The sequence below is a fragment of the Perognathus longimembris genome, chromosome 9 (genome assembly GCF_023159225.1).
Source record: "Perognathus longimembris pacificus isolate PPM17 chromosome 9, ASM2315922v1, whole genome shotgun sequence".
Lineage (NCBI taxonomy): Eukaryota > Metazoa > Chordata > Mammalia > Rodentia > Heteromyidae > Perognathus > Perognathus longimembris.
In genome coordinates this window covers 5,631,752-5,775,930 of record NC_063169.1, presented here as the reverse complement: position 1 = coordinate 5,775,930, position 144,179 = coordinate 5,631,752, and the positions used below count along the sequence as shown (strand labels likewise).

At 38.8% G+C, this 144,179-nt stretch overlaps 2 protein-coding genes and 1 long non-coding RNA gene across 4 annotated transcripts; 1 reads left to right on the top strand and 2 right to left on the bottom strand.

Annotated features, from left to right (window-relative positions):
- Positions 1-33,112: 33,112 nt before the first annotated feature.
- On the top strand, positions 33,113-36,646 carry Irak1bp1 (interleukin 1 receptor associated kinase 1 binding protein 1). Of its 2 annotated transcripts, XM_048353654.1 has the most exons (4): positions 33,115-33,545; positions 34,172-34,237; positions 36,009-36,139; positions 36,230-36,645. In XM_048353654.1, the coding sequence occupies exons 1-4, from the start codon at positions 33,240-33,242 to the stop codon at positions 36,504-36,506; spliced, it is 780 nt and encodes a 259-aa protein (XP_048209611.1). In that variant the 5' UTR covers positions 33,115-33,239; the 3' UTR covers positions 36,507-36,645. The 2 variants fall into 2 exon arrangements, with proteins under 2 accessions (XP_048209612.1, XP_048209611.1); XM_048353655.1 differs by lacking the exon at positions 34,172-34,237 and having other exon boundaries at positions 33,113-33,545; positions 36,230-36,646.
- An 8,238-nt stretch (positions 36,647-44,884) lies between these two features.
- Positions 44,885-137,066, bottom strand: LOC125357033 (pleckstrin homology domain interacting protein). Its single transcript, XM_048353653.1, has 40 exons — positions 136,834-137,066; positions 136,663-136,721; positions 136,485-136,514; positions 136,247-136,306; positions 125,919-126,069; positions 125,728-125,826; positions 112,997-113,157; positions 106,717-106,938; positions 106,389-106,489; positions 103,059-103,129; positions 102,272-102,372; positions 102,138-102,178; positions 101,548-101,646; positions 100,810-100,963; positions 100,264-100,398; positions 87,261-87,389; positions 85,992-86,217; positions 82,369-82,506; positions 80,985-81,168; positions 78,788-78,905; positions 76,501-76,641; positions 73,490-73,566; positions 73,071-73,299; positions 70,403-70,522; positions 68,248-68,355; positions 67,732-67,856; positions 67,526-67,608; positions 65,100-65,211; positions 64,859-64,920; positions 63,212-63,367; positions 61,516-61,636; positions 59,276-59,401; positions 57,300-57,369; positions 56,759-56,809; positions 56,157-56,306; positions 54,102-54,254; positions 53,328-53,491; positions 52,611-52,870; positions 51,795-51,995; positions 44,885-49,293 (listed from the first exon to the last, which is right to left on the bottom strand). The coding sequence occupies exons 1-40, from the start codon at positions 136,871-136,873 to the stop codon at positions 48,650-48,652; spliced, it is 5,472 nt and encodes a 1,823-aa protein (XP_048209610.1). The 5' UTR covers positions 136,874-137,066; the 3' UTR covers positions 44,885-48,649.
- LOC125357035 lies at positions 131,230-133,340 on the bottom strand. The gene is made up of 2 exons (XR_007212049.1): positions 132,245-133,340; positions 131,230-132,018 (listed from the first exon to the last, which is right to left on the bottom strand). It is a non-coding gene; the product is annotated as an uncharacterized LOC125357035 (long non-coding RNA).
- Positions 137,067-144,179: the final 7,113 nt, after the last annotated feature.

The window sequence follows — 144,179 nt, the reverse complement described above, 5'->3', positions numbered from 1 at the left end:
CTATTTGGAGCTAAGAGTCTTACAGATTTTTCTTGCCCGGGCTGGCTTTGAACTGCAGTCCTCAGAACTCAGCTTCCAGAGTAGTTAGGATAACGTTAGGGCAGGAGCCACAGATGCGCAGCTGGAAACTGACTGTGTTGATGCTTCGTCATCTTCCATTCCTGAGGCGAGTTCCTCTTGCTCTCTCTCCTACTGGCTGACGTCTTAGTCAGGTGGATGGATGGTCGCTGCGGGGATGCAGGCAGCTCAACCATCCTCAGCAGGACGGGATGGTCTGCGCGTGAGATTAGGAAGAATCAACTACCCAGAGGCTTTAGGCAAGGATTCTGGAAAGATCCAAGGCACGCCACCAAATTCTTAGACGCAGCTGCTACCGTCCTGTTGAACTACAGTGCTGTCCCCGCCTTGCAAAGCACTCGGCCCGGAAGGCAGAGCCACACAGCTGGCTGGGAATGTTAGCGTCAGCAGCTGCAGATGCAACCAGGATGGTCCTGGGAGCCCAAGCGGCTGGCAGCCAGGGGCTGCGGCTACACTTCCTGCCTTGCACACAACTGGTTCAAGCACCAGAAGACCCGGACCAAACATCGTCCCCATTAGCACCTGTATCAGTGAGTACTGGTAGCAGACTTGATGGACAACGTTGTAAAGATGGAGCCATCTCTTCTAGATTCTCTCTCTCTCTCTCTCTCTCTCTCTCTCTCTCTCTCTCTCTCTCTATTTTAGTCTCTTTGCATGCTTCTATGTGGGAGACACATTCAAGTCCTTTGCAACTTCCTGATCCACAATCACTATGACAGCTCACAGAATCCTCCAGAAAAATACACTGGGCTCAAGCTGCAGCTCTTCACTGATACCTCCGGGCTTCTAATGGTTTTATAACCATGATGGTAAAGAGATTTCCAAAATGATTTTAATTCCAAGTCATCATTGCCTTAGGTCTCCTGAGTAAGCAGATGGTGTGAAGATTTTTTTTTTCTTCTTTAATGATTTTTCGAAATGAATTGACTTTTCTCCAGTCCTGGGAAATACCAGATCGGCAATGGCAAGAGCACCGTAAAGCCTCCTTAGATTTTTATTTGTGGTTTGTGTATTTCCTTATTAGAGACTTTTCTGCATTGATTTCCGGAAGGCAAAATACTGTAAACACTGTGTCCCATACTTCGGACCTGCCTCTGTCAGCTTGGACACTAAGGAAAAGCTGACCTTCGTGTCCAAGCTGACCTCGACCCCTTCAAGTTCATGAATATCTCAACAAAGCTGCTTCTCCCAAATAGCCAACGCTGGATACGAAACTAGGGGCAATGCCCACACAAGGTATTATACAACATAGGAATGAATGGGCACCGGTGACTCGTGCCTGTAATGCCATCTACTCAGGAGGCCGAGATCTGAGGATTTCGGTTCAACGCCAGCCTGGGCAGAAAAGACCCCATGAGACTCTTATCTCCAGTTAACCACTCAGAAACGGGAAGAGGCACCGTGGCTCACATTGTAGATCCCTAGCCTTGAGCACAAAGAGGCTCAGGGACAGAGCTCAGGCGCTGAGTTCAAGCCCCACAACCAACAAAAAATAAAGTAACTGCAATTGTAAGCAACAACACAGATGGCCTGAAAAACATCACATGGGCAAAAGAGGCCAGACGCCCAAAGGAACAGATCACATGACTCTACTTATTTCTAGAACTGTAAAGGAAGCTAAACACACCTGTTCGATGCTGTTTGAGGAGAAGTCCTGTCTGGAAGGCAGGAAGGGTCCTATGGAGAAACGAAGGGTTTCGTTTCTTCCTCTTGACCCTGGTGACGTGGGTGTGCCATTCAATCCTTCCAACTTCATACTGAAAATTACACTGGTGTTCACTACAGTTTTGTGAAAATAATAGTAATATTCTTTCAATATGCCACTGCTGAAGTCTACTATTCATTTTTTGTATTTATTTAGTTTTTGCCAGTACTGGTGTTTGAACTCAGATTTTCCTCCTTGCTGGGCTGGCACTCCACCACTTGAGCCATGCCTCCAGTCTGGGTTTTTGCTGATTCGAGATGGATTCTCATGAACTTTGCTGCCTGGTCTAGATAGCTGCAAACTTCAGCCTCCTGTGTAGCTAAGATCACAGGTGTGAGCCACTGGGACCCAGCTTTCTCACTTTCTTTTAGTAGACCTTTATTTTTATTTGTTCAGAGACAGTAGTGTTAGGTTTGCATTAAAGTTGAACAGAAGGAATAGACATTCTCCACACACAGACACACACACACACACACACACACACACACACACACACACACACACACACACCATGCAGTTTCCCTGTTAGTATATATTCCTCTTAAGTGATGACCAATATTGACGCACCGTCACCCAACGCCCTTCGTTGATTCAGGGCTGACTCTTAGGGTTGACCGTTCTGTGGGTTGAGACAATGTAGAATGACAAGTATTGGCTATTGTGCCGCCCAAGCACCTCTGGTGCCCTGAATAAGCATCCCACGTCCTCTGTGACCCCTGATAGCTTTTACTGCTTGCACTATTTCACCTTCCCGGAATGTCATACCCTTTCGGGTTTCTCCATATTGTGTCATGGCCTGATTGCTTGTGTCTCTGGGGTGCAGAATAGTATTTCATTGTCTTGATAGACCATCGTTTATTTGCCCATTCACCTACTAAATGAGATTAGGGTTGTCCCAAATTTGGAAAATTATGAATCAACTTGCTATATATACCTACGTTCATGTTTCTCTGTGAAATAAGTTTCATCTCCTTTCAGAGAAAAGGACATAGTGCAATTGCTAGATAGTAGGCAGAGTATTTTTAGTTTTAAGAAGCTGAATACTGTCTTACAAATAGTTGCACAAGCTCAGTTTGTTTGCTTTTTTGCGGGTTGTGGGGCTTGAACTCAGGGGCTGGGCACTGTCCCTGAGCTGCTTTTGCTTGTGGCTGATTTTGTACTACTTTAAGCCACAGAATCACTTCCAGTTTTCTGGTGGTTAATTGGAGATAAGAGTCTCACCGACGTTTTTGCCTGGGCTGGCTTCAATTTGCAATCCTCAGCTCTTAGCCTCCTGAATTGCTAGGATTACAGGTGCGAGCCACCAACACCCAGCTTACTAATAATTTCTGGGTAGATTCCTACCATTTTATTATTTTCCTACCTATACTTACAGTTGTACAAGTAAGAATTTTACTTTGCCTATAATTTCAATGTTAGCTTAGACGAATACAGATATACAAGTGCTTGTAATTAGTTAATGGCAAATCTATTATTTTCCTCAACTAGGAAAAGATAAAGTCTTATGTCACAAAATAAAAACCAACACACAACTAAACTGAGATTTTCCTGGCTCAAAGTCATTAGAAAGAGAAAAATTATAAAGACCATACAAGATACAGGGAAATTAGACTTTTCTTATTTTATAATATATGATCTTCTTTACATGTCTGTATTATGATTAGTAACTTCCTGCTTACTTGAAAATTATGGAAACCATAAAAAATTACTTTTCATTTGTTTGGCTGGTTGAATGGGCTTTTGTTGCTGTTTTGTTGCAAAGGAACATCTAACGTATTTCAGCAAACTGAGCTAAGCGCTGTCTCTCTCTCTCTCTCTCTCTCTCTCTCTCTCTCTCTCTCTCTCTGTTTCAACTTCTCAAACAAATCCCCAATGGCCTCCTCCCTGAGTCATATTATCAGAGGAATAATATTTCATGGCTCATCAGTGCATGGAATCAAGCTACTGAATCTTGACCTAATGGTGGAAAGACAGGAGCGATGGGGTGTGAGCCATTGGGTTATATCCACACTGTGTCCATAGGTCTCAACCAAAAGGGATCAATTAGTGATTTCACATAACCGCAAAACAACTGGCTGACAAAAGCAAGCAAGGAAGGAAGGCGGGAGGGATGTCAACGGAGTCGTTTCTATCTACACCGCTCTTGCTTTTAAAATACTTTACACATATCAATTTGTATTCCTAGGTCAGTTTAGGCCGCATCTCTCGGGTTTCACCAGCCTTCCCGTGCTCTCCGAGCCGTAGGTGTGGCCCTTCTTCGGTTGTCGCCGGAGTGTCTCTCCCAGGGAGTCACACGTGGATGTGTTCCGAGGGTCAACCTCAGGGTGAAGAATGAGCAGGAATGGAAAGTTCATCTGAACGCCATGTTTAGGGATGAGGACTTAAATGCTTAGGTTCGGTGAGGTCATCAAAGCAGAACCGACATAACTGAACTGCTAGTAGCGTTCTAAGCGGGAGAGGGACTAGAAGGTACACATGAGCCCATACAACCCCTGACTCTCACCACGGAGCCTCTGACAGCAAGAAGGACGTCACCAGATGTAGCCCTGGGTCTATAAGCTCCCCCCCCACACACACACATCTCTTTGCTCATATTTCAAGTACATTGTATGCATAGATGAAAGGTCATTTTTAAAACCCACTTTATTTATTTATTTATTTTGCCAGTCCTGGGGCTTGAACTCAGGGCCTGGGCATTGTCCCTGGCTTCTTTCTGCTCAAGGCTAGCACTCTACCACTTGAGCCACAGCGCCACTTCTGGCCATTTTCTGTATATGTGGTACTGGGGAGTTGAACCCAGGGCTTCATGTATGGGAGGCAAGCACTCTTGCCACTGGGCCATATTCCCAGGCCAAAACCCACTTTAAAGTGGCAAGAAATGTTAATCGGAGGGAAAAGAGGATGGAAGGAGGTTAAGGAAGTACAACACAGGGTAAATTCAATAAGAATACATTACATACATGTATGGCAATAGTACAATGATACGTCTTTGTGCAATTAATCTAAGTTCTTATAAATAAATAATAAGACTATTAAAAGAGAGTGGTACAGGGGGTGAATACAATCAAAATATACTATTTATGTACAGAAATATCAGAAGAAAACTCTGCACAATAATGTGTACTAATAAATATATGGGGAAAAATTAATGTATTCTAATAATCATTACTGTGTACTAATAAATACATGAGAAATTTTAACTTTGTATGTGTGCATGTGTGCATATGTATGTGTGTGTTAGTCCTAAGGCTTGAACTCAGGGCCTGAGCACTGTCCCGGAGACTTTCCCTTCAAGACTAGTTCTCTACCACTTGAGCCACAGCTCCACTTCTGGCTTTATGATGGTGAATTGGAAATAAGAATCTCATGGCCTTTCCTGCCTGGGCTGGCTTTGAACTTCAGTCCTCAGCTCTCAGCCTCTTTAGTAGCTAGGAACACAGGTGTGAACCACCAGCACCTGGCCTAAACCGCTTTTCTTTACAAACTAGCTTGCCTTGGGTATTCTATTACAGTAATACACGATAGTCTCATATAAAGTAGCTGTGTTTTCATATGTACATTTGTGTGGCCTCTTCCGAGGGTTTGTCAACCCAAGAGAACAGTCCTACCTACCCACGAGGGTCCATGAGACAATTGGGGGAGGGGCGGGGGAGGTGTGAAGAGGGGGTAAGAAAAAAACGTTAGAACTTCCACCTCTACTCTTACATAAACAATAATGCCATGATCGCTGACGCGCGGACTGTCACGCTGTCCTCGCCCAGCCCGTGGAAGAGGGTTCCCTTGCTGGCTCCTGAGCCAGCTGCCCCAGCATGGCCAAGTTCTAGGTGCAGAGGTCAGTGACTGCCCGGATGTCCCCTTTCTCTCATTTCCAGCAACTGCCACCTATGGGAGCCTCCGAGACACCTATGGGAGAGCGGCGGGTGGCATTGTCCACGGTGATCGGAGCTAAACCCTCAAGAGGACGGCGGCTCTAATGTACTCGGCACAGACAAAGCCCCGTCAGGGATGACACTCCACTCGCGAGGCGAAGAGACACGCGGCAGCCCGGCCAGGGCCACTCCTGCCACCAGCTCCTCTTTCATTTATCTTTGTGATGCAAATCTGAGCGGCTACATTATGAAATTAAAAACAAAGAGGAGCAAAGTAAACCAGACAACAAGGTTTTCAAAAGATTCAAAACGATTACGATACGAATTCGCATCTACACCAGTTCTGCGTATCTTCTTCCTCACAAAATCTACCCTGTGACAGTGTCTACTTCCTATAATTACCTAGATACTTTAAAATACTGTTTCATTTTCCCTGATTGCATTTTTTTATCTATCTTACATGTTTTGGAACACACAGAACATACTGGAATTCTCTTATATATTTATTCTATAATGACATAAACCACTTCCTGAATTTATTAATAGCATAAACATGGAGCCAGATGATCTAACGCTGTTACTATTGTCTGTCTTACCTGGGAAAATGAGCAAATCTCTCTATATAACTCCTTTCTTTTATGTGTGAAATACAGGTAATAGCACCCCTTTCACAATTGGTAAATTTTCACAACAGGATCTTAAATCCAGTAAGCGGAATAAGTCTCATAAAGTCCAATTAAATGAAGACATGACTGTTTTATGAAACTAACAAACACATATCATACAAATGTCTTAGTAGGTTGTATAGTAAGATTAAATGCTTCACACTGAGGCTATAGATAGAGATCATAGACAGACACATAGCTAGATGATATGTTCAAGCTGGCTAAAGTATGGTGCGTGTACTCAGGAGTGAAATTCCATGATATGACAATTGACAGAACAATTTGAGCAGTTAACAGAAGATTTTGAAAGGTGACTATCAGAAAGCTGAGACATGTGTTGAATGAGGGGGACCGTGGGGAGCGGGGTGAGCAGAGGAAGGAATGGTGGATAACGAGACTCATAATACCGAGCATGCATATGTCAGGATGGAGGCAGTGGCTCCCATGGGGAAAAGGCCATGGGGAAGAGGGGACTGGAGAACGGGGACTTGGCGCCAGACGCACTGGGCACAAAAGTGCCCAGGTGACCTTGAAACCTCCTTGTGCAACTACTTGAAATAATCAAGAGAAATACAAACATATCAAATCCAGTGTTCTGAACCCACTACTCTAGAGAAGCCTTGCGTCACATTTGTGATACTTGACGGATTAAAACTGGTCTCTGTGCGTGGGTTTTTATCCTCTGTAATCTAAGCTCAAAATAAAATATTTTTGTAATTATACGTATCAGCTCACCCCTGGCTTCTCGGAATTGTAAGAGAAGAGCAAAACTAAGGTGTTTGAAATAAATAACAAATTAAATGGAGAACACTGAGTATCATAATCAGTTTTAAAAAAAACACAACACTATTAGGAGTTATAACTCAGATAGCTGCACTACATGCACTACTGACAATAAGCAAGGGATAATTCTAAAGAAATGCTCTTACAGAACATGCAAATAAATAAATAATGTAAATAACAAGTTGGACACCATTTTCACACAGCTAGGAAAATGCTGTGACACAATTCCCAGCAAAGGCACCACATCAAATGTTCCTTTGCCAACATTCAAATTAGTTTATATTTTTTGAGCACCAAAATTGATCACGGGGGCTGGGAATATGGCCTAGTGGTAGAGTGCTTGGTATTCATGAAACCCTGGGTTCGATTCCTCAGCACCACATATACAGAATGGCCAGAAGTGGCGCTGTGGCTCAAGTGGTAGAGCGCTAGCCTTGAGAAAGAGAAGAGTAGGGTTATGAGAAGGGAGAGGAGGAGGAAGAGGAAGGAGAGCAGGAGGAGGAGGAAGGAGAGGAGGAGGAAGAGGAGGAAGGAGAGGAGGAGGAAGAGGAGGAAGGAGAGGAGGAGGAGGAGGAGGAAGGAGAGGAGGAGGAGGAGGAAGGAGAGGAGGAGGAGGAGGAAGGAGAGGAGGAGGAGGAAGAGGAGGAGGAGGAGGAGGAGGAGGAGGAGGAGGAGAGGAGGAGGAGGAGGAAGGAGAGGAGGAGGAGGAAGAGGAGGAGGAGGAGGAGGAGGAGGAGGAGAAGGAGGAGGAGGAGGAGGAGGAGGAGGAGGAGGAGGAGGAGGAGGAGGAGGAGGAGGAGGGTCAAAAATAGTCGATGTCATTAGCAAGTTCCAGAAGGAATTAGTTCCACCTGAGAGTGTATGTCTAGACTTGGAGGAGAGGAGCCTAGGGCAGGAAACAAGGAAGAGGCTCCATCAAAAATAAAAGCAATCAGAAGTCAGTGAGGAAATGGAAGGAGAGTGGGAGCCAACCCAGAAGAAGTCAAAACATCAGGGAAGCAGACGAAGATTAGTTCAAGAACAGGCAAAGACAGATGCGGGAGCGAGGAGACAGAGATGGGGGGGCTTGCAGGCTCCCCCTGCTTGGCTGGCAGAGGCAGCCCGGGTCCACGCAGCCCCTCGCACACAGGCCCACGTGGAGACAAGTCCCTGGAAACACCAATGCTGCGACTTCTCAGGACGGCTGAGTGACCGGCAGGGCTGTCACTTCCTCCGCAGTAATTGAGTTAGCAACCACACTCCACCCACAAGCAGGGGCTGTAAAGAAAGGAACGAAGGCCTGCAAGCTGAGGAAAGGAGCAGGGAAGCCGCAGCTGAGAACGTCCCGCAGATGCTTTGTTCTAGCATCCCAAGGCCCTTATTCCCTTCTTAATGGCCTCCTGGAGGGCTACACCATCCCAGCACCGACAAACCAGAATACTTACCACTGCCCAAACACAGAATGTTCTTGGAAATCTCCACATTTAGACTGCTTTCGGGGGTTGAAAACACCTCTTCTTCACAGCGAAATATCCATAAAGGGGAGTTAACGTCTGTTTGCTTTGGGGGAAACCCCAGGGACTGCCCTCCCAAGTGTGGGAACAATTTGCTGATAGCAAAATAATTGGAAAGTAAATAGCAAGCCTTGGTGTGATTCGATTCAAGTGGGGCTCCATGTCCCCCCTCCGTGGAGGGTCGCCCACAGACCCACTGAATGTCCTCCACAAGAGACAGGGAAGTCAGAGGTACCCCACTCCCTCACAGAGCCGGAAGCCCAAGGGATTCCCCTATCCCAGGAAGCACAGCAGGATTCTGGCATTTCACGCCCACCGCCCCATTTCCCCCACCGTCCACCTGATCGCCGCCCTTTTCAGATAGGCACCGCAGAGGGGTTCTTTGCAGCCACATGGATCATTTCACACATTTTCAGTGTTGTCAGCGTGGGCCGAATCCACTTCAGCCCTCATCAAACAGGCTTGGAGACGCTCCAGAGTGCTCTGAGCAATAGTTCCTTCTGAAGGCTGGAAATAGGAAAATACAACTCGCTTGCTGGAACTGCCCGATGTCAGCGATCTACTCACTGGGTTCATCATGAAGAGCAGGCCGTCCCTTAGCGTTTTCTGACAAGGCGGAAACTCCAGGAGGCTGGACAGTCTCTCAAAACCTAGGGGCGGGGGTGGAAGTGGGCTTTGACATATTGGGACATTCGTGAGATTAAAAAGGTGAGTAACCCCAGGCCGGTTCCCTGATTCACGCCGGCCACGTGAAGTCCAGCACACCACTCGTGTGCTTTGGAGTGACACTTGTCTTAAACTGAAGCAGTGCATTTTGCACCTGTGTTATCCTCTGAAGGGAATAACAAGGACCAAACATTTTGACATCCGTCCTGATACCTATATACACACATTTTAGACTAGATGGTGCTATTCTTATTTTGGTGTTTGTGTCATTGTTTGAAGTTCAAAGTGTGTTATCAAAGCTGCTGTCTTAAGTCTGTGTCAGCTTATATCCTCTGAAAGCAGGTCACTTGCGTATCTTTGCATAATAATCAGGATTGACACTGAACTTACTCCACCCTAAGCCCCACGCTGAGTGTTTGAATTTCATAAACTCATCTACGTGGACTGAGCCTAGTAGACTAGGAGCTAAAGTGGAAAGAAGTTAAGTCAGTCTGGGCACTGGTGGCTCATACCTGTAATCCTAATTACTCAGGAGGATGAGATCTGAAGATGGTAAATCTAAGCCAGCCTGGGCAGGAAAGTCACAGAACAAGCCAGAAGTGGTGCTGAGGTTCAAATGATAGAGTGCTAGGCCTTGAGCTAAAAGGAGCTCAGGGACAGCACCCAAGCCCAGAGTTCAAGCCAGAGGAGGAGGAGGTGGGGGGGAGGGAGGAGGAGGAGGAGGAGGAGGAGGAGGAGGAGGAGGAGGAGGAGGAGGAGGAGGAGAGGAGGAGGAGGAGGAAGAAAGGAGGAGGAGGAGGAGAGGAGGAGGAGGAGGAAGAAAGGAGGAGGAGGAGGAGATAAAGAAGAAGAAGAAGAAGAAGAAGAAGAAGAAGAAGAAGAAGAAGAAGAAGAAGAAGAAGAAGAAGAAGAAGAAGAAGAAGAAGAAGAAGAAGAGACCTCAGGCAAAACCCCAGGTATGTACTGATGTGCTTGACACAGACAGGGCAATCTTACCTAAGTCTGGCTGTAAACACTCCACTGCGGGCCTAACCTGTATGGAACACTGAGGCCGAGCTGAAAGACCAGGAAAGGGTTAAGAGATAGGACCGAAGGCTGAGAACTGAACCCTGAGAAGGTCACTCCAGGCAAGAGAGGGGTAGAGCGGTCTGAACATTAAAGAGCTTGCGCCCTGGATAAAGGAGTCCGTTGTCACTGGGTATACTTGACCCTGCACCTGCAGTCACTTCCCCTGTACTGAACTAAAGGAACCTGTGCATCCCCGCTCAGCCCCCGTAGAAGCCTCGGTCCATCCCCACCGCCTTGCACAACACCCATGCCCCAGGGAAGGTTGTGCCCTTGCCGTGTCGCAGTACACACTCCTAGCCTGTGGAGAACTGAGTCCGGCCTTTTCCTTTTCCTTTCTCCTCCATTTTCCTCACCAAATCACTTCCCCAAAGCCACAGAGCTGGTGAATGTCAAAACCAGTTTTGCTTCTGTGCCAGTACTGGAGCTTGAACTCAGGGCCTAGGGCGCTGTTTAGCTGCTTCACTCAAAGCGGGCGCTCTACCACTGGAGCCACAGCTCCACTTCTGCCTTCTTGCTGGTTAGAGATAAGAGTCACAGACGTTTCTAGTTGGGCCGTCTTCAAACTCTGAGCCTCGATGTGAGCCACTGGCTCGTGGCTCTTGGAGCATCTATGTAACTTTCCTGGGTCTCAGTTTCCTCCTGTGCAAAATGGGTGTACCCTATGTTTCAAGGGGCGTATAGGTGATAAGGATTAGAATAATGAAAATTGAGTTTAAATGCTCAAAAATGTGTAGCAATTTGCCATGGGGACCCTTATCATCACCTTCAATGGCAAATGAGAGACTTCCAAACCCATTTTCCCCATTCACACCACATCACAGTTTATACCAAGGACAGCTTTACAAAGAAGAGAAGTCTTTCTTTAAATAATTTGATCCCAATATCTTTCTCTGTGTGATGATTCTTGTCTTTAAAGCTAATAACTAGATCCTCCAGTGCTTCCTAAGATTGAAACTACGATGAGAACTATTCCCTATAGGTTATCTTAGAATCCTCCTTTTGGGTCTCTAGCTGAGGGGGGCGCCAGTCTCTGACTTTGGGTTTTACTTTAGGCTTCCAGGATGTCTTCTATCTTCTCTAATTTGTTTTTCTTTTTATTCCTGATGATCTTTTGCCTGACTCGTATTTTTTTTCAGAGTCTTGCAGCGTGGCCAGGCTGACTTGAACTGCAATTTTTCAGCGTCCTCCTGGCTCCACCATAACGTGCTGGCATTCCGGGCCTGCACCAGCTCACCCAGCTTCTGACCGGTTTTGGAAGCAAGGGGAGTGGTGAGGACTCCGAGAAGGCCATCTCCTTTCCTGAGCATAGAGTCCACAGCAACCACGGACCACAACGGGGCTGCCTCTGCGACTTCACGCAGGAAAAGGTGTGCGTGGGGGAGGAACGTGTGTGTCTCTTTTGAGCAAGAACTTAACAAACACTAATCACATGAGACAATTTTCAGGGGAAAGCATATCCACACAACCCACCACCACCACCACCACCAACACCACAGTAGGGCCTAGTGCATCAACTTCCTCTTTTGCAAAGGGTTTCTTCTGTGGCCATTCATTCATTGGCTGATGGATTTCATGTCTCTGAGGAAAACAACAAATCTAGATCAAGATTTCATATAGAATTTATATAGATAAATTTAATATTTTCTCTTCTCAAGTGGTACTGAGTTCAAGCTGGTCCTAAGTACCAGCACCAAAAAAAAAAAAGTACACATTTAATACTAAAGTTTTCTCTCCCTTTTTTTCATTCATTATCAATACACAGTCATTATTTATAGATCACTTTTATTTCTGGGTTTCTGAGGGTGAGAGGCACAAAGAAATACATTCACTTTATAAGAAACAGCAAAGACAAAGCTTATCAGACTCTTATATCTGTATGAAAACACATCCTAGAAAAAGAAAACTCATCTCATAAATTTTCTACAATTTAAAATAATTACAATGTATGAAGCTCTGATTTTTTTTTTTTTTTTTTTTTTTTTTTTTTTTGGCCAGTCCTGGGGCTTGGACTCAGGGCCTGAGCACTGTCCCTGGCTTCTTCCCGCTCAAGGCTAGCACTCTGCCATTTGAGCCACAGCGCCGCTTCTGGCCATTTTCTGTATATGTGGTGCTGGGGAATCGAACCTAGGGCCTCGTGTATCCGAGGCAGGCACTCTTGCCACTAGGCCATATCCCCAGCCTGAAGCTCTGATTTTGAGCCCTAACTAAAAATAAATTATTCAAAATGCTAAAAAAAATCAATCTGATAATCCTTGAGAAAAATAATAACAAAATAGTTAACCTCTAGAAACAGATCACTCCCTGAAGTTTACAGTATGCAACTATACACTTATTTCTTAAAATGGTAAGCTATTCTAAGAAACCTTAGCTTATCCTATTAGGTCATAACTTCAGAAAAATATGTCAACTTTAATTTTTAGAGATGTCAGGCAGAGAAAAAATCAACTGGAATAAAACATTGTGTACAATTCCTTTTTTTTTTTTAAGTGTATGAACTCAAAATTTACAGCTTTATTCTTTACCTTTAAAGGGGGTATGGAGTGAGAAAAAATACATCAGGAGATCCAGCCATCTAAAAAGGCTCTTATATAATATGTGAGCTATTCTTCCTGGGCCTGTTTTTTGGGACGCGCCCCCCTACGAGGGACCATTTCTAATCCCCTGCTGCCACCTTCTGTAAGGTTCTGTCACTGCACAATCCTGAAGGAGGACCGAGCTTGAGGCAAAGAGCCAGGAGGACTGTCTACAAAGAGTGCATTCAATCCTTATTTCTTATATTCAAACTTAAATTCTTAAATCAAATATTGAAAGTTAAAATAAAAGATTACATTTTACAATGAATTCAATTTCAAATTAAGAAGTAAATAGTGCAAGTGAGTCACTGAAAATTTATGTACCGTTCTTCCACGATGAGTTTCTTAACCGTCGTACTCTGATCATAGTTTTCATTTTACGTAGCTTATTATCACGCAAAATGCTGCATGCCAGTACATAGGAGCCAGAGACGTGACTGATGCAAAAATCGGAGATTACAATATATAATAAGCTAGGGAAAAATTCAATTCTTTTGTTTTTGTGATTAGAACCAATCAGCTGTACAAAGGGGTTTTCTTTTTTCTTTTTTTTTTTTTTTTGGCCAGTCCTGGGCCTTGAACTCAGGGCCTGAGCACTGTCCCTGGCTTCTTTTTGCTCAAGGCTAGCACCCTGCCACTTGAGCCACAGCGCCACTTCTGGCCATTTTCTGTATATGTTGTGCTGGGGAATCGAACCCAGGGCCTCATGTATATGAGGCAGGCACTCTTGCCACTAGGCCATATCCCCAGCTCCCCAGGTTTTCATTTTTAATACAATCATTTATGTATACACTATATCTTGATCAGAGTCATCCCCTGAATTTTTCTCCCTTTTTCCCTCATTCCCTTCCCAAACCACTCTCACTAAGTTTCCATGTTGCTTTCCAACACATGTACTTAAGTATTTTGAGTATATTCACCTCGTTCCCACTCTGCTTATCTGGCCCCTCTGACCAGGTACTACACCCAAGATATAGCTGAAGATCCTAAGACTCGTTGTCATTAATTTTTCCAAGGAGTTTCACCATGGTAACACACACACACACACACACACACACACACACACGATCCTGTACATGTTCATGTGTAGTTTATCTTTTCAGTCTAATATGCACTTATTGAAAGGTAATTACAAATAATTATTACAGTGCTGCTGTTCACATTTCAGCATTCACAAAGTCATATCCACTCCTAAGTGCACCAGCTTAAGTTTTACATAAAGGGGGAAAATCCAACAGATGTTGGAATTTGTCCAATAGATAGAACATCAGCATTAATGAGAACAGATTAAATGGTTTTGCTTCATTTCATATAGAACATACATGAGTTCTATGCGCAAGTTCTTCTTTCAGAGTATTCAAGGTCATTTAGGAAGAGATTAAATTACTGTTCTCATTGAGGAAAATGTCAGAAATGGGACAAAAATGATGTAGAAAAGGAAGACTCCAAGACTCTGACAACAACAAACCCTAAAATACACTATCAGGTCAGGAACCAAACCTCCTCCCCCACCCCCACCCCCTCATTTCTAAACATCTATTAAGAAAGAATCACCTATGACAAGGAAGAGTATGAGTGACTTTCATTTTTGTTCCTTGCTAGAATATCTGTGTGTTGCCATTTGAAGTAAAAATGAAGGTGCAGCCAAAAGGAAAATCCAATACTCTGCTGGTGGGAATGTAAACTTGTTCACCCACTCTGGAAAGCAATGTGGAGGTTCCTCAGGAAACGAAACCTACAACTACCCTAGGGGCCAGCAATTCCACTCCTGGGCATTTATCCAATGACCACAAACAAGGCCACACGAAAGCTACTGGCATCACCTTGCTCCTTGTAGCATTGTTTCCCATGGCCCAGATAAGGAACCGGCCAAGATGCGCCTCAATGCATGAAAATCATTTCTTGATGCATTTGTGCATGGAAGAGCATCTTGGCTGCTTCCATATCTTGGAGATGGTAAATAATGTCGCAGTGAGCATGATTGTTCCAGCGGCTTTACTATAACTGAATGTTACTCATCCCTTAAAAAGAATGATATTGTACCATTAGAATGTGCCTATAAATCTATAAGTAAACATATTAGGTGGTATATATGTGCTGGTGAATGAATTAACTGAAGCATAATAGACCACAAATAGTATAATCTTTTAGAAAGACGAGGTGAAAGCCAACAAAATCAACACCAGGACATGGGTACATGTAAGGGGTGGCAAGGAGAGAGGGGCAGATGATGAAGGGGAAAGAGGAGGGGAATGTAGTCAAGAATCCAATGAATTTGTCACAAAATTAAGTGGAGGGGTAGGTCGAAGGGGAGTGAGGCTGTCGAAGAGGGCGATGATACATTCGGATGTATTGTGTTCATAAACTGCTTTGTTAAATGGCACCTCTATTGTACAATGATAATTTTTTAAATTATTTTAAGAATATCAAAAACAGAAATTCAAAAGCTAACTACCATGGTATAGACCATCAGAAAAAAGAAACTGAAAAGATGTGGTAGATTCTTTAGGTATTTTATTCTGTAAGGAAAAAGCTTTTATAATTTTAACGTCAACAATGTGTGATAGAATGTTCATTATACAAAGTCTGAGACTACCAATATACTCACTTCAATATGTAAGTAGTGGTAATTAAGTTGGCTTTTAACTATTTAGTCATTTTGTTATTGAATTTGTTTGGTAATAATTACAAGTGCTGGGGCTGGGCATATGGCCTAGAGGCAAGAGTGCTTGCCTCCTATACATGAAGCCCTAAGTTCCATTCCTCAGCATCACATATATAGAAAATGGCCAGAAGTGGCACTGTGGCTCAAGTGGTAGAGTGCTAGCCTTGAGCAAAAAGAACCCAAGGACAGTGCTCAGGCCCTGAGTTCATGCCCCAGGACTGGCAAAAAAAAAAAAAAAATACAAGTGCTATGAAAAGTGGGATGCAGTAGGTTCTCTCTGGAAATAAAAATGTTCAAAAGAAAGTCTAATCAAGGAAAGTCATGTTACACTAGTCACTTCCCAATTTTAAATAAAAGGAAATGGAAAATAATTGCAATTATCCCACCAACTCACTTCCAAGTCTTTCCAGTATCTTCCTTTACATACAGAAATGAACATTATAATGAGCCTATGGGAATGATTTTGAACTATGTCCTGTGCTACTTTGTTGTATTATAAAACCACAAAGAAATGAACAACAAATTACAAAAGAGCATAATAAAGTTACTTGTTCCACAGGTAGAAATAAAACCACGTTGGAAACTGGACAAACCACCATTATGGAAATCAGTATGGGGGTCCCTTAACAGTTTGCTATATGAACAGACAGCTTATATCTTCCACATGACACATCCCGTCCACACCCAGATGTACACTTAAAAGAATCAAAAATCTCAGATGAGAGATCACCATGGTCTTAAAATGTTGAGGTGAAGTGTAAATCCAGTCACTAGAGTTCTTCTCAAAGGAAGGGGGAGGGTGGATCTGGAGACCCAGTCATGGAGATTGGTCCATATGAAGATAAAAGCAGAGACTGAGAGGCTGGGCAGGGCGGGTGCCTCTACAACTGCTTCTTTTATTCAAGGCAGCACTTAGACCTGCTAACCTTCACAGTTGTGGCGGTAGATTCCTGTTCTTGGAAGCCACCAAGTGTGTGATGATCTGTTTAACAGACAAAGGAACCAATTTCAAATCCAACAACCATGCCAAAATGGAGAGAGAGATAACCTCCATCTTGGGTTCCTCCTAATGCAGCTAACTGCTAAATTGCTCTGGTCACAAGAGGGTTTAAGACATTGCTGAATGGAAATGAATGAATCCTATAGAAAGGCCAAAGCTTTCATCAATCCAGCCTCTGTATTAAGAGCAACACTCTGATGGTCATCAATGGGCCCTTCCTGTCCTCAGAGGATTCTCCCACGGCTACATGCGGCCAAATGCTCTTCACTGCACCACCTTTGTTGCCCAACTCTCCAATAAGACTGGGAAAATCTGCAGGCATGTTATGCATTCCGACCCCCTCAAGCATGTAAGCATGTTCATGGTTGGTTCTCTTTGCTCTTAGTTGACCAAGGCATTTATTTTTCTTTGTCCTTCTGCAGCCCCACATGGTTCTAATTGGGTCATAAGGGCTTTCTTTGTCAAGAGGCCGAGAAGGAGGTGTGTTAAATAAACTAAACTACTTCACACACACACACACACACACACACACACACACACACACAGAATCAAAGACAATCAACTATAGAGATAACTGTAAATCCAACTTTACCAAAGCACTACTCCCAATAATCAATTACAGAATCTGCCTTGATGCTCATCAAGGGATGACTTTGGTCACAAAGCACTAATCTATGCTGTCTGCCGGAAAATGGACAGACATGGATATTACCGTGTCCCACAAAGACAAAACCCCAAATCCAAGTACAGTATGTGTTCTATGACTGGAAGCTAGGTAAATATTTTTAAAAGGTCAGGAAAGTGAAATAGGGACTAGGAGGGAGATAGAAAGGATGGGTGAATAGGGAAAAGAAGAGTCATTTATAGGAACAAATAAATATAAAACCCACTTAAAGAACTAAGAGATAGATGACAAAGCCTATATAACCAAAAACTGCAAAGACATTATCCTATTGTCCTAAGAATTCCCAAAAGTAATAGGGCAAGAGGGAAGAGGAAAATGAATAGAGGATGTGAGAGCGATTCAAGTCCACTATATGCACACATAAAAATGTCATTATGAACTTTCTTTTTACAGTTAATACATGCTTAGGAAAATCTGTACAAAGTTTAGTCACAATAAAGCATAATACTTCTTGTTAAGACAAAAATTCATACATGTAATCAGTAATTATCAGCCTAGTTTCCTAAGATAAAAGTACCTATATAAACTACTTTCACATCAACTTTAATTACTAAGCCAATTAAAACTAAATTAGGCTTAGCACCACATAAAATTCCCCCTGGCTACCGACTATTTTCTAAGTGACTTAATTCTGATTTTTATCTTTAGCCTGAGCTTCCTAAACTTAACTCAGAGAAATAGGCTACAGAAATGTGCTTCAATATCATCATGTTCATGGTGCTAAGGGCAAAGATATTGGAACTCAGTGATAGAATGCTAATAAAATGCTGGCAAAAAAAAAAGAAAAGGAAGAAAAAGAAACATCACTGGGGAAATCAGTAGCTCTCAACCTTCAGTGAAAATTTGAATCTCCTGGGAGTCTCTAAAAGTACCAGTGCAACTAAATTAGAAGCTTTAAAAACTGAGCACAGACTGTTCTTTCTTAACCTAGAAGATGATTTTCACACAAAGAAAAAATGAAAAAGGATAGCTGTGGATGATATCAAGCAAATAATATTATTCAGGTTGAAAACATCCAAAGCAGAGAATTATATTCCAAACCAAGAGACAGCTCCAAAGAGCAACAGAGCACAAATATGAAAACATTCATGACACCAAATACAAAGACAAGGATTTTGAGCTGGGAATGTGGCCTAGTGGTAAAGTACTTGCCTAGTATGCGTGAAGCCCTGGGTTCGATTCCTCAGCACCACATAAATAGGAAAAGCTGGAAGTGGCGCTGTGGCTCAGGTGGCAGAGTGCTAGCCTTGAGCAAAAGAAGCTCAGGGACAGTGCTCAGGTCCTGAGTCCAAGGCCCAGGACTGGCGAAAAATAAATCCTAGGTTTACTTAAGGTATTTACGGTTGAAGGACTGTGAAGTCAGAGGTGCAGAGTGGTCTTTAGGTAAGCGCTTTGGAAGTATAACAACTAACTGACATGAACTTTGCAGTCGAGACGGAAAATCTGAATGAGGATTCTGATCGTGCTGCTTTGTGGCTTTGCGTCAAAGGCTCAGCTCTCCGTGGCTCCGTTTCTACAACTGTACACCGGAATGGATAATGATGGCTGCACCTCAGGATGCTTACAAACCTACATGACATACCATACATCCAACACAAAGTGCCTGCCACAAATGCTCAAAAGAGAGGGACTGAAAGGCAATACCTCAAGATTCAGGCTAGGAAAAAGAAGAGGCTCTTCTTGTTTTTATATACATAGAAACCCAGAGCTGGCTATGGTGCATTCTATTGAATTACCTTAATGACTTTTTCATTAAAAAAATTATACGTGTGTGTGTGTGTGTGTGTGTGTGTGTGTGTGTGTGTGTGTGTTCTGTATAACTGACGAGAAAGTCAAGGTTAAAAAATCTTAGATAGTCAAGTGTTATTAAATATGGTCTAAGTCTAGCAGCATCAGTGTCTCCACACTGAGCACTCAATAAATGTTGAGTCCACAAATACATTGATTGCTAAGGAAAAGACATAGCTCTCCTTAGTGTTTAAATACTCTGCAAATGCAATGGACATATTGCTTGTCACTTTCTGTGGTAGGCTTCTCTGGTGATGACCGTGCTCTTTTACCAAGGGTTTCACAGAGTGGCAAGTCTGTGGATCTGAACTGACTGAGGAGATTTGGAGTAACAGGTATCTTATGGTTTGAAACCTTTTGAAGTGTTAATAGGCTTTTGTTTCAGGAAAGAAAATAAGCACTTGTCTACTTGAGTCAGATCAGGCATTTCAAGAGTAGTGTTCATAGAATCTTGGTAAGAATAAAAAGTAAAAGCCAGAGTTAAGCTTGTTTTTACAAATGCTACCTCCATGTAACAGGAAATAAACATGATAAACAGGGCTCTAAGGTAAGCAAAAAGCACTTGTAAATGGATTCCAGTGTCATTCTAGTTCCTAACTTCTTTTTTTAAGATATGTCTGATGATTGGAATCATTGGCCCTTTTGATTTTGAAATAGTTTTCTCAGCTGGAAGATTGTGCCACTTAGGTACTAAAACACGAAGGCTACACCAGCAAGCCTACAACGAAAAAGGTGGAGCAACAGTGAGGAATTGAGAAGGGCGGGAACTCCAGCCGCTCCTCAGGGGCAGACCTAGAGGCCGCCGGGCCGAGAATCCCATTGTCCCCTCACTCCTAAAAGACCCTAGGATCACACAAGCGGGCCAGCTTTTAAGTTTAACCTCAGGAATGATATGATTGCACGGAAAAGAGCTTTCCTTTGTTCAAAAATAACATCCTTTTGCTTGATACTTCCTAAAACGGCTTCAATAGGAAGTCCTTTTAACAGCAACGATGAAAAGATTACGCCGAGATGAAAATGAAACGTCTTGGTAAAGATAAATTACCACAAATGAGCAAGATAATGAGAGTTCTCTGATGGGAGAAAGATTGTTAAAAGGTGATCATATAAACGGCTTACATCTGTGACTAAATTCCGTCCTGCGCTAAGCTCTATGTAGCATATTGATTAAAAACTTAAACTTAGGGCTGGGGATATGGCCTAGTGGCAAGAGTGCCTGCCTCGGATACACAAGGCCCTAGGTTCGATTCCCCAGCACCACATATACAGAAAATGGCCAGATGCGGCGCTGTGGCTCAAGTGGCAGAGTGCTAGCCTTGAGCGGGAAGAAGCCAGGGACAGTGCTCAGGCCCTGAGTCCAAGGCCCAGGACTGGCCCCCAAAAAAACCAAAAAACTTAAACTTAGCCAAGCACCAGTGGCTCACGCCTATAATCCTAGCGACTCAGGAGGCTGAGATCTGAGGATGGCAGTTTGAAGCCAGCCAGGGTAGAAAAGTCTGTGAGACGCTTATCTCTTAAAGGAACAGGCCTGGGTTAGATGACTGTAGAGTTGAAGTAAACCCCATTTTTGAGGCGGTAGCCATTTTGTTGACTATTTAAACTATGAGTAACCCAGGCCACCAATTATCCCGGCTAGCAGGACAAGCTTATTAGGGCCCAGCTGGTCAGGAAACTCCCTGCTTAACTCTAACCGCCCCGGAATGCCTCGAGCCCTGAGCCAATCAGATTTGTACCCGTATCCTAATCTTGCTTGAACACCTGATTGCTGTAACTTTGTAGGTTTTTGCCTTTATAATCCCTGTGCAATCGCAGCTCGGGGCTCCCTCCTAACCTCCGCTGTGTCGGTGGGTAGGACGAGGCCCGAGCTGCAGCTCGCCTGAATAAAGCCTTGCTTTTGCATTTCGGAACGTCTGGCTCTCGGTGGTCTTCTTGGTGGTCTTCTCGCGACATGGGCATAACAATGACCACCTAAATCTCCTTTCTCTTTTCCTTTTTTTCTTTCCCTTTCTTCTTTTTTCCTTTCTAACTTTTCTTTTACTTTTTTTCCCCCATGGCCTGACTGGAATTCGAACTCAGGGCCTTGAACTTTCCAGTCAGGTGCTCTTCCACATGAGCCATACTTCAGCCCTTCATTTTTCTTTTTTTAATGCTGATCTTGAAACTTGAACTCAGGGCCTGGGTACTATCCCTTCTCTTTTTCTGCTCAAGGCTGGCACTCTACCACTTGAGCCACAGCTCCATTTCTGGCTTTTAGGGTAGTCAAGTGGAGATAAGAGGCTCAGACTTTCCTCCCCAGGCTGGCCTCAAACTGCAATTTTCAAATCTCAGCTTCAAGAGTAGCTAGGGTTTTAAGCGTGAGCATCTGGTTCTTGTTCTTTTTTTTTTTTTTTCTTGTAATTATGGTCTAAGAAGTCAGATTTGACAGGTTTTTCACAATGGTAAAAATCATTCCAAAATTCTACTGTGCGCAAGAAAGGAAATTTATTTCTGGCCCATATTCTATGTTGGCAGCAGGTCAGCTATGGCCAACTCAGACATCCATTCTGACATCTACGCTGAAACAAGAGCCCATTTTGACAGAAAAAAACATGGGCAGGAATGGTAGTCAGGAGTCAAGTGTCTACAGGCAGTGTCTGACTCACACATAGTCACGTGGTAGAGAAAAGCACAAACCCAGTGCTGGAGATGGGAAGTTTAAACCTCCCTTGGGGAAGACAGTGAATAATCGGGAAGATAACACAATATAGCACAAGGACTACGGAGGAACAAATCTCTCAGGTATAGCTACTATAATCGTGTAAGCCCACCATATGTAAAGTGTACAATTTACAAACTTAAGCTAGGATGCTGGGAACTACTGCTGAAGATTTCTGGTTTAAGTTCTCTCTAAACAATCTGAAAACGTTTCTGGTTAGCAGGATTAAGTGTCACTTTCCATATGGGAATCAGAAATGCTGAACGTATCTTGTGGACCATGAAGTAATAAAAATATGCATTACCCTAAATGTTACTCCAGGAACATGCCTTCTCGTAACAGGGCACCAATGATTCTCTCGCAGAGCTGTTTGTATTTTTTTTTTTTAATAAATTGAGGAATTTAGAAAACAATTGTTTCCAGTAGCTTAGTTTTTGCACTTAAGTCTAATCAGTTTCTCTGCTTCATTAAAATATGAATGTAGGAGAACATTACATTTAAATTAGTTTTAACAACGATGGGCAGCATCAACATTTAGTCCCATAAAACTTAATAATTAGAATACCATATTTATGCTAGTTCTGGGAATCGACAGACGACACTATGTGATTAAAAAAATTATTCCTTTTTTAAATTGGCCACCCCAAAAATGTGTCATTTTAGATATCTGTAATGAGTAGCACAAGGCATAATTACATATTTCATGCTCTACATATAACTTACTAAATCTAATATTAAGCTTTAGGAGCTTTGGGGAAACAATAATGGAAGTGAAGGGAGACGCTGCGTCTTCCCTGGAGACATCACAGGGCTTCTCCCTGCATTCTCTGGTCTGTCTGTGGAGAGACTTTGCACACCGCGTGTTCGCCATGCCAGGGCCATGCCCAGCTCGAGGTGTCAGACACGGCCCTGGCTTCCGAGAGAAGCACAGCAAAACCTCAGGACGTGTCAGCCCCAAGTGCCTGAAGGTTTTCTACATAGGATTCTGTTAAAAAAAAAAAAAAATTACTTTGACAAGAAGAAACCATCTTTCTGAGACATCTCTTTTTTTAGTTTTTTTTTCCATGCATGTTTGCTTTCTAGGCCAGCCCTGGGGCTTGAACGCAGGGATGTGGCCACTCACTGTCTCTTGGCTAGTGCACTGGGTTTGGGGTTTTTTTGGAAGTTTATTGAAGTGTCTCACACACTTTGCTGCTCAAGCTGGCTCCGAACCATGATCCTCAGATCTCAGCCTCCTGAGTAGCCAGAGTCATAGGCGGGAGCCACCCGCCCTGTGAGCCACCAGCTACCCACTATTTTCCATGTCTTTTTATGCTTTATGAATGCAGCCGATGAAATACGATATAAAAGATGAATTAAAAAACAAACTCATGTTTTAGTAATACATGCTGAAATGATCTTACATGGGTTAATTTGTTAAGGTTTTAAGCATTTGCCTAAGCCAGGCAATCTTATCCATCAGGTACTAAAATTAACAATAACAAAAAAATATCTTAGGCAATAAAAGCATATACAAGTAGTGTTGGGGACTGTTTTGGCCTTGATGGAGGAAGGGCACCAAGAGCGAGACGCTGCCCTTCCCCCAGCCCTGGGACAATGGGGGAGGGAGCCCCTCCCACCTTCCAGCCTCAACCAGAAAAGAAGCCCCCCACCCCTTGGGAGGCGAACACGTGCATGCCACCAAGATAGAGTTGCCCAGCCCACAAAGGAAGTTCCATGATCACTTGGGGCAGCACAGTCAGCCAATCAGTCAGTCACCCCAAGTCCTTCCCCTTCCGCCTGTGTCATCATAATGAATTCCTCTGGCCCGCCCTCGGGGGCTGAGACGCATCCCACCATTGCAGCGTGTCCCTGATGCCTTCTTTCCGCCCCCGCTCCTGGTAACATGGGAGGGGACTGGGGGGAAGGGAGGCTTCAGCAACCTTTCCTCAACTTAGCGCAAGTCCACGAGAGTACGCCTTGGCCTTCTGCCGGCGGAAGGCAAGGCCGAGTGCTCTTTCATAGATTTTAGGGTTCAGGCATTTTTTCCCCGGGAGATCGGGGAGAAAGGGATCGTTCAGATCCCGACAAGTAGGACCTTTGCATACATAGCAAAGGAAATAATTAAGAGAATGAAAAGGCAACCTACAGACTGAGAGAAAACACTCACCAACCAGGTATCTAATAAGAAGTTATATCCAAAATATGTAAGGCATTCAGCAGCAAAAATTCAACTGCAACTTAACAATGGGCAAGGGACCTACACAGACATTTTTTTCCAAAAAAAGACATAAAAAATAGCCAAGGGTTACACGTTCATCATCCGTAATCATGAAAATACTAATATAAAACAAAATGAGCCATCGCCTTGCAAATATTCGTGAGGATGTAGGATGGGAAAGTTGCAGGGAAATCCATACACAGGTGATGTACAGCTACAATAGAACGCAGAACGGTTGTGACCACCTAACCTAGAAATCCTACTGATGAGGACTCCCCAACGGCAGTGAAATCCAGATCCGAAAGACTTTTGCAGCCCTCTGCGCATTGCTGCATCCTTCACAACAGCCAAGATGTGGAGACAAGGAGGTGTTCATTGGCACCCGTGTAAACAAAGAGAGGGAAGAACATCGTTCCGCCTTTCACAAAGAAGGAAGGCCTGGAGTGGAAGTGCAGCTCGGGCGGAGGGCTAGCTGTGAGCAAGAAAGCCACGCCCCAGCAGGCCAAAGCTCAAGCCCCAGGACTGGCACACCCATGCACGCCTGCAACGTAAGGCAATGAAGACTGACTAAGTGGAATAAACCAATACTTAGAGACAAATGCTGTATGTTTTACTTATCTTTGAAAAACTCAAACTTGTAAAAGCCAAGTAGATAACAGGTTTCTAGGGCCTGAGGGTTGAGGGAAAGAGGGAGATGTTGGTCCAAAGGCACAAACTTAACAGCTAGATGATGAATAAATTCTGGGACTCAACCTGTACAATTGTACAATTGTACATTTGTGCATTGTACAGCATGACACCTCCAGTAACTACTGTATCCTATACTTGAAAAGTTCTTGAGAATAGATCTTAAACATTCAAGAGTCACATGCACAGAGTAACCGTGTGAGATGATGGGCGTATTAGTTAATTTGATTGTGGTCATTATTTTATGATATATGTATATGATGCTGCAACTTACAAAATATATAAATTAAAATATCGTACTACATCCCTTAAGCCTACAGAATTTTAATTTGCTACTCATTTCTAAATAAAGCTCAGAAAATTTTAAACCGTCACACAGAGAAAGAGAGAGGAGAGAGAGGTATGAAAATAATTTTAAAAGAGTTCTGACAGAGCAAAAGTTGTAATAATTATAATTATGGAAAAATGTCAAAGACTAGATTACTCAATACTCATCTTGGCCTTTTTATATTCATTAGTATGATAATTATAGAATGTCTAATTACGAGAAGTGCAACTTCTGGGCATATCTTCTAAGAATAAAACATAAAAAATGCATTGTAGGTTATCTAGTGAATAGTTTGTTATTTATATACTATGTTTATTAGGTACATATTAAATAGGTCATTGGCCAGGAGCAAGTTAACAGCTAAGGAACATATCTCAAAAATAATGGCTTTGCTTTCTATGAGGAGACAAAGAATGGATTTTTCTTTTCAAAAATGGAAGGAAATACCATCATACCCATAAGACTGGCAGAACAGCACCGTTGAAAAGATATGGAACTCATCATTCAGCTTTTCAATGGGTTGGGAGATGAGGGAAGTTTTATACATAGAATATATCTATGCAACCTGTCCATCTTTGAATGGATTACAAGATAGATCAGCCTTGTAAAAAGAAGAAACTTGCACCAATATACAGTCATGTGAAACGTGACCCATTTTTCTCTATTATTGCTTAACAATTTACATGTATTTTGCTGTAATTTTTTCTATATCTTCTGATTTGCATGTTCTACTTCTCCCTTGAATTCCCCCCATTTGCGTAATATATTCAAACTCCATTCTTTGATGAAAGAGGAACACAGTAATTCATTTATTTTTCTTAAAACCCCATTTTTTTCTAAGCAGCAAATGGATCTCTGGTTTTCCTAGCACAATGTCTTAAATTCCCTTTTGCTTCTTTGACTATCAAAGATGCTATTTCCTTTTCACAATATGACATCTTGAATAATCCATTTCCTTTCAAACTTGCAGCGTATTATTTCCCTTCTGGGAGTGACTGCCCATCTTCTCTGAAGTAACTGAACTATTCAAGTGCTGTTTACATGGTAAATCCAATGTCTTGGAACTAAACCCCATTTTGCATTTTGTATACCAGAAAGTGCTTGGGTTCTGGAGTTTTGTTGAAACAAAGATAGATATGCATTATAACACACAATAATAGACTTCTAAAGTCTATAAGAATTTTCTAAAGTCTATAAGAGGAATTATGTTTATTTTGCAAATTAATTGAGCAGCCATAATCAGTGTTTAAGATTTTTTTTTTTTTTGACAAGTCCTGGGTCTTGGACTCAGGGCCTGAGCACTGTCCCTGGCTTATTTTTTTTTTTTTCCTCAAGGCTAGCACTCTGCCACTTGAGCCACAGTGTCACTTCTGGCTGTTTTCTATATATGTGGTGCTGGGGAAGTGAACCCAGGGCTTCATGTATACGAGGCAAGCACTCTTGCCACTAGGCCATATTCCCAGCCCCCAAAATAACTTTTTAAAGCAAACATAGTTCAGACTTTTCTGAGCCTGACGGAGTGAGCAGTATTATCAAAATGTAATTCTTTATTCTTTATCATCCTTGGAGATGACTGTATTTGAAGCCCATGGCCTTGTTAGAATATGTACTCAGAATGCTAGGCCTTCTATAATGGTTATAAATACTTTTGTTATAAACTGATGAATGTGAAGCACATAATTGAGTGTCCTCACCAATGGCTCTCAATAAGAATCTTTCGCCAGGTACCCCTATAATCCTGGCTACTCAGGAGGCTGAGATCTGAGGACTGCAGTTCAAAGTCAGCCCAGGCAGGAAAGTCCATGAGGCTTTTCTCTCCAATTAACCACCAGAAAACTACAAGTGGCACTGTGGCTCAAATTGGTAGAGCCCTAGCCTTGAGCTGAAGAGCTCAGAGACAGAGCCCAGACCCAGAGTCCAAGCCCCATGACTGACCAAACAAACAAACAAAAAGAGTGTAAGGCCCTGAGTTCAAGATCCAGTAATAGGACCAAAAAAGAATCTTCTATATGAAAAATAGCTCAGAAAACAAAAGAGTACATAGAAGTTTTTTTGTGGGTCAAGCCAGGAATTAATACATTAAGTTTACACTTGCATTCCATTACCAGAACTCAGCAATGAAGTCATCAATCTAAATGGTAGGCTGAGAGAATAGATTGTGTCCAGAGAAGCTGGAAGTGGTATTATCACTCTGCACTGGCAGGTATTAATGCTAACACACAGATGATGAAACTGGGTCTCAGAAGCAGTAAATTCTCTACACTCAAGGATCTAAAAAAACACATCCCATTGTCTCGACCCGGAACCTGGGGCAGAGAACTTTGAAACCTTCCTAAATTCTGGCTTAATCCTCTGTAAAATGGGACTATGTATCTTCGAGCTTCTACAGTTTTCTTCCCTATAGCGTGTGTGTGTGTGTGTGTGTGTGTGTGTGTGTGTGTGTGTGTGTGTTAATATTGGGGTTTGAAAGAAACAGTCATGATTTGGGTCAACTAGATTTAAGAAACACACATTTTCAGCAAGGCTCCAGTTCCTCACACCTGTAATCTTAACTACTCAGGAGGCCAAGATCTGAGAATTGAGGTTCAAAACCAGCCTGGGCATGAAAGTCCATGAGATTCTTATCTCCAATTACACACAAAGGAGCTGGAAGTGGAGCTGTGGCTCAAGGATAGAGTGCTAGCCTTGAGCACAAAAACTAAGGGACAAGAAAGTGAGGGAAGGGATGACATTGTTCAAAAAGATATGTACTCCTTTATCTGACTTATGTAACTGTAAACCCTCTGTACAGCACCTTTACAATAATAAATAAATTAAAAAAGAAAAAAAATATTGGGGTTTGGATGCACTGCCCAGACACTGTCCTTGGCATTTTTGCTCAAGGGTGCACTATCATTTGCGCCACAGAGTCATTTCTAGCTTTTTTGGTGGTTAATTGGAAATAAGAATCTTACAGACTTTCCTGCGGTTAACATTGAACCTTGATCCTCAGATCTTAGTTTCCTGAGTAGCTAGAATTACAAACACGAGTCACCAGCTCCCGGCTTTATCAACTTTGCATGTCATCTTTTTTTTTTTTTTTTTTGGCCAGTCCTGGGACTGAACTCAGGGCCTGAGCACAGCCCCTGGCTTCTTTTTGCTCAAGGCTAGCACTCTACCACTTGAGCCACAGCGCCACTTCTGGCATTTTCTCTATATGTGGTGCTGAGGAATCGAACTTACGGCTTCATGTATGCGAGGCGAGCACTCTTGCCACTAGGCCATATTCCCAGTCCCTGCATGTCATCTTTGATCCTCAATATTTTACTAGTTTATTTAGCATTGGCCTGCCTATGTCCTGTTTGATCTCTGACCATCAAAATTCGATTTCCCTTCTTCATAATTAGTTATGTTTTCAAAAAATCTACTATTGTATTTGTGAGAACATAAAAAATGTATGTAAATAGTCCTCTTATTTTATAATTTCATATGTTGTTGCAATATAGACTTGATTTGGTACTCAAGAAATTCAATAAGATTTAATTCATGTACTTGTATTTTATGTACCTGAATTGTCCTATTTACTTGGAAACTTAATAGAACTTAGAACCTAAGTTTTGGAGGTTAAAATATCTATGGGAAAAACTCTCTAATCCAATGTTTTCAAAAAGTGAATATCCTAGACGTGTACTAATTATTCCCAGTTAGGGAAACCATAGAGTCTATATTTCTTTGGGTCTGGCTCACTTCACTTAGTGATTTTCCCTGATGTCACTGTTATTGATCTTGGTACCCTGGGTATTGTATATACATTTATTGGAACTAGGGAAGGGAAGAGGAATACCAAAATGGAGAGACAAAGGATAAAAGACAAACCAATGCAACAGCAATACTTACAAAACTATGCTGTAAACCAACTGTATAACTCAGGGAAGTGGGGGAGGAAATGAGGGTGGGCAGGTGGGAGAAAAATGAGGGAGGAGGTAACAAGTTGGATAAGAAATGTACGCGCTGCCTTACGTATGAAGCTATAACCCTTCTGTACATCACTTTGACAATAAATAATTTTTTAAGTGAATATCAAAAAGCAGTATCTAAGGAGAGCTTATATTTGAAAACAACTGTCAGAAATGTCTTATTCTCTGGATATAAATGTTAATAATTTACAATATAATTATAACTAATGACTGTTATTGTTAGTAGCCTTATGTTACTGCTTCTCTAATTAAATGAGGCATTTGGTGCCTTGCATAATCAATTAAAATGTTAGTTACAAGGTGTCAGTAAATCTATGCGATCCAAGAACAATAAATCAGAATTTAAAAAAAAATAGAAAGCCAGGTGTGTTCAATGATGAAGAGGAAATGAAAAAGTGGGAAAATATGTAAGCTAAAAACTTACCTGAAGAATAGAAATGTCTAAGAGGTCAAACTTGTGTCCATGCATCCCACCCAGCAGCAAAACAGAGAGCAGACCAGTCTAATAGAGACAACAGAGGCTGGTGTCCGTTTATTTCCCCTGTGAGAACAGAGGAATGTGTTTTCTGGATGAGGCCATACTTTCAAGGTGAAGAGTCATGAGACACAGTCTCTGTACATCATAGGGGGGAAGGTCACTATGGTCCACAAGTAGACGCTATGCTCACTACCTACCCTACCTGTGTTCTACAAAGGACTAGATGGTAAATGTCTGCAACCCATAAGAAAGCACGACACAAATGGGAAATACTGAAAAAAGGCAAGAAGAGCTATTGAGACAGCCGATGGCGTTTGTGGGAAAAGATAGGATCTTATCTCCTTCCGTTTCTGGAAGCTCAAACTCCACTTGTTTTTTTCTTCAATAATTTTTTCTTAAAATTTTCTATATTTTCTTAAAATAAAAATTTAGTGTAAACAGTATTAGCAAATATTTACCTTTTTCCTTTTTTCTCTCATCACTTAGCCCTGTCCTCAAGTTCCTAGTGAAAAACTTGAAAGATCCATTACATATATGCTAAAGATCATGTTCAATAGTTTTATGTACAAATTATTGACCTGCCTTTATCATTTAACATTATGGAACAGCTCTGTCTGTCTTTCTGTCTGTATGCCTATCTGGTCTCTATCTCTTTCTCTTGGTCTTTGGGGGCTTATATGCAGGTCTTGGGTGCTATCCCTGAGCTTTCTTGCTCAAGGCTTGCACTCTTATCACCTGAGCCACAGCTCCACTTCCAGTTTTTTGGAGATGAGAGTCTCACAGACTTTCCTGCTAGGGCTGGCTTTGAACCATGTTCATCAGATCTTAGCCTCCTGAACAGCGGGAATTTATAGGTATGAGCCCCACCCCCAGCTTAGTTTTAATTTTTATTTAATCACTCACACATAAACCTGGAGTCACAGTCAATAAATCTTGGGATGTAAATTATTTCTTCTGATATGCCCTCTTTATAGATTACTAGTATCACAAAGTCTTGTACTATGGTAGGAAATTGTAGATGGAAAAGTTCCTACAGTATTCACACATGAAAGCATCTTTATTCTGCTCTCCTCCTTGAGGAACAGCTGGCTATGTACTTCTATCTTAATTTTTGTTCACTCAGTATTTGGAATAGTTTCATCCTCTAACGGTTTTCTGTTTTGTTTTCTTTTGGTCTGAGATGTCCTCAAGTGGACATTATATCCTGGGTCCTGTGCAATACTCCAAACTCATAAAGTCAGACAGACCTGCAGAAACCCATCAAATGGTAAAAATGACATATCTGGAACACCAAGAATGAGCAGAACCAGAACGCACAAATAAACTTCCTGAGGAGGTACTTAGACTCAGAAGTGGATGTCTGCTGGGCGCCCCTGGCTCACGGCTGTAATCCTAACTACTCTGAGGATTGCCATTCAAAGCCAGCCCTGGAAGGAAAGTCCATGAGACTCTTATCTCCAATTGACCACCAAAAACTGGAAGGTGGTGCTGTGGCTCAAGTGGTAGAGTGCTAGCCTTGAGCTGAAGAGCTCAGCGCCCAAGCCCGGGGTTCAAGTCCCATGACCAACAACAAAAAAAGTGTTGGTTTGTTGTTGTTTTTTTTGCTTTTGACATTCATTCAATAAATCATTTTGAGATTATTCTCTATCATTAGAAAAATGAAATATTTTGGACGTCTTGAATATATTTATGTATTATATATAAATATATTTTACATTACATATTTATAATACATTCATGTTAGAAATATGTTTATTTCTATTGTAAATGTGTACTTGTATGTGCATATGTGCACGTGTGTAGTATATATATGTGTGCATGCTAACATTAGGCCAAATGAAAGGTAATACCATCGAATTAAATAGAATTGCATACTAATTACGAAAAAACAATAGAAAATACTACATGTAGATTGTTAACTGGTTTCTTCAGTTTCCGCTCAAGGGATTCACTCGTTCCTAACTTTCCTTTCCCCTTGGCCAGAATTGGAGCTTGAATTCAAATTGTTTTTTTTTTTTTTTTTTTTTTTTTGGCCAGTCCTGGGCCTTGGACTCAGGGCCTGAGCACTGTCCCTGGCTTCTTCCCGCTCAAGGCTAGCGCTCTGCCACTTGAGCCACAGCGCCGCTTCTGGCCGTTTTCTGTATATGTGGTGCTGGGGAATCGAACCTAGGGCCTCGTGTATCCGAGGCAGGCACTCTTGCCACTAGGCTATATCCCCAGCCCTGAATTCAAATTGTTGAAGAGCTCGTTTTCCACTCCTGGCCGGTGCTCTACGGCGGGAGCCATTCCTCCACTTTGTCTTCCCTGTTCTTCTTCCTTCCTTTCTTCCTTCTGTGGACGAAACCCCAGAAGTAGTGTAAAGTGTGCGCTTCCCTCAGCAGCCCCAGGGGGAGGCTTTGGACCAAGGGGAAGAAGGGGAAGGAGAAGGGGAAGGGAAGAAGGGGAAGGGGAAAGGGAAGGAGAAGAAAGGGAAAGAGAAGGGGAAGGGGAAGAAGGGGAAGGAGAAGGGGAAGGGAAGAAGGGGAAGGAGAAGGGGAAAAAAGGGAAGGAGAAGGGGAAGGAGAAGAAAGGGAAAGAGAAGGGGAAGGGGAAGGAGAAGAAAGGGAAAGAGAAGGGGAAGGGGAAGGAGAAGAGGAAGGGGAGGGGGGAAAGGAAGAAGGGGAAGAAGGAGAAGACGGGGAAGGGGAAGAGGAAGAGGAAGGGGAAGAAGGGGAAGGGGAAGAAAGGGAAAGGGAAGAAAGGGAAGGAGAAGAGGAAGAGGAAGAAGGAGAAGGGGAAGAAGGGGAAGGGGAAGGGGAAGAAGGGGAAGGGGAAGGAGAAGGGGAAGGGGAAGAAGGGGAAAGGAAGGGGAAGAAAGGGAAGGAGAAGGGGAAGGGGAAGGCAAGGGGAAGAAGGGGAAGGGGAGGAAGGGAAGGGGAAGGGGAAGGGGAAGGGAAAGAAGGGGAAGGAGAAGTGGAAGGGGAAGGAGGGGAAAGGGAAGGGGCCCACACCCGGCCATGACCACGTGGTGGCTGCTTCTCCCTCCAGTTCATCCCAGGCGTTCCAGAGCCCCGCTGTTTCCCCCTGCTTCCCCCGGCGTCCGCCACCCTCCGCGATGGGAGTGGGGGGGGGGGGGCCTGGCAGCCCCTAGCCAGCCTGGGAACCAGCCTGGGGGGGGGGGGGGACACAGGAGGATGAAGCGCTTGGGGAATCACAGCCTTCCCGGAGTACTTCATCCCGACGGGACCCAACAGCCGAAACCCCGGGGGGACCGCAAGACGCCGGGCAGCGCGGCAGCCGCAAGCCGGAGACAAGGGGGCCACGGCGCGAGGCCCGGGCGGCCCTGGGGCGCGGGCAGGCCCGCCGGGCTCGCCCGCCCGCGCCCGCGGGAGCCCCGGGGAGGCGGCCCGGGATTCCCCAAGGCCGACCTCACGGGGAAGGGGCGAGCCCGCCCAGCACGCACCCCGCCCACGGCACGCGCCACGCCCCCCGGCACGCGCCACGCCCCCCGGCACGCGCCACGCCCCCCGGCACGTCCCACGCCCCCCGGCACGTCCCACGCTCCCCGGCACGCGACCCCCACTCCGGCACACGCCCCGCCCCCACCGGCACACACCACGCCTCCCGGCACGCGCCCCGCCCCCCGGCACACGCCCCGCCCCCCGGCACGTCCCACGCTCCCCGGCACGCGCCCCGCCCCCCGGGCGCTCGGGGCGGCGACAACATCCGGGGATTCTCCGCCCGCCGCACTCCGGGGCCTTCAGCACCGTCCCGGCGTCCCTCGCGCCCCGCACTCCCATTCCAGTTCCCGGCAGCACCGTGGGCCTCCGGAGCCACCATCGGCCCGCAGTTGCTATGGAAACCCGGCTGCCGTAGCTATGTCGCTACCACGGGCTCCTCCGTCTCGGGTGTTCGTGCAGCTGGTTCCCTGGGCTGACCGGGAACACAACGAAGGCTCCGGGGGAGAAGTGCTGCCCAATGTCCGGCAGCCGGTCTCCACACAAGAGCAAGCCGTGACCCGGGAGGTGCACGTCAGCGGCACCGCCGAGGTGTCGGCCGGCCCCAACCGGGCGCAGGTATCGGTGCGCATGCGCAGCACCAAAGAGGCCGCGGCTGAGGCCAAGAAGAGTGTGGGGCGCCGCCTGGACTACGTCACGCAGAGCCTGCGGCGGCAGGGGATACAGGTGAGGGGCGCGCGGGGGCGGGGCCACGGGGAGGGGCTACATGGCGAGGGCGGGGCTACGGGGAGGGGCTACATGGCGAGGGGCGGGGACACAAGGCAGGGCTACAGGGGAAGGGAGGGGCTACATGGCGAGGGCGGGGCTACGGGGAGGGGCTACATGGGGAGGGGCGGGGACATGGGGAGGGGCTACAGGGGAAGGGAGGGGCTACATGGCGAGGGCGGGGCTACGGGGGAGGGGCTACATGGCGAGGGGCGGGGACACGAGGCAGGGCTACAGGGGAAGGGAGGGGCTACATGGCGAGGGCGGGGCTACATGGGGAGGGGCGGGGACATGGGGAGGGGCTACATGGCGAGGGGCGTGGCAGTGGGGAGGGGCTGCAGGGGAGGGTCGCTGGCTCACCTGCCCGCCTGCCCGCTTATTGCGGGCCCTGGACACACCAGGTCCCATGCCTTAACCGCCCCCCTGAGGACGCCGGAGTGACCGGAAGCCCTAACTAGTGTCCAGTAGCGGATAGCAAGCATTTGATCCCTCCCATAGGCTAGGCTTACTCGGCAACCTTCCTGTGTTTTAGAGTAATTGAGTTCAGTAGCCAAACACACCCCATACTCTCGTGCCTTCCGTTGCAGGCAGAGAATATCACCGTCACGAAGGATTTTACCAGAGTGGAAAACGCCTATCACCTGGAAGCAGAGGTATGCTATGTAAAGGAACATTTGTTGGGGTTTTCTTTCCTTTATTATGCCATCCCAAGGGGAATTAGATGGAATCTCAGTGTGGTTTAGATTCATTCCTAGTCAAATGCAACTGGCGTTTATAAGAGAAACTGACAATCTTTGTAATACAGTATACATTTGGAAATGCAAAGGATCTAGAACTACTTTGGAAGGGCATGTTTATTCATACTAGTCAAAAGATAGAAGCAACTTGAAGCAGTTTGCAAACACACTATGGTTATATCCGTGTAACAGATTACCGCTGAGAGCAACACAAACAGATATGCAAGGCACGAGTGACTTGCATGTACGTTACGTCCAGTGAAGTCCGGAAAGAGCGCCTTGCCAGGCGGGAGCCACATGTGGCTGCCAGAGTTTACAAGTGAGCGGAGCGACCGCCCACTACAGAGTCACCAGCGGGAATCCGGAGGAGGGAGGGGACAGGTCCCAAGGCTGTTCCTGTGGTTCCAGAGCTCCATGTTGTTTATCAAAAGTGATAGAAATGTCTACTAGGAGTGCAGAATGCATGCAGTGTGTAAAGTAAAAGCCAAAGTCACTCGTGGAGCTAGATCATAGATGCCTGTGGGCTCCTTTTCCTGTCAATTCTACTTTCATGAATGTTTGAAATATTCCATTTTAAGAAGCTACAATAAATAAACGTAGTCAAAGATGTCCACAAGAAGCATATAAGCGTAAAAATCGTCTGAAATAGAAACACCACACTGAGTCTCAGCTAGCCTAGGTCACCTCGTGTTGCCATAGGCTACGCAGCGCCGTCCCGAGTTGAGGCGTCCTCTGCCTCCTCTCTGTCCTGGAGTTTAAGTAAAGTTGTCCTTAAGCCGCGTCCCTTGTCGTTTCATGATCTAGAGACCAGGGAAAACAAGCTTGGCCAAACACGAGCAACGAAGGGCCAGGAGGGAGTGAAAGCACCCGGGTTTCTCCGAGCGGTAGAAGTAGAGGGGAAAGAAAGGCAGGTGCAGTGCGGGCTCCCGTCCAGCTGGGCGTCAGGGGGCCGTGGTCAGGAACTTCGTCTCAACCTCCTGTCTTGAGCAACTTTCCAGAGCCCAAGGGACGCCATTTCTCTCCGGCTGCCTCCCCTCCTGTCTGAGCGTGCACGGGGCGTGAGGACGCGCTATGTCCTGAAGGCCTTTGGTTGTCGCCAGGATGAGCTGTCTGGCTTGGCGTGGCTGCACGTTGGAGAGCTTGGGGTGGACATTCAGGGAGGAGCCGGGACCAGGAAGTCTCTTTTTGGCCAAATTTAAGCCACAAAGAGATGAGAAGTGGTAGGTCTGAGGCAGCACGTACCTAGAACCCAAGCGTAGAAAGCTCACAAGAAAGCACTTCAGGAGCCTTCCTCTGTGGACTCCCAAGAGGCCCTGTAAGGACAAGTGATCGCAGTAGCCACGGGTAAGTTTGAAACAGCCGTCCCCAGAACAGCCCAGTCCTTTTCCCTGCCTGCAGTGTATCCTGCAATACTAATGACCGTGGAGAGCATCGTTAGGGCCAGCTAGCTTTCCTCATTACAGCTGTGCACACACAGGGTAGAGGGCTGCTGTCACTAACCTCCCGAAGGCCTCTCGCTAGTCTCTGTGTTCTACAACCCGGTAACGCGTGGGTAGCACACAGACTTTTCTTACCTGTTAGGTACTATAAAGAGACGGTAATCTGGCTGGACTTCTGTTACCTTTAAAGGAAATCTCAAAACAATGCATCACATGTAAAAATAACACCAAGGTCCTTGCACTTACAGGTCTGTATTACATTTGCCGAATTTGAGAAAATGCAAACGATTTGTAACCTCCTTGTGGAGAAGCTGGACAGCTCCGTTGTGATTGGACCACCACAGTTCTATCACGCCCCGGGTGCTGCTGAGAACCTGCGGTAAGTGCGGCAGCTCAGAAACCCAGTCAGAACTGCTCGGCGCCCCTCCTCACCAGCTGCCATGCTAATCACCTCTGCTTTCACCCCAAGACGGCAAGCCTGCCTGGTCGCTGTCGAGAATGCATGGCGCAAAGCCCAAGAAGTCTGTCATCTCGTGGGCCAGACCCTAGGGAAACCTTTACTGATCAGAGAGGAAGAAACGAAAGAATGGGAAGGACAAATGGAGGAGCATTCATCGTCTGGATCCTTAAGTTCCCTGACTGTGCAACAGAAAATAAAAAGTGCCACACTATATGCTGCTTCCAAAGTCTTCGTGACCTTTGAGGTGAAGGGGAAAGAGAAGAGAAAGAAGCACCTCCGAAATTAAAATACCGTATACCTTTTTATCTATTTTTATACTTTTATAATATTTCTTTTTGTTGTGAACATGTGTATTGAATAGTAAGCTTTTTTCCTCTGAAAAATCTGCCACTTCTTAAATATAGTCTCGCAGAACACACTTTCGGTTCTCTGAGACATTCTTGGGAAATGAAGATTTTTTTTGTATGTGTGTGTGCGTGCGTGTGTGTGTGTGTGCACGCACGTGCGTGCGTGCATGCGCACGTGCCGGTCCTGGGGCTTGACAAGGCTTAGCAGCACTGTACCCCTGAGCCACGGCTCCATTTCTGGCTTTTTGGTGGTTAATTGGAGATCAGAATCTAATGGCGGATCCTCAGATCGCAAACTCCTGAGTAGCTAGGGATACAGGTGTGCAACACCAGTGTATGTGTCATATTTTCACTGTAGGAAGAACTATACTTTATTTCATAGCTCTTATAAGTGTTTAACTTTTTTAAGTCTTAATTTTATGTGAAACTAATTTTTCTATTGAAAACTTTCATTAAAAAAAAAAATGGTAAGGTGTGGCTGGGAATATGGCCTAGTGGTAGAGCGCTCGCCTTGTATACATGAAGCCCTGGGTTCGATTCCCCAGCACCACATATACAGAAAACGGCTAGAAGTGGCGCTGTGGCTCAGGTGGCAGAGTGCTAGCCTTGAGCAAAAAGAAGCCAGGGACAGTGCTCAGGCCCTGAGTCCAAGGCCCAGGACTGGAAAAAATAAAATAAAATAAAATTGGTAAGGTAATTTTTTTATTTAAGAAGAGAAATTCATTTTTTCTTCTTTTTTTCCCTTTTTATTGTAAATGTGATGTACAGAGGGGATTACAGTTACATAAGTCAGGTAATAAGTACATTTCTTTTTGAATAGTGTCACCACTTTCTTTCTTTTCTCCCAGTATTTTCTCTCCTAACCCTCTCCAGGTTGTATATTTCACTTCCAACATGGTGTCCACTGAGTATCACTCCTCAATTAGTTCACCCTTTTTCCCACCATTTCTATGCTTCCCTTTTCCCTCCCTAACGCAGATAAACTTACATACATGACAAGAGGTACAGAAATAAAAAATAGGAACAAAAGGTCAAAAAAGCAAACAAAAAATAAAATAAAAATAACACCTTCTTAACAAAATTTAATTAATAAAAAAATTCAATTCATAAGCCAACACAGGAATAAAAATAAAGTATGGCCACCAAAATAAATAAAATAAAATAAAAACACTCTTGTTTAGAAGTAGCGCTGTGGCTCAAGTGGTAGCGCTCTAGCCTTGAGCTGAAGAGCTTGGGGACAGTGCCCAGGCCCAGAGTTCAAGCCCCATGACCAACACCACCATCAGCAGCAACAAAACCCCAGAATGAAAACTCTTGTTTCCATTTCTTGGAGTTCATTTTGGTAAGCATCATTTTATATTTCTAAAACTGAGGGAAACCATGCAACCCATTTTTCTATGGGTCTTTCTTCTTTCACTTAATTCTTTCCACGCCTTTTTATTTCTTCAAGAACGGGCAGTTATTCTCTCTGCTGGAAGCATAGGATTCCATTGTGTATATATGCCACATTTTCTTGATCCAGCTGCCACATATGACAGATCTTTGCCGAACAATTTACCACTGGGTAAAATTGGCAAGGCACTTTCATCTCTTTCATTCCAAAGACAGGTTATCTTAGCTTTTATTATCCAGTTATGCAAAAATACAGTCTTGAGGCTGTGCACACATAAATGTAATCGTGTGCATGACTTCTTGTAGTCTGAGCTTAGTGATATACTTGGATCTACCAGGTTTGATAAAGAAGGCTTTTTCAAGTTAGTATGAAATATCTAAAGGCAATTTATTAGGTTAGCAAGCACTTAAAAAGTGCTTTAGCTGGGCACCAGGGGTGGCGGCCTGTCTCCTGAAGTACTGAGGATCGCGGTTTGAAGCCTGCCTGGAGTCCTGAGACTCTTCTCTCCAATTAACCACCACGCGGTTGGAAGTGGGGCTGTGGCTCGGGTGGTAAGGCCACTTGATTGCTGGTACAATTGCAAGGACAATACTCTCTTACAAATCTGTGACGCAGCCATGCTTCTGGAGCTGGGGCATCAGCATCCCAACCAACAAGTCCTTCTGCTTCGCCCTGGCGCTGTGGCTGACCAGCAGTTTCCCATGGAAATGGATACTAGAGGAGGTGGAGTACACAAGACCACACAGATTTGCTACGTAGGGTTTAAGATTTACTGGGGCATTCGAAAGCCTAAACTAAAAGTTTACACACTAAGAGGTGACAGGTCTAGTGGTAAGAAAGAGTGCCAGTCCAGAATGACCCCCAAATATGGTAATGATCCCCAAATTAAAGGAATCTTCTGATTGTTACCGTAAGTGTGGGGCACATGAGCTTCGGTTATCTCTGTCTTTCAAACTAGAAGTATCTTTCAGAAATAAAGACCCTAACACCTGTTTTCATAGCCCTCAACAAGTCTGGACAGTCAGGAACAGGCAAATAGTCCAGAGCGTGGTCTATACATCAGTTTCCTACTGTTGCTCAACTAGTTATCTCGTCGTCTGGCCTTGTATCATAAAGGAGGGGAACTGAACTCTTGACCTCGCTTGGTTTTCTCACTCGCCTCTGGTGCTCTGTCACTTGGGGCACACCTCCACTCCCCTCTGTTTTCTGGGTAGCTGGAGATAAGGAGTCGCAGGAACTTCTCTGATGGTGCTGACGTGGAACTACGCTAGTGAGATCTCAGCCTCCTCGGAAGCTAGGATTTCAGGCGTGAGCCGCCAGCATCTGGCATAAACTAGTCTGGAGGTGAGCAGCACCTAATGTGTTCAACAGCAAGCAGGCCATAACCCACGGCCCAAAGGTGCTTCTCAAGTTCTCCCTGCTGCCAGCATAAAATGGCATATAACACATTCAATCAGTTTATAACTAATAAGCATACACTTCATTTCTGCTGATACTAATTTTACTTTGAAATTTATTTTAGACATTCCTATTTGTACTTGACAGTATTAGTAAATGTACAGCACAAACAAGTTATGTTTTCCTTCTACCGAGTCAGTCATGTATATAGATTTCATTTCCATTTAAACAGAATTAGTGTAATGATTGAAATAAATCACTGTCAGCCCAAATAAGGAAATAGCATCAAAAATATTTTTTTTAGTTTATGCGGAATTAATCATGGAAATCCAAAGTATATCATTTTAGTGGAAAAGAGTGAACTATAATCAAAGGTAAATGTCAACTAAATACGATGCAAAATTCTTTTTAATATATCCAATACCTCCCTAGCTCAATGTCTGCAAAGTAAATATGGATTTCTTCTCCTTTGTTATGTCCATTCTTGAAATCTTAAGAACTCAGAGATAGTTTTCTGTATTCTGCATGTCTCAAAATACACAGATGTGTTTACACATCATGAAGGTCTGCATGTATATATTTATTTTTTTCAGTCGTGGGACTTGAACTCTGGGCCTGGGCACTGTCTCTGAGCTCTTCAGCTCAGGCTAGCACTGTACTACTTGGAGCCACAGCGCCACTTCCAGTCTGCATGTATTTTAGGAATGTCTCCTGCCTGCCAGGCGCCTGTGGCTCATGCCAATAGCTCGTGCCTTTAAGTCCTTAGGGGGCTGAGATCTGAGGATCATGGTTCAAAGCCACCTGCCTGGGCTGGCTCTTCTCTCCAACTAGGCAAAAAGCTAGATTCGTCTAGAATGTCATTCATTTATTTTTACTAATTTTAAAAGATGGTTTCACTGAGTATAGAATGCAAGTGTTTTTGCTTAGAGCTGATAACACTGGGGCTGGGAATGTGGCTTAGCAGTAGAGTGCTTGAAGCCCTGGGTTCGATTCCTCGGCACCACAAACAGAAAAAGCCAGAAGGGGCGCTGTGGCTTAAGTGGTAGAGAGCTAGCGTTGAGCAAAAAGGAAGCCAGGGACAGTGCTCAGACCCTGAGTCCGAGGCCCAGGACTGGCAAAAACAAAAAAGCTGGCAATATTAACAATCAACTGGCCAGCATTTCCTTTTTTTTTTTTTTTTTTAAGTGGGAGCCTCTTGTTTCTTTGGTAGTATTGGGGCTTAGTTGTGCTTGTTAAAGTGAGGAACATACACAGATTTTTAAATCCTCACTTAAATCTTCATTTAAAATGAACGTTTTTCCCCACAAGAGACAGGTTCCTCTAAGGCCATTAAGCTTATGCTAGATAAGCTAGCACTCTACTTAGGATAGCTAAACACATGCGGTGTGCACACATACAAACTGCATTCCGATAAATGAAATCAGGATGTTGACAAATGTTTTGGTGACAGAAATATTTTGTAATAATAGTAATTAATTTCATAGCATGGCGGCTTGAATATAATTTCCAAGATCCTCTGGGACTAATGGTCCAACTAGTGGATAAACGCAGGTATCACATCACTGTAGTCCACTACACAAAAATTCATATACACTTGTATTTTGTTATCTGTACACTATGGAGCGGCTGGTTTTGGGGGTTCATTTTTACAAGCTTTAAAGGTAGTTCTATGTGTACTTAACAGCTTTCTGCACTACAAAAAAACCCCTTGTGTGTGTCAGCCTATACTGGGGCTTGAACTCAGGGCTTCCCATCCTTATTAGCTTTTTGCTCAAGACCAAGGCTCTATTATCTCTTGAGCCACATCTCTATTTCTAGCCTTCTGTTAGTTGGAATTTGCCTGCCTGGGCCAGCTTTGAACCGCAATCTCCAGGTCTCATCTGAGTAGCTAGGGTTACAGACCTCCACTCTTCCAACGCTCTTCCACTTCCTTTCAGCTCCCTCTAGGAAATAGAAATCGTTACTACGGGTTATAGTTTCTAACTAAGATAGGTAGATGTAGCTACAGTGAAAATCGTGAGTGTTCTGTTCTTCAATAGAATGACCGTCCTAATGTGTGAATTCCTTCCAGAATACCAAAAATTTGTAACCAAAACTAAATGTACACTCTAAATTTGGCAGTTTTTTGAATCTGAAGCACTTATTCACTAAAAAAAGTGTGTTGGAGTAGACAGCAAAGAGTACTTATTCACTAAAAAAAGTGTGTTGGAGTGGACAGCAAAGAGTATTGAACCAAGAACTATTTACTTGCTGGGGCTGGGATGTAGCTCAGTGGGAAAAGTGATTGCCTAGCATAGGTGAGTGCTGGGTCCCTTGGGTTCTATCTGTCACACAAACTCTTCTTACAGTACTCAAAAGGGACTTCACCGCTGCCCCCCGCCCCCCACCTGAACTCAGGGCCTGCGTGCTGGCTGGCCGAGGCCCTTTGTGCTCAAGGCTAGCCCTCTACCCTTTGAGCCACAGCACCAGTCTAGCTTTTTCTGAATGGTTTATTGAAGCTAAATCACTGCCCTGGCTGCCTTTGAACCTCTATCCTCAGATCTCAACCAGCACCCAGACACCATGCTGCTCTTTCATCTGACTAATTTGCACAGCTTTCCTTTCCTCCTCAGAAATTTGCTTTACACCGATAGCCTTATTAAAGGACTCCCAACAACAAAGCTTTCTACTTTTGACACTTCTTTTGAGAGGAAAACTAAAGTGGTTTCTGCATTTTTAAAGGGATACTTTCATTCTCTTTAAACAGAAAACTTATTCTTAAGCATCTGTGAACCTCTTTACCAAGTGGTTTTGTTTTCCTACTCATTGAATCTTAAATTTAGATAATGTAAGTATTGTAACTATTTTTGAAATTTCTGAGCCTCTGAAAAAACCTTTTTTTAAAATCAGTAAACAAGTATTTCAAATCAACTCACCATTTTATAACGATACAATAGTGCATTGCAACGACACAATCAAAACTTGCCGGACTTGGTAAAAGTCCCACTACTGTGGGCAAGGGCCACAGGTTTCAGTGGACTTTTTCTACATGGAACGGTATGTGCTAAGCTGAAGGCCAGTGGCTCCCAGGAAGCGGAGATCTGAGAATCCAGGTTTGAAGTCAGCTTGGACAGAAAAGTCAGAGGCCTCTCCAACTAGCCAGCAAAAGCACTGGGATGCCGGTGCGGCTCATGTGTCCGAGAACTAGCCATGACTGAACAAGGTGAGCCAGTGGCAGGCTCCGAGTTCAAGACCATGGGATGCCACACACAAGCCAGAATATTCAGAATATTGGATAATCAAAGGTTAAAAATTCTTAAAAACGAGTAAGAGGGTGTAAATTTACTCAAAATACATTGTATGTGTACTGTATACAGTGAAACCCCTTTGTTATCTATGATTCAAAGACATACTAATTTTCTAACTATGAGCCCAGGACTTTTCATTTTCTGGTGTTACATGGGAAACAAACTAGGTAGAAAAGGCCCCACCATTCTTTTCTCTAAAATAATTAAAATATGTTACGAGCGTATTTGTAAATCTTCAGTATTTTCAACCAATACTGAAGAAACTTGAGTAAGATTTAAATAAGAGGAATCAGTAAAAAAAAGTGGTTGCTAAAAACGACTATTTCCTGGCCATATGTAATAGATAGCGGTGGGAAGAAAACTGTTCCTGGGAATTGTTACCTACTTCCAACCTACAAATTTATTTTATATAAAATCATTTAAACACAGCTCCTCAGGCAAAAATGAAAAACAGCGCAGACTATACAATGTAACCCATCAAAGCTTTCTTTGTATGTTATCTAGTTTTCTTTCTATTAAAATTGGAGATTCTAAGAATATTAAAAATGTACCTCTTAAAAGAAATTTCTAGGAAAATAGCAGTATTTTTGTAGACCCCAGTATCTGTAAAACTGCTAAACAGATGTATTTTCTCACCATTCTTCTATCTAACTTTTCCCAGAAACTAAACATATTTGAGAAAATATTTAGTTCCTTTGAAACATATCTCCCACAGAAATATCTAACCCATACAAAATTGGTTTAAGTAGATACCAAAAGACAAGTATTTTTATCCTCTCATCATGCTGGAATGAAACCACAACATTCAAGGACAATTTTTAATATATGAAGTATTGCAAACTCCAACAAACCAGTCACACTATGCACTAAGTGCATATCACACTATCACTCTGGCAAATGGCTTGCCAAATTTATATAGTCGTTTATATATTACCAAAAACAAGCAAAAAAGGTATAAAGAAATCACGAGGCTCCACAAAAGCTTAGAAAAACAAGTTTTCTATTTATTTAAAAATAAGTTTATAGTTACTACATTGCAGGGACAGGAATTAACACATACATTCTAGTTTGTATAAAAGGATTCAAAGAATTATGCATCAAAACTAACATAGAAAGTGTCCACGTAACAGTAAAGAAAGGTCCGATCAATATGTACAAAAAGAAAGGGCACTGCGATCGCGCTGTCAGACTGCTGTGTCTAGGCATGGTATTCCAGAACAAAACCTCAACAAAGCTAAGGAACTTGGTTTTACCTGTTACTTAATACATACAACAGATTCCTTGGGTTTACCATTGTTTTCTGTACAAAATAATTTTAATTTGAAAATGCGTCAGTTTCAACTTGAACCTTCTAGGTCAGTTACTTAAAACGAAATTGAGCTACATTCTACATGTCTAAATGGCCAGTGACAAGATTTACATTTTCTAAAGGATCTTTGCGTAAGATCTGTCTTCTTGCAGTTTTAATGTGGTCCATAAATGTGACTTTGTATTTTCTCAACACACATTCCTTAACCAGCATGTGTATCTGCCTTGTATGTTTGTGTACTACATACCATCTTGAACCTACTTTCATAGAAACTCCAATGCAGAAACTCAGCCACATATTATTAGGTATTTGGTTTGTGCCATAAGCTTAATTTCCTGATTATTTTATCTGCATTAAAAAAGTTTATCCACAACAGAGCTATATAAACAAAAAATATATTTATAGCTCAGATTTCCTTCGCACTGTTGATCTGTAGTGTATACAGGTCTTATCTCCATAGCGCTCAAAGTGGTACTTACAGTCTTCTCACTCAATTCGACCTTTTCCTGGTTATTGTATGTAGTTCAAAATTACTTTATTTAGTGCTTGCCTAGTACAATTAAGAAAAAGTTTCTTAGTAAATGTGACATTATATTTACCTCAAATCACTTGGAAACTTAGGAGAGTGAAGAGGATGTGCAAAGATGAAAGCAACAAAAGGTATATTTTTGCATTTTAAATAAAGTGATAAATTGTCACCTAAATTGAACTAAACTACTGCTCAGCCATATTTTTAATATGTTAAAACCACTTTCCACTGGTGCTCATGCCTGTAATTCTCTACTCAGAAGGCTGAGATGTGAGGATCACACTTCAAAGCGAGCCTGGGCAGGAAAGTCCATGAGACTGTTTTCCCCAATCAACCACCAGAAAACCAGAAGTGGAGCTGTGGCTCAGAGAGGTAGAGCACTAGCCGTGAGAGAAAGAGCAAAGGGACAGTGCCCAGGCTCTGAGTTCAAGCCCCACAACAAAAACAAACAACAACCACCAAAAAAACCCCACAAAAAAACCAAATCTATTTTCTAGATAAGCTGAGGGAAATGCCCAGAAGATAAAAACAACTTCTCTTATGATTTTTTTAAACAAATCTATCTCCTGCATCCACAGTGAACACTTATAGCCCTGTAATCACAAGAACATTGGTCCTTTCAACCACTCTAAAATAAAAATTTTAGGTGTACAAAAGCATTCAGAATGCATTTATTTTCTTAAGATAGAAAGCTGACAATCAAAACCGCTTCCAGCTTACATGTGAGAGAAATATTAAGTATGTACAAACTGCAATGTCAGGAACTCTAACTGGAGGCAAACTACCTGGTTACAAATGATATTTTATGACATTTAAGTGCTGCTCAGATCAAACTCAAACAAGATAAAAATGTTACACAATACACTTGTTAAAAGTTTGATGAGTCTATTACTACACTGCAGATAAAGGGCAGTTCTGGATGTTAATATGTATGCTAGAAGGATGTTTTCTGCGTTTTAGTTCATTTTCTAGTGAAACTAAAGTTCATTTTTTTATGTCTCAGATGTGACCTAATTAGTTCACAAATACTCTGGTTACTCTAATTATATTTAAGGAAGACAGGTTTATAACAATGGCATCAAAGTCTTTAAATTTTTAGCGAAGTTGTTTGATGGAAACCATGGAAAAAAGGCCACTAAGTTCATCAACAGATGCAGAAAATATATCAACGCTCTAATATATTGCAAAAGATAAATTTTTCAGAAATTACACATCTACTGTCAAAGGTTAAGAATCGTAATTAAATACTGGAATCATTCAGTGGCAACGCAACCTTTTAATTTTCTAAGTTTCATTTAGGGACTGACGATATTGGGGTAGAGGAAAGAATATTATGATTTGGTGCTTAGGAATATTGAAGTAGTTTTCTACATCCCATGCAAGTAACAAGTTGCCTATCTGAAAGGTTCAGAAAACTTGATCTATTTTTTTTTTTTATTGCTTACCTAAGACAAGTGCCAACATTTCCTTCTGGCCTATAAAGAGTACATACATGAGATTACTGTCACAAATGGTAAAACAAAACAAAAATAGAGTGATGGATTTAAACTTCTTAATTCAATTTTGCAATCTATAGAAGCTAAATTATAAAAATATAAAATCTAAATATATCTGGTATTACTAGTACATTTTAAATGTTTCAGTTAGTTACAAATAATATGATCCAAGTAATTTTGCTTTACTAAGAAACCAGTGTCTGAAAATGTCCAAATAAAGTCATAAATATACAGTGTTTTAGAACAGGAATATATTTTTACTTGTTATAGGAAAGATGGCGAATACTCACTTCTTTGCATGTAGTTGGAACTAGTTTCATACACCATACTAGAGGTATTCCACACTGAGACTGTATATGCTCTTCCATTATTTTCTGTACACACTTAAAACTATAGACAGTTTATACAAAAGTGGACTTGAGTATTAATATTTTTCTAATACAATGCAGATAACATCAGGAAATTACATATTTCAAATAGATTGCTTTCAAAAGCAACAAGTAATTTTAATGACTTTAATTTCAAACATACACATTATTATTAATATTTGGAAATGAAACTTTTCTATACAACAAAGCCATTATCCATTTCTGCATTATGAAGAGTTTACTGAATTTTAATTATATAGTTGAATATATTTGTTAGAAAAAAATAAATTACAAAAAACCTGAAAAATTTTGAAATTATTTTTCAACTGCAAAATCACAGCCATCCAGTCAAGATCTGGAAAATGGTTTACTTAATGTCACATAGGGGCTTCTATACAAATTTAGATACAAACCATCAAAAAAATCCCAAATGCATCACTTTTCATTCTTCAAGACAGCTAAATGACAGGTAACATTTATCCTTATCAGAAACAGGTGAAGAAATAATTATATAATGTAATTTTGTAAGTATTTTGCCAAGGTTCAATTAAAGACTTTATTTTTCTACATTAGGGTCATTCATGCTGATATATACTTTCTCCATCCTTGCTTTTTAAAAATGTAGTATCTGAAATTTTTGGTTACATTTTTTTTTGTACCATCAGTCCTCAGAAAATACTACATTCTTTACACTTAAAAACTGGACAATAAATTTTAAACAATAGAAGTGGTATTTATGTTGGTTTTTAAGGTATAAAATAACTAACTGTACCATAAACAAATAAATAACTGCTTTCCTTTTCCATAGCAGTACATATAGTAATACATTCTCCTAAGTCATATAGTTATCATTTACAATAGACAACTTAATTTTACTAATGATGCAAAAAATAATAGAATACAAGGCACAATCATTAAATGGAGTTTTTTCTTTAGGGTGTATATTGACATACCAGCGTGATAAGGATACCGTAAAAAGTGCAGAAAGAACACAATGTGCAATGAGACCACTGTAGAAAACATGATTGCATAAAAAGTGATTTGGCCTATTTTAACCATTAATAATTGAAAATAACCAATCTTCCTCTTAAAATTAAACTATAAAGTATGACAATTTAAAATTATTTTTATTCTACCACTATCTAAAAAATCCTGAAAGAAAAAAAATTATACCTGGGTAATAGTATATAAGTATGTGTCTGTATATATATTTAATTATACCCATTTATCAATATATATACGTACACACAGACATGTTTCTTTCTCAGCCATTTTTAGCCTATCAGATATGTCTAAAGTTTAGAAATGACATTAATCCAGATCAATAAGTAAACATCAGATCCCATACCTTTTTCCTGTATCTTCCTTGAATCCTTTAACCATTTAAAACATTTTCTCTAAGATATCTCTGTCAAAGGACCCACCAGTGCATAATTTTCTACTATTAGTACCAAAAAAAAAGATATATCTCAGCATAATTCTTTAATAACTTGCTCTTTAGAATATATAGCCTTTCCAGTACTGAAACGCATATGCTGTCCTAACAGTCAAAAACAGGCTTTCCACTGCACTGATTCTCAGTCTTTGGCACAATAAACAGAGATTGAGTGATAGATATAGAATCAAGGTCTGAAAAATTAGACAGTCAGTGTTTTCCAATGTGGATATGTTTCCTTTTCATCAGTACACTTTCTCTTAAGTTTGGCAGAAATGGAATAAAGTAGAAGTTTCCTCCAGATACTTTGTAGATGAACAGTCTATAACTAAAACCTTTTAGGGTACTGAATATATTGAATGGTGTGAATTTTTACTTATCTTTAGAGGAAACACATTTCTCAATTTACTGCTACTCAGTAACATGTCTTCCTAGAAGCATGAGGCCATGACTTCTGTTATCAATTAAAAATGTACCTTGCTTGGTCAAAAATAATTAATTCATGAAATTCTCTATCACTAAGAACATTATGTTTTTTTACGAGTGTAGCAAAACTGTCTCTCATAAATAAATTGAGTTCATTATGGATCCTCAATTTCTTTTGTTGTAGACAGTGAATGAAATGAATGTGGAAATGCATAACCTATCTAAGGGCAATAAATAGCAAACATTTAAAATATATATGTATATATTTATATATATATATACTTTCATTTAAAGAAGTGAAGTGTCTTTAAATTTTTTTTGCAAGTCAAATGATAACATTCCCTAATCCATCATAGCAGCAAGGAAGCAGAAGCTTTAGTTCTACCTATTCCTTAACTGTACCTGCTTTATAGATTTTGAAGTAAAATAGTTTGGCTCAAGTTACCAACCAATTAAATTAGCTTTTGCTTTTTCAGTCAACTTTCGGACTCGTCCTCTACTAGAAGTTCCAAAAGTTAAAGAGGTGTCCTCGAACAACAGCTGCCTCTGCTCTTCTTCAGAGTCATCCTCGTTGTAAAAAGCTGTCCTTCGACCTTGGTTTCTAGTTCTCATGTGGGGTTCAGAGCCTTTGAGTTCTTCAAACTCCTCTTCTTCCTCCTCCTCTATAGTGTCATCTGTCTTTTTCCTGTTACTTCTCCTTAGCACTTTAACATTCGTGGGAACTGGGAGATCGGAATCTATTTTTTGTGTTTTCATCTTCCTTTTGGGTTTTCTGCCTCCACGACTCTTTTTCTGTAACAAATCCTCCTTACCAATGTTACTTTCAGAAAGAAAATTGCATGCCGAAGAAGGAACCACTTCATCTCCGATGGGATACATATTATTTTGCTCGGAATTGTCTGGCCTTGCATACTGTAGCTTTTTGGGCTTTCTCCCCCTTTTCTTGTGTATAATTTCACCACTGTTGGCATTAACCTCTGCCTTGGGTTTCCGTCCAGGCCCCCTCTTCACAAGCTTTGACGGCTGTCCCCCGTGGCCATTTACTTGAATGGCTCCTGGTACCACAGCACTGTTCTTGCAGTCTCCTGAAAGGGAACAACAGCACACTTGACACAGGAAGTGGCTTTTTCTGTCTGACCCTGACAACATAATCCAACTTTTATCTTACTAAAATAAGAAAAATAATGGACAAAAAGCTAACAGTTGGGAGAAGCATTTTTTTTTTTTAAATTATTGGGTGGCAACTAGCATTTGATTTCAGGGCCTTATCTACTCAGCTTGCACACGGTATACCACTTGAGGCATGTCTCCAACGTGGCTTTTTGCTGGTTAGTTTAGAGGCAAAGTCTCATGGACTTTTCTGACCAGGCTGGCTTTGAAATGCAATCCTTTGGATTTTGATCTACTAAGTACCTAGGATTACAGGCTTGAATCAATGGCAGTGGGCAAGAAAGATACTTAATGAAGTAATAATCTCATGAGAGAAATAAGTCTTAACAGTATACTGAAATTGATGATCAGTGAATCCCTCTTTGACTCCTATTGCCTTTACTACACTACACATCTAATGTGGAAGACCTTTAACTTTTAATTCATTAAACACTGGGTTTTTCTATATTACTAGTTTTAGGCAACAGAATTATAGAAAATATTAGTCTCAAGTTTATAATCTGTTAATTTGGTAATCAACGTAAGTACATGAGTATTTCTAATATCAATGAGAGGAGGAATAAGAGACAAGACAAATCATTCTACCTTTTTTCTCTTTTTGCTAGTACTAGGATGAGCTGGCAGCTTCACACTTGTTTAGCTAGTACTCTTCCCCACTTGTCGGGCTCTTCTTTGCTCCCCCTTCAACGTGACATAGGGGCTAACAAGTTGGGAGTCTACATTTTCTTAAATTTTGTGGAAACACAAAGAATCTTCCTTCCCTCCCAATCCTCTAGTGTAGGGTAATGTATCTGGGGAATGTATCTGATGAAGCCTTTTATACATGTAATTTATATCATACACAAGTAGAAATAACTCACACTTTTAAGTCTTATAAGGGACCTGGCTCTTTGATGATCATTTAATGAAGATGCCCTTATTAGTGCTATCTCCTTCGTAATTAGCAAATGACTAATAATCACCAAAATGCTATCAATCAAGACCACTTGTGTACCTACCACTTAATATGATGATTGAAATCTCACTATAACAAACCTGATGAAATGTGGGAGACCAAATTACACATCTGTAGTATGTAAAGGCGAGGATGAACTGCCTTCCTATGTTGGGATAAAATGGTAGATACACCAGTAATTCCTTTGTTCCTCCAAAATTCTGAGTCGGCATTTAGTGATGGCTGGGTGGTTTGCAATGCATTATTGAAAATTTATAGAGAAGGCAACTTCTACTTTTTAAGTATTAAGAAAAAAGTGGTCAAGGGACTCAACTAAGGTCAGAGCTAAGGAAAAAGGACAGCCCAGACCTCCTGACTCCCACAATAAAGATGAACTTCTTTCTGGTTCCACAGGTAGGGAGGGGCGATGGTGGTGCACTGTGGGCATGGTCAGAGGTATTTTCTACCAATTACATTTGAACTGCCTGAGGAGTCTGCATGCTGTTTCTGTTGTACATTCCTATTACTGACAAGGCTTCTAAACATTCATTCCATACACTCCTATAGAAATTCTGCAGAATGGCTTCAAGGACTGAAGTTTCACTGCCTTTTTCTTAAAAGGAATTCATACTATGCAAACAAGATTCTATATGTATGTGCCTTTTCTGTATGTGTAGGAAATGATCACTTTAGTGCAATGGGAAAATGGACTGGAAAGACAAGAGCAAACCTGGAAGACCAGGTAGAAACAAGAAATGATGTCACCTGTACTTCGGCCATGGCAGTGGAAATGGACTGAAGAGATGTATCAGAGACAAAAACATTGTGGAACTGATCTGGAGGCTGAAGACAAAAGTCTGCCTTAAGAGACTTGGATGCCCATGTTTGTGATTAGAATTTGTATGTTAACACAAAAGCCTAACTGGAGACAACTGTGATGAATTACCATTTAATAAGTTGTTGTGTTGTAACTTGTGATCTATGTTCTATTTATGACTTTTATTTCTAGAAAATCCACGATTGCTACACTAGATCAACACTCTTGAGGATCTAGTTCTTGTTTTCTTTAATGTTAGAAATTGATCATAACATTCGAAGCCTTTAATTCAGAATTTTAAATCAGAACTTAATGAAGCTCCCCAAGCTGTTTTTGTCTTTGTATCACTATTTACCAACAAATTCAAAATGTAGGGGCTTCTAAATGGACAAACGAAAAAACAGATGTACAGGAAAAAGTGGATAATAGAGGCTCATTTCCAACAAAAGAATCATTTGAAAGAAGGAACTACAATATCTGCAAAGTTAAAAGTAACATTACTAACACTGTTCTTTGTAGACAGGAGCTCACTTATGCAGCCAAGGCTAGCCTGGAATGCACTATGGAGTCTAGGCAGACCAGACCTTGAACTCACCATTTGTAGCCTTTCTAGTACTAGGATCACAGGTGTCCGCTACCATGCCCAGGTTAAAATAACACCTTACCTGGATCAATGCCAGCTGGTGACTTTGAAAGAGTGGAGGGGGCCTTTGAAAGTACGGATGACTTCATTTTACGTTTGACTGGCTTTTCCTTTTCCATATTTTCTTTCGTGGAATTATTTCTAGTGCCATGACTTAAAGTGGATTGATCAGGACTTACGAAAGTATTCATAGCTTTGGAATGTTTCACGGAATTCTCTAGTACTGAAACATACATACACAAAAGAATACAAGTTAGTGAGATGTTGCAAATAAAAAAGAAAATATCTGAGATGTTTGGTGTTGTTTTTTTTAACCTGAATTGCTTCTGTTAGACAAAATGACTAAACCTAGTTCCCAGGAAATCCCGACTTCTGCATGGCCTCCCCTTTTCCTCCCATTCTCTCTTCACCCCGTGACCCCCCCCCCACACCTTCTCTTCTGCAGTACAAGGGACTGAGTGAGGGCTTCAAGCGTGCCAGGGAAGCGTTCTGCCTGAGTGACATTCCCCACCCGGCGCAGGCAGGAATTCTACTCTCTAACAAGAAAGTCAACAATGGCAGCTTTGTGGTTTTCTAGTAAGTTTGATATCACTTAGACAAGTCTGCTAGAGTCTAGGTACTAGGATCTAAATAGCAGCAGTTTTCTTATTGTTTCAAAGCATTATTCTATACTGATACTCCTCAACTGCAACTTTGAAAAAAAATTAAAAACATTTTAAAAAAGAAAACTATAAATAAAGCAAAAGAGCAGCTGCAGTAGGTTAGTGAAAACCCACAGCTTTTTAAAAAGCTTAAAAAAAACCCTGCTGTACCTATCAGTTTGGGAACCATTTCTTACATGCTTTTGCTGGCATCGCAGATGTATTAGGTCTGGAAAGCAAAGTCTTTGCGGCTGATGAAGTAGACGGCTGCTCGGGGATAGCCGGGGCTACAACCACTCGGTTGCTTCGAGTCCGAACAGCAGAACTAGGTTCTGCTTTCCCGTTTATCTGAGCAGCATTGTGCCTTGGGGGTGCTGATCGTGCAGGTGCAGAGAATGGAGAGGTAGACATTTCTGACTTGAGCTGGGGTTTTAAGGTCCTTTTTTTCCTCTCAGGGCTATAAGAAAGATCACATGTTAGTCACTCTTCTAACACTACATGTAGATATGGTGCAAGTTTTACAATACTGTTGGCGTCAACATTTGTGCTATTATGAAATATGTTAAAGTATGGATTTGTAGTGGACTTCATATGGTTGTGAGCCTTTGGAAAGTGATTATTTATTGAAGGATCACCATAAATGCTACTGTTATATGACAGAAAACATGATGCGATCACTATCCTAAAAATGCTGTTTTACTGTATAGATTTAGCAGTTTGAATTTAAGCACTTACACTAGTAAAGCTTTAGTTTAAAAGATTAAAAATCCTCCACACCATAGGAACTTGCAAGTCAAATATATCATTCTGCAATATAGGGAATAGTAAAGGAAGTATTAAAAACCACCACATTCTCTTATCTAGATGACAAAGCCAAAGATACCAGTGAATGCCACTTTAAAAAAAGGACATACCTTGATGCAGCACTGCTGGAAAGAGAGCTGCTTCTGTTTCTTTTCTTCCTCCTTTTCGTTATGGTATTTCTTTTATGAAATCGAAGGGCAGATTTATAATCTGATAAAACTGAACTAATGTGCTCTTCAAAGAAAGCCGACAGACGCAAGCTCATGCTGTAAATCTAGGAAAAAAAACCCAAACCTGTGTTAAAGTTTTAGAATTAGATTATTATTTTTTTAATTTCTTTTTCTCAATCTCTTCTGATGAAAAATAATCTATTTTTAAATTAAATTATTTCTGTGTTGTTTAGGATTTCACAAGCTATAACACTGAATTCAGGTGGCTCATACACAAAAATCCTTATCACTGTGAATTCTTATCATAGGAAACTATCCCTGAGGGTCTGAGCCCATTTTGTATCCATTATCTATGTCAGTATCTAGTAGCTCTAATTTCACTGTCAGGTACCAATCTCTTTTGTGAAGTTTTACCAAAGGTAAACAATATTTACAGCTTTATTTATTTTGAACTTCTTTGATAAAAACACATCTTTCCATTAATGTGGGAATAGCGAGGCAAGTTGAACCCAGACGACTCTAGTGTATGTCAAGAAAATTTCTATACATTATCTGGTAAACAATACCATATTAAGAAAAAGTAATTTTCCTACGCTTATTAATGGTACTCCGAAAGAAATACTAAAAATATAACGAGGTTAAACTTTCTGTAAATTTTAAGTATAAATATTAGTTGTTTTACGTATTTTTAATTGCACATAAAGAATTATATACCCTTGATCTTTTGCTTGGTGTATATGCTTTGGAATTACTAAAAATAAGTCTGACATCTTTACATAACTCCATTGGTGACTCATAATTCCCAGCCTCTAAAGTTTCTCTAACAGTGGCAAAATCCATTGGAGTATCGATGATGTCTCTGTAGTCCTAGGAGAGAATAGGTGGTGTTATTATTGGTACTGATACAAAGCACTACTTCTACACAATGATTTATGATGAATGCAAGTCTCAGAACTACTAAAAATAATCACTTGTTAAAAATAGCAAAGGTTAAAGATAACCTTTATGCTACAGATAACTTGTACAGAATATTGACTAAAATACAACTATGAAATGAGAAAGTGAAAACCTGTATATATATGAAGACTTTAGTTAATTACCTTCAGTACCACAACTGAGAACTTTACAGTAATCAAGAATTATTAATGTACATGGCTGCTACCAAGTCTTCTACAAAGAAAAGAAAAATTGCTCATGGTCTCAACCTAGCCAAGTGTACCAAAAGAAAAAGGAAAATAATGGCACAGAAGCCACAACACAGGACGAGCAAAAGAGCAACATAAAATGACCATAATGCAGTGCACAATTACAAAATTATCCTGTTTTCAGTAGTACTGATACCAACTCTTTTTTTGCTTGCTTTTGGTGGATGATACATTCTTTTTCCCTGGATTCTTAGGAGTGAGCTTAGACACTATTTTAAGACTATGGATAAATTCTTCTGATGTAGAAATTTTCCTGCATTACACGAATACTACACATTTTAATGTTTTCATTGATGTCACTGTACTTTTAAAAGATTTCTCATGAGACTTTTTGATGCACAGATTATTTAGAATGTTGTTCAGTTAGGTATTGTTTTGAGATTGTTAGTTTCAAATTAACTTACTACACTGCTAGAATTAAATATTTCTCTTCTGGGCTGGGGATATGGCCTAGTGGCAAGAGTGCCTGCCTCGTATACATGAGGCCCTGGGTTCGATTCCCCAGCACCACATATACAGAAAATGGCCAGAAGTGGCGCTGTGGCTCAAGTGGCAGAGTGCTAGCCTTGAGCAAAGAGAAGCCAGGGACAGTGCTCAGGCCCTGAGTCCAAGCCCCAGGACTGGCCAAAAAATAAAAATAAAAAATTTCTCTTCTACATTTTCCATTCATTTTATTTATGTCTCTTGACAAGCTTCTCTATTGTCAGCACTACATTAGAATACACATGATAAACACATGATAAAGTCAGCTGATACAAGATCTAGGTCCTGATAAACCATTTAAACCTGTTACGTATCTTCTTCTGTTTTAAGAAACTTACTTAGTCAGGGCTGGAAATATGGCCTAGTGGTAGAGTGCTTGCCTCGTATACATGAAGCTCTGGGTTCGATTCCTGAGCACAACGTATATTGAAAAAGCCAGAAGTGGCGCTGTGGCTCAAGTGGTGGAGTGCTAGCCTTGAGCAAAAAAAGGGCAGGGACAGTGCTCAGGCCCTGAGTTCAAGCTCCAGGAGTGGCAAAAAACAAACAAACCCAAAAACCCAAGAAACGTATTTATGATCCTTAGGGAGTTGTAGAAAGGGGGTACAATCAACATGTTAGTTTAACAAATACTTGGATCATGTTTACTCAACTCTTACTATGTAGTCCATAAATGTGCGTATGTTTACATTTATCGATCTGCCCTGTCTCTGCTGTCTGTCCATCTATCCAAAAACCACCCATAAGTGCTTTGCAATTTCAAACTGTTTCTTTCTATTTTCATTTCATCTTCATAATTCTGCAACAAAGTTGGTATTATTTTTGGAGTTAATGAGGAGAAGAAGAGAATTAATAAAACCAATATTCAGATGGGAAAACTAAGTTACTTGTGGAAAGTTGCAAAAATAAGAGTACAGCTGGGAATTCTTTGGAAACTACTCAGTTCTTTCTATTTTATACCTTTATATTCTCTACACAACTCAACAGATAATAAAACAAGGGAAAAACTGTAGCTCATAAAAATAACCATTACATATAGTATGTGGCAAAACTAACAATTAAAAATGTTTTCCGAAATACATACTGGATATTCAAGGAGATCCACTGGCTGGCGAAAAGGCTCCGAATCTTCACACTGAAATATGAGATTTAACAATTCCTGACATTGTTTCTTCCATGCTTGAATATCATAGGACTGGGCTCTGTTCCGTAATCTTCTTCTAGGCTGATGGTCCTGAAACAAAAATATTTTAATATGTTTATAAAATTGCTCTAAGATAATACAATTTGTGTTTTTAACCTACTACTAGATAATGAGCTAAAGGGTTGAATATACCTTACCTGAAGTGCTTGGAATTTTGAAACATTAAGCACAGACTTTTCTAGCTAAGTAATCCTAATCTGAAAATCTGAAAACGAAATGCTTCAACTTCCAAAGGTTTTTGAATATCAGTCCTCAAAATGTTGGGAAATCATGAATTTTACAGTTGCAACATAGCAATGCCCACCCTGAATAATATAGTAACACCAATAAAATATAATTCACCTAGTTCTGAAAAATATGCATTTTACAACTGATACTGATTTGAACTTAGTCTGATTTTAAAATCAAAGAGTAAAAACCAATTCTTCTTAGATGTTAATTTGTGTAAAGTACTTGTATAAAAACAACCACCATCATATTACCTTCCTCTTCCGGGTGGAAGTTCCTGGCACATCTGCATCTTTCTCTTCCTCCTTTGAGGTAAGAATGTATCAGATTTATAAAACACTCTAGATTTCATTAAACTCAAGAGATTACTTGTCAATTATCATGACAAAAAAATTCTAGTAAGTTAGAGTATTGAGCCAAACCCAAGTTTTGCTTTTTCATTTGCTTGTTTGTTTTCTTTCTCCCAGTTATAGGACTAGAACTTAGAGCCAGGGTGCTGTCCCTGAGCTTTTCTGCTTAAGGCTTCACACTACCACTTGAGCCTCAGTTCCACTTCTGGCTTTTTGGTAGTTGATAATCAGAGATAAGACTCTCGTGTATTTTCTTGCCTGGGTGGCCTCCACTGTGATGCTCAGATCTCAGCTTCCTGCGTAGCTAGTTATATAGGCATGGGCCACTGGCACCTGGCTTTTTAAAACACACGTTTAATAATAGCTCTTATCTGAAAACTGTAATATATAAATTTTTATACACAATAAAATACTGATGGAGAAATCACAGTAAAATGTTACGTACCTCAGAGTCAGATAAAACTTTCTTCTTCATCGAATTATATAATGGAATAAGGTTATAGCAAGTCTGATCTCTAAATAACAAGACAATGTTACTGTATTAGAGCCATGATTTTTTTTTTTACTTTAAAATCAGACTAAGATCTTACATACACACATACATATACAATTACTTTGTTAACGACCCTATGTAAACACAGTTGATTCCTCCAACCTTCATTATGGCCTAGTTCATTTCATGAAGCTCAACTTCAATCTCCTACTCTTTGTACAATTCTCTCCTATGCTTTTATTTCTTAGTCCTCAAGATAAAGTTAACAACACCTCAGGCTTCCAGTTCTTCTCTTTCATTCTCAAATGTGGATATTCCATAAGATTTGGTTCTTAGTTATGTTCTCTTGACATTATCACCTAATATTCTTTTTTTTTTTTTTTTGGCCAGTCCTGGGACTTGGGACTCAGGGCCTGAGCACTGTCCCTGGCTTCTTTTTTGCTCAAGGCTAGCACTCTGCCACTTGAGCCACAGCGCCACTTCTGGCCGTTTTCTGTATATGTGGTGCTGGGGAATCGAACCCAGGGCCTCATGTATACGAGGCAAGCACTCTTGCCTCTAGGCCATATCCCCAGCCCTCACCTAATATTCTGTTCAAACCTATCACTTCCTTCTCTCCCATTTTTTAAAATTTATTGACTTATTTATCCTTAAATACTTGTACAAAGGAGATTCAGTTTAACATGTTAGTCTGTGAGTAAAATATATCTTGATCAATGCCACTGTGAGTAAAATATATCTTGATCAATGCCACTCTTAACATTATATCATTCCTACAGCACTGGAAAGATCTTAGGTATTTAGTATTTCACTCCTTCCTTTCACTTTAAAACCCAATTAGTGATCAGGTACTATGAGTTCTATCAGAAGTCTCTTGGACACTGAGTGTGGTGGTACATATCTGTCATGTCAGCTCTTGGGATAATCAGGCAGGAATGCCCAAGTTTGAGGCCAGCCTGAGACACATAGCAAGTTGGAAGCCAGGCTGAGTCATACAGAAAAGCCTGTCTCGAAACAAACAACATAAAACTCCAAACAACATTCCCAACACAAGCCCACAAAGCTTTTTGGTACCTGCCTTTTTTTCTTTTCATTTATACCAATTAAGCCTTATTATCATTATCACCTCTTGCTCAGTGGTAGCAGCCAATGTGTGTGTGTGGTGCGTATACATGCAGGCGTGCCAGTCCTGGGGCTTGAACTCAGGGCCTGGGCACTGTCCCTGAGCTTTTTTGCTCAAGGCTAGCGCTCTACCACTGGAACCACTGCTTCACTCCTAGTTAGTAAATTGGACATAAGACTCTCCTGTTCCAGCTAGAGATTTGAACCCCGATCGTTGGAGTCTAACCCCGAGTAGCAATGATAACATGTGTGAGCCACTGGTGCCCAGCTCCAATTTGCAATTTCTGTTTTATGTCTCTTCTTTATAAATTATTAGGCACTATTATATCTAACTGCTATCAGTATTTTTAAAGCTTAGTTCCAGAGCTCCTATTTTCTTAAGGTTGGCACTCAAGGCATTCCATAATCTAGCCTCAACCCAAATTTAGAGCACTGGATCCCTGTGACTTCTAGTGATACAGTCTACTATGATTTCAATTGCCTTTCTTTTGGGTGTTTGAACCCAAGTGCCTTGCACCCTGGGATTTTTCATGTTCCTACCCCCATAAACCCGAGCTTCTTTAATTATACCATGTCTGCCTCCTGAAGAGCTAGGATTACAGTCTTCTAGGTCTGAAATTTTTTATTTTGACACAGGCTTTCTACCTTCAGAGGAGCTATGTTTGTTCAACAGCAGTAATATGCACATACATACACACATGATTTTACTCAACCACTTTGGCATTTTACATTTTAAATTATTTCACACTTTGAAAGTGCTATTAATTAGTATAACTATTATAATTAACCATGAACAGGTAACTCACTTTATGAAATGTAGAAGAAGATCAGTCACAAATTTAGCAGATTTCACGATGGGGCTTCCTGGTTCATTAAACGTTCGCGTATTATGCTCTATGTAACGAACTTCCCACATTAGGGAAGAAAACCGCCTTAACAAAAAAAAAAGCAGGAGTTTTACTTTACCTCACTGCACTTAGGAACCTTACAACTTATTCTGATTTTGTAATCATCCCTACCTTACATTGTCTGACATAGACCTATCAGACTACTAGCAATGATTCTTTCAAAAGTAGGGAAACTGGCAGAAAAGGTATGAATTGTTGGTGCTGTTATAGATATTCCTGTCATATACAGTATCACTTTCCTGACTTTTATGCATTAAAGGAAATAATATAATCCAATACTATCAGTAATCAGATAACATGTGAAATGAAAAATAATGAAAGCATACTGATGAGACTTACAAATATAATGAAAAAAATGAGAATGATGTTAGCTCCTAAGAAACCTACCTAAATGAGAAACATACTTGGAAATGCTAAAAATATTTGAGGCTATATAGATTTTTTTTTATTTTTTTTTTCAGCTAGTTTCAAACCACAATCCTCCAATCTCCAGCTTCCTGAATAGCTAGGATTATAGGTGTGAGCCATTCTTCCAGGCTATTTTATTTGTGACGGCAAACATAAAAATGACTTCTGGGAACAACATGTAATTATGGGTCCACTTAATAGAGAAGACTAAGAAAAGCATAACATTTTACAAACTATACACTAACAAATGAGCATGCTCAGCAATGTTTCTATGAGAGAGAATATTCACAGCAACAATTGGAGATGATTAGATTTTATCTTTCAAGCTATAGTCTGACAACATATGAACAAGTATCCCTTCTACTCAACTATGAATTCTACCACACTCTAGGCGTAAATAATATGAGTTTGAGGACTTTAAAAGTAGTTACCACTCTCGAAATTTTTGTTTTCAACTTCCAGCACCTGATCGTGAAAAATATTTGAGATATCTCTGAGGGCAGGATGGTGAAGAGGAACACATCCTAGGAAGTTTCTTCTTCTTAATGCTTTGGACCAATTATTAACAATCCAACAAAAACATATCTAACAAGAATAGAAAAACCTTTGAAATCTGGTCTAACATTTACTCCAGTGGTTCTCAATTAGGAATCATCAATATCCTGGCCTTTCTACAGGAGACATTCAGTAATGTGTGGGTACATTTTATTTGTACAACTAGGGGACTGGTATTGGCTCCTTATGGGTAAATACAGAACAGACTCTCAAGTTTCCCAGCAACAAATGTCAATAATTCTGCAACTAAGAACCCCTAAGTTAAAAAGAAATAACAAATGGTGTTTTCCAGTACAAGGTGAATATGATTTAAGCAATAAAAGAATCAAAGTTATATTTTATATAGAAACGAGTATGGAACATGAGTAACTTCTCAAAACCAGAACAGAAAATAGTAATAAAAACCTGGCCACAAAAATAATGTTTTAATACAGTATTCCCTAACATTAAAGTCCCAGGCAAGACATAAGCGCTAACTAGAAGTTGAAAATTAATCAAACTATCTTGCTTTTTTTTTTTGGCCAGTCCTGGGCCTTGGACTCAGGGCCTGAGCACTGTCCCTGGCTTCTTCCCACTCAAGGCTAGCACTCTGCCACTTGAGCCACAGCGCCACTTCTGGCCGTTTTCTGTATATGTGGTGCTGGGGAATCGAACCTAGGGCCTCCTGTATCCGAGGCAGGCACTCTTGCCACTAGGCTATATCCCCAGCCCGACTATCTTGCTTTTTAACTCAATTTCTTTCATGCCAAATTTTGAAAAACTGAATCTTTTCTGATTACATTTTTGCTAAGCATTCATAGCCAAATATAAGTAAAATAACATACAAAAGTTTTGATATCTAGAGAAAAATCCACAAAACAGCACAGCATCTATGATAAAATAGTCTTGACTTGCTTTATAAAATACCCCAGGAAAGAAGTGAACAGCAATTGCATTATGTCTAGAAAAATTTTTATCCATGACCTAAATACAAATTATAGTCTATAGCATGAGCCTGTACTGGCAGCTTTAAAGAAGTATACAAAATCATATCCTATTCCAAAGTAGCTTAATCACATGCTTCAATTTCACCCAAACTCCCTGTGATTCAAATTGAGAAACATTCTATTTAGTAATAACAAATATATGAAAGGATTATGTAGCTTTTCATATTAGCAACATAGAATGTTTCTAACCTGTAAAACCTATTTTCCAATCTTTGTTTAATTGTACTTAGATCTGTTGGGTATGCCACTACAGTGCAGTACATGGGATAAGCTTGTAGATCCACAGGGGCCACAAATGCTGAAGCAATATCTAAAATAAACAAACAAGTTTAGGTTTATTTTTGCATGGTTAAAATAATTCAACTTGATTTAAAACACATGAAGTTGCTACATATCAGTAGGTTATGCCTGTAATCCTAGCTATTTAAGAGGCTGAGATCTGAGGATCTACCAGCCCAAGCAGGGAAGTATGGAAGACTCTTAATGTCCAATTAGCTATCAAAAAACCCAGAAGTGGAGCTGTGTTCAAGTGATTGAGTACTAGAGCCTTGAGCAAAAAAACCTCAGGGGCAGCACTCAAGAGTTCAAGCCCTAGTACTAGCACAAGAACAACAACAACAACAACAAAAATCCCACAATAAATCATAATCTACATAGTTATAAATGTATTTTCTTAAAAAAAAGATTATTCTACATTCAAAAATTTTAGATTATTCTAGTTCATGAATTCATTACAATAAAGAAATAACAGATTAAATATAAAACTCACTAACCACTGACATACACATTCCTATAACTGATCATCCTAAATATCTACAAAGCTGTAATAGTGTAGTCAAATAACTTAAGATCTCTCAAAACGATATGTCACCTTATGCCACTGTGAACCTACGTAACAGGCAACTGGAAGAGGAAACTGGTATAGAAGCTGTACTCTATCACTGGCTTACTGGACTCAATAAAGCAATAGAGGGAAATCTAAATTAAGACAACCCACTCTGTTTTTCTTTGCTTATGCATGCACTGAAACAACTTCTTTATAAAGGGTTCCCACTTTCTAAGACTTCAACGCTAGCTATAACTCAGTGGGGGAGCGTTTGCTATGTTCAAGGCCCGAGATTTGATCCACAGCCATCCCCAATACCACATTTTTTCCCCCCAGTCCTGGGCCTTGAACTCAGGGCCTGAGCACTGTCCCTGGCTTCTTTTTGCTCAAGGCTAGCACTCTACAACTTGAGCCACAGCGCCCCTTCTGGTTTTTTCTGTATATGTGCTGAGGACTCGAACCCAGGGCTTCGTGATGTTAGGAAAGCACTCTATCACTAGGGCCACACTGCCATCCCACAAACATTTATTTTAAAATGACTTCAAATATAAATATGCTATAATCTGTTGTCTTTAGTTCTTACTCATATTAATTTCACCTTTTATTCAATGGGAACATGTGGAGTTTAAATAATCAACTTTTGTGGTCATTGTTTATTTTTTCACTTTTTTCCTTGATGAAGAAACCACTAGTTATTACTTCTGGCTTCTCACAGATTCTCTTGTGTATGTATAATAAACTTGAAGGAAAACTAGCTATCCATACAATTCAAATGTGGCAGTCAACAATCTACCAACTCATATACTGGTTTGAATATGTCAAGGTCTCACAAATTGGGTTGAGGAACCATATTATTTAGATACTTCCATTATTTAAGGAAAGCCCTTATTCTGCAATTAAGCTAGAGCAATCTCATCTATAATTATATTAGATGTTTAATACTGGATCATAAAAAAAGATTCCAATGAAGAATGTTGGAATACTGACATTGTACTATATTTGACTAATACTAATTGTTTCTAGCTTTCTCCTAGGGTCATCTAAAGTCATGTTACTTACCTAGTGTCATCAATTGGTTTATCCCTGTAACAATTCTTTCACATTCCTCATCTCTAGGATTGCTACCCCATTCTCCATCAAGAGGTTTATAGATTAGTGATCGGCATTCGATGTCAGTTAAAGGAACACTGGTACCTAGTTCTTCAGGAAATACAGCTGAAATACAAAGAAAACTAGAGTAGTAATTATTTTAGTTTACCCTTAGATAAAATCAAATTTTGCGAAGATTTGTTAAACATACCCTTTTTCATAATGAAATGCAAAATGTTTCAAGAATAAAATTTCCAAAAAGATTACATTTAAAATTGATTCTTTGGGACTGGGGATATGGCCTAGTGGCATACATGAGGCCCTGGGTTCAATTCCCCAGCACCACATATACAGAAAATGGCTAGAAGTGGCACTGTGGCTCAAGTGGCAGAGTGCTAGCCTTGAGCAAAAAGAAGCCAGGGACAGTGCTCAGGCCCTGAGTCCAAGCCCCAGGACTGGCCAAAAAAAAAAAAAAAAAAAAAAAATTGATTCTTTAAATTATATTTACTTCTTCAAAATTACAACTGAAAAACTATTGTATAATTTACAAATGAAAAACATTTTCTGAATAATTTTAAAATCTAATTGACATATTTACTTTGATAAAACATAACTCGAGATGAAACTGAACTAGGGAGTAAAGTCTGAAATTTCCTGAAGTAGCAAAGATAAATGATATTCAGGCTTTTTGCTAAGGTGATGAAGCTATTATTTTTTCATATGTCTAAATCTTCAACATTTTAGTTAAGACCACTGGCAGGTCATGCTTAGAATCCCAGCTACTCAGAAGAACCAGCCATGTCTGTGAGACTCTTATCTCCAATTCATGAGCAAAATGCTGGAAGTGTAAATGTGACTCATACGGTAGAATGAGGGTCTGAATTCAAGCCCCAATACTGGTAAGAAGCGCATGTGCACGCGTGCGCACACACACACACACACACACACACACAAACAGTGAAACAGTGAGTAACAGAATAAATACAATCTCCATGCTTCAGCCACAGCCACCTTTTCTCAGTTCAAGGAAGATGTCATACTCAGTGACCAGGGCCAACTCTCAAATCTGCAGTGCTACGATCATGAAGGTGGCAGTTATTATTTTCTTTTAATAGTAACTACCTCTTCCTTTGGGCTGTTAAGATGTCAGGCTCTTATTACAGATAATGCAATTCTCAAATCACTCCTGTAAGTACTTATTTATATATAATCAAAAGCTGAGTCCTAAAAAGCTGATATTCCAAAGATTTCATTGAGTGTGTTAAGAGCATATATTCGAGTCAGGGTGAAGATTTAAGTTCAACTCCGAGTTTTATCTTTTAAGTATTTTGCTAGAGTTGGTTACAAAAACATGTTCTCTCCCAAGTGCTCACATTTTAGGGATGAGTAATAATAAACACTCATATTTCATTCTTCCTTGCTAGACTAAAAACATCCAACAGACCAGGATTATATCTCTATGCTCACTCAAGCCTTCTTAGGGTCAATGATAGGTAGACAGGAAGTATTTACTGAACACATTTTTCTGTTGACCTTTTCAACAATTGTACATGGTAGCAAGTTAGTAAATATGTTTAGGAAATTAGCTATATGCCTCATGTAGTGATCCAAACTTACCATTATGAGGTATAAGTTCCATATCCCACGGACTCATTTTTTCTGTATCTCCATTGTCCCAGCTTTAAGAAAGGGAAAAAAATATGCTTATTGTACTCCCATTTTTTTTTAAAAATCTCATTTTATAAACAATTGCTTCTTCATTGTTTGAGAAACATATCTAAATTTCTTCTTCAATGTATGGGGGGGAAAGCTGAAAATAGTTCTAGCCTAACTAAAGTAAAAGCGAATATTTTCTTACCAAACGTTGTAACACTGAAACAAACTATCAGGGTATTCTGGTTGAAGAGGTTCCTGGCTTTCAATTGTTCCAAACCACCAGGCATCATCTATGACTGATCTGAAACGGTCACCTAGACAAGAACAAGAGCCATTTCATTACTCTGAAATGTGTTGTTGCTAACTACTCCTTATAATATAGCTGTAAGGACTTAAACCTCTTGTGTGACTTTTCAAGACAGAAAATGAACCCCCATACTCCAAAAATAATTATGTAAAATCGGTAATACTGAAAGGACCAAAAATACTTAATAAGCACATTTGAAATGAATGACTTAACAATTTCTTATCCCATTTCTTAGATTTCATTAGATATCACTTTTGCAAATCCAGCATTCTAATTTCATCATCAGGACTACATCCAAACATTTCATGCATGTATATAGTTTCGGTAATTTCTACTCAATAAATATTTATAGTCCGTTTTTAATTTCTTATTTTCTGTATTTAACTTCATACAACCCACGATCAGGACAGGATGCTAGCCTTGTGATAGAGCATTAGCCTTGAGCAAAAGAAGCTCAGAGACAGCATCATGCCCAGAGTTCAAGTGCCAGGACCAGTAGTAACTAACACCAATACCCAACACCAAGCAATTACATTCTGGTGCACTCCTTTTCAAAGTCCCAAATAAGCTACAAATACTACAGGCGCTTCTTATCTAAATCTTCCCAGCTTTCCTCCAAGCCCTAAGAGAAGAGGAAGACACTATCTTGGGTATGGTTTATTCATCTTTGGCTTTCCCAATACTTCTTGAGTTTTCTAATTAGCATGCGTGAGCATCTGAAAGAATTGGATTCAAATGTAGTATCTGTGTAACTTTGAGTACATTATCTGTAATTTTTCCCATCTATAAAAATGGTGATGTTTTAATTAATGCCTTCAATTAAGGTACTTTATTTTTAACCTACCATTAAGGAAAAATAAATTAAAACTAGAATCACTTTTATTTTCAAACTCATGAAGAGAAAATTGTCTTATTTTTACCAAATGATTTACAAGTGCATAGAGGCATGCATAAAATGACTTAAAAAGAAAAAAAGAAATATGATAAAAAGAAAACTGGAACTGGAAGTTACATTTATTTGGACCTAAATTTCAGTGTTCTAACAAGCAATGGTAACAGGGAAACAAGGTTTATAGTGTAGTGGGTAAGGCTGTACTGGTTCTCCAGATGTAGACTGGCAACCAGTTTAAAGCTACTTTATAACTTAGTAAACAGCAATCTTCATACTACTGTAACTTTATATCAACATAATGGTGATTTCCATATACTTTTTTTTTTGGTGCTGGTGGTCCTGGGGCTTGAACTCAAGAGTCTGGGCACTGTCCCTGAGGTCTTTCGTGTTTTGCTGAAGGCTAATTAACCTTCTACCACTGGAGCTACAGTCTCTGGCTTTTCTGTGGCAGTTAATAGGAGGTCAGAGACACATGGACTTTCCTGCCTGGGCAGGCTTTAAACTGTGATCCTCAGATCTTAGTCTCAAGTAGCTAGGATTACAAGTGTATGCCACTGACCCTACACAGATTGGTGGCATAAAGGTAAGAGAATTAATTCATTGGATAATTCATGATGAACCACAAAGAGTTGTGTCTGAACATTAGAAATAAATTTAGGAAAATAATATAGTCTTACCAGTCAGAGTAAGGGAAGACTGAAGTAAAAATTATTAATGAAAATTTAAATGTCACTTTATAGATGGATATTTTCCTTCTGACAGAAAACACCAATTAACTATTAATGTTAAAGAAAATTTAATCTATAATTAATGCTAATCTTTAAGACTTAATAAACATTACCATTTTATTTGAAACATTTGATCTAGGCTGTGCTCAGTGGCTACGAGACTTGGACAATCCCCAACAAAATGCTCCCTGAAAAATAACTACCGGAGGAGGGAGTTGGCCTAGGCTGGGGCTCGAGAGGAGTGCCTAGCAAATGAGAAGAGAAGCACTGGAATGAGGAGCACGCTTGTAGAAAAGTTAGCTTATATTTAATGCCTAGGAACTTTTGTGATTTTAATATTTCTAAGAGTTTATGGTTTTAAAGTTTATAAAAAGATAGTTCAGCTTTAAGTGTCAGTGCCCATTTTACTCACTTTGCTTAGGCTTTTTTTTACCTTTAAATATGAATTCTGCTGTTCAGTTATGGATAACAAGTTAGTGTAACATGTAAAACAATTTTAAGTGCTTTATATCAGTTTCCAAACGAAAGTGAAGAAACTGAAGCATCAACTAAAGAATGTTCAGTTTCAATATAACTTAAAAACACCTCTGAAACAGTATTGTCCTTTACTATTAACATTACTACAAATGGAAGAGTTCTCTGATTATCACTTAGGGAAAAAGGATGTACAAAAATATATGGCTTCTGAATAAATTACCCACCTATATTCCACCGTCTATATTTTGCGTCATCAAACTGTTGTCTCAAGACTAGGAAATCTATAACATCAGGCATGTCGTGGTATCTAATTACAAACAGAAACGTACTGATTAGGTTACATACTTTAAAATATCTAAAACATGTTCAAATATGTCTGAATCTTGAAAAATACCACAACCCTAAGAAACCACTCTTTTAAAGTCCTTACTTCATGGTAAATGATCCACCAGTCAGTTTACCAGTATCAGGATCCAAAAAAGCAAGCTTAAGGCAGCAAAGGGTAGGTAATCCCACTTCATACTTTATGCCAACTATTTTCATCAATTCTTGTTCCTGAGATATAGAAAATAAGGCATCACCTTCACAAAATACACAACTGAATACTAAACATAGTTGAAAAAACATTTCTTGATTTTGATCTTGAACTAGGTAATAATTACTCTATGTACATGCATAAATTCATTGAGGTATGTCCTTACATAATAACTTGCAGGTTATAATACAACTAGAAATATTAGAAACTATAGTTGATAAATTTATAAGGTTTAATTTAATGTAGACATTAGTGCTGTCTAATTTTCACCTTCTAGTCTCAGGACTATTTTAATTAAACAAGGCACTTTCCCAATACAGTTTCTTATCATAAGAATAGTAACCCATGATAAAACTTGGTGTAAATTCCATGAACATGTCTTTGAAGTTAAGGAATAAGACAGTGGCATACCCTTAATTCCATTTTATGCCATGGTTGTTTTTTGGGATTAATACTATAAATTTTATTTTTCCGAGCCATTTCAACATATGCTTCATGTCCTTGTCGAAAATAATAAACCTAAAAAGCAAATAAAATCACAATTTAAAAATCCAGGCTATTTCTAAGATTTACCTAAAACTGAAGATAAAATCCAGTATCTTTTGTGTTATAGAATTTCCTCCTTTTGATCTAACTGCTGAACATCTAATCCTAGAAATTCTAATAGTTAACTTTTTATACCACCATTCTTCAAGTTGTTTAAAAGCAACTTAATTATAACCAAAGCATTCTGAATAACAGGACTCTAAATATATATTAGAAATTTACGATGACTATTTCATTATCTTAAATTATACGCATGTTATCTAAGTTCACACCTTAACACACATATCTTTTTTTTTTTTTTTTTTTTTTTTTGGCCAGTCCTGGGCCTTGGACTCAGGGCCTGAGCACTGTCCCTGGCTTCTTTTTGCTCAAGGCTAGCACTCTGCCAACTTGAGCCACAGCGCCACTTCTGGCCTTTTCTGTTTATGTGGTGCTGAGGAATTGAACCCAGGGCTTCATGTATATGAGGCGAGCACTCTTGCCACTAGGCCATATTCCCAGCCTTTACACACATATCTTAAGACAGCATAAATTTATCCTTTTTTTCATGAAGATACAACTTAAAGGACTGAAAATTACTTTGCATAACTTCTACTTGAACACATTCTATCAAGTACTCATCTCACCAATAAAAAATAGGAGAACTTATTAAACACATTAAATTCTTAGTTACATTTTCGAAGAGACACCATCCTACCTACATAACTTCATTACTGCTCCAGCTGTCTAGGTAAGGAGAGAGGATGTAACTCAGTACTGCATGTGAAAGAAAGTCACTGGGTTTGAAACCCAGTAGAGATGGCAGGAAAAAAAGAAGGAATGGTACTGAATAAATAGTAAGACTCTTTAATAGTACTGACTGTTCAAGCAGCAACAACTAAAAAACACAACTCAAAAGTCTGAATGTATAAGGAAGCATTACCTACCTTTCAGGCTACTTTAAAATACTATAATAGAAATAATTTAACCTCTTAATGCTGCACGATCTGCCAGCAGCTATCTTTATTAAATAACAATGTAGCAATGCTCTGAATAATTTCTGGAGCAATAAGACTAAATAAATTCTTCACGGTTCCTTAGTCACTCTTGCGTTAGAATTTGGTTTTAAAATGGTCAGTAACCATATTACACTACTATGAGTTAGTGTATTTGCTAAAGAAGCCTCTATTTCAATTCTTTTATTATGCTATTGGATACTAGATAACATTCTCAGCTAAACTGTACACAAGGGAATTATCTAAATTCTTATGTTCATTTGAAATTCTGGTGCTAATTCTCTCTCCCCCTCTCTCTGCAGCACTGCACTCAGAGCTTTACACTTGCTAGGCAGCCATTCTAATTTTGATGCATGCTTTCTAGCCCTTTGTTGCATTGCTAACTTCCAAAGGTAGGGTCTTGTTGATGCAAAGGTCTGCCATGGCTTCCATGCTACATCTGTGCTCCACTGAGTTGCTAGCATGACAGGTATGTACTATCACATCCATCCAGCCCAGAAATTCACATGACCACCTAATCCCCATCCCCCCTCCTAGGAAGCAGCTAGAATTACAGGCTCTAAAGTATGAGTTGGATGATATAGCCTAGTGTGGAATGCTGGAAAGATTTGAACTCAGCTCCATTAAAAAAAAATCTTATTTGACGTTTATAGATTATCTTCCTTTAACTTGTCATACATTTATTCCTTACAAAAGTATAATTTAGAAAAAAAAAAAGAACTAGGCAATGAACCTTTCTTATCAAAACAAACCAGATTTTTAAATGACAACATTTCGACTCTAATATTTAATTTATTACCACAATTTTACAATGGTCTTAAAAGATTATCAGTTGATCTTTCTTGATGGTTGTCGTTTCCCCATACATTGCTATGAATATATAGACTAAGATACTTTTATAAACCTTCTAGAGGTGTGTTTCAAGAGCAATAAACGTTATGCTTCTTAAGTTAAAACATTATTTTATGAAAGTTATTATTTGAAGGTTATTACCTGAAGGGAAAAAAAAGATAATTGAAAAGTACCTCATCACCCATCTGTGGCACGAATGGACATCTTCGAGGAAGGGTATCGGTAATCCACGTTGAAGGCAGCCATTCTTCTAACGTCAAACCATTTTCAGTTAGCTCTCCTACAGCCAATCTCTACGGAAATACAGAAAACTATAAAGTAATATTACATTACCACAACAGGCATCATTAAAAGCAGAGTAGGGATCTATCTAGATGGGTGTTAGTGGCTCACAGCTGTAATACTAACTACTCAGAAGGCTGATATCTGACGATGATGGCAGTTCAAAGTCAGCCTGGGTAGGAAAGTCCATGAGACTCTTGCCTCCAATTAACCACCAGAAAATGGTAAGTAGTGCTGTGGCTCAAGTGGTAGAGTGTTAGCGTTGAGCTGAAGAGCTCAGGACAGCACTCAGGCCAAGTTCAAGTTTTATGACAGACCAAAAAAGGAAAAAAAAAAAAACTTTTTTTTTCTTCTTTATTGTCAAAGTGGAGGGGTTACAGTTTCATATGTAAGGCAAGTACATTACTTATCCAACTTGTTGCTTCCTCCTTCATTTCTCCCCATCTCTCCCCTCCTGAATTCCCTCCCCCATCATGAGTTGTATGGTTGGTTTACACCAATTGGTTTTTTAAAGTATCGCTTTTGCAATGGTTTGTCTCTTTATCCTTTGTATCTCCTTTTTGGTATTCCCTTTCCATTCCCTAGCTCCAATACACGTCTATACATTAACTGGGGTACTAAGATCAGTTTATCGTAATAGCAGGAGTAAAACCACAGGAAGGGAATATGAGAGAACATTTGATTTATCTAAGGGCCTTCTGTGGCAACTGGCTTGACTATCAGAGCAATGCACTTTGGCTTTTAGTTGGGACTTTGTTTTTTTTAATATACAGCTATGCTAACTTTGCCCGGGCTGGCCTTGAATTGTAATCCTCCTATGGAAGACTTATGCTTCCCAAGCAGCTGGGATAACAGATAAACACCTGCACCCCTGGCCACATAAGTTTACTCTTAAGCATTGTAAAAGTCCAAAATAAAGGAAGGAGTCCAATAGTTGTGACCAACTAGTGAACTGTTAAGCAAAATGAGTATTAGGAAGCTGAAGCATGTTGGGGGGAGGGGTCAGGCAATGGGAAGAAGGGCACAGGAATGAAGGGAGGAAGAGTGAGCAAAGGCAACCATTGTGTTCAGTGGAGACAACACAAATATTGCACTATGTGACTTGAAGGCACACATGAGATGGAAAAAATAGAAGAGATGAAAATGATCTGGAAGAACTGTACTCACAGCCTAATTTATGGAAATGAAACCTTATGGAACTGAAATATTTAATAAAAATAAATAACTTTGGAAAACAACCTAGAAATATGGCAGCAAGTTATTTCAAGTTATCTAAATCATTGATAAAAGAGATACAGATAGTAAAATAAAAATGTATTGACAACATTCACAACACTAGGTAAGACTTTACCACAAACACCAAACAATAAGCTCTGTGAGTCTCCTTTTAAAATACCATTTCATCAATTTGTATGTAGGTGTGCCTGTGCCCACACGTGCCAGTACTGAGGCATACTCAGGGCCTGGGCACACTCCCTTAGCACACACAGCTGGCCCTTTAAGCAACACAGTCCACTTCTGGCTTGTGGGTGGTTAAGTAGAGGTAAGTCACAAGGATGTTCCTGTCCAAGTTGGCTTCAAACCTTATCTTCAGATCTTAGCCTGCTGGTAAGCTAGCATTACAGGTCTGAGACAGCCTAATCTTTCCATATAACAAATTAAGGAGAAAAAATTAAATTCTATTCTTAGTAATAGCTAATGTTATTTTCAAATAGGTTAGGTAGAGATGTTAATTATTTCCACGAAGTAGAATAGCGGGAGAATGTTTCTTTCCCTTTCTCACCTAAACTTCTCACCATGTTTTTTAAACAAATGAAGTACTTATTAAGCCAAATCATCTACTTTTTAACTGTAATGGATCAAAACAAAACTGCCTGAGCAAAGTTTATTGGTCACAAAAAGTGACAACATGGTCTTGATATTATCACCTAAAAGCCTAAAAAAAAGGTAATACATACTTCCTCTTTGTTAATAAATTTCAACAATGTCTATGTTCAACATATGCATTTTAGGGCAATACTTGGGTTTGAACTCAGAAACTTGTGCTTGCTAGTTAGACGCTGTTACTTGAGCCACTCTCCCAGCCTCTCCTGGTTTTATTTTTCTAACAGTGCCTTGCTTTCTGCCCCAGCTAGCCTGGACTCCAATGCCCCCATTTATGCTTCTTACACACACAGCATGGACCACTGTGCCTAGGTTCTTATTAGCTGAGATAGAGACTTATAACATTTTGTCTGGGCTGGCTTCAAACTGCCAATACGCTGGGATCAATTATACTTACAAAAGCTATGCTTTGGGGCTGGGAATATGGCCTAGTGGCAAGAGTGCTTGCCTTGTATACATGAAGCCCTAGGTTCGATTCCTCAGCACCACATATATAGAAAAGGCCAGAAGTGGCGCTGTGGCTCAAGTTAGCAAGTAGAGTGCTAGGCTTGAGACAAAGAAGCCAGGGACAGTGCTCAGGCCCTGAGTGGAAGCCCCAGGAATGGCCAAAAAAAAGGTATCCTTTGAATTAATTTCATAGAGAAAAACAATGAATTTGCAATTTTTTAAACCAACCTTTTGTTTTCTTTCTTTGGGCTTCTTTTTCTTTGGTGATGTTGGTCCATCTTTTTCTTCATTTACTTTTTTCCTTTCCTTTTTAATATGCTTTTGTTTCTGCTTTTCAGATTCTTCTTCATCTGAACTGCTTTCTGCTTTCTTGGTTTTATGCTTAGGAACTTTCTTTGGTGGCTGCAAATTAATTCCTGCATCTGCAGTCCAGTCTGAGTAATCACTGGAATAATCACTAGGGGAAAAAGGATTTTATATATCCATATAGAGGATACAATTTCAAGACTGTTTTATGAAAAAAACTCAAAGACAAGAGGAAGAGGGGGGTGGGTCAGGAGGAAACAAAGTCCCACAGAATCTCTGCAAGAAGTTTCACTTACTAGAGATTCTGTATAAAACCAGGACAGGTGAAAGTTGTCACTTACCTAGAACTGCCATCACTGTGCCATGCTCTCTCTTCCTCTTCAGAGGTTCCCCCGCTGACAGCAACTACCTCCCCTTCCTAAGAGGCAGCGAAGACATTAGCGCATCATTGTATAAAAGAATACCTTCTGATTACAGAATCAAGACTATCTTATAATTCAATCATACTGGGATAATTAACACTGGTCTCAAATTAGTTCCAAAGCACAGCTTTTACATCTTATTCAAAACAATAAATAAATGTATACAAAGCCCTAATACCAATTAATACTGAAAAAGTAATTCTTCTAATATTTAAAAATTGTGCTGAAGATTGGAACCTAAGTCCTTGCAAAGATGGGCAAACACTCTACCCCTAAGTGATACATACACATTCATTCACACACACACACACACACACACACACACACCAAACTCACTTTGTATTTTTGACATACGGTCTCTCTATGTAGCTCAGTTTAATTTCAAACGTGACTGTTTTGCGAATGACAGGTTCACACCACTCCCAGCTTCTTGGTTGAAATGAGGCTATGGCTCACTTCTTCCTCTAGGCTGGTCCCAAGTTTGATCTCCTGATCCTCACTTGCTGAGTAGCTAGGACTACAGATGTTTGTCGACAGGCTATTCCTTTGAGCTTTCCCTGAGCTTTTGTGCTCAAGGATAGTTCTCTACCACATGACCCACAGTTCTACTTCTGACTTTATTGGTGATTAAATGAAACTAAGACTCATGTTCATGTTCTTTCCTATTTGGGCTGTCTTGAAACTACAATTCTCCTATCTCAGCCACGTTAGTACCTAGGATTACAGACATAAGCCACCAGTGCCTGGCTAAATACTAAATTCAGGATACCCTAAACCATTTTTCAAAATGAGAATAAAGTACAATCTTTTGTAGCTTAAAGAAAATAGGATGTCTGGGGAGAATTTGGTGTTTTAGTGAAGAATGTGAACTAAATGATTATTCAACAGTTTTGAAAACTAAGCAAAGTATGAAAAGATCAAAAACTAATGCATAGTATAGCAAATTTAATCTTTACTTAACATAACTAGCATCTATGCAAACAATGGTTATTTCCATGTTTCATGCCACTTCCTTAGAAAGACAATCAGAATTACTTCTAAATACAAAATACTAAAATATAAAAAATGTATTTGGTATATTCTATTAAAGGTATCCTTTAGAATTCATATGGCTTCTCTAAAAGATGAAAGCATCAGCAAATCAGTTTTGAAGAAAACTGAAAAATTTAGTGAAATTTCATGTAACAAAAACTTTAGAAATATATATATGCATATAAAAAACTGAATCATATTTGAAATATTTTATGTGAAAACATATCATTTAAAAAACCTTATAGGGCTGGAGATATGGCCTAGTGGCAAGAGTGCCTGCCTCATATACATGAGGCCCTGGGTTCGATTCCCCAGCACCACATATACAGAAAATGGCCAGAAGTGGCGCTGTGGCTCAAGTGGCAGAGTGCTAGCCTTGAGCAAAAAGAAGCCAGGGACAGTGCTCAGGCCCTGAGTCCAAGCCCCAGAACTGGCCAAAAAACAAAACAAAACAAAAAAAACCTTATAAACATTTCAAAAATAAAAACTATAACACAAATAAATAGTTCTCGTATATTTTATGCTTCGTGTGTGTGTGTGTATGTGTGTGTGTGTATGTGTGTGTGTTTGTGCGCGCTAGTCCTGGAATTTAAACTCAGGGCCTAGGCATTGGCTCATGACTACTACTCTACATCATTCTTACCTGGAAAAACAAGAACTGAAATTGTTTAGAAATGAACCTTTTTTTTTTTACAGTAATTGAAAAGTTATTTTAAGAGCCTCACTACTATTTTTCAGGCTGGCCTACAATCTTGAGGTGAGCTGCTTTCCTGCACCATCCTCCCAAGTGCCTAAGTACATTTCACTATGCCCAGCTATAAAACACATTCACACCACAATTAAAATAATTATCAAAACACTTCAGACGGGCTGAGAGTGTGGCTTAGCGGTAAGAGTGCTTGATTCCTTAGCACCACATAAACAGAAAAGGCCAGAAGTAGTGCTGTGGCTCAAGAGGTAGAGTGCTAGTCTTGAGCAAAAGGAAGTCAGGGACAGCGCTCAGGCCCTGAGTTCCAAGCCCTCAAGACTGGCCAAAACCAAAACAACATACTTGGGAAAACTTCTGTATATGTGATTCTGAAAGCAATCTTTATCTAAAGTGAATCCATCTTTGACTTTATACTATGAAAGTTACCTTTCTATATTACAGCTCATGGTATGCTGCAATCTGTGTGATATATATGACAAACATTTTTAATCTGTGTAAACACAGGCTTTAAATAGGAATTTACTATTTTTTGTAATGTCTTTTGCTATTTTTTCATTGATCATTTGTTCTTGTTATTTTGATAAAGTATCAAGACATTTTGCTTTGAAAAAAAAAAGAATGTGATGAATAGGGGAAAAGTTTCTGAGGGCTAATATAGGTTCTGACTATTAGTTGACTGTCTTTGCTCAAAGACTATATAATTTAGTAGGACAGTACCTATAGAAATAATTGTGAAAATTAACAATTACATGAGAAATCTATAAATTTATATTGAGATTAAAAATTAAGAAAAATTATCACATGCCTATTGATAAGTTGTTAAAGTTAGTTCATCAGAGCAATGTAATACCAATTTAAAAGCCTAGGTTTAATAAAGTAAAAGAAACATGGATGTTATCTTAGGTCTACTATTGAATAGGTAAAAGTATTATTAAGTAACTGTGAACCTCAGAAACTGTACATGTAAGGTGGGAATGACTCATATTGATTAGGGAATCAATATGAATATTGGGAATTTGCAATAATGAATATATGTGCCATGCCTGGAAACTATCAATATTATAGAAGTAACATGCTATCCTAAGACCTAACATGCTATCTTTGAATTATATCAATGAATATAAAGAACGCAAGTCAGATTTTTAAAAAACTAATAAACAGAAAATTCATGAATGTGCTGAGATCATACATCTGATGAACTTGTGCCATTTTCTATATCCTCCAAGGGCCTAGGAGTTTCTTCCAGTGCAGATCTTGTACGATAATTGTGTGGGTTTGCCTGTTGCTTTCTGGATTCTGCAAGGTCCAGGAAATGCTCATGAGTATGATTCTATAAAAAATTAGAATATAGAATAAATGTATTCACCGTGTGCTTGGAATATAGGCTGTTATAACAGTTAATTCTCAACTATGAAGATAATATTTAACACATCAATGAAATGAACTATAGTACCAACTCACACATATTAACATATTGAGGGAAATTCTCAAATTACAATATTAATTCACTTTGAGTTTAAATAATTATTATTCTGACTAAATGATATAGACTTGAAAATTCATGATAAAAGACTAAGCCAATCAATTTCTTCATTCCGACACCACATCTACAGAAAATGTACACAAAAGAATAAGCTAAGGACCATATGTACATACAAAGACAAAACTGGAAACTGAAATGATAATCATGAAGCTAGTACCCCCCAAGTGGCTAGCTATCCTTTTGCTGGAGTTACTTCACAAAAATATCCTGCAGCAGATGAAAACACAACCAGTGTCCCTCAAAACTTAAAGGCCAAGACACTGTCAGAGATAATCTCAAAAAACATTAGGAATATATACATGAGAAAAAAGTTAAAAAGCAGCCCCCAAATAAGTGACAATATCATACCCATGAAGTATATGGTATCACAGAAAAACCAAACAAAGCAAAGAGTCTAGCTCACTACAGATCCTTAAGTGGGGGTAAGGAACTACTAGAGGAAAGAAAAAGAAAAAACCCTGAAAGATGAAACAGGCAATTATTCAAAGCTTCAGTGAAAATCAAGTTTTGTTTTTTTTTTTTTAAAGAGCTGAAAACAATCATTTTATGCATTTGGACATACAATAGTGATAGTACTGGGATTGAAATACATGTTTACATAAAAACACAAAATTTACAAAAATCCATAAAAGCCTAAGAAACAAAAACTTGTGCGACTATACTATACTGTCATACATATTTTGACTAACCCCTTAAGAATTTAATACATCTTGCTCCACTCATTCAAAAAACATCATTTCTCCCTATGCAAATCCACATCATTGAAACTCTTTGCTTATGTAAAGTGTTATTTGAAATCTAATACTTCTAGAAGGTAATTCCAAATGAAAGTATACGAATATTTTTAATGTTTTGATAAGTGGTATGGGGAAAGCAGATTATCAATCGAAGTACATCTGCTCCTTCTTTGATACATTCTATATATAGGAAATTTCTTTGTTTACCAGGGGTGTCATGTGATATTTGGACCAATGGGAAATCTGGCACAACACTGCTGAGCAATGCCAAGAGCCTTTGTCAGGACATGTGTCCTCTGCACCATCCTGGAGTACTGATTCTCCATCCTACAATCTTCAATAGGGATTATGATCTCATAAGGCCTGAGGTCAAAACCAGAGGATAAGAAAAATCTTCCTCCTCAAAATTAAGGGAACCCATAACTAGATTGGATGACCTACAAGGCTTTAATAGGGAGGAAAGGAAAGCTAAAAACAGTATTTCCAACTTGTTTAAACCACTGTTAGCTGATCAGGAAACCTATTCATTATTTGTTTAGTTCATTGCTTACTTGCAAATGAGGGTCTGAGATGATGTAAGAAGGGGCGTGGGTACAATGTACCAGTAGAACAGATACTGTGATTCCTAGACCCCAGAAGAAAAATCTGATTACAGTATAACCAAGTGAAACCTATTAGATCCAATTTTTCCTAGACTGGACGACAGAGAAACCCACACTGGAAACTAGTAACAACCATCTACTTTCATAATGGAGAAAATTAAGAACTATTACTTTTAACAGTACTAGATAAATAGATTAATAATAAGTTGCTGCAGATAGTAACATGTTACTATCCTGTACTATATAATTTTCTTATCCTATTTAGTACATTCTTTGTGTGTATGTGTCTGTGTGTATAGATAAGTAGGGAGGTATTGGGGCTTGAACTCAGGGCCTTGAGCTTTTTTATTCTCAAGTTCATAGTGCTCTCCCAATTGAGCCAGCGCAGTGTGTTGGCTGCTTAAGTGGTAGTAAAAGACTCAAGAAGTTTTCTTCTGGGCTGGTTTCAAACCATAATCCTTAGACCTCAGACCAGTGAGTAACTAGGGCTACAGGTGTGAGCAACCAGCATCCAACAATATATCAAAATTCATTTTAAAAGGATGCCTTCAAAATGGTCTTTGTTATTTATGCAAATATCAAATTCATATTTACCTTTGAAACAGTAATTATTTTATTCTCTTTTGCAACAGTTAAATGTTTCCTTTTTTCTTCAGACCTGTAAGTCCTTATTTCTTCTTCTCCCTTTGCAGTTCTCCATTCTTCTTGCCTACTGAAAAGGAGTATTAAAAGTCATATGTTAATCTAGAAATTTCTTTGTTTGCCAATACTGAGGCTTGCATTCAGGGGCCTCAGACATACTTTGTTGCTCCTGTACAACGTGAGCCACAACTCTAGCCTAGCTTTTTGCTGGTTCATTGGAGCTAGAGTCTCACATACTTCTGCCTGGACTGGCATCCTAGAGGTCTCAGCCTCTTGAGTAGCTATGATTACAAGCACTGAACCACCGGCATTCAGCTTAAACTAGAATTTTCCAAGTGATTTCTTCACAAAGAGGATTGCTAATTATCAGAGATGGAAGCATGTGGTAAAGATTTCTGAGTTAAATTCGGATGCTCAACACCTCTGGTATTAAGTGATTGCAATACAGAAAGGATTTTTGTTTTTCTGACTTGAAACTATTGTTTCTGCAATAGTCATTGTAAGGTTATGGATTAGATTCTAGAAACAGTTTTAGGTAACTTCCCTAAAGGTTATATATTGGATTCTTTTTAAAAAAAATTTTTATCACCACAGGGCCTGTGCTTTGATAATCTTGTGTGTCACACAGAGCTTGATCCATTTAAAAATGTGGCATGACAGAGCTTAGAGCTGAGCTAAATACAACTCCTGAAGCTTCCAAATATCTCCATGCTTCCCAGTGAGGCTCTACTATCGCAAACCTTGCTGGAATAGGCATCAAGGTGAAACTGAAAGGTCAAAAAATTACCTTCTAAATGAGACCCATTGTCTTGCTTGACCTTAGGCTTAATGGTTAAACACAATGAGAAAGGTAAAAAATGTTTGAAAAGAAATCCTTCTTAATCTTTTCCTTCCATATATACAAACCTTAGCCATCACCTAGCAACCATGCTCTCTTAGTCATTCTTCTCAAGGGAGAAGTGGACTAATGACTATGCGTGCTCAAGAATGAAAGTGCAGCTTCGCATGGACCAGTCACTGGCACTAAGCGCACACATTGCTGTTTTAAACAAGAGATAGTTGGGTAGAAGATCTAGGACCCATCAGCTACTTACTTTTGTTTTTGTTTTTTGTTGTTGTTGTAGTTTTTTACTATTAGAAAGTGCATCAGGCAAACTAAAGTTACATTATTCCACAATTTTTTTTTTTAAAAAAGGTATCATTCTGATTTCCTATTTGTGTTTTCCTCTGTGGTATTTTCCAATTAGTTTTGAACTGATGTTGAAAAAAATGGGTATTATTTATTGAGTACTCTTTAGACCTCAGCAGAATTGAAAGACTGTCCTGGGATTCAATAAAAATATATTATGGGGCAGAATATACATTAAAGGTATCTTTATCATAATATAAAGAACTGTTCAAACTTATATCTGAAGTATATATTTAATCCTAAATCTAGACACAAAGTTAAGTATAATTAAAAAGCATAACCTGTACAAATACCAAGACTGAAAAGTTTGGTATTGCAATTTATGCCTATAATCCCAGTAATTTGGAAAGTGAAGGGAGGAGGGAGCATGAGTTTTGAGAACAGCTCTGGCAAAGCTGTTGCGACCCTATCTCAGAAAACAAAATAAAAAACAAATGTAATAAAGGGAATGAAGTGTAAATGGTAGAAAAAGCCTTCGGTTCAATCCATAGTACAAACAAAAAAGAAAGAAAAGTTTAAGTTTAATAGCTGCAAAATTTAAAGCAAAGGTCCATATTTTGATAGTCTTACTTCAATATAATATTACCTTTGTGGTCTCACATAGCATGCATAAATCATTAGTAAAATCTACTAAAACTTGTAAATAATTACAACGAACAATAAAATGTGTCTTATGATATAGGTAAGACAAACTAAGAGTTCAAATATGTTATCCAATAAAATCTATTTGGTCAATTTGAAGGGATTATTTTCCTTCATTCAGCTTAAGATACCTCACCTTAAGCCACTTATCCTGAATCATTTAGAAACCCACATGTTTAAAGGTTTAATTTTTCAGCAATTACAAATTGTTTTAAAGCACCAGCTTTTCAGCTGCTAAAAGTAATGAAAGGTTATCTGAAAAGGTAATTCAAAATGAAAAGCAGCAATGATGGCATAAGCAAATCAGTAATTCCTTACCTGGCCACACCAGCAGACAACTCAGGCACTACAACTCTTCGACTCCAAGCAACAAGGTCTCGCTCTGTGGCTATTTCACTTCTTGGAGCATTGCTGTGCATCTGCCGCACACCCTCAATTTGTCCACTACGCCTTAGTCCAACATTAGGTGGTGAATGAACTTCTGGGGTAGAACTTACAGAGCCTAAGTAAAAAATATGATGAAAATGTACAAATCCTACTTGGAGACACTTCTCCATTAGTTTATAACCAAAACTCTATTACCTTCCACATGAAACTCTACTACCAAGTCAGAAACTAAACCACCAGCAAAAGTTTAATGAAGCACCATGTTAATGCATGCATGTGGTAATTCCAGCTACTCAGAAGCAGAGATGGAGAGGATCATGGCAAGAGGCAGAGGTCAGCTGGGCAAAAGTTAGTGAGACCTTCATCTCAATCAATGAGGTGGGAATGGTGGCACTGGGCTGTGGCCCTCACTACTGAGAGGCAAAGGTGAGAGGATCACAGTCTGAGTTCAGCCTCAGGCAAAACCTCAACTCTATGGGGCTGGGGATATGGCCTAGTGGCAAGAGTGCTTGCCTTGTATACATGAGGCTCTGGGTTCAATTCCCCAGCACCCACATATACAGAAAATGGCCAGAAGGGGCGCTGTAGCTCAAGTGGCAGAGTGTTAGCCTTGAGCAAAAAGAAGCCAGGGACAGTGCTCAGGCCCTGAGTCCAGGTCCCAGGATTGGCAAAAAAAAAAAACCTCAACTCTACCTGAAACATAATTGGTTTTAAAGAAAATTAGGAGTGTGGCTCAAGTGGTAGAACACCAGCCTAAAAGCACCAAGACCCAGAGTTCAAGCCCTAGTACCACTGCAAATAAATAAGTTTAATGGAAACGAAACATGGCTATTCAATTGACCAGATAAGTTATTAAATACTAGCTATGGAATATTAAGCCCCAGGGATTCTAAGTAAAAAAAAAAAAAGTTATTACTTAAAAATAGAGCTAAGTACGTTTGAGGAAATTTTTTTTAAAGCCACTATTATGTATGGTTCATGACTTTATTTTAACACTTGGTAGTATGCAACAACTAAAGTGATAAAGTTACAACTATAGCTATATAATTTTGTTCCACAAATTATTAAATAAATGGATTTTCTAGGCTGAGGGTGTAACTTAATAGAATACATGCCTAGCAGGCAAAACTGACAGGAAATCATGCTTACTCTCCAATTTAAGAATAATAATCGTATTTTTAAACTCATCTAGAATTTAAAACTTAATCTTGTCAACTCATTTTAGATCACTAAACAGACATCCAAAATATGATTTCATCTTATAGTTTCTCTACTATTGGAGGTTCAGATTATTTTAAGTAAAATCGTCTCTTACCTCTACTCAAACGGCTAGTATTACTGACACCTGCTTCACCAGAACGCCTGAGGTCTTGCTCTTGCTGTAGTCTTTGAATCATGCTGTCCAGTGGACTGATCTCCTGGTTTGCTTGCTGACTTAAAACCTGGTTCAACCCTATGGAAAGTACCACACAAAATGCTAAGAAAACTTCAGTTACTACTTTAAACACCAGTCTCACTCAGTCCAAAATGCAATCTCAATTTTCTTTGATACAAGACTCAAAATGATTAACAATAAATTGAAACAAATCAAACTGAAAACTATACTTAAAATTAATTTGAACTCATTAGCAGATGTTTGCTATCTTTAATTGTTTACCATAATTCAAGTATTCATACTTCTTTTGGTAACTAACTTCAGCTAAAAACAAACCAAAATAAGTACTCCAAGTTAAACATTTAGAATTTTGCACTTCATTCATTATTCCTTTAAGAAGACAAATTTTATTACACACTTAAAACTTTTACTATCTAAATATATTACACTGTGAGACATATAAAAATGTTCAAGCTTGCAAAGTGGATAAAAATATAAGACATATGAGATTACAAGATAAAGAAAATATTGCCATGAAAATAAAGGAGAGAATAATTAGTACTAGGCATTGAAGTACATGGGATTTGATTAGATTAGGATTTAGTAGACTTAAATTAGGAAGACACAAAGAATACTGTAGAAAAAGAATGGTAAGAAAGCTACTAGGAAAAAATTATGCATTAAGCAAGTGTTATTTTCTTTTATAACAATGCTATAAGTCAATAGGATAAAATAACTTGCCCAAAGTAACAAAGCTAGAATATAGTAAGAATGAAATTGGAATGTCTATACATACTTTTCTGATTTGCTGCTTAGAAAAACTAACATAGGGGCTGGGAATATAGCCTAGTGGTAAAGTGCTTGCCTCACATACATGAAGCCCTGGGTTCGATTCCTCAGCACCACATATATAGAAAAATGCTGGAAGTGGCGCTGTGGCTCAGGTGGTAGAGTGCTAGCCTTGAGCAAAAAGAAACCAGGGACAGTGCTCATGCTCAGGCCCTGAGTCCAAGCCCCAGGACTGGCAAAAAGAAAAACGAACATAGTTAAATGCTGCTGAGTGTTGATGTAACAAAACTGCATACAAATCAATTACAGGAGCAAACATAGTTTTCTTGGCTCCATAAAATTTCTCAGAATGAATTCTATCATAGCTCTAACAGGAATACAGTGCACAATGATGTTAACTAGAATTTTTCTTTAAAACATGTGTTTTGTTCTATTTTTGTATTAACTACTTTTGTCCTTAAAAAGTGTAAGTAAGAGCCAAGCACCAGTGGCTCAGACCAGATTGTGGTTTGAAGCTACCTCAGGCAAGAAAGTCCACGAGACTCTTTTAACTAGAAAGTTGGAGATGGAGCTGTGGCTCAAGTGGTAGAGTGCTAGCCTGGAGCACAAAAGCTCAGGGGTAATTTTCAGGCCTTGAGTTCAAGCCTCAGACACAACACACACACACAAAATGTACAATAATGAGAGAAAAGAGTTATGAAGTGTACACACATTAGTTCAGCTCTTTGTGTTGGTAGTGGTAGGACTAGAACTCAATGTCTTGCTTTTTGCTTCACTTCTTCACTCAAGGTGGACTCTATATCACTAGATCCATACTTCTACCCCGAGCTCTCTGTGGTTAACTGGAAATAAAGTCTCATGTATTTTTCTTCTTGGGCTGGCTTTGAAATGGAATCCTCAGATCTCAAGCCTCTTGAGTAGCAAGGACTATAGATAGGCATAAGCCACCAGCACCTGGCTATTACTAAGAAATTTTGTGACAGTGAAGCCATGATTTTTTTTAAAGGTTTTCTTGTAGTCCATCACTAACAAATGATACCTTATTTCTGTCACATTATATTTCTAAGAGAATCTTAGGGTGGAAGGAAAGAACAATGAATAAGATAGAATCTTTGGAGTTCTGTCAGACAATACTGCTAAATTTTCATATTTTTATTCTTGGTGTGGTAATCAAGTTTGAACTCATGTTTGCTAGGCAAGCATTCTTTCACTTGAATCATACTGCAGCCCAAATTTTCATTTTTTCAACTTCTAGTACTGAAATATCAAGGATAATACAGAATTAAATATTATCTACAATGGCTTCTCCAAAATGGAGGTGTCATTTTAATAAGTGGGTCCTCTTTAATAAGTGGCTCATTGTGCCTGAAACCCCAGAAAGATACCTTTTGTGAGACCTAGACATAATTTGACTTGTATCAGTCAGACTACAACACACCAAAGCCTTTCTTCTAAATATGGTGCTACAACCAGTATTTGTCTAAGTATTTTCCTGGTCAGAGAAATTGTTCTTAGTTCATACAGTCACCATGTTCTAAGACCCAGTAATTTCCTATGTTCCAGATAGTCTAGTCTGCACTGTTCTCTCTAGGGGGCAGCAGGGGCAATTTCTCTAATATCTCTCCCTTGATCTTCATGTAAAATCGGCTTCTCTAAATAATGAGTAGTCTTTCTAACCAATATGTCCATCTTTGTAGCAATTTCATAGCCAATCCTTTAAGATGAGTTTGCTCTATTGCAACCAGATTGAATTTTCTGTTTAATCTACATTGGTTATTAATGTATCAAATATATTTAAATACCTGCTTTGTTCATTACACCGGTCTAAAACCTAAAATATCTTGTAATTTTTCTATTCTAAAATATAATACAGGGCTAGGAATATGGCCTAGTGGCAAGAGTGCTTGCCTCATATACATGAAGCTCTAGGTTCAATTCCCCAGCGCCACATATATAGAAAACAGCCAGATGTGGCACTGTGGCTTAAGTGGCAGAGTGCTAGTCTTGAGCAAAAGGGGGAAAAAAAGAAGCCAAGGACAGTACTGAGGCCCTGAGTTCAAGGCCCAGGACGGGCCAAATAAATAAATAGATAGATAGATAGATAGATAGATAGATAGATAGATAGATAGATAGAAGAAAGAATACAATTCATGACAAAACTAGCCTAATCTTCTTTATGGAGCTTCTCCATTATTTCTACATACTATAGGCTACATTTGTTAAATAAAAGCAGGAGGAGGAGGAGACTGTATCTTACACTCCCCTTTTGAACTGCTATTCAGTTCTTCAACTCACTTGATTTTTCAATAATACATCAATAATATAGCTCTCAGTACTTTATGCCCTTGAAGATCTCTTCAATGAGAACAAGCATTCTAGCTATAGTAGTATTCACTATAATTTTACTGTAACTGATCATCTAATTGACTTCTTGTCAGCAAAGGTCATGATTAATTCCCACTGATACTACAGCTGAGCATGTCAGGAAGATAAATGAACTCTTCTCACACCAAATTCAGAGACGACCAAATCAGTATGCAGAGGTTAAGAACTGATGCAAGTCAAAGTTATTGCTTTAAATCTTCAACGTTTACAAGATGATCATGTTGTTATTTTTGAAGTATTACTTGAAGAGTTTCGAAAAAGAATAAAGCAACATTTTTTTCATTCTCTTTTGCTCAAAACAATGAAACTAAAGTTTAACTTATTTGGCAATTTTTAAAGACTGCAATGAAAAAAGCAAACTTGTGGTCTCTATAAAAATGTCCACCTACCTGAGGAGGTTACTCCCATTTGAGGGATGAGCTGCTCTTCCCTGCAGTTTTCTCGACCTGGAACTAATCTCTGATATCTTGATGGATGAGGATTACCGTCCACATCAACCAAGAAAGGAGGGGGCATGAGATGAGGTGCCTGCTGAGTCTGCTCATCTAATACAAAATTGTTGGCATCACGGATAAGAGGCCGATAATCACTATGAAAGAACATTTGATCAGCTATCTGTAAAAAGAAAGGTTAATAAAAGACTGGAAAATAAAATTTTATCACTACAAAGAACAACATTTCTAATGAAAAACAAATATTATGCTACAAACTATAGTATTAAGCAACAATTTTAAAAAATATTCTAGGGACGAGGGTCACCTAGCTCAGCAACCACAAGGCCTTATAACTCTAGCACTTAAGGATTGGGGGGGGGGGGAAGAGGAGTATTCTTTTCTTAAATTAATTGTAATTAAACCTCATCATTCAGTGGTACTTTTATAGCAACATATGCTTTATCTCAGATCCTTAGATAGAGCAAGCAAAGTTTACCAAATAACTCATTATTTTGGGTGCTGAGATTGAATTCAGTTCCTGTCAAGGCCAGCCTGTACTTTATCGTTTATACTCCCAGCCTCATGGTTTATATAATATAAAAATAACACAGTATATTAAAAAAAATAAGTATTTTCTTTCACTAACTTTTTGTGATACCAAACTATTATGAACTCAAGCATGAGACATGTGTAGCTTACTTTCAAATATCGTTGCTTAATCTGAAGTATCTAAATAAATTATGAACTTTTATAATATTCTACCATAAATAAGCAATTTAATTCCTTCAATCATTACATAAAGACAGGATCTTCAAACCTAAGTCACCAGAGTCTTATGTTTTTGAGAATCACATGAAATTTACATTTATACCCTGGATGAATGTGTATTATTTACATAGGCACAACATTTTATCTAATTTCTAAGAGTTCCTCTATGGTTAATATCCTAATCTCAACTACTCTAACAAGCTAAGTAAAGAGCTATTCCAAATACACAGATTTTTAATAAGGTCTAATATTATCTCTTTGTTAAAAAGAGATTCAATCTAGCCCTATTCTCTTCCTCCTTCTATATATAAAAGGTTAAGTCCACACCATTTAAAATGATTCATTTATGCTGAATGCAAAAATACCATTTCAAAAATTGATAGTTCCTAAGTACTCATGAGTAAAACAACAAAGCATAGGAAATAATATAAATAATATTTAACTATCATACTATACCTTATCATATTTGCTACTGGACCCAAAGCCAAAAATTAAAAGATGTCCATGAGAGTCTGTACATGCAAAATGCTGACCATCAGGAGAGCATTTGCAGTCAAATACTGCACCATGTCCTTGGCCTTCAATCTGGAATATAGTTAATCAACAATCAGAAAACTGCCATCAAAACATTTCAAAGCTGGTTACTACTATTACTGAAATTGTATGATAAAGAATGTATACATCTTAATAAAAGGAATATTAAGTACAAAAAGCACAGTACAATAAATGAATATTCATGAAAAGTACTAGATTAATAAGACTTGAAAAATAAAGAACTCTATCCACAGACCAGACACAAATCAGGAAATGAAAGAACACCAATAGCCCCACCCATAGAATTCCTTCATATTTTTGTCCCAGATTTAAAACATAATTGAGCCATATAATCCATATATTTCCACTCATTCATGTCCTTTCTGCAAATATTAACAATATGTAGCAACTGTAGCAAATTCCGACACTTGTGGAAGTAGTAGCCAGAGAACACTTCTTACATGACACTAAATTTTATTCTTCTTGGTAATAAATTCCCTGGTAGTCTGACTCATGTTTTAAATGATGAATTTCAAAGGTTAAAGAAAAGGGTTTCTTTACCTGATAATTGTTTTCTGTTTTCCAGTTCCATTAATCCAGAACGAATGGGTTTCTCCCTGCAACCTGTCAATCAAACAGAGGTGGCCAATCACCACTCTGAATTTTATGCTCTCAGTGCTTCTTCAGACTATGTTCCAGTTGAAAACTTCTTTAGCAGTATTCTGAAAGAGGTAAAAATTCTACCCTATCTAAAGCACATCTAGGGACTGAATTTCAGAAACAACTAAAACAGGGAGTTGACTCCCTAACAAATATAACTAAGGATGATTTTCAACAAATGAGATTGGGTTTCTGGATTAGCAGAATCGGAACACACACACACATTATCAGGTAAGAAATACCTCCTTTCTGTTCCGGTATCCACTGATCTAGAACAAATTCAGCTTTGTTAGTAATATCTCAGAAAATGCTTTCAAAGAGAAAGTGGTAGTTTTCTTTAGTATTAAAAATTTGGTGTAAGAATGGAAGTATAGTTCAGTAAACGGAGAGGTGAGTTAAAATTCAGAAGAACTGTCAATTTCTCAAGAAAGGTATGTACTTCGGTTAAAAGAGGAAACATCACTTTAAAAGGAAAGGCTCTGCCTGAGAAGTTAATGTAATGCCACAGAGAAGACTGTCCAAAAGACAGCTAGCTTTTCCTTTGGCTCGCTGAAAAAGAACATACACAATGGTACTTATCAACACTGCTTTGAAAGGTGATAATGGAAAAGGCTGAATTTTCCCCTAAAGTATAGTTATAATAAACAAAATGCCCCTAACGTCTTATAACCACAAAATTGTAGATAAGCAAGAAAATGAATTACAAGTGAAACAGGATTTCTCAGGTAAAAAGAAAAGTTGTAGGATAAGAGAGCAAAAGAAGGTTATTGATTTTAATTGTTCTACTTGAGAACAATTCAAAAACAAGAAAAAGGCGCAGAACTTTTCTCCAGCTTAACATTAGCATATGCCAAAATGAAAGACCCTAAGAAGAAATATTTAGGAATCAAGGCTTTTGTTTTTAAATTTCAAAAAGTTACACAAACTGTTACAAATAACTAACCATGGGAAAATTTTCCTCTAATAGAACATAGAAAATTTAGAATTAGAGACTTAAATTTTTCTTATGAGTTTTTTATGAGGAAAAACATAAAACAAAATCTACAACATTATAATAAATCTTTTGATCTTAAGTATATGATGGTATAGAGATCAGAAAGTGGTCCAACTTAGTAATGCCAAAGGCAATCTGACAGACTTTCGTGTGATTTTTAGATTATGTCACACACCTGTCAATGTGGCTACATTTAAGTTAGTAGATCACTAAGAGTATTTGGGGAGAGCTAGAACTTACAAAGCTTCAAATAAACAAACATTTAAGATCTCTGTGTCCTACATTGCATTCTACTGGGTGAATATGGTAGTATACTACTAATTTTTTTAGTGTAAGCTTTCTGTTATACATCTAAAGTAACTTTTATATAAAGAAAACAAAAGTACCTTCCAATCTGATCAGAAAAAAGGAGCTGGGTTGTGGTGGCTCCCACATATAATCCTACTCAGAAGACCAAAATCTGAAGATTGTCATTCAAAGCTAGCCCAGGCAGAGTCTGGGAGGCTTTTATTTCAATTAACCATCACAAAACTGGAAGTGGAGATATGGCTCAAATGGTAGCGTGCCAGCCTTATACAAAAACTCAAGCAAAGAGTGAGAAGCCCTGAGTTCAAGTCATAGTACTATGACAAAGAAGAGCAGGGGTCATAAAATACATTATTTAATCACCACTCACTTAAAGCAAAAACAAGTTTGGGGTGGATATGTACATCAATGGTAGAACTTAAAAACGTCAGTGGCAGAACACTTGCCTCTATTTACCTCACATGAGTTCAATATTCGGCACTACCAAAGGGAAAAAAAAAGGCTGTATCTTTACAATTAGGTGTTCAGGATAATAAATATTCATACCTATGAAATGCTAGTCTAGTTGATGTCTCCTTGATGCTATAAAAATACATTTGTTTTCCGATATAACTAAAACTACTGTTTTTAGAATGTATACTACAACTAAAAATTGCATACTTTATGCTATTTACTGAATACAAAAAATAAGTATTCAATAGAAATAAACAGTAACTAATTAGATGAATTAGTTCTCTCATAAAATTAAGTATGCTTGGGCTGAAGATATGGCCTAGTGGCAAGAGTGCTTGCCTTGTATACATGAAGCCCTGGGTTCAATTCCCCAGCACCACGTATATAGAAAATGGCCAGAAGGGGCGCTGTGGCTCAAGTGGCAGAGTGCTAGCCTTGAGCAAAAAAGAAGCCAGGGACAGTGCGCTCAGGCGTCCAAGGCCCAGGACTGGCAAAAAAAAAAAAAAATTAAGTATGCTTGTCAGCTATTATTTAGGACATATAAAAGCCACATAATAAAACTCATATACATTCTCACACTAAAGGAATAGTTGAAATATATGAGGTAGTATTTAACAAGTAGCAAAAATTTTGATAGGAGTATGTAAAAGAAAAACTTACAGTAACGTTTTGCATTTTTTGGTTTGAAAATTTTGCTTTGCACTTTAAAAACAGGAGGTATGGGTAACATGTTAAAATAATAATCTTATTAGAACCTTCTTCCACTGACTCAAGAATTCTAGAAATATTTACAAGTAATGAATATTACAAACATGCTAGTTTGGGGATTTACAGTGAACCTTAAAAAGATTACAATGAAACTGGGAGTGGTAGCACACACCTGTAATCACAACATTGAGTTGGCTGAAGCAGGAAGATTGGGAGTTCAAGGCCAACGTGGGCTACAGAAATATTCTGTCTCAGAAAAAGAAAAAGTTAAATCAATACAAAAATATGAGTTAGGAGTTTTGGTGATGGCAGAGTTATTCTACTTATGGACGAATATACATTTGTAATTTTTGTGAAAGAGAAAAGGTGAATAATAAAGGACAGGCATAAGGTGAAACAATGCTAAGACCAGACAGGCACCTAGAATCCTAACTACTCAGGAGGCTGAGACCTAAGAATCATGGTTCAAGGCCAGGCCAGGCAGGAAAGTCCATGAGACTCTTACCTCCAATAAACTACTCAGAAAAAGCCAGAAAGTGGTAGAGCGCTAGCCTTGAGCACAAAGAGGCTGCAATGGTGCTCAGGATTGAGTTCAAGCCTCAGGACTGGCAAAAAACAACAACAAAAAAACCCACAAAGACCAAAGAATGCTCTCTACTAGCAATGGGCAAAACATCCAGTAACTAACTCCATAGAAAAATTATCCAGTTCCAAATCCTAGTATTTGATGTGTTCTGAAAGGCTCAGAGGAAGACCTGAGTGAATCTCAACATGAAATATATTGAAAGCACTAGAGCGCAGACTAAAATTATAGGTCTAATTATTTTAACCATGAGGAATATATATTTCAATGTTTAGATCTGAATATGAGAAGAATATACTTTAGAGGATCTCAACCCAAAATACAAGAAAACTAAAGCTACAGTCTATCTTAAGTAGAAGCATTTTATTCGGAAAACTTTCACATCTGTCACAAGAGACACTTTTTATTCTTTTTCTTTAAAAAAAAAAATCTATCATTAACTGAAAGAACATGAGAAGATATTCCAAAATTTAAAATAATATGTCTTTTAGGATTCTAAGAAATTTATAATAAATTCATATACTGAGAATCAAGCGAATGCAGAATGTGAAATGGAAATTTTATATTATCTTTATAAAGTTATAATTATACGTCTGTGTATGATTAAAATAAACCTTGGCTTATTTCAATATTTATTATTATTATATGTAAAGGGTTTTTGTTCAAGTTTTTTTTAGCGGGGCCAGTACTGGAGTTGAATTCAAGGCCTAGCTGCCGTCCTTGAAGCTTTTTAGTGCTGAAGGCTAGCACTCAACCACTTGAGCCTTTTGGCTTTTAATTGAAGGTAAGAATGTCACAAAACCCAGTGGCGCTGGTTGCTCATGCCTGTAAATCCTAACTACTCAGGGGGCTGAGATCTGAGAATCATGGTGTGAAGCCAGCCCAGGCAGGAAGACCCTTGAAGTCTCTTATCTCCAATTAACCACTAGAAAACCAGAGCGGTTCAAAGTGGTAGAGCACCAGTCTTGAGTGAAAAACCTCAGGAACAGTGCCCACACCCTGAGTTCAAGCCCCACAACCAACAAAAAATAAAGTGTCAGGAACTTTCCAGCTCGGGCTAGCTTTGAATTGAGACTCTACTGGATTAAAGGTGTGAGCCACTGGCACCAGCAAAAGAGAATATCTTAAGGAATGTAAACTATTCATATTTCAGCAGTCAAGATGGGATGACTATAAGATGTGTTACTGAATGAATCTTTTAATACTAAAATTCTTTATAGTGACAACATTATGTATAATCTAAGGGCAGTTAACTAAAACAAGTGATGGTTTTTTGGTGATGGGGTACATGATGAAATCATCACATTAAATGTAAAGTAAGGAATAATTAAAGGTGATTTTGAAAAATGAGTTCAATTCTAATCCAAAGGAAAGCACTGTAAAATAACTGGTCTTCAATCAAATTCATGTTTCACCTTCAAAGTTCCTTCTCTTTAACCTGACATGATAGCACATGGTGTTTATCTAATATATATAACTTCTCTCTGGAGATTTGACCTCTCTCCCTTCTGTTATATGTGAATACTACTGAAAGTTTAGTCGTATGCCTTCTGCTCTACCTTCCTCTCCATTAAGAACTATCTATATGGAAAACAACATTTATTTCTCTCTATTCCTATCACCTCTAGTCTTTCTCCAAATGCTGGTTGGCCATTTCCATATAGGTAGACCATATACAATCAACATTAATAAAAACTAAAAAAAAAGTCTCTTTTACAGATTTCCACTCTATGTTACTGATGCCAGTGGTGGTGGTCAGGCTCACCATCCTCAATGCATATTAACTGCTTCCTGCTTGTCACTCTCCGGTCCCAAGGCCTCTTTCAGTCACAAAGCACAATCTTACACAAACTTCCTCCTGTTTATCTGAGATGTTTTTTCATATCTGAATAACCAATGTAGTTTTCCTGCCAATTCCATAATTGAAATACTACTAATAACAACAAAACTATTCTCTAAGCTAAAATTAACCAAAATCACCGATGTTCTGTTACTTAACACTTTAGGTGAGTAAAAGGCCATTAGATAATCCACTTCAATTTAGATTTGTATCTTTCCACCCACTCCAAAATCTATTCCCAACAATCATTCTAAATTACTTTATGAACGTCTTAACCTAACGTTGTTTACATTGTTTCTTCCATTTATAAAATTTATTCTCTTTCTTATTGACTCAATTCCTATTTCCCTTTGAAGACCTAATTTCTATTCTTCACTTGAACCAAGACTTTTCTGATAACCTGATCAGATCCCTACGTATAGCAACTGTCTGTCTCAAGTGCCATGCTCCCATTTCAAACTAGTTATCAATATTTTTCAGGCATGTTGAATGCATGACATCCAACTAGCTAAAAAACAAAACATCTTTCTTTTCTTCAAATGTCTTCTTAACACAAAATAAACAATCAAATGACTGCAGTTAAAATGTCTTTACCTGGGCTGGGGATATGGCCTAGTGGCAAGAGTGCCTGCCTCATATACATGAGGCCCTGGGTTCGATTCCCCAGCACCACATATGCAGAAAATGGCCAGAAGTGGCGCTGTGGCTCAAGTGGCAGAGTGCTAGCCTTGAGCAAAAAAGAAGCCAGGGACAGTGCTCAGGCCCTGAGTCCAAGCCCCAGGACTGGCCAAAAATTTAAAAAAAAAAAAAAAAAAAAAGTCTTTACCTGTTTACATTCTAAATAATTCTACTTACTTTCCTTTATTAACTATGATATCTCACACTTGTGATAACAAGTCATGAAATGTCAAATTAGTACATCAAAGTAATTTATAAAATACACCCCAACAAGCTGAAGAAGACAAACTCACATTTATGGTAAATATCCTAAAATATATGTTTGGTATCAAGATAGAAATGAAAAACAGTCTAAGGAACTCCAGAAACTTGAAATAATAACTAAACTTTATAATTAGAAAACTGAAGGTAATTCCTTATTCAGAACAGATGAAACGAAGACTAGAAACATTCAAAGCATCATGTAACATCTTACTTGATGAAGGTAGGAAGTAGAAGATAAAGAGAAAAGAAAAAAAAAGGGAAAAGGAAGAGAAAACAGGAAGAAAAGGAGGAAAAAAGATACTTTAATGGATTCACAAGAGACAACATGGTATGTGCTATTCCTATTTTAAGCTCCCTTCTCCCTTTCCTAGAGATACACAACTGTCTAAAATCAAACACAGGTCACACTGAGAACATGCTATGTCAGAAGAAGTATGCATGTACAAAAATTCTGAGTGGTAGATTGGCAGCCTCTGCTTGTTTGGAACGTTGCAAGGAGAAATATATTGTTCTGGATTAGTGGACACTGGAACATTTTTTAAATTGTCTTTTAAGTAAAAGAGAAAAGAACAATTACAAAAATAAGGAAAACTTTAAACAAAAACCATTATTTGGAATTTACCCATGAAACAACAGAAGCAAAGCAAAAACCAAATTTAGTAAAACCATTTTCTAACAAAAGACACACTGTACTCTTCAATTAAAATCAAAACCAGAGTAAAGGCAAGTATAGTATGACAGAAATAGAAATATATGGAGAGAAAGTCAGGAACAGCTGGGACTACAGAGAAAGGAAAGAGCAAGAGATAAAGTTAAAGTGCCAGAGAGGTGAGAAAAGCTACCAACATGGGGCTGAAAATTCCCACTCCAGGAGTCTTTTATTTGGCAGTAGTCAAACAGTCTGATGCTAGCTAAGAAATGAGCATGTCATACATTATGTCTTTCAAATTAGTGTTCATTTAATTAAATTTAGTAAAATCTTAGTTGTACAATGTGATAAATGATTCAATAGTGAAAAAAAGACCAAAAAGTAACTTTGATTTTTGGAATATATAAGGTTTCAGATCCTTCCAAATATGTCTATATCTTTCAAGGAATGATAATACAAAGCATCAGTACAGATCACATTTTCAAATTATTTCTGGGAATCATTCATCTGCCTTTTAATAAGGGGTTAGAGTCTTCAGATTCTAGGAAAACTCAAAACAAAGCTGTATTATAATTTATCACTTGTCAAAACTAAACAAAAGCATCAGTTTCCTAAGCTATCCTCTCTGATTTGGAATATTCTTAACACATCTAGGTGCTTCAATAAAATCCAAATGTGTATCATTTTCCCCAGTCACATAAAGACAATGCAGCTAAAACTTGAAAAACTGGTAAGAAAAACTTAAGGCCAAGAACTCAGGGTCTTAAAAAAATTAAATGATTCTTAATGTTTGTAATTTTATCTACAACATTCTCTTTAGCTTCTTTACCTAGAGGAAGGGGTAGAAAGGGAGAGAAAAAGGGAGCAAAAGGAAAAGGAGACAGAGAGAAAGAAATAAAGTTCTTTTTTTCAACAAATACTTTTTAAAGTTAAAGTTATTTATTTTTAGTTAAAAGATAAAACAACTCAAGAAAGGAATGCAAGGAAAATATAGTCTATTAAATTGCATTATCCTGTGTTAGACTCTTTAAAGTATCACATCACTTATCATATACTTATTATGTCTTGTCAGTAATAAAAACAAACCAATAGCCCATCTCCCAAATATTTTTTATTCAGATCCTCTAAGAGGGAAGTTAACAATTGGAAAAAAAAAAAAAAGGAAAATAATCCTATTAGGTTTTTCTGAAGAATACCAATAGCCAAGTTGAGAATCCACTAATAATAATGAATCAATTAGGAAATAATAAAAGCAAAAAAGAAACAAAGTATATTTTATCTGAATTCTCAACCTTAAACCTTTTGTTCACAAATTTAGATTACCCTAAAAAGAGCTATAAGACATTTTGAAAAACTATCAATTGTAGTTTAAATAGATAAAAAAATATGTACATGAATGACAACCATGAGATAAGTGTCTCATATTGAGGTAGACATTTTTAATATTTGTCAAAATATAATTACCATATCTCAAACAGGCATTTTAAATCTAATTTTTCATTTGAAAATCTTAACAATATAGGATTTAAAATTACAAAAACAGAATTTTTGCAATTTAATTGTGTAAATGCTAACTAGCACAAAATACTGAATTCACATGAATTTTATTACCTTACAAATTTCAAAATGGGAAAACCAGGGTTCTGATTAAATAAAAACCTCAGGTTTACTTATTTTGGGGTGTGGAACTGGGTTTGAACTCGGGCCTTATACTTGCAAGGCAGGCTGTCTATTGCTAAGTCATATTCCTTTGCCCAGCTTTGTTGGCTGTTGTTTACTTTTTGTTTTTATTTTGCAATGCTAGAGATTAAACACAAGGCCTCAGATATGTTAGTCAAGAACCATACCACTAAATTACATTTTCAACCCTAAAAATTTGATTTAAAAAAAAATCCAGGCCAGGCACTGGTGGCTTACACCTGTTATATCCTAGCTATTCAGGAGGTTGAGATTTGAGATCACATTTCAAAGACAGTCCAGGCAGTCCCCTGTGAGACTTACCTCCAACCAACTCCCCCCAAACCAGAAGTAGAGCTGTGGCTCAAAGTGGTAGAGCAAAAGAGCTCAGGGATAAAGCCCAGGCCCTGAGTTCAAGCCTGAGGACTGACCAAAAACACAAAACAACAACAAAAAACACCCATATAAGAAATTCTCATTCCTTTCTTAGGGGCACAGACAGAGGGTAAACCTCAAACCATGACTCCTACTGCCTCCCAGATAACTGAGCTTACAGGTTCCAACTGTCACACTTGGCTTATTTTTAAAAATAGGATCTCAGTCACTTTTTGCCTAGGCTGGCCTGAAATGAAGATCCTCCCTCCTCTCAGTCTTACAAACAGCTGGGATCTTAAGAGGTATGTGCTATCACACCTAGCCTTAAAAAAAAAAAATCATTCTTTTAAAGGCAGTGTGTTGTCCTTACCTTTTGACTAGAGGTTGAAAGGTTAATTTACTTATCATTTTATAAGCCTTGAATTAAAAAACTGCTACTGCCTTTCACACTTTTACTCTAAACAGTATTCTATGAGTTATTCATCCTCAATTCTGTCAAAATTGAATAACTAGACATTTCACATGGTGCTCAAAACTACTGAAATTAATCTGTGATTATGCACACAATTTAACATCAGCGATTCACTTTGGATTCCAAGTTTTATTTTAACAATGAAGAGAAACAAAGCTCAGCACTCATCAGCAGTGGGCAGTGAGACCACAGGTTTCTCTGACTCCCTCAGATTGCTTTTCATTTCTGAAGAGCAATTCCAGAGGCATTATTGTCTACCTGCCAATAGATGTAATTATAAAACATACAAGAGTATAAAGGGGAAAAAGAAGGAGGACACTTAGATAACTTACAAATTCAAGTTGGAGAAAAACCCTAAGAGATTATGATAAAAAAAATGTCCACTTAAGAGTTAATATCCTCGCTACCCCTACAGCATTTACCTAATTATAATTGAAAATTAGTTATGTAATGTCATTAAAATGCTCAAAACCTATGTTAACACATTAGCACTTGACAAAAACATGAGACCATGGGATTAAACTACAAATTCCCATATACTAAGTGTGTGATTGGGGAAATTCTAGGCACAGCAGTTAACTTATGTTATGAACCATTTCTCCACTCATCAAACTATAAATAAAATCTGCCCTGTATACATACTTTGTATGAATGGTAACGAATGTTGCAAGTACTTTGGAAAATCAGGAATCATTTAAAAATCATTCAAAACATTAAAAGACATATCTTTAATGAGGTAAGAATAATTCATTTTCTGCTATATAAACAGTATTTTATGAATGCTATTTTTCAAATCTTTTTTAGTTTGTTTTCTTTATCTCATCTTAAGGTTCTGCTGATATTATCCAATTTTACTTATCACAGGATTTTATATATACTACCCCTTAGAGAGGTTTCTACATGTTATTCACAGAGAACAGAAATAGTCCTCCCCTAAACAATAAATAATTTTAAGGGAACTATTTAGTATTGTTTAATTTGAAAGTATTCAGTATATTATGGCATATCATTACTTATGACAATGACATCAAAAATTTATAATGAACTAAAAGCATAATACTTAAATCTCTAGGTGATACATTTTTTTAATTTACTGAAAATGTTGAGTATTAGTTTGACCAACTCACCTAAAAAATGGAAAAGCCACAAGCAATACTCAATTATGAGAAAACTTTCCCTCCATATGTATGAATGCTTTTTGAAATTATCAAATTATAAACTGAAGCCACTAATAGATGTATAATCCAATTATTTTCTTTTAGAAGATATAAAGACAAACTGAGAAATGACTAATTTCCTTATTCAACAAGTATCTTCTCAAAGAAGAAAATTCAAAACATGAATAAAGGAGAGAAAAAAAAAAATCACCAGGACACTTACGAATCTGATTTTGAAAAATCCAACTCTAAAGTCAAAAAGGAAATCCATCCATCCCTAACAATTTTAGCCCAAATAATGACTATCATTTTAGAAAAACAAGCATTTTGTAATTCTAGTGTTAAGGTATAGCCAATGTTACTTTTTATGCTTACTTACTATGGAGGAATTTATTCTGGTTACTAATCTTACATAAGAGCATCACTTTCATGTAATTTATGAGTATTATGTGCCAGTCCTGGGGCTTGAACTCAGGGCCTGGACACTGTTTCTGAGCTTTATGAGCTCAAGACTAGAGCTCTACTTTGAGCCACTGTGCCATTTATGGATTTGGGGGGTTTCACTGGAAACAAGTATCTTATGGCCTTTTCTTCCCAGACTGGCTCTGAACAGTCTTCTGATGTCAGCCTCCTGTGTAGCTAGGATTATCTGTATAAACCACTGGCACCCAGAAACCTTTTTTTTTCTTTTTAACAAATCAGTATATTTTACAAATGACATTTTTTTTCCCCCTCACTGTGCTGGGGATCAAACTCACTGCCTTAACTCATTGCAAGCAAACTATCACTGAGCTACATCTTTAGCTCACAAATGACTAATTTTGTGAAACAATTTGTCATGCAAAATAATGGTGACAATACTCAGTTACAAGCATTGTCTTGTGATTTATCATGAGTTTTCTATATTTTATTTTTTTTTATATTTGCCAGTCCTGGGTCTTGAACACAAGGCTGGGCACTGTCCCTGAGCTTCTTTTGTTCAAGGCTAGCATACTACCACTTGAGCCAGGGCGTCACTTCTGCCTTTTTCTGAATAGTTTATTGGAGATAAGAGTCTCATGGACTTTCTTGCCAGCGCTGACTCTGAATCTCAATCCTCACATCTCAGCCTTCTGAGTAGCTAGGATTACAGGCGTGAACCACCAGTGCCCAGCTGGTTTCTACATTTAAAAAAATATCTAACCATGCTGAAATAGTAAAAAAATGTTTCTTTCCTTCCTTATTCAAAGTATTAATGTTCCTAGGAAGCAATTTTTTCATAAAACCTATATAAAACTACAGTATTTAAGGAGTTTGTTATATTTCATGTAGTCATTAGAAAGGGAAATAGTGCACAGAGTAAGCTTTATGTGATTGTAGAGCACTACAAATGTTCAGCAAAAATAGATATAAAAGGAACTAAATGTGGATGCAAAAAATTCCCACAATCCCAATAAATACCTAGTGTACTAATCAATTAAAGGCAAGAGTTGCCTGAGTCATGAGTTTTCATTTTTTTTGTATTTATTATTTTTGTTTGTTTGTTGTAGCTCTTGAACTAAGATAAGAGCCTGGGTGCTGTCACTGAGCTCTTTTGCTCAAGGCTACACTCTACCACTTTGAGCCACAGCTCCACTTCCAGTTTTCTGGTGGTTAACTGGAGATAAAGGAGTTTCAGGGACTTTCCTGCCTGGGATGGCTTCAAACAGTTACCCCCCCCCGATCTCAGCCTCCTGAGTAGCTAGGATGACACGAGGACCACTAGTGCCACGCATCAGCTTTCACTTTAAAATCAATGTATTTGAATAAAGTTGTGCTGCTCTAGGCAACTATTAGAGAATTACCATAATACATGGTTTTCCAAATACTTTTTTTTAAATACTGTAGTTCATACTTGTGAATTTCTGGGCAATGTTCAGGTTGTAACTAAACTAGATCTAAGCTACTAAATTTATAGACATTGTAATCTTCATTAAGTTCAGCATCTCACTAATGGTATAAATTATTCATAGGAAGAAATGCAAATTAAAAAACATTTGAGCCAGTTTCAAATGGATTTCCTTTATGATATAGAGTATCTTTATGAAAATGTCCCAAATAACGGGTATAAAATAAAAATGACATAATTACCATGTTAAAGTAAGACCGAACTTTAACTCCTCTTGCTAGATCCCAAACTATCACGTTTCCATCATGACCAGCAGAAAACAGAACTCTAGGATCGAATGGATGTGGCTCAAGAACAAAGACTTCATCTTCATGACCCTGAAATATTGTTGAAGTGTTAAAAAAAATTTATAAATATTAAAAAGGGAAAATATTTAATTAAGCTTAATGTCAATATTGCACCATTTCTAGAAATTTAAATACTAAAAGCTACTAAATGCATCAACATGCAAAAAATGAACTATGCTACTAATACTGTCCAGCGTATAGGTATCCTCTAATGAAATGTGAGGATGCATAGCAGAGAAAGAAAAGCAGCTACAACCCAAGCCAAACTGTTTAAACTGCCTTTTAAAATTATTGCCATTAACCCCAAACCCTTTTAGCTTGGTAAGGAAAAGCTTTTGGCTAACATAAAAGACTTTGTTGCTCAATGAAAATAATTACACTTTACAGACCGTTTCAGTTATACAGAAATAAATAAAATCAGTATTGGTTTTGTTCCCTTACCATGAGAACATGAATAAGTTGGCCGGTGTAAGAATTCCAAACTTTCAGAGTCATATTATTGACCGCAGTTATAACTGTGCTGTCATGTCGATCCCAAGCTACCATAGTAACTTTCATTTTTGTGATTTTATCTTCTATTCCTTGGAGATTTTGGCTGAAAGAAACCCAATATCTGCTTAAACTATTAAAACAAAACTATGACAAAGAACAAAATGCCTTTTCTTTTCACTTATATTTGGTATTTATGTATAACTATCATTTTAAACAACACAGGATGATGGGAAAAGTCACTACAATGTGTCAAGAAATCAAGGACTTTCATTAGTCTAGCACTCCAAAGCCACTAGGGAAGATGATCCAAGGTAACTATCACTACTGAACGTTCACTGTATCTCCTGCACTCTGACGTGGTGCTCATACTCCTCCTCCTTGCACTACTGCTGTCATGCCTTGACTGCTCTGCTCTCCCATCTCAACAACTAAGCAGTAATACAAGAAAAGCAACAAAACATTAACATCTACAATACTATCATTATTCCCATAACAAAACTGCACTTATAAAATAATCAACTCAACAGGTCTTTTCATATACACCAGTGAAATATTTGATAAAAATTAACAGCATTCATTTCTAATAGCATTTCTAATAGCAATTTTAACATGGTATCCATTTCAACCTGTCATGTAAGACACAAAATAATCTAATCTACAGGTAATATTTCAAATTTGACCTCTTACCCTGCTGGACGAGTAGTCATATCCAACAAAATACTCTTCCATTCTCTTCGTTTAAACTGCCAAATACGTGCTGTGCCGTCACGGCTACCACTTACAAACCTGGATGAAAAGATGGCCAGGCGCCAAAGAAGTCATACGTGCTTTAGCAACACACTTGTCCCAGATTTTTCTTTTAAAAAGATAAAATATGGCATTCCAGTAAGTAAACTAGTCTTTATAATTCTAAGAATTGTTGCAACATTAGGGCCTCTGAAAACTCTATATACAAATATTTCAATGTTTTTGACTAAGTCTAAAGAGTCAACATTCAAAAGTGATACAAGGCTACCCTAAAAATATATAATTGTTTCCAATGGACAAAACAAAACCTAGTTTGTTTTTTTAGCAGTTTCTATTAGTAAAAGCATTCAACTAAACACTACAACAATAATATTGTAAAGATACATGCTTATAAGCTTATATGGAGCCTATGTTTACTTGGTCAGGAGCTTTATATTAGGTGATTAATTCCTATGCAACCTAAATTATAACTAGAATTATCCCTGTTTTCTAATTTAACTAGGACTTAGAGGCAATTGTAAATATTTTACCTGTTACTAGTGTTGGAAAACTGGATACTGTCAACTTTATCCTACATTTATAAACAGACAAAAATCAGTAGCTGCATATAAATTGTTAAATTCATTTAAATTATGCTCATCTAATTCCTTTCACTAATACTTACAGTATGAAACTCCAACTCTGATATTTTCTCTGGCTGACCTGATCCAAAGAAATAAACTCTAATAATATGGTCTGTGCTTCCTGTGGCAAGAAACATTCCACCTATGAAAAATAACAGTACATATACAACTTTAAAAATTTTTGACAATTACAGTTAAGCCACATTAACAAGTCTTAATTAATAATATTTTCCCTAAAACCACTCATATATATTAAACCTATATTGAATTAATGTCGGTTTGACTGTATTTTCCATATTTTCACAAGTTTTGTTCTCATTAACCACATAATTTTACCTTGTTAAAGTTCAGCATGCTCCCTAGATATAGGGCACACTTATCTCTACTGATATTCTGCTCTTATTCCTCCTAACTACTAAATTTCTACCTAACTTTTAAGACCAACTCCCTTTAGTAGTAATACGTTTTTAGAAACTTGGCAATCAAATGAGCTTGCTCTCCTCCAAATTCATTTTTCTTACTTACTAGTTAGGAACTCTAAGCACCGTTAAAGTTAAATTTCATTCAACTGTAAGCTTACCTAAATTCAAGTGAAATTATGAAGACAATTAAATGTGCCGGCTTCATACAATCTTATGGATTACTATAGTACTACCTCTGTGTTAATTTTTGGCACAAATACTCTTTAAAGTCAGTAATACATATGTTTAAAATGCATGGTACTTATAACATGTATGATTTGTAATAAGAACTCAACATATTTTGTGTATTCTATTAGAAGCTTTCTAACAACTTTTAAGTGCAAAATCAGGGATGAGGGACTCTCACCAGCACTAAAAGAAGAACAGATCATCTGAACTCCAGGCCGAGGGCGTTCTGTGAATTTTGTAGGTCGTGGACTATAATAAAGAAAATAAACCATTAAAAATACCCTAAAGGGACCAGAAGCACCAGAAATAAGCCATCTCAAACAACAGACACAAAAACTAAATAAATAAGCAACTGAAGGCTTTTTTCCTGTAAACAACTTTGGTATCATATGACATGATCGTAAGATCATGCAAAATTCTAGGCAAATTTTGTAGGACCTCTTGATTAGAAAACAGTCTACACATAGAACATTCCCAAAGTCACCTTCAAACTAGACATTAGTTACATTTACTTTTAATTAAATCTAACATGTCCAGTTTTTATGTAGTATAATAGTAATATAATACATAAAGAAGTTACTTATAAACAGGAACACACGAAAGAAACAGGTATCAACTGTCATTTCTAAAACTCACCTTTGTATTAGATATTAACTGAGCTGCTTTTTATTTAATCTAATGGGATAAAATAGTCTGCCCCAAACTAAGAATCTCAGCTTATCCTAGTCAAAATCTGAAGGCTGTAATGTTATGTCAATCAGAAAATTAATTCCAAATAATGATCTTCAGAAATGAGTTGTACTCTATTTACATTCACTTTGTTTTTATTAGCATTTTTGCATTAAATGTTGAATGTTATCAACTATATTTAAAACAAAATTACAGTATAAATTTCAGTTAAGACAATAGCTCTAACACATTAAGAATGTGTACATAATGCTCCAATACAATTATATTTTAAGGCCTTCCTGTAAATTTTTACCTATTTTTTCTTTATTAGCAAAGGAATTTTTTTTTTTTTTGCCAGTCCTGGGCCTTGGACTCAGGGCCTGAGCACTGTCCCTGGCTTCTTCCCGCTCAAGGCTAGCTAGCACTCTGCCACTTGAGCCACAGTGCCGCTTCTGGCTGTTTTCTGTATATGTGGTGCTGGGGAATCGAACCTAGGGCCTCGTGTATCCGAGGCAGGCACTCTTGCCACTAGGCCATATCCCCAGCCCAGGAAATTTTTTTTATATATTCAGGAGCTCTAAGCATTGTTAAGATTAAATTTACCTAAATTCAAGAGAAATTATAAAGACAATTACATGTGCCAGTTTCATAAAATCTTATGGATAACTATAGTTCTATTTCTGTATTAACTTTTGGCACAAATACTCTTTCAAGTCAAGTAACCCATTAGTTGGAACTCATTTCAAGTATATGCAAATAATCCTACAAACAGTGCCATTTCTAATCAAGTTTTATATTTAAAAAGAAGAAAAAAGTAGGCAAGTTATTTAAAAATTATTTTTAAATGCACATTTGAAGTATTTTTAAAGACTTCCTGGGTTCAAGTTAACAGTCCTGCCATGAATGAGGTGTTTTTGAACCCTAGTCCCCCATCTAAGAAATGAGAATAATGACACAAATCATTTCAGAGTTGTTGGAAAAATGAAATTAATTTATTCCATGTAAGGTACTCAGTACAGGGCTGGGAATAAGGCATAGTGCAAGAGTGCTTGCCTCATATACATGAAGCCCTGGGATACATTCCTTCAGCACCACATATATAGAAAAGGCCAGAAGAGGCGCTGTGGCTCCAAGTGGCAGAGTGCTAGCCTTGAGTAAAAAGAAACCAGGGACAGTGCTCAGGCCCAGAGTCCAAGGCCCAGGACTGGCACCAAAAATAAAAAGCTTAAGTAAGGTTCTCAGTACAGTACCCAACACACTCAATAAAGAGCAATATAAGAATATTCAACAGGTTTTGATAAGCCCATTAATGAATATGAAAAACTTCTCAAGGGTATACAAACATACCGTTATTCTTAGTAGTATAATCCTCAAGGAGCACAAACAAGGTAACAAACTTGGTGAAACATTCTGTTCATACCCTAATCTGCTAAATCACTTGTTTCAGAAAACTGGAAAAAACATGACCATTGGCCTCTCTGGGAGATAAAAATGGTCAGTTTCAATCCATATCACCAGCAATACTGGAGCTTTGATTATGAAAGTGTTTAGTAAAGGCAATTGAAAGGCAGGTGCTAATGGCTCACAATTGCAATACTAGCTACTCAGGAGGCTGAGATCCAAGAATCATTGTTGGAGGCCAGTCCAGTCTAATCAATCACCAAAAAACCCAGAAGTGGAGGTGTGGCTCAAGTGGCTGATCTAGCCTTGTGTGAAACAACAATAAATTAATTAATTAATTTTGTTTTTAATCCTTATAGAGTAGTGCACAGGCCCTGAGTTCAACCCCAGGCTCAGACCCCCAATCCAAAATACATAATATTTACATCTTTTCAAATAAAAGACACTTTTGATAATGTTAGTAAGCTGCTATAGTTTCCTAATGCCCCTGCTGTAAGATCAACTCTGCAGGAACATTTGTATACAATAACCACTCTGCAGGAATATTTGTACATCAAGTTTAAGATATATGAGCTGTCCACTGGACGCAACTATCTAAACAGCATTTTGAAAACAGCAGATATGTACATATTTCATTAAGTAACCCAACCTGGACTGACAATTATAAACAGGTAAGTACTGAGGTATACCTTCTAATCTGATTAACCTTTGACTCTTGAGAATGGAAGAAGAAAGTGGAAGAAGAAATGTCTCCTTAAACCCTGAAATTACTGGATACACAAATTCCCTGTTCAGACATTGCGTATGGGCCAAATACAGTACTCTCTTCCCTCACTTCATCTAATTAAGAGCATGGTACACAGAGCAGACCAGTAACATCCAACAATACTGGCCTTGGTCCTGACAAAAAAAATTCCTTTAGTTACACGAAAGCAACTTAGGTATTTCTTTTACCACAGTTCTTTCATCATTTGTCCAGCCAACATGTTCTGATAAACTCAAGATTTTAATAAGCGCCCACACCCATACGGGTGCATATCTACATTGATGTATAATATAACTTTATTTACCTTTTTCCCTACATCTACAACAAAATCTTTGTAGATTCAGTAACAATTAAAATTACTCCAGAGAATGAAATTCATAACTCAGGCATGTTATCAGCACAAAAACAAGCTACTGAAACTATAGACCACCACACAGAAAATGGTAATAGGTATTTCTGAAGGAAAAGAACAGGCCTAGGTATAGATAAGAAAAAAAAAGCATGTAAGTTAATATAAGAAAATTTTCTGTGAAGCACAAAGAAAGGGAAGCATTAAAGAGATCAGTGAAGAGACAAAAAGAATTTACTGAAAAATGAAAGTAAATTTATTCTTAATTTTGACTATTTTTGCAATTCTAATCATTAAGCACATGAAATAAAATAGCAACTGACTTTATTTTAAGTGTTCCAGCATCCCACAGCCAAAAACAAATAGTGCCATCTGCTCCAGTAGAAGATAGATATCTCTTTGAACCACTGCACAATGGCGAAAACTAAAAAAAGAAAAAAATCACAAGGGGAAAAGACAAATCTTTACAAGAGTGAAATATTCCAGATAATAAAACCTATTTTTAACATACTAAAAGCAATTAACACCAAGAAAACAGAGTGTATTACATTACATATTCAGTCTATATAATTTCTAAAACCAGAAATATTTTTTTTCTATTCTAGATTATATAAAAGTAACTTGTTAAAAAATAAGGAGTGAAACAATTACCTGTAGTGATGTAATTGATGCACTATGCCCCTGAAGAACAGCTAAAGGTGCACAGGTTCGAAGACACCAGACACGAATCATTTTGTCACAACTCCCAGCTGCTATCATAGTATTCTCATAGTTCACCGCCATGTCCGATATTTCCGCAGCATGTCCTCTTAAAGTAGCTAATAACCTCCCATCATCTGTTGCCCAGATTTTCACAAGACAGTCATCAGAACCCTATAAATAAAATTTTAAAAAAAATATATGTGTGTTGTATCTGTTTCCCAAAACTCTATTAGGTAAGAGTCTCATGGGTTTTTTTGCCCTTATTATGGTCCTCCTACTTAGGCTCCCCAATATAGCTAGGCTGACATGCACAGGTCACTACATCCAGCATTTTTGTTGAGATAATAATATTCTCAAGCTAAATTCCTCCCCAATATCTGCCTTGCAAGTAGCTACAATTAATTATGAGCCACAGTGCCAAGCTCTACATAGAGGCTCTTACACAGCGTCCTGTAAGAGAATTAGATTGGGAAGAGGAGGGTTTGAAGCCAGACCAGGCCAAAAAAAAGCAGCAAAACAGCACACCTAAGCAAAAAGTTGCAAGAATGTAATGCTAAGTATGCAATAAGTATGGGAATGAGGACTGCTGTCAAGCCTAGCTCTAGGGGTGCAGAGGGGAGGTTGTCTCAGAAAACAGCTGAAGCAGAAAAGGCCAAGAGACTATCTACAATTAAGTAACGAAAATGTTGTACTGAAAGTGTATCTCATCAAGTAGTAGAGTACCAGCTGTGAGAAAAAAGCTGGATGAGAACAAGAGTCTGAGTTCAGGTTCCAGTACCAACACACACACACACACACACACACACACACACACACACACACACACACACACACACACACAATCTCTCTCTCTAAGAAAAAACATATAGTCTATCTAGTAACTACTGACAAAAAGTATGAGCAAAAGCATTGGAATGTGAAATTGGAGTAATTCAAGCAACTGCTTATCTGCAGTCTAATTCAGAAAGAGGTACAAAGGGTAGGAGGATGAAGCAATGTGGTAGGTAATGTAAATTAATAAAGGCTTTCAACTGAAGTAGAGTACCAGGATCAAATTTTAGAAATCATCAGTCATCAGCATGAGTCATACCACAAAATAAGACATTTCAGTATTGACAGAACAATATACGATCAAAGAGAATGAGTGGTAAAACGGAGTTACTACAGCAGGAGGCTGTTACTATGAAAAAGAGAAAGATTATTGATTTGTGTGTAGGAAGTAAAGAAAGCAGACCATGAAAAATTTCAGAAAAATGGCTAGCACTCATATGAGAATTCTAGGCAATTGTTGAATAGTAAAATAAAGGCTTTAAGACATTTGTTCAACAGAAGTTCTTTAAACTGCCATTAATGAAGTGAACTTCTTCACTTCATTTGCTTAACTACAAAAACAAGACGCTTTTAGTTTTCTAGGCGTGGACTAAAAATATTTGAGAAGCACTAAACACTAAACATGTGCCTGCACTAAAAAACATGTATAATCATGTTTTGTTTTGTTTTTACTACTTATATAACATTTGTATTTTGTTAGGAGTAAGTAACCTAGGCATGATTTTCAGTAGGTGGGAGTTATATGCAAATGACATGCCATTTATGTAAGGCATGTAACCATGGTGTCATTTGGTTTGACATGAAACTTACTATAAAAACAGGGAAAAACAATAATCACAAAAGTGAAGCTTGTGTAGTGTTTAGCTTATATTTTAAATGCCCCGAAACAGAATGTACAGTGTTGTCTTTTAATGTTAAGACATCCTGCAATGAAGGATAAAAGAAAAAAATACATATTTTGTCCTGACAATACAGTAGTATAGATAGTATTTATTTTAGAGAGTATACACTTAGAAAGAGAGCTCGTATTTGTCTAAGAATTTGCTTATTCCATTGCCACACCCAAAAAGGCTACACACACTAGTTTTTTAAGCGTGCTTTTAAAACAGAAATTTACAGTGAGCTACTTATTTTTTTCAAATATTTTAATACAGTAAAGGTAACAGTACCAAATACCATGCCTTCCAGCATGCCTATGAGATCTTTGATTAATTCCTAGCTTTTTGTTAATCTAAAAAACAGTTCACAGTTTAGAAAAGCAATGTTTCTTCAAAAGAAAAAAGTTTGAGAGACAAAACAGATACAAACAAGAACATTATCTATAGATGAAAGTCTACACAGTATCTGTTAATACATCTGGCTTTACTGTTCTGAAGAAAAAAGGTCTACAGAGGCTCTGGTCTACAGAGCTCTGACTTGGCTTATTTTGTGAACGCACTAGATTTTCCTTGAAATAATCATTAAAACACCAACTACTAACAAAAATTTCACTAAACAATTTCAAACATTGGCCCCCCCAAAAAAATCACACAAATTTAATGCACAGAGATTAAAGTCAATGGCCCAAAACTTAATAATTTCTGGAAGGCAAAATTTAAAGGCTTAATTCAACAAATTGTTGTCTATTTAATAGAAAGCTAAGTTACAGAGTAACCTGTTAAAAAGTTCTTTTCATTCTAATTTATTGAGCAGGGACTCTGGCATTATAAATGAAATATATTTTTAGCTCATCAAAGATGCTGTTACAAAACGAAGTTATAAGATTACAGATGGCTGAAATATGGCCTAGTGGCAAGAGTGCTTGCTTCGTATACATGAAGCCCCCCAGCACCACATATATAGAAAACGGCCAGAAGTGGCGCTGTGGCTCAAGTGGTAGAGTGCTAGCCTTGAGCAAAAAGAAGCCAGGGACAGTGCTTGGCCCTGAGTTCAAGGCCCAGGACTGGCAAAGAAAGAAAAAAAATTACAGAAGACAACTATGTGATGTTAAATAATGAAGAAAATACAGAGTGCAGAAATGAGTGACAATGACAAAGAGTAGATAACATCTTGCAAGCAGAAAACAGCATACTTCAGAAATAGGTTACTTTGCTGAGATGACTTTAATATTTCCTTTAACCTTTAATATTTCCTTTTAACCTTTCCTTGATTTAAAAATAAAATGCTTCAATCATGTAGTCAAATCAAAGGCTACTATTTGGACATAAAAATGAAAGAATTACATGATTTTTAACTTCAAATACCTTAAGAGAATTTTGCAGTCATTCAAAGTTTACTGTTAACTGGCAGAGTAAACAGATTTCTAACTTCTGCACATTTAGACCATTCCATACCCCCAATCACATACAAACGTTATATTCTCCAAAGTTTATAACTACCCTTTTCTCTCTAAGTCTGCATTATCCAGCTTAAGCTGTGTCACTTCCAGTACATTACTGTTAACATTTTCTGGTACTTTGAATTGCGTGCCTCTTTCCTGTGTGAAGCCCTCTCTCAAAATTCTTATAGGTTTAATACTGCCTGTTTACCATTATAATTTTCCAAGAACAAACACTGAATCTTTCAATTCTACACTGTATACTTTACTGTAACTTCTTATAGTGATGGAAATATTTAATGTTCCTTGCCCTAATTTATAAGTGCTATATTTTGCCTGGAAAAGAGGGGGGAAGGAATCTCTATCTTTGTTGTAATTACTTTCCTTAGTCTTGACAATTCATTAATTCTATTTTTCTTTGATAAATTATATAAATTAAGAGGATTCTGAAACCACGTGAAACTCTTAAACATTTAAGGGAAAATTAAGCAGTAAAATCTGACATAATGACTCAATCTCCTTTGTAGGCTTTTTAAGTGTTGTTGGTTTTCTTCCCCATGAGTCATGTGGGCACACTCATTAATAAAACTTTCTGGCACAAAACAGAGACAGCTTTTCCAAATACAGAATCTCACTAATTTGGATGATATCCTTTTAAACTTTCTATAGTATTTATAAATACTTTATTGTGCAAAGCTGTTTTCCACAAGGCTAAAAAAGCATATTCATTAAGGTAACAATAAATATTAAATAATATTTCACTAAGGTTCCCTTTAAAAAAATCTAAGGGACTGTTTCAAATTCCTATCAAACCACATAATGCTTCATAATGCCTGGTAAGTGCTGTAAGCTCCATTATTTTAATTTTAATTTGTGTTGGTGCTGGAGCTTGATCTCAGGACCATTCTGTTCATACCTGGGGCTCCACCACTTGAGGCACACTTCCAGTTTCAACTTTTTCTTGGTTAACCGGTGTTAAAAGTCTCTAGGATTTGTCTGCCATAGCTAGTTTTGAACCTTCATTCTTTTGTTTGTTTGTTTTTGCCAGTCCTGGGCCTTGGACTCAGGGCCTGAGCACTGTCCCTGGCTTCTTTTTGCTCAAGGCTAGCACTCTACCACTTGAGCCACAGCACTACTTCTGGCCTTTTCTATATATGCGGTGCTGAGGAATCGAGCCTAGGGCTTCATGTATACGAGGCAAGCAGTTTACCACTAAGCCATATTCCCAGCCTCTGAACCTTGATTTTTTATTTTACCCCCCTTAACAAGCTAGGCATCAGCCACAAATATTCCTTTCAAGGTAATTTATTTACACCAAAAATAAAGCATTTTATGTATTTTTAAAATAGTATCAGAACAGTATAACCTTATAACCACCAAAATAAAGTGCAATGTAATATTTCTTGTTCTGTTTCAACTTACTACTTTTTTTTTTACTTAGTTTTTTATTTAGTTAACTATAAAAGCCCAGGTAATCAACTTTAGTCAAGGCAAGACACATGAACTACACAACAGGGTTTAAAAAGCAGTTTGTTTCACTGTTCTCTGGTCCAACCTATTACTCCTATTAAAAGAATTCTTTCAGGGGCTGGGGATGTGGCCTAGTGGCAAGAGCGCTTGCCTCGTATACTTGAAGCCCTGGGTTCGATTCCCCAGCACCACATATACAGAAAATGGCCAGAAGTGGCGCTGTGACTCAAGTGGCAGAGTGCTAGCCTTGAGCAAGAAGAAGCCAGGGACAGTGCTCAGGCCCTGAGTCCAAGGCCCAGGACTGGCAAAAAAATAAAAAAAAAAAAGAATTCTTTCAAACTTTAGAAATGTTGAATTTGCTTTAGGTTTTGAGGTGAATAATAAACCTAAATGACTAATTTTCAATTACCATTGAAGAACAAATTACTACTGTAGACATCAAATACTGTAAACTTCAAATACAAATGTCTATTCTCCCCTCTGAAAAGGGGAACAGGTTGGAAAGTTTAGAAACATTCACTGTATTTTACTGCATAGAGAACAATGGAGATAAAGCGTAGGGGTGAAGGGAAACAATTATGATGGAAGAAAGTCTACAAACACCTGGACTAAAGATAATAATAAAATGTATAAAAATCCCTTTCCATATTCTTCTATTCAGCTGTTTTACAGATAACTACGTACAGAAGAAAGGAAAGAAGTAAAGGTCTTTGTTTACAAACAAGATATACTTGTATACTTTCAGCCCACAAGATGTTTAAGGCATACTAGTATAGTAAATATTATTCATAACAGATGTAACAAGTAGATATTGGGAAATAAATCCAAGTATTCAAAAAATAATTTCCTCACTTTAACTTTAAAAACTCTTCAACAAGATAGAAGAACAAATAAACCTAGAGAGCTTTAAAACTAACATCAAGCAGGTGTAATGGCTTTTACCTGAAATCCTAGCTACTCAGGAACCTGAGGTTGGGAGAGTTTTGGTTCCAGACAGCCCTCTACAAAAACATTTGTAAGTTCGCTTTTCGAATCTGGATGTAGTTTGACATACTGGCCATCTTAACTATAGCATGAAGCATAAAGTAGGAGGATCATGATACAGCCCCAGATCCAGCTAAAAAGAGAGGTGTTACCTGGAAACAACCAGTACATGAAAGGGCTGAAGGTATGGCTCAGTGACAGAGTGCCTATATAACAAGTGTGATGGAAACTCTCCAGTTCAAACTCTGAATTGCCAAAAAAAAAAAAAAAAAAGAAAAAAAAATGCTACAAACCTCAAATTTTATTCTAAGGATTCTTTTTAAACTATCAAATGGCTTTCTGATTTACTCATCAATCTTTGATTAGCTTTAATATTACTATATGATATTTGTAAAATGTCAAACTGTAGTTGTTAATGTTGAGAATTATATTTAAAATGTAAGCCCAAAAAACTGTGACTTACAATATGACCTTCCCAAACTTGAATAATGTCCAAATAAACTCTTGTTATGAATGACATATTAATAAATTACCTAAATTTTTTCCCATTAAAAGTTTATTTCAAGTTCACCTATAAGCAATGTTTCTTCAATTCTATCATGAATAAAATTCTTAATAACTACTTACAGTAAAGATCCGTCTGCCAGTTCTATCAAAAGTTACACAGTACACAGATGACAAGTGTCCAAGAATTCTCTTATGCATCTTCATGTGCTGATATACTGCAGTTGGAACAAGACGCTCAAGTCTGTATTTCCCATTCAATTTCCTTGAAAACAGAGTATCAGCTGCCAAGCAAACAGGAATATGAACATAATACAAATAAATCTTCTTAAATATCAGATTTTAAGAGTTCATGCATTTCTATTTGTCACATGTAAAAATAAAGTATCCTTATTTAATACATCTCCTAACCTCCAAATAGTCAATAAAAACTTAGGTTTCAATTTAAATTAGCTAACTTAAGCACTATTCTCTTGCTTTTAAAAGCAAGCAATCAGCAGGGTGAGATTAGAGGTTGAAAGCCCACAAGAGCAAGAAAGTTCATGAGACTCTTACTCAGACTAACCACCAAAATTCCAGAAGTGAAGCTGCAATTCAAGTGGTAGAACACCAGCGCCAAGTGAAAAAACTAAGGGATAGGGCCTAGGCTCTGAGCTCAAGCCATAGGACCAGCACAAAAATATTCATTAAAACAAAACAAAACAACAAAAAAACTAAAACAGAAGTAACTACTGCTAAAGGCATCAACCTAAGATTAATATCCAGACTTAGTCTTTGGAAAAGAAATTAAAAAAGAAAGCATTTTATATACAGTATAGTTTTTCTTACAAAAGAATTAAAACTGAAATCTAAATGTTTACTTACACCAATCAGTAATACCTGAATATTAAATAACTTAGACACTGCTTAAGAAATCTTTGAAAGAGTAATGGCGTAACTAAAAAAATAGCAGTATTAGGACTATTCTCAAACTTCATGATTTCCTTCCCTAGAGAGCTTATAAGCGTCTGCTGTCAAAACTATTTTTGATGAGCTGACTAGGACCTTTAAACCCGATATACTTGATTCTAGCCTATCATGTTTTCCTTCAACTCAATTACTATACTTCTTTTCTATAATGATGACTTATGAAAAAGATCATCAAAATGTATTTTCACTGGGTTATTAACCTCTTGATTATGTTTTAATAAGTGCTTTCCCCAACCAAGGTGCCATCAACTTTGGATAGCTAGCACTGCAGTTTCTCACTTTAACTTAGTCGAAAAGAAAATTAAATACATACAAAAATACCACTTTATTCAGATTTAGAGCCTCTAACTATGCCCTAAAGTAAAATTATTTCCTAAAGTAAACAAAACATTCAGATACATTGTAAAATTTACATCCAGTATGTTTGCCTCACACTACACATTTATATCTTGAGTCATGGTGAGAAGACATGGAAACAGATGGTTTAAAGTTTAAAATATTTCAAAGGAAAGGGCTGGGAATATGGCCTAGTGGCAAGAGTGCTTGCCGCGCATACATGAAGTCCTGGGTTCAATTCCTCGGCACCACATATATAGAAATGGTCAGAAGTGGCACTGTGGCTCAAGTGGCAGAGTGCTAGCTAGCCTTGAGAAAAAAGAAGCAGGGACAGTGCTCAGACCCTGAGTCCAAGCTCCAGGACTGGCAAAAAAAAAAAAGGCTGCATTATACTTTCCCGTTCTTTCACTACAGCAACCATTTTATATTCTGATAGTGTTTCATTCTCCGTTAAAATAAAAATTCTATAAAACCTATTCTAACACCTTGGAATCTCTAAGACTAGGTCTGACAGTTGTGAAGTGGCGTACTTAGAACTAGTTACACAATCACAGAAATTAGAATTCCCATCACAGATTAGCTTTGGACTTCTTATTCAGGTTCCCAATTAATTTTGTGCATACAAAACCACAGATATCAATGGCCCTACCAAGGGACAACTCAAAGCCATCTAGGTCCCAAGGACTAGTGAGTCATATCTCAAACTCAACTGTCTGTTTTTAAGGAAACAAAAAAATGGCATATCACACAAACATTAACTGTGCTACCAAGATGTACTATAATTCCTCCTACTGAAATTCCTAAATTCTCAAAATGTCAAATTTCATGAAAATATTTAACACTGTTGAACTGTTGGGAAATAAACAAAACCATTATTTCACAACGAAAATCAAGCAAAATTAAATGCTATGAAAACCATTTAAATCTCAGCTGATGAAAATATTGTCTAGTCAAAATGTATTCCTAAGAAAATATTGCTGCTTTCTTAAATGCAGGTTCTACTGAATCTCTGAACTGAACTAGAATTAAATCTTTTGGGATTCTTCTGAAAAAAGACCTTTTCATTCCCTTTCCCCTAAACTATTCAAGTGAAACAATCCAGAGACACATAAAAAGTGAAATATATTTATTTTTAAAACTGTATTTCACACTACCCTTCAAAATTCACACTACCGTTAGCCACCAACTACTGATTTAGCTATACATCTAATTCTTTTCCTAATGGAGAAGATACTTTATTTTCAATCATTTATCTACAGTGCAACAGCACTGAGACATGAAGATAATTACATGTAGAGTTCTCAGACCCTAAGTTTGTGGTTTCTAACTACAGGACTTGGAAAATAAAATGTATGTATGGTTTGGTAGCTGAAGTATAACTAAGGAAGGCTAAATTTGAGTAAAGCCTGAGTAATATCAATCAAGTAGGTAAAAGTTTTACAAAAGTAGAAGAATCTGTGAGTCATATTCAATGAACTCACATTTCCATTTTCTTTTATCATGTAGCATTTGTAGAGCATCTATCTCACCACTAGATCTTAGCTATGGTACTAAATACATCTATTATTTCATTTGCAATGTGATGCACAGCCATTTAAACAGAGTACATAAATGAATCTTACATATACAAGATGGTTTATTTACAACCCACTCTCTCACCACCTGTAATTCCTGACACATATAATACACTTTTTATTATCATTTATTGCCTGGTACTATACATTTACTTGGATATACAACCTGCTTACTTCTGCCTCTTCCCACTACAACATTAACTCCACATGGTAGGACTTTACTTTCTTCTCTCTTGTGCTTTGATTTGCCTAAAACCTCCACATTATAGCTGATACTTAGCATATCAATACATATTTGGTGAATTAACAATTACATAGTAATAAAGCAACCAGATTTATGAATAAAATGAGAGTGGGCTAGACATTGGTGGCTATGTAACAAGTCTAGCTCAAGAGGCTGAGATCTGAGGATCCAGATTCAAAGCCAGATCAAGCAAACTAATCTGTGATTCCTACCTCTAATCAAGCAGGAAAAGCCCAAAGTGGAAACATGGCTCAAGTGGTAAGAGTATCAGCTGTGAGCAAAAAAGCTTGAACAAGAACCCATATGTTACAAAAAAACAAAATCACCACCAAAAAGTTGAAGACACCTTTATCTGACAGATTAAAAGCACTTCACTTACAAAGGAGAAAATTTACTGAATAATTTTCCAAATAAAATTTAAAAAAAATCACTGCCAATCACTCATTTGAAGTAATACTTTAATAATGGAGGCGAAAGGAACAAAATAACTGCACAATGTCATTTATAGGAAACCATTCAGAGCATTCTTGGAAGCAAATCTTTATGTACAATTACTACAGACTAATAAAAAGCCCACAATTTCTAATGGTAACTTTAACTAGAAGCATATCTAGGTGTGAGTTCATACTCATAACTACCTTAAATAGCAGTATGATAAACTACCTTACCACCTGTCACTTCTTACTAGTTCACTTTCTCAATGATTTCTTCAATTATAATACTAATGAACACTAAATTTAGAAAATAGTAACGCAAATAAAAGTAGAAGACATAGTTTGCAAGGGTTTCCTCATAAACCATACTTAACTATGTTGTATTCTTTAATATATTTAGAGACAGGCTGTCAGTGTGACATATTTGTGTTCACTGTAGAGACAGTGTTAAGACTTTAAGTATTACTCTTTATAAGCTTAAATTTCCCCAGCTAAATTAAAAGAAACATTTCAATTTCCCGTAACATACTTGATTATTATGCCGTTCTCTCACATCTCACAATCTGAAGTTTTACAAAACCACTCCTATTCAACTTCAATATCAAGAGTTAGCTAACTGAGAAAATAGTACAATAAACATTTAAATGTTTTCTTTTGCTTTTTGTGGCTTAAATTTTTCATTTAACCTTTAATGATCCTGCAGTTTTATTAATTACATTAAGAGATAAATCTTTAGATTCTCATTCCTTCTCAAATAACCATTTGTTACCAACATTTCAATTTACTAATCTCTTTTCTAATACAATAAAGGGGTGCAGAGATTAAGAAAGGACATCAGGATAGTTTACGAGAGGATCTTTTAAGTAATTTGCATTAAATTCACTTTTATATCCCATTTAGACTAATTTTACTGTTTACCCTTGGAAGACTCCCAAATACTGAGAGAAAAATGCAAAAGTAGTTGTAATTTATAAATGGTAAATGCAGAAAGTTTCTGAATTAAAATACAAAAGAAAAGTTCTGGATATTTGCTACCAGGTTTTATTTGAATTTTTATAATCTGTACAAAGGTTTTCTAAATGACTACTACTGCAAATCATAAAAGTTTAGAAATACATGAAGCTAACAAACTACAAAAATAGTGAAGATATGAACATGTGAAAGCAAGTTAAATCTGATATCCCTCTCTTTCATGTCATCAATGATGAGAACTAGTTTACCAATGACATCATGCTGTATTTATGACCGGACATTTCTATAGAAAGGATTTCTAAGTTCACTACAAATACATTTATCTTTACAGGATATTGGTGATTTCAGAATTTAAATCACGTGCATCATGTAGGCATAAAATTACACAAAATGTAATTCACTTTAGAGAATAGTGTTCTAGTGAAAAGAAAGTCAGTAGTGGAAGTCACAAAACGAATACATAGCTATAATTTATTCTCTAAAAGAAAGAGGCTATGCTAAACACAGGCATCAAACACCTTGAAAAACACAGCCATGAAGAGAAAAGCCACCAGGACTTGGAAAGGTTCCTAATGTAAGGACTTCAAGAATGTTAAGATAACCCTAGCTACTCAAGAGGCTGAGATCTGAGAATCTTGGTTTGAACCAGCAGGGGCAAAAAAAAAAAAAAGTCCATGAGACTCTTATCTCCAATTAATCATAGAAAAAGGCTGACATGAAGCTGAGGCTCAAGTGGTACAGCACAAGCCTTGAGAAAAAAGAGCTAGGGAAAGTGCCCAGATCCAAATTTTAAGACCCAAGACCAGCAAACAAAAATAAAGAATGTTAAGATGGTGGCTCACACTTGTAATCCCACTTAGTTGGAAGACAGATTTTGGGGAGCAGCATGGATGGGGGCAAACCTTGGCATAAAGAGAGACCCATCTAAACAGTAATCTTTACTACATACATATTAAGAAAAACAGACCGAAAGGAAAAATTCCTATGTTTAAACAACAATAAGACTGGCTTTTGAGTTTTCTGTTTCCTAAACTTCCTCTACTGGGCATATGCTCATTCTACTTAATTTCATAATTTAAAAACTCTAGAGTAAAACACAAGAATTTAAAGAACACTAAGAGCCTGCATACCGGCACAAGGCTGTAATTCCAGGACCTCAAAGACTGAGGGAGGAGAAAGCCAAGTTAAAGGCTAGCCTTGGGCTATCTAGATAGTTCAAGGGAAATCTGTGCTACCCAGAGACCGTCCTTGAAAAAGCAAACAATTACAACAGTAAAATGAAATGCATAGGAATCTACATTTTGCTTATAGAGACTGACCATTTCCAGTTCGATAATGGATTAAAAAAAGGATATACTATAAAGAATTCACATCTATTTTCATTTTAAAAGCCCTAAAACAATACATCAATTTAGAGAAATACTGTCAAGACAGTTTGGGTTCAATTTTATTTATGAGGAAACCATATAATAACACTTAATTCAATAGAAGCACAATGAAAGGGCTTTCTATAAATTCTATAATTCTCCTGAGGTTGCTAATATAAATATTAAAAAAAAACATGATAACAAAATACTCCTAATTATCTCAAGAAATAATAATCTACAAAATAACTCAACAAAGGTTAGTTTACTTCTACAACACCATCTACAGTGCAGTAAGAAATCACTACAATACTAATTGTAACTCTAACGATCAATAATCTCAACTTCAATGTACAAGGGGATTGCCATATTAGGATAATTTTATAACCAACTTTTGGTCCATTTAAAACAAACAAAACCCCCATGAGAGCTCTTCTTATTTCAAGACTATAACTTAATAATTAGTATAAAATAGTAGCTACTCTCCAAATATTCACCCATAAAGTTTTTGTGTTTTACTCTATATCCTATTTGAAAATCTCCCCATGTTTAAAAATTCAGCAGGTACCATAAAAGATGTATTATGACACTGGACAACACCCACAGTCCTTTAGGTTTTTGATAATTCTCAGGCTTTTGTATTTGCTTCTGCTTCCAAGTAGCTGAAAGAACACATCACTGGCTTTCCTTTTAAAAACTTTATGGGAGACCATTCTTTCTTCTGTAGCTTCCTTAAAAAGCTGAAGAAATTATTATACTGTTTATATAACGATCTACTTAGTGAGATTAACTTGCTACTTTCCAAAGATGTCTAGAAAAATGTTCTTATCTTGAAAGATTTTTAAAGAAATAAAACAGACGAGACCTTGTAAGAAAATATGCTTCACTTACAAAGACATGAAAATTCAACACCTAACTTGATAATTACTATACAAATATGCAATATAGCAAGAGTGAAAAAAATGCAGTCATAGTAGACACTGTGGAAAATCTACGCAACCTGTGGGCAGAGACAGAAGGGAAAAACTGAGGGAAAGCAACATTTGGACTTTGTCCAAAAAGAAATGTACTCACATTAACTGGTAACCCCTCTATAAAACACTTCAATAATAATAAAACTGTATTTTCACAAATATGCAATAATGGAGGAATTGCAAGTGATTCCCAGCCACTACTAGAATTGCTTACTCAATGTCACTCAGGGGCTGGTGGAAGGTATCCCTCATGATGTCTAAAACCTAAAAAGCCCATCATTTGCAAAGGACTAAAATCACAGCTTAAAGAGCACTAATTAAAACGTAAGAAAACATCATTCTTCTAAATTTTGAGGAAAAAAAAACACTTTGAATAATAAATATTGATTTAATCCTCTCCCCAAGAAAAATAAATGTTGACTCTCACAGCCTTCCATGCTTTTAAGAAACAAAGAGGCTGGAAATGTGGCATAGTGGTAGAGTGCTTGCCTAACATGCATGAAGCCCTGAGTTTGATTCCTCAGTACCACATACACAGGAAAAGCTGGAAATGGTACTGTAGCTCAAGAGGTAGAGTGCTAGCCTTGAGCAAAAGGAACAGGGACAGTGCTCAGGCCCTGAGTTCAAGCCCCAGGACTGACAGAAGGAGGGGGGTAGGAGGGAGGAAGAGAGAGGAGGGGGGGTAGGGAGGAGGAGGGGGGGAGGGAGGAGGAGGGGGAGGAGGAAGAGGAGGAGGAGGGGGAGGAGGAAGAGGAGGAGGAGGGGGAGGAGGAAGAGGGGGAGGAGGGGGAGGAGGAAGAGGAGGAGGAGAAGGAGGGGGGGGGAGGAGGGGGAGGAGGAAGAAGAGGAAGAGTCTCACAGATTCTCACCTGTCTGGTCTGGCTTCAAATTTCAATCCTCAGATCTGTTTCCTGAGTAGCTAGGTTTAAAAAGGTATGAGCCACCAGTGCCTGACTCAGAAAAAGGATACATTTTTTTTAAAAAAAGACAAAGAATATAACTAAGGTTTACAAAAAGACCAATATAGAAAGTGACTAATTTGGAAATTACTAAATATAAAACAAATTATAAAACTACTGAACTAAAATTAATGAGCTCTAAAAAAATGGCTACTGAGAAAATAATAGGTTGAAACAAATGTATTCCAGTGAGGAGTGGTTATCTAGAAACAACATAAAACTGAAATAACGAATAGCCCTGAGGAGAAATTAAGGGACTTACAGGTCAAAAGGTATCAAATAATATATTAAAATCATGTTAAATTTTGTAGATGTAGAATGTTATAAAATTACCTTTCTAATAACTATGTACAAAATAAATGAAGAAAAATAAAACAAAGGGCATAGGAAAAAAAATGCTGAGCAGGAAATTAGTAACTATAGAACTCAAAGACAATATTGGAAATACAGCAAAAGGAAGTTAAGTGACTCCTTGTTAAGCCCTTTCCAAAGTTTTCCGAGGGCTGAGAATGTGGTTTAGTGGTAGAGTGCACAAAGCCCTGGGTTTGACTCCTCAGCAACACATACACAGAAAAAGCCACAAGTGGTGTTAGCCTTTAGCAAACAGAAGCCAGGGACAGTGCTCAGGCCCGAGCCCAAGCCCCAGGACTGGCAAAATAAGTAAGTAATAAGTTTTCTGGAAAAAAACTCAAATTATAAATGAAGACAAAATTTCACACTTCATTTATTGTACCTACTTCTTAGTATTAATTGAATGTTTGGGTAATAAACCTATTTTTCAAGATAAAGCTATTTCCTTACAGTTAAATATTCCTAAGCAATAGGCATAACTCTCCACTCACCACGACTACTGAACTTAACACCAGCCTTCCACGTAAGCAACAAATAAAGAACTAAAATGGTAATAGAGGTATTGTAAATATTAAGTCAATCGATGACACTAAGGAGGGAAAAGGAAAAACCAGAAACCGTTTTCTTGGTCAATATGGTAACTATATAAAAAAACATATTTAAATCCATTGTTTAATTTCTCTGTCCTTGGGGTCATTAATAAATAGACTATATATTAATGGACTCTATGTTAATAAATGGACTATATATGAAGTAGGGCTATATATCATAGACAAATAAAGAATTATATCTGAAAATATATAAGTAAAGAGCAAAGACAAAGAACAATATCCGATTCACTGATAGCAAAGGTATTCCTTTGCCATAACAGAGTAATCTTTGTATGTGGGTGGCAGAAGTGAGGTTTGAATTCAGTGCTTTCCACTCACCCCCATACAACCTCTTTTTTGCTTTAGTTCTTTTTCAGACAAGGTCTCAGGATTTTTCTCTTCAGTTAGCCTCAGACCTCATTCCACCTACCTATGCTTCCCATATAGCTGAGATTACAGATGTGTCACCAGCCGGGGTGCTTAGATTGGGTCTTGCTAACTCTTGAATGAAAAGCTGGGATTATAAGCATACACCACCATAATCTGGAAGGTGGGATCTACCCGTGTTTTATGGATTGCATTTAAAAATAGTATGAAAGGAGGTTCTATGGAGCTGACAGTAACTGAACAATTTGAGATTATGTTGAGTGAATGCAGTTTAAACTTTACAATTTACACTCACTAAGGACTAGCAGGTAAAAAGAAATTGAAATGTATGAGCAGATGATAAAATAAAACAAGATTTTTTTTTTAAAAAAACCACTAAAACATGCTCAAGTGGTTCTTAAATTTTAATAGGTAGGGGTTTTATTATTCTAAATGTAATGAGCTGATAACCTGATTTCACTCAGCTTAATATCCATAAATTCAGTTTCCCTCTCATCCCCTTATCTCAAGCTCTTCTTGAACTAATTCTCTCATATTCCTACCAATTATCTGTCCCAAATTTACCTCAGAACTCTTATTGTTCCTCTCCAGTGTACCAACTCCATTAATCACCTACTGCCATTTTATATTACTAATGCTGAGGAGTGACTACACAGATCTCCAAGACCTATAGTATATAGTAAAGAAAGATAAACAGATAGCAACAGTCACTTGACAAAAGCTAAAGAAAATTGTCTACAGCCACTTTTTCTGCCCAATGACATCTAAGTTTTAATGGATAAAAAATACAAGTTGGTGAAATGTACAAAAAAGGACATTCATCCCAGAGAGAAAAAGTATGTACATAGGCAAAGGGTTGAAGGAGAGTGGCTGATTCTAAGACCCTACAAACCTCTGCACAAAGACAGATCACAAGACACAGTCAAGGAAAAAGAAAAAAACAAAAAATTATTAAAGTAGCTGAGACTATTCAAAGTAACTGGGGCAAAGACTGATAGGATCACAGTATTATTTGGAAACTTTTTCTTTTTGTATGCCAGTACTGGGGCCTGAACTCGGGGATTCTTGTTCTCCCTTGGCTTTTCAATCAAGGCTAGTAGCTGGCACTTTACCACTTGAGCCACACCTCCACATCTGGCTTTATCTTTCTGGTCCAAGACAAGGACTCAAATTGACTTTCTGTTGATTAACTAGACCGAAGAGCCTCAAGGATTTGTCTGCCTGGGAAGGCTTCAAACCATGACCCTCGACCCTCGGATCTCAACTTCCCCAACAGCTGTGATTACAGGCATGAGACACAAATGACCAGCAAGGAAACCTTTTAGATTGTCATATGGGGAGAGAGGGTACAATCAGTGTTTTGTGAGTAGAGGCCAGGGATGCTGATAAATGTCCTACAATGTATATGTCACCGGCTTATAACGAAGAATGATCTAGACCAAAACAATCAACAGTGCCAAGGTTAAGATATCTATCTTGGTTAGATGTAAGTCCTACAAAATATTTATATCCTAGCTCAGTGCCAGATAGAACGCAAGTACTCAGGATTAGTACAGTGAATGAATGATATATGATATACAACATCAAACAAAAGGTACCACAACTTGATATGTGACTGTGACAATATTAACCAAGAAAAGTTCAAGAAAGTAGAATACAATCAACAGGTCTTATTTACTTTTATAAAAGCCTTAAGAAATGAAGTGTGTTAAATAAATTATATTTAGGCTTCTGTTTTAGAATAAGAAATTTCAAAGACTCAAGAACTTCTACTGTAATTAGAAGCAAATGTGAAACATTCAAATATAGTTCCACATTTTTGTATAGCTTAAAAATTAATGTAGCCACCACTCAAAATCTTAGTCAAGTTGTAACAATTAGAAAATGGTATCCTAGGCAAGAAAGTACAACTCGTGAAGAACTAAGAGTAATGTGCCAATGTTGGGTTTAGTAGGTTTTTTTTAACGTATTAACTAATGCAAAAGTATAACAGTAGGGGAAACTGTGACTGAGATAACAAGAGTTCAAACCACTTGTGCAGTTTTTCCATTTGTTTAACTGAAGTCCTCTCCTCAATGAGAAAGAATGTTGAACAAAGGTGATAAAAAAAAAATTCCTAGATCTAATAAAAGACACTGAGGGCTCAAAAAAGCCTAATAAATGTCAAGTAAGCTGTACAGAAAGTGCTTGACACCAGGACATATCATGGTGAAACTGCAGAAAATAAATAACAGAAAAACCCCAAAGCAATCAGAGAAAAAGAAATACTTTTTCACTTACAAAGTAGCAAGGGACAGTAAGTTCAAATGAAAATACATCAATATTTTCATGTAAATAACTAAAAGCTCCACATAAAACAAAAAGGTTGTAATGCTGTATATTACAGTATTTCCTTTCTTTCCTTTTTTTTTTTTTTTTGGTCATGGGGAATGAACTCAGGGCCTTGGCACTGACCCTAAGCAATTTCTGCTCAAGGCTCTACCACCTTCAGCTATAGCACCACTTCCAGTTTTTGAGTGGTTAATTGGAGATAGAGTCTCACAGGAACTTTTCTGCCAGGGCTGGCCTTGATCTCAGACTCCTGAGTAGCTAGGATTACAGGCGTGAGCCATTGGCCCCCAGTTGTAATACTGTACTTCTAAAGCCACTTCTATGCTATTTTTAAGAGATGGAGAATAAAAGGTAGAAAATGTTGCCGGATGCCAGTGGCATACATCCTATTAAACACCAAAAAACCCCCAGAAATAGAACTGTGTCTCAACTGGTAGAGCACTAAGCTTGAGGATAAAAACTCAGAGACAGCACCCAGGCCCTGAGCTCAAGCCTAGGACTGAAACAAAAAAAGAAAAAAAAAGATACAAAATGTTGAAAGACAGTGAAAAAATATATCCAAACACTAAGCAAAACTATACACAAAAGTAACATTGATTATATATAAAGTGTTAACAGTGATTATAAATATAGCAACCAGAAAAGGAAGACAGAAAATTTGGATTGGTGGAAGAAAAAGGAGTAACATTCCTAGTCAGGCAAGAGAATAAAGGATAAAGTTATATATATTAAAGTATTAAAGCAAGAGTTCATATTTGTATAGGAGATAAAGTACTACGAAGATATCACAACCAGCTTTATACTTTATACTTTTTTTATCCTTATACGTAAGCAGAAGTAGGATGGTAGAACTGAGTAAAATCAATATTTACCATGTTACACAGTAAACTAAAAGAAGAAAGGTAAAAGTCAAGTTCAGAGGATAGTATATTAATCCAAGTAAAACAAGGGACCAGTAGAAACAGATAAAAGGAGTAAGTCTAGAGAAGTCTAGAGGAAGATATACTCAATACTCATAAGTTTTCTTTCTTTGGAACTTTACAAAGACACATGCAGTGTTAACAGATAACCAAACTATTTTCTACCACTAAAACTAACTTATGGTACTAATACCCATTAACTTAGTAATATACATTTTAGTAAGAACTTTTTGTAATTAAAAAAAAGAGGGGAACTAATCAGCCTGAATAAGCAACAATATGAATTCACAATTAGATATTATGTCATTATTAAAAACTATTAATAAGGAATTCCTTTCTCCAAGTATTGATGTCTATAAATATGTAGTTCTCTACCATCACAGTAACTAAAAACTTTCATTTGCATTTTACCCGGAGTATATCTCCAATAGTGAACTGGAACAACTTACCAATGCTGGGTGGGCTACCATAGTTAATTGGTGACTCTGGTGGTCTTCCACAATGCAGTGCAGCCAGAGCAGATCCTTTCCACACAACATGCTTACAGCCTATTAAATACACATATTTTTATGCATACAAAAACAAGACACAAGCATAAAAATAAACAGAATGTCTAAGTCCTACTAGAAAATGTGCATACTTTTATTTGTGCGTAGCAAGGACTGTCTTCCAGCTCCTAATAAGGTTTGTACTCCAGGAACACTCTGAGGAATTTCTTGCTCAAGAAGAGGTCCTAGTCGATGACATATCTGTAGCAAGTGATCAGGTGCCAGATGTCGGTAATACTTCACCTATACATAGAAAGACAAGCATAAAAACTTGCTAAAGCAATATAATTCTATAAGTGAATTTTTTTTTAAAATATGTAATCTCTTTTTTTAGCTAATCAAATTTTGTTTTACATTTGTTCACATTTTACTGAGTTCTCATAAGTTATCCTAACCATCACTTAAGAGAAAGAAAAATGGGCTAAAAATTAATGGAATCTACATGTAGCAGAATAAACACCAAGAAAAAAAAAGGGTCTTGGCTGGGCATGGTGGCTCATGAGTAATCCAAGATACTTGAGGCACAGATTTCTTACACCCCACCCCCAAAAATAACAAAAAAGGATGGAGGTGTGGTACAAGTGGTAGAGTGCTTGACTAGCACTACAAAATGAAAACCAAGACAAACAGGACTTTCAATAAAATGTGTATAACACAAAATAAACATACATACAACACTCCTGCTTTAGAGATTCAAGAAAATTTATGTAAAAGACTACTGACTTTCCCACTCCCCCAGAACTCAAAACATAGCACTTATCCTAGCACATAAAATCAGACAAAGAAAAAAAAATCAAATGTTCTAAGGTTTTATTATATTGAAATTATACTTAAAAACCATGGAACATATGACCAAACAAAATTCTAAGCAAAATAGAAAGAAGTCCAGAGAAAGTGGCATCAGAGAACATACATCTCCATAGGTCTACTTAGCCCTAAGTCCCTGAAGTACCTAGAACAAATTAAGAAAATAGACTAACAATGTTTTCAAAGACAAGCTCCTCTTAATCCTTTACCACTACTTATTTCCCCAATATATTTCATGAAGTTCAAGCTTTGTTTCCTGTAAAGCTACCTATACGTGCACATAGCATATTTCTTATTAATTGCCCCCTCTTAGTATCTAAGATACAATCACTCTACCAGTGCTTTGAATCTTAACTTCTAACTTCCCAGAACTCCTTAGCTAGTGAGTCCTCCACACCTTCTGTGCTAGCCTTCCCATTCATTCATACCTGCATTTAAATATACTAATATGTTGCTTCTTATGGAAACGAAAAGTCCTGTCCGACCTCTCTCCCACTTCTTCCAACTTCACTCTCACAGTCACTCTACTGGTAGCATTTCAGGAGTGATCCACTGTCTGTCTCACTTGTCTTCCAGGCTCTCTCCAGCCACTCCATTAGCTTTCACTCTCCTGACTTGACACAAAAGAGTTCTTACCACACATTCACCTTTCTCTTATCTGACATGTTTATCAATGTTCAGTAGAATGTGCCAAAAAACTCTTTAAAATGTACATCTAGTTTACAGAAGAAAAACAGTTCGCCTTAATTGTTGACACTTCTAAGAAGTATTTTTAAGTCTATACTTAATGTCGCATTAATCTCCAGCTCTACTAAACAGCTTTCTCTTTTGCAAAGCCTTCTTAACTTCTGTGATAATCACTGGCTTTCAAACACTCAAGATACATAAGGCATATAAAGTATAATCCAATTACAAGCCTAAAAGAATGATTAATATTAATATTTACATAGCAAACACATATTGCCCACAGAATAAGTGCCAGGTCCTATGGCACGAATGGTAAATTTTACTAGTACACACCCCTGCAACCCCAGCATTTGGGAGGCTGACCTCAAGTTGAGACTAGCCTGAGCTATAAATAGAAAGCAAGACCTTGTCTCATTATAAACAAAACAAAACCCCAGTTAATTATTTTAACAACCTTAATTAGTATATAATATCATTATTCACAGTCATTATTCACAGTCCACAAGGAAACTATGGTATAGAAAGCTAAAACAAACTTTCTAGGGTTACACAAAATGAGATACTAAGGCAATCTAGCTCCAGCTAGATTCTAGCTACATTCAAACCATTTGCCTCAAAGAAATGTATCAGTAGGCAAGAGATAAATTATAAAAGACACTTTGAGCAGCCTTCAATAAACATTAAACTAAGCCAGAAAATACAAGAAATATTTTACTACTCACTCTTATTTCTAAGAAAACTAGTGTAAAAGCATACCTCCCTCAAACAAAAATCTACGGCTAAAAGAATCTTTAACTCCCATTTCCTACAGGGAGTCAGAAAATGTTTCCCTGTCTTCTCCATTTTCCCCTACTTTAAAATAAATTATTTTGGGGCTGGGAATATGGCCTAGTGGCAAGTGCTTGCCTCACATACATGAAGCCCTGGGTTCAATTCCTCAGCACCACATCTATAGAAAAGACCAGAAGTGGCGCTGTGCCTCAGGTTGGCAGAGTGCTAGCCTTGAGCAAAAGGAAGCCAGGGACAGTGCTCAAGCCCTGAATTCAAGCCCCAGGACTGGCAAAAAATAAGTAAATAAAAGTTAAAAAAATAATTCTTGTTGAAACTATTTTTTTAAGTAGATGTAACTACAATGATGAGGTAACAAGCTTGAATACTCTTCCAAGATGGCTACAGAAATCAAGGTGACCAATCCCACTTTTGCCACTGTTTCTAAAACTGTATTTCTAAATCTTCAATCTAAAATGAGATGTGATTAACAGATTAGCGTTAATACCATGAAATTTATGATTACTACATAAAACTTCAATGCAGATTCCAGTACAAGAATTTTTAAAACCCATATCCCTTTTGAAATGAACAAATCCTTTTTCTCTTCGCACTAAGATGCACTGGAGACAGTCTAGTTCATGAATGTAAACCCAGAATCTGCCACTCTTGAGATTCACTACTCCACTGGCTAGACCAGGAGGTTAATAAGAGCTGTTTCAAACTCCCTCTATCTTCTCTACTCCCACCATCAGCTAGCTGAAAATCACTTGAATAATCTTTACCTGTTCATAATTAATGGTTAAAAATATGGATTTAACCAAGATATCCTTTTCAAAAGATCATAACATTACTCAGCATAAAGACAAGAAAACATTTTTCCAGGGTCAGACAGTGTATCTCAGTCTTTGATGTCTATATACTATCTCCATGTAATCATCCTTAGTTCAGAGGCCTAAAGAAACTATAGTTTCTTACTGAATTTATCCACAGTAGCTATAGTTTACCAATCTTTCCTCTAAAAAATAACCTATAACTAGCAATGTTCCTGATAGGACAACAGAATCTTGTGAAAGAGAGGCAGCTCTTCACATCTCTTGTCCATAATCACACACATATAATTCCTTTTTCAGATCATATATAACAAGTATTTCTAGAGTGATTTTGTTGCAACTTGAATGATATATCATGAGAATGTAAACTGTAGTGCTGAAGGAAAAAGGTTAGGAATTGAGAAGACTGACTTCTTGTAGGCTTCTCCATGTAAGCAGCTGTCCTTTCCAGCCAAGAAAAACTTGCCGTTATCAGAGGTGTTAAAGGGAAGAAAAATATAAAGGATCTGAAACATTGGACGCAGTATCACTAAAAGCTCCTGTTACATAATTTTTCAGGAAAAGTAGCTTAAAAGAAGAGATCTCAAGTCAAATAGTCTGGGTTTAAACTTGCTAAATGTATGCATGGAGCCAACACTCTAAGCCCAGTGTCTTCATCTATGTAAACAGGATTCCAATAGTCCCCATCTGGAAGGCAGTCATTACTTACCACTTAAAATCATATGACCATAACACTGTACCTGATGTAGGAGTTAAGTGCTACTTTAATCATACTCCAAATCACAAAGTGTATATTGTCCCTTAACCAGGGAAATAAAGTTTTGAGTATCTCTTCCATGAACTTTTCAAAATCAAGTTAAATCAATATTATTTATTCTAATACATTTTAAATTGTGTTGGCTTAGAAATGCCATTCCTTCTTTTTACATATAATTCAATACAATCTGTCTTGACTACACTTCAACCTTTGTCTTCAACCCCTGATTATCTTATATATTTTGTCAGATCCAAAAGTCTGGTCACTTCAGCTCTCTTATTATGTGTTTTAAATTCTAAAAACAAGTTTGGTGAAACATAGCTCCTTTCTTTATGTCTACTCCAGTATATAAACAAAATTATAAATTTAAAAAGACAAACTTGCTGTTTCATTATGCTATAATGCTTATTTAAATCCCAACTGCTAAAATCCTCAAACACGTAATCTTCACAGTCAGCATGCATTTCCTGATCATTAGTTTGCTGCAATAGCTTTTCCACAGAAAATAAGTTGTATTCAAGTTATTTACTCTTCATCAGCAAATAAATTTTAAGACTTTGCATATCTCATAAAGAAAACTAAAGTTCAACACAATAGTTTATTCAATGACATACATCTAGAAAATAGAAAAAAAGGAATTACTAACGAAACCCAAGCATCCTGATCTCAAGTTTACTGCCATTATTACTTTACTGTTTCCATCTCAAAACTTGTTTTTCCTCAAAACAAATTTTGATCATTAAAAACTCAATTAGACCTATGTATGCCATGTCAAATCCTTTAAGCTAAACTACTTTCAGAATACCTAAGATACTCATGACTTCTTTTTTCTTTTTTCTGGCCAGTCCTGAGGCTCGAGCACTGTCCCCGGCTTCTTTTTGCTCACGGCTAGCACTCTACCACTTGAGCCACAGCACAATTTCTGGCCTTTTCTATATATGTGGTGCTGAGGAATCGAACCCAGGGCTTCATGTATACAAGGCAAGCACTCTACCACTAGGCCACATTCCCTGTCCCTTTATGATTTCTATGTAACTAGTATAATTGAATTATAAAACCTTACCAAGTATCAAATTTAATCTTGATCGTTTATTCATAATTGCGAGTAAACAAGTGAAACACAACTTGAAATAGTCTTATTTCAAAATTCAGCCAACTATTAAGAACTCACCCATCTAATTTAATCTGTATTATCAACACAAATTTGTCATCAGAAGGTAATATGACTGTCCCAAATTTAATTGTCAAAATTTGATTACATAATGTTTAAAATAGAATGGTGGTGGAAACAGGGATGACATATTAAAACTATTTTAAGATGAGCTCTGGTGGCTCATGCCTATAATCCTAGCTCCAGTTAACATCAAGAAGATTGTGCTTTGAAACCAGTCGGGGAAGGAAAGTCCAAAAAACCCTGTATTCAATTAATCAGCAAAAAGCCAAAATGGAGGTGTGGCTCAAGTGGCAGAGTTCCAGCTAAACAAGCATGTGAGGCCTCCAAACTTCAGCAAGACCAAAAAGAAAAAAAAAAAGGCAAATTTTAACTTTCTAAAATATAGTTTGACATTTCTTTTTAAGTCAAGCCATATTTGCTAGTGAAAAAGTTTCAACAAGAAATTTTCTTTAAAAAATTATTTAGTATAATTTAATACTCATAAATCTAATAGGAAAGTTATTTCCTAAAGAAGAAAAATCCTTAAAAATTGTGTAACATATCAGTGTAAATAATCTTATCACTAGTTTCATTGATGTGTCTGTTTCACAGTATTCAAAAGTGACTATCACTACACATATGACCAGTTATCAGAGAAGGCATCTTTCACCAAGTTGCCTAGAACTCAGTATTTTTCTATCCCAAACTAAATCAGAGTCAAAAGAGTTATTTCTTATGTTTTTAATGCTATAGCCTGTTCTCTCTGAAAGCGATCATACAGTTCATGCTACCGTGAGCCCAGATCAGGCCAGCCGGAATCCGAACTCTTCCGGTTCCTTTCCGGTCTCCCTTTGTAACAAGCTCCATCATCCACACGGCCACAGGTAATTTAGGGTTTAAACTGTAAATCTCACTAAATTTAATTTCAACCTAAACAAAAGATGCACCAACTATGTTGTCCTTTAAAGTTCCTTAACATCATAATCTCCTCACATCTCATCACCCTTTTTCCCTTGTCTGTGTTCAAGCTCAAGTGAGACTGCAGTAAAAAACTAAAGAAGACTTGTATTTTAAATGAGTATGGTCAGTATTATCTGCTGAGTGCCAACTAGCTTAATATTCAAGTTTATTTTTCTCTAAATCCTGCAATTCATATTTAAAAAAGGAACAGCAAGAATGAAACTAATCTCAGTAGTTTATGGGGCTTGGAATATGGCTTAGTGGTAGAGTGCTTGCCCTACATGCATGAAGCCCTGGGTTCGATTCCTCAGCACTACAAACACAGGAAAAGCTGGAAGTGGTGCTGTGGCTCAAGAAGTAGAGTGCTAGCCTTGAGCAAAAGAAGCCAGGGACAGGGCTCAGGCCCTGAGCCCAAGCCCCAGGACTGGGGGGGGGGGGGGGGAAGAATGAAACTAACTTATCTGGAATTATTTGTTCAAAGTAAGTTGTACAGGATATAGTTTTATTTGCTGTAATTCCACAGCACAATAGCCATAAAATTTGGGAAAGAGGATAGCAGTTACCATGTGAAAGGAGTTTCCAGATTAACTAACAAAACAAAGACTCGTGGCTTACCTTACAAAGAATCTCAAAGTGGACTTAAAAACCAACATTGATAGAATTTATCTCCTCTAAAACTAACCTAGGAATGCAAAACAGTCTTTATTAAATTCTGTTCAGAGCACAAGCATCTTTAAAATAGACCACTAAAATAAAGCATGGCCTCTCTGACGATTTCCAAAAAGAACACAAAGTTAAGATGGTTTATATTCCACAAATTTCTGTAAAAAAAAATTTGTCAGATCCAACATTTAGGCTCTCTCCACATATTCGGTTGCTTTACCATCATTACCAGGAGGAAAGAGCTTCACATAGTCTCTATCAAGTCAGACTTTTCAGACTATTTCTTAATGATCATTATTTCACAAAAAGTCAGTCAGAATTAGTAAAATTTTTCTAGCAATCTACCCCACAATGCCTACAAAGTGATTTCTATTTTACATTTTCAAGATTTATAGAGCAAAACCACTGATTTTTCAGATCAGGAAAAAAAAATGCAATCTACTCTTTTACAAATAGGGTAGGTAACTAGAGCAAGTGAAACTCCAGTCTGCTCAAGATTACCTGCAAGTTGCCACGAGAGCTTAAGACGAGAATCAGTATCTCCTGAAAGCCTTTCTCCACTTGAAAAGAAAGATTTCTAGTAAAATGGAATCAATTTAAGAAAAGCAAAATAGCACTGCTTTAAAAAGAAAAATGACTTAATCTTAGCAAATTAGCAAAATATTAACTCAGTTTTGAAGGGGAGGAAAAAAACAGACAAGCAAGCAAAAATACATTCAATGGTACCAAATCTGGTAAACCGCTTAAAAATTCTACCTTAGGGTTTCACATAAGTCATCACTAAGATGACTAGTATAAATTAGAATTAAGAAACCAGTTCAACTCCAACTCTTAAGAAATAAGCAACAAAGTATCTTTGTTCAAAAAAGCTGGATTTTCTTCTATAAAGTTTTTTGACTGCTTCATTTAAAAAGAATTGAAACACTTGAGAAATGTCCTTTGCTGTAGAATATCATATTTAGAATATATACAGGAGTAAACTTTAACAGCCTCGAGGTAAAAACAATTTTAATATCCTATAAATTCCACTTACTGTCAAAATACTTTAAATCTTAATGCAAATGGTAATAACTCATGTTTTATGATACCAGTGGCAAAAGTAATGCTCAGATTATGAGCATTTCCTTTCCTAATGATACCTAAAATACATGCATCAATTTTATTTTTGAAAATCTATGAACTTTCAAAATTACTCTTAAAACTCCATTTCCCTTGGGACCAAAATTTAAACATTATGATTCCATCTGTAGATGGACTATAAATGCTGATCTATGTTCACATTGAAACTCTCAAGTACAAATACATAACTCCTTCCTAAGTAAGATTAGATGTTTTGTAGAAACTGTAACCTGACACATCAATTTTCCTTCCTATTTATCAGTAAAAGCCTATCAACAAATTATTTCGATAGAAATAGAATCTACTCAAACTTCAGCTTCAAACCAATGTTAAATTCAATTGACACAAGAAAGTAAAACTATTTACAGTCAAAAGATAAAAGCAATAAAAAAACAAAGATACTTTGGGTTTACCTGAACATAAAATTTCGAACTCTACTATTAATCATTACTTAAGAGTCAAATAATCCTCACCCATACACTTATATAGTTTAGTGGGTATGACTGCCTCAAATATTATAGTATATCCAGTAGACGGCTGGTTAAATCAAAGCAGAAAATCAATCAAAACCCCCCAGGTTTTAGTAAGAATTCTTAACTGTCTCTTAAGTATGTGAGCTTGTTCTGGTATCTTGCAAGCAAGAAAACCCACTTCCATTCAAAAAGATGACTGTACTAGACAACATGGTGATACAGACAGTTGCTGTATCTTAAATTTGAGAACCATGAGGAACATAAGTTCATTTTACTAATACTTGAGATGTTGAGAACCCCTTCTCTTCCTTGCCCTTAATAATTAAGTCTAAGTTGGATTTTTACTAGAAAAAAGACACTCCTACAATCCTACAAGGATTGGCTAGGCACCACTAGCTATATCATCTTTAAAAAAATAAGTTCCCAGGGACTTGAATTTGTAGTCTTTTGTTAAAAAAAAAAAAAAGGTGCAAGTGAGTTTTGTAAAACCTCCTCCAACTTTAAAATGGAACGACATGCCATTTATAATTCTCTCAAATATCAAAGAAGATATGATCATCAACTAAAGTTTGTCAAGGATTTATAAACCTAAAAACTAAACCCAAATATTAGAAAACTGTGGCAGGTTACTTCAAACACTTCAGAGTAGTACTGCGTGAAATGAGCTTCCATCACTCTCTGAAAACTAGCAAACCTTAAGGTGCGGAAACTGAGCCTGCTTAAGTTTCCATTGTAAAACCTGGGCACCCTTGCTTATTTCGGCAGCGATGATCAGAAGTCCACAACACCCACTAAACAACGTGACTACGTTCAAAAATGAAACCTGTAACTAAACGAAACAAAAGCCATCCAAACCACGGCCTCGCCTGCTCCTCCAGAAGACAACATCCGAAGCCTTACGGAAAACTTGAACATCGAAAACTAGAGAAAGGAACCCTACTAACTGTAACTGCGCCCCCCCCCCCTTCCCGCTCTCCCCAAACCATCGGAAATGTTTCCTAAAACCAAAGCGCGACGCCCACTTCCCAGTCTCGACGTGGTCCCCGACAAGCGTTCACACCAACCACCAAAACCGATCGGCCTTCTCTCCGTTAAACCCGACGGCACTGCTCCCTCACGACCGCGAGCGAGCGAGGTCCACGGGTGGGCCACGCTTGCAGAAGTCAAACACGCCCTCGGAAACCCCGCAAGAGCGGAGCCTAGTTCTCAAGCCATCGAGGCAAAAACCAACAACCCTACGCCAGTAGAAACGGAGAAAACTTTCGTGGCCCAAGTTCCGTCCCGCAGTAAAAAAAACAAAAAAAAAAGACGTGAGTTTAAAAAATAACAAAAACAACTAACAATTAATGATGGGGGGGAAGCCCGCCACTACCGCGATCCTAACGGGACGGGACGGGACGGGGGGTCACATCACCACGAGCAAAACCCTGCTCAGGCGCCTGGCTTCTGCAGAAGAGCATCTTGCAGCTCAACTCCTGCCACTGGGGGCGGGGGAGGGGGTGCCTGGGGGGGAGAGGGGATTTCATCCCAAGTTTAAAAGGAGGGAGGGAGGGAGGTCGTTCTCGACGCCGAGAACGTGGCCCGGTGGAGGGGAGGGGAGGCGGCGTCCCGCCCCGGGTCCCCGGGCGCAGCGCGGCGCGGCCGGCCTATTGTGTGTGGAGCTAGGAGGAGAAGGAGGAGGAGAAAGCGGCGCGGCGCGGCGCGGCGCGGCGCGCGGGCCCGCGCGTGCGGAGCCGGAGCGCTGGAGGGCGGGAGGGAGAGCGCGCGCGCGCCCGCCGCCCGCCGCGCGCGTCCCCGCCCGCCCGCCCCGGCCGCGCGCGCGCCCGCCGGCCCCTCCTCCTCCCCCCCCCCCTCCCGCGCGCGCGCCGCGCCGCGCCGGGCCCGGCCGGCTCTGCACAACACTCATGACGTATCTTTATTTCTAGCACATTAACCAAATATCACCGCCGAGCCGTCCGCGGCCCCCGCCGCCCCGGAGCGCGCGCGCGGACCCCCCGCCCCGGCCGCGGCGCCCCCGCCGCCCCCGCCCCGACCCCCCCACGCGCCCCGCCGGCCTCGGCGCCTCTCACCAGCCGGGGCCAAGTTTTTTTTTTTTTTGTCTCAGTTTGTAAAAAAAAAAAAAAAAAAAAAAATTGCGGGAAATTCAATTTTTCTCCGAGTCGGGGAAAAGTTTGTCCGCCGGGCGCGGCGGGCGTCTCACCAGGTTCTGGTAGGTCCTGGGGTGCTCCTTGCCGGTCCAGTCGGTGCGGCGGGGCAGCAGCTGCGGGGGGAAGCGCGCCGTGAGCCGGGAGCCCGGGCCCCGCGCCCGCCCCGGCCCCCGCCGCGGACCCCGCGCCGCCTCCGCCCGCCCGCCCGCCCCGGCCGCCCCGCCGCGGCCCCCGAGGCCGGCCGCGCCGCGCGCGGGGAGGACGCGCCCGGGCCGCCGCCGCCCGCCTTACCTCCTTCTCGGCCACCTCGCGGATCAGCACCTGCGACAACAAAGCGGGGCGAGCTGAGCCCCGCGCCCGCCGGGGGCCCCGCGCCGCCCGCCCGCCCGCCCGCCCGCCGCCGCCGCCGCCCCCCACCCCCCGGGCCGCGGCCGCCCGGCCCGGCCGCCCCGCGCCGCGCGCCCCGTACCTGGGCCGCCTGCTGGCACGGTCCGTCCTCCAGGAAGCGGGCGATGAGGAAGTAGAGCTCTGCGCGGGAGAGAGGGGGGGACCGGAGAGCGGGGCTGAGCGGGCGGCGCGGGCGCCGCGGGCGGGCGGGATCGCCCGGAGCCCGGCGGCCCCGGCAGCCACCCCGACTTACCGGATCGCAGCTCCGAGAGGCCTTTCCGCTCGCGAGACATGGCTCCGGCCGGCTCCGGGGCCGCCCGCCGCCGCCGAGCGAGGGGAAGCGGGCCCGGCGCCGCCGCCCGCCCTGTGGCTGTCAGCGTGAGCTCACGAGCCGAGCCGCGGCTCCACCATTCAAGCGACGGCGGCGGAGGCGGCGGCGGCGGAGGAGGAGGAGGAGGAAACAACAACTCGGAGGCCGCCGCCTCGGCCGCAGCCGCCGCCTCCGCAGATCCCTCCGCCGGGAAAGGAGTCCCCGCCTGCGCGGCCCCGGCGGAGCGCGGAGCGCGGCCCGCGCGAGGGGGAGGGGGGCGGGGGAGGGAAAAAAAAATAGAGCGCCGACCCCGCGCCACCGCCCGGCGCGGCGCGACCCCCGCCCTCCTCCTCCCCCGCCCCCCGCCGGGGCGCGATTTATTTATTTATTTGTTCCCAGTCGCGGGGTGGGGAGGAAGATGTCGGCGCCCGGAGCTCCGGGTTGGCTGGGGGGGGGGAGGGGTGGAGGCGGCTGCTCGGCGAAGGCCGCCGCTGCGGCGGAGGGATCTGACGCACGCGGGGCCGCAGCACCGGCTCCTCCGCTCCGCTCCGCGGCGCTCGGCTCGGCTCGGCGGACATGGAAGTTAGTTTTCCTGTGGAGCAGAAATAGGAAACAAATGAAGCCGAAGTGGCCGGGATGGAGGGGGGCAGTGTCCGCGGGACGGGTCCCACGTCCGCTCGCTCGCTCGCTCGCTCCGGACGGGCCGGGCCGGGCCCGGGCTGCGGAGTCCCGGGGCCGGGGCCGGTCCCGAGCCGCGTGCGTGCGTGCGTTGCGTGCGGAGGCCGCGCGGGCTGTTGCCTCCCCGGGCGTCCCGCGTCCGCCGGCTCGCGTCGCGCTTGGGGTCCCCCCGGCTCCGGCCTCGGCGCGGCTCTGCCCCGCACCGCCCCGGGGCGAGCGAGCCCTCCGCGGACGGGATCTGGGGTGGTCGTCGTCACCGATCGTTACCCTACGGGGAGACGATTCCTATTGAGCCCACGTGGGCGCCGCCTTACCGTTGCTTCTCCCCGATGACACACGGGCTGGGCGAGGACTCGCTCGAGAACCTCGGAGCCGCCTGCCGTAACCGTGACCTCGCTCGAGCGCTTGGCGAGGAGGAACCGTGTCCCCCGCGGGGAGGTGGAGAAGGACCCCGGCGGGTCACCCACCCGAGGGTCGATCTGTCCAGAGGGGGAGGCTGCGACTCGGGCCGTGCTCCTCAATGGCTCCTAATTCGAGGTGCAACGCCGTTCCCCGTTCATCACGAGGAGACTTCTCGAAAAGGGGACGAAAACAGAGGGGAGGTGGGTGTGGGGGGGGGTGTGGTGTGGTGGAAATAATCTAGCCCCGAATCGGTATGTAATTGCCGGTTTCACAGGCTGAATCCCACGTCTGTGTTTGGCCGGTGAGGATAGGGGGTCCCCCCCCTTTTGGTGGGGGCGGGGGGGCGGGGAGGTGAAATTAAGGGAAACAATGGGCAAAGCCACGGTCCGAGGAAACCCGGGGGGTGGGGGGGGGGGCGGCGAGCGACCGAGCCGCTGCCCGGGGAAGCCTGGAAAGTTGGCGGCGCCGGGACAGCCATTCTTTTGTTAACCCCCAACAACAAAAGCGCCTCCTCCCGACGCGCAGCCCGCGAGCCGCGCGCCCCGCACCCGGGGCTCGGGAAGGGGCTGTCGGGGAGGACACCGCGGCCGTGAGCGGCTGCGTTGGGGGGGGGGGGGTGTTGTTGTTTTGTTGTTGTTTGTTTTTTTTTTTCCTGGATTGTTTCATCAAGCACCCCCCCCACCCCGGTGCCCCGGTCGCTTCTCAGATCCTCCCCCTCCTCCCCCCTAAAATGCAACTGCCCTGGGGTGTGACAGAGCACCCGGGAATACCCCCCACACACACACACACCCCCAAGTCAGAAAGAAGGGGCGAAAGCCTCCCGCCCTCTCACCAACGGATGACAAAAGCACATCTTGTACCTCGAAGCCAGGAGGTCACCACCCCCGGCCCCGGCCCGGGTTGGGTTGGGTTGGGCAGCGGTCAAGACCCAAGGCCGGGCACGGGCACAGCCGCGGGGCTGCCTTTCAAAGAAGGTGGCAGGCCAGGCTCACCCTCCCCGGGTAGAGGAGCCGGCGGCCCTCGGGGGGGCGGCTGGGGGTTTCAAAGGTGCTTTATAGATGTCCTTTTGCCACTGTGTCCGCATCAGTGATGGATGTTATCGTCTCTTTGACTTGTTTTTTTTTTTAAAACAAGTATTTGTTCTTCAAATACACGTGATGGGTTACCCCATGGTGGTGGTACTCTTCAAATTACCGGATACTAGGAACTAAAAACTTGAGATTTTTTCTAGTTTGGAAACATATTAGTCTAATCCTTACAAGGTTGTTTTTTTTTTTTTGTGGTGTTTTTTTTTTTTTTTTTATAATCCTGATGAAGGAAAACAAATCAAGTCATGACATGGAGCATAAAATTACTCAAGAGTAAAGTTTGCCATGTATGTCTTCTGGGTGTTATGTAAACATGGAATATGCGTGCTTTCTTATTTAGGAGTCCTGAAACAGTTCTTCCTAAATACACGACGAGTACTTATCTCTGAAAAATTTATAAGAAAATGCCTCCTTTTAAAATAGGATATTCCTGTCATTACGACTAGCCTTTTGACAGGACTTTCAGTTTATTTTTAAAATATTTAATTTTGAAAATTGTGACGGTCCTGCTTTGGAACTAGTCAATGTCAATTTTATGAGAATATAGGCTGCCTGACAACAAACCTCGGACAAATAAGTTACTCGTTTCTAGAAATGACTATTAAATACAATTTTATCAAGCCCTTCAAAGGCTAAAAAAAAAAAAGAATAACACTCCACATAACCTTTTAATTCTTTAATATAAAACACATTTCTGAATTCTGGGCTCATCCATTAAGCACAGAGGTTATTAGGTAATTTATGTACATATGTACACAAAATATCTATACATATTAAGTAGAAGAATGTTTAGGGAAGTCTCTTTGGAAGTCCCAAAGCATGACTACTGAAACTTTTCACAGCAAACACTTTTGCATGTAAGGACCATTTGTCTATGTGCTTTTGTGTTTATTTTAACTTTTCCATGTATTTCAGAAACAAAATGTCAGCTTAAAAAGATTTCCATGCTCTCGAGATAAGAAATCTAACAAAAGGAAGAGTAAAAGCTGGGAAACAGGGCTGATGTGTTATATGTTAGTCTCTTTAAGACAATTACAAATTTTTTTGAAATGTGAAAGTTGGTGAAATTCTTCATCAAGGTGTCCATTTAACAAAAACATTCACCTAATCTTGATAAGCTCTTGTTCTGATAGTCAATTTCTGCCATTTATGTCTTTCCTAGAGTAAGCTAGAATACTTATACATGTCTTAAAATTCTACTTTTGTGAAATTTTGGTTATCCCTATTCACATAAATAAAATTCACCCTCATTCTAAAAGTTTCTACAAACACAACTTGTTAAATTATATGTTAAATCTTGTTCTGATATACTACTATTTTTATAGTAAGAGTTTTGCCCTGTGAAGTACAGAAATGCAAAAGTAGAAAACATTTTCCACAAAATACCCGATGAAATAGACCTACCCAACAACAGAATAAAAAACTAGTGTCAAGAATAATAACAATGAGTCACACTCTTCCTTTTATACATTTTTGTCCCTGCCTGTCTTTTTCCCAGCACACACTTCTTTACAAAGCATGAGTATCACATTTGAAGTACATCTGACTCCTATAGGAAAAATAAAGATAAATGATCATTCTACTATTATTTAACAATTCTCTCTTGTATCTCAGACAAGTACTTTTCTTAGAGCATATTTCCTTATAATCTGTGGCAGATAACTAGTCCTCAGCAATCCTGTAATCTTGCCTGTGTTTAAATATTAGTGACCCTCTCACCCTTTCCCCTCAGATAATCCTCATAGCTTCAATTTTTAAGTAAATCTTAATTTGCAAAAGAAATACATGCATTCCTGGATCACTATATTTATTTTTTTAATGAATTTAGCAGTACAATTACAAAAATTAAGGAAGTAAAACCATTTTAGAACATATTCCCCCAAGATTTGGAGCAACACAGTGGATGAAATAGAAAAAAAAAATTGTTCCAGATGGCAAGAAATACAAAGAAGTCTGCAAGCATGTTCTATCACAGGAAGGTGTTTGGTAGACTGGAAATGGGATAGACTGCACAGAAAACCGTGGAAAAGCACGTAGACATTGAGGGAAGTTAGGTACAGAGGCTCAAGAAATGGCTGATAGTTATGCTTTAAGTACTGCGTGAGGCTATTAATGTCATTTTAATCTAGGTTTTCAGGACAGGAGTAATACAGTCTCTTGCCTTTCATGTACTTGAATACATAAGCTTCAAGAACCCTCAGACAGAAAAATCATTTTAATGGTGAAAAAAGAAGAGAGACAAGTATTGCGGACTCTACTTAATAACAGCACTGGAGATCCCGCACAAAGTCAGTGGGGAGACCAGTTTGAAAGAAGAAAATCCGAACTACTGGAGTGCTCATCAGTCTGACTTTGAGACTCATACAAATCAAGAAGTTCAGAGTGAGGGTGGATTTAGATAAAGTTTGAGTATGTGGTATTAGATTCAAACTGACTTTGTGATAGAAAAAAAAACGCTCTTCCTATTTTCAGAGTTCCTTTAAGAGACCTCATTACAGGACTTTACTTGTAAATTGCTTTTGTTTTTCTTTATACGTGTGTATTCTCTTGCAAAGACCCCTCCCAGAATATGTTACTGTATTCTTTTTGATAGGCACACGCATAAACATTGATTTAAATAAGAATTAACAGCATAAAAAGTAACTTGTCATTGAGTTATTGAATGAAATATTACTTTAATATAACTACCCTTCGGTTATAGAATATCGATAACAAGTAGATACTGCCACTGAGCTATGTATGCTAAAATTTAAGAAAAGCTTGTAATTTGATCCTGTGATTAAACATGCATTGCTGTCCACCTTCATGCTTACAGTTAAGTGCATAAAAATACAGGTGGGAATCAAATGATGATAGTGAATTTTTAAGTTCTCATCCACACTTAGCCACTGAGCATGATGTATAAACAAACAGCACCTTTCATAGGATCTTGAGCTGCTTCTCCTGAAGGGTTAGCAGAAATCGTGTCAGTGGATATTGGTGGGGAATAACTTGTTTAAGAACTTTGAGGAAGTGGTGTTATGTGTGAAGTGAGATGTATTAGCATCATTTTATTCCACCATCCTCATCCCCTGGCTTGAGGAGCTTCCGCTCTGTGCTTGTTTTTGTCATTTTGTTTGGGAATCTCTTATAAATACATATGTGGGATTTCCTTCTTCCCCTGTACTTCTGCATTTCTGTTTCCTCAAAGTAAAGTTTTCTGTAACGTTTTCCTTCTGTGACTGACACTTTAGTTTCTAATAGTAGCCAAAGATAGGAACTAAGGCAGGTAATTAACTGAAAGCACATTTCTCATTTCATAGGATCGGTTTGGAGATACCTTAAGAACTCTCAAAAATATAAAGATAAATCTGGTGTTTGCTTCTTATAGTAGGGAAGAGATGCACATTAAGATTGTCTATATCTATTATTTTCTGGTTATACAAAAGATGGGAAATCATTTGCTCAATTGGTGTCAAAAAGGAGGATCAAAAAGTCTCTCTCTCTCTCTCTTTTTTAATGCCAGCACTGGGCTGTGAACTAGGGCTGAGCACTGCCCCTTGGCTCTTTTCGTGTAAAACTGGCACTCTACCATTTGAGCCATGGATCCAATTTTTTTGTTTTGTGTGTGTGTGTGTGTGTGTGTGTGTGTGTGTGTGTGTGTGTTGCCAGTCCTGGGCCTTGGACTCAGGGCCTGATCACTGGCCCTGGCTTCTTTTCGTTCAAGGCTAGCACTCTGCCACTTGAGCCCCAGCGCCACTTCTGGCCGTTTTCTATATATGTGGTGCTGGGGAATCGAACCCAGGGCTTCGTGTATACGAGGCAAGCACTGTTATTGTTTTGCTGTTGTTTGCAAGTGAATTGGAGCTATGAGTCTCACAGATTTTTCTTCCTTGGCTGGCTTCAAACTTTGATCATCAGATCTCAGGCTCCTGAGTAGCTGGGATTACAGGCACTGTAAGAGCCACTGGCACTTAGCTAAAAAGTTCGGGCTGGGGATATAGCCTAGTGGCAAGAGTGCCTGCCTCGGATACACAAGGCCCTAGGTTCGATTCCCCAGCACCACATATACAGAAAACGGCCAGAAGCGGCGCTGTGGCTCAAGTGGCGGAGTGCTAGCCTTGAGCGGGAAGAAGCCAGGGACAGTGCTCAGGCCCTGAGTCCAAGGCCCAGGACTGGCCAAAAAAAAAAAAAAAAGTTCTCCCTTCTTTCCAGATTTTCCATAAGAGAAAACAAAGCACTGCGTTTTCTGTTTTTGCAGTGGATGTGCACATTTGTATCATCAGGTTTTCTTACTTCAATATTTTTGTGAAGTAAATAGGGTCTTTTCTGACATTAGATTTTACTAAATTGGAAAAATTACTGAATTTTTATAAATGAGGCTAATTTGTGAAGTTTTCAGGCCTTGTACTGAGAAACTTTTTGATGAGTTAATATTACTGAATTAATATTGCTTAACTTACCTCTTGTAGATATTTCAATTGAGAAATTAATTTCATTTTTCTAGCCCAAGTAAATCATACCATTTTTAGAAAATGGCAAACAATTTGTTCTGTATACTTGATGGAAACCACCATGAGTCAATAGTGAAGGCATTTTACCTTAATGCTTATTAATAGTCATCCCTCTATTAGGATAAGGTTATTTGCTTTCCCAAAGGTTATTTCCTCTTTCAATCATCCAACTTGTTTTCCTTCTTCTGCGTCCTTTACAAGCTACTGAAATATTTCAACAGAAATTTATTTATTTATTTATTTATTTTTGGACAGTCCTGGGGCTTGAACTCAGGGCCTGAGCACTGTCCCTGGCTTCTTTCTGCTCAAGGCTAGCACTCTGCCACTTGAGCCACAGTGCCACTTCTGGCCATTTTCTGTATATGTCGTGCTGGGAAATTGAACCCAGGGCTTCATGTATATGAGACAAGCACTCTTGCCACTAGGCCATATTCCCCGCCCCAGAAATTTATTTTTAAAGGTTAAAAAAATAAGAGCTTAGTCATAAACTCAAGTGGCCTATACCATTTCTTCTTTCTTTAATCCCTAAGTAGTTACACAAAAAAGTTTGCATTCAACATGTCCATTGGTGAGAATAATGCACCTTATTCCATGTCAACCCTTCCGTCATTCTCCATCTCTCCCAACC

What these genes read in the sequence shown, in the direction of transcription:
- LOC125357033 (XM_048353653.1), bottom strand. Translation starts at nt 136,873, where the DNA reads ATGTCTCGCGAGCGGAAAGGCCTCTCGGAGCTGCGATCCG. An exon ending in TTTTCCAACACTAGTAACAG is followed by an intron (nt 101,647 to 102,137) that starts GTAAAATATTTA and finishes CTTTTCATCCAG; the next exon opens with GTTTGTAAGTGGTAGCCGTG. An exon ending in TTTCAGTGTTACAACGTTTG is followed by an intron (nt 64,921 to 65,099) that starts GTAAGAAAATAT and finishes CCTTTCTTAAAG; the next exon opens with CTGGGACAATGGAGATACAG.
- Irak1bp1 (XM_048353654.1), top strand. Translation starts at nt 33,240, where the DNA reads ATGTCGCTACCACGGGCTCCTCCGTCTCGGGTGTTCGTGCAGCTGGTT. An exon ending in CCTATCACCTGGAAGCAGAG is followed by an intron (nt 34,238 to 36,008) that starts GTATGCTATGTA and finishes TTGCACTTACAG; the next exon opens with GTCTGTATTACATTTGCCGA. An exon ending in GGTGCTGCTGAGAACCTGCG is followed by an intron (nt 36,140 to 36,229) that starts GTAAGTGCGGCA and finishes TTTCACCCCAAG; the next exon opens with ACGGCAAGCCTGCCTGGTCG.